Here is a 116,504-nt window from a genome sequence, read left to right as displayed (position 1 = left end):
CATTTGAGTCAGTTTGAGAAGCGAAATCCCACCTTGCTGTAATAACATCTTTGTAATAATATACTCAAATACCAACAATTATGTTCAAGCATGTTTCATTGGCTAATCTTGGAAATATTAAGTTCGAAATGGGCTCACCTATTGTTGTATTGACGTTTGATATGTCGTCTCAGCATTGACAATTTTTGGGCTTGAATTACTTCATATATTTTTGGCACAATAACACCTACCCCCCCCCCCCCCCCCCGTTTTTTGTCACATATCATCTGGCATCTTTTCAGGTTTAATATTCCAAATACACTTTGTCAAAATTTAAGGTATATGTTAGGCCAAGAAGGTAAAGAAACTTGGATCACAATTTAATATCCTACTTGGTCATAGTTTTATTCTCGGTCGTTATCTTAGATCATATCTATCAATATTGACTTTAAAGCCTGAGAATCTTGCTTAGAAAATTTAGTACATTTATTACTGCAAAAAGGCAACGTTCAGATCCATCTAGAGTACAAGTCGTATCATCGGCAAACGGTTGGAGCAAATAGTCTAATTTACCTATATTTATGTCTTTTATGGTTTTGTTATTTCTCACCAGTATAGCGAATATTTCAGCACATAAGATGAAAACATACGGCGAAAGGGAATCACCTTGGCGACACCCTCTAGAAATATTAAACATGGCAGAACCATACCCATTCACAAGCATATTAGATTGAATTCTCTGATAGAATATTGTAAACCCACGGACGTATTGAGTTACCCAAATTTATAAAAAAAAATGTTTACGTTTTGTCAATAAATGTCCTGTCAACTGTGTCAAATGTTTTTTTCGAAATCAATCAGTAGTAGAAAACCGGGGATTTGATGTTTCTGTATATTCCTTTAATACGCTGTAATTCTGTGAGATTAATGAGGTGAGGTGAAATTGGGTTTAACGTCGCGTCCAAGATTATTGCAAGATTATATAGCGACGTGCATGCACGTGTGGCTGCTTGTACTAGTCCGGACTGATGCCGATTTTTGGTGTTTGCACACTGAGAAACCATGCGCGGTTTAACATGAATACAACACTCAGACACAGTATACTGACTCCGAGCCGACGAGTCCTTGTTTTAGCCCCTTAATGCCGAGCGCCAGTCAGGGTAACAACAAGTACCATCTTTTAACGTCTTTTGGTATGACGCGCCCGGGGATCGAACCCCGGACCTTCCGCTCCCCAGGCGGACGCTCTACCTCTAGACCACGGAGGCGGTCTGTTAGATTAATTAACATAGATATCGTCTGATGTAAAAAAAATCTGTAATCGAAAGAATCATATTTTGGGATACACGAAAGTAGTCCAGACAAGCTTGTTTCAATGGTGTTGGCTGCCGCCATGTATATGGTCTGTCATATATCCCTCCATGTATCTACTAGATCTATCTTTTAACTGCATTATTATCTCCCTTTCCTTTTGATTATTGTTCTCTTTATAGTTATAAATATCCATAAAATAATTCTGAAGCACATTCCGATCTCCAGATACCACAACTTGATCACTGTTTAGGATGCGTATCAGCATATCTAGTTTATCATACAAGATTGGTTCGTCAGTACTTGAACCACATATGTGACCCACCAGGAGAAAAGCGATATATCGATGAACAATATATCGATGAGCGTGTACACTTTAAGATTAAGACCCGTGAAGATCCGGGGTAGAATAGGCCTTCAACAACCCATACTTGCCGTAAAAGACGACTATGCTTGTCGTAAGAGGCGACTAACGGGATCGGGTGGTCAGGCTCGCTGACTTAGTTGTTGCATGTCATCGATCTCAATTGCATTGATCGCAATGATATCAACCACTGGATTGTCTAGTCCAGACTATTTACAGACCGCCGTCATATAGGTGGAATATTGCTGGGTGCGGCGTAAAACAACAAACCAACCAACCAACTTTAAGAATAACCATTTCTTGTTTGGTTCAATTTTAGCCACAATCAAACATGGGTGTATGTAGACTTTTTTTTGCATGGTAGTTTATGTGTGGATGTATTATCTTTTGCTCGAAAACACATAGAAAGGTTGACTCTCTACGATGAATTGAGGGTCTGTTTATGTGATTGTTACAGTATGGGGCGGTTAAAGTACTCAACCTGACCAAGACTCGCACTCATCGTAGGATCACTTTGGCAATGAACCCGCCCTTATTTGGTGAGTAACGTTTTGTACTTAGGTAACACACGTGAGGGCATGACAGGTATTTCAGAAACAAACCATGCCAATTTACCTCAAATTATCCAAGGGCGTCAGGTGAGGATTTAAGAAAGAGCAGATTTACCTTCTCCTGTGTTCATAGGGGGCACGAGTGGCCCAGTCGTCTGAGGCGCCGCGATTCGCTGTGCAGAGTTGCGTCCCTTGGGCACGCCATAAAGCTATGATTAAGGGTTCGAATCCCGCTTCGCCCCGATTATGTTTCAAGGTTTGTCAGCACCATACCCGTGCTCGTGGGTTTCACCGAAGTGGTAAACGTCTGAGACCTGCATCACTTCGGGCTTTACTCCGACATTGAGCTGACACGCCGCGATATAACTGTAATACTGTTAAAAGCGGCGTTAAACCCAACTCACTCACTCACTCCTGTATTCATAAATACTATCGGCTCTAGCGTATGCTAACTAATATGAAAAGGGTTTTGTCAACGCAAAAATAAGTTTATGGTTTACCTACAACTATTAACGGCTTTGCGACACTCTATATTAATCCGGTATAATCCGATAATAATACAAAGTCAATACACAATGATTCCATTTTGGACACGTGTATTCCAAATGAGGTGAGAGCACGGGTGGCCCATTTGCGTTCCTAGGGCACGCCACAAACCTATGATTGTGGGTTCGAATCCCGGTTCGCCCCGGTTTTGTTTCTAGGTTTGTCAGCAACATACCTGTGCTTGACTGTGTATTTCACCAATGTGGTAAACGTCTGAGACCAGTTTCATTTTGGGCTCTCCTACCACATTAAGCTCACATGCCGATCCGTGAAGATCCGGGGTAGAATAGGTCTTCAGCAACCCATGCTTGCCGTAAAAGGCGACTTTGCTTGTCGTAAGAGGCGACTAACGGGATCGGGGGGTCAGGCTCGCTGACTTGGTTGATGCATGTCATCGATCACAATTGCGTGGATCGTTGCTCATGATGTCAATCGCTGGATTGTGTGGTCCAGGCTCAATTATTTACAGACCGCCATCATGTAGCTGGAATATTGCTGAGGGCAGCATTAAACAACAAACAAACAAACAAACAAACTGTTCAAAGCGGCGTAAAAAACAAACTCACTCACTCTAAATGAGGCCATTCCTGTTTAACAAACTGACTGTATTGTCCAAATGAGCGACCATGGCAAGGTGCAGGATTCAGGAGTTCACCATATTTCAGAGATTCCTGGTTTTCTGGCCCCAGACGAATGTGACCATATCATCAGACTAGCACAAGAGCAGGGACTGGAAGACGCCGCGACAGCGGGCTGGGAGGAAAGTGTTGTCCACACTGACGACCTCCAGGACGTGAGCAGCCGAGATCGGACTGGGCAGACGACATTTCTAGATCGGCGCGGAGATCCGCTTCTCGCTGCCATTGAGGAACGGTAACAACAGTGAATACTCCCCTCAATAACATTAACATTGGATGAGTGAGTTTGTTGGTTTGACGCAATGTGCAGGCCGCTTGGAGATTAAAGTATATTTAAAAGTATCATTGTATAATGCAACAAGATGTATACAGAAGAATACATGTATGTACGCGAATAGACGTATGAGTGAGTGAGATGGTTTTTCTCCGCTTTAAGTAATATTCCAGCAATATCACGGCGGGGCACACCAGAAATGGACTTCACACATTGTACCCATGTGGGGAATCGAACCCAGGTTTTCGGCGTTACGAGCGAACGCGGTAACCACTAGAGAGAATGAAATTTATATTAGAATATGTGCCGCCATATGTTAGTTAGCATGTACCATCAATATATATCAGATGTGCCACCACATGGGAGAATGTATTATACATCAGGAATATATAGAATATATGCCACCATATGGCAGCATGTACCATACATATGTAGACTATATACCTTCATATGGTTGTTGAAGGCACATATTCTATATAATCCTGATGTATACTATACTCACTCATACGAAGGTACTTCTTCTATTTAATCCTGATGTATAACACATTCTCGCATAACAAGGTACTTTGTCTATTTTTTTTACACATTCTCCTATATGAAGATTCTTATTCTTTAAAATCCTGATGTTTAACCCATTCTCCCATACGAATGTACATATTCTACATACACTCTTCAGAAAAAGAAACGCACATAGTTTTTTAGTAAATTTATTGAACCTAATAAAGTCGATATATTTAATTTGGGAGCTCGATAGTCACATGTTGTCGTTGTACAAAGGCATTGAAAAATGTTCATTGTCATGTTACATAAGGCCACTAGGTTGCGCTGAACTCAGTATCTATAACCCCACTATCAATTATATACATGTCTGACTTAATTAAAAAACATACACACACTTTATCATATTTCAGTCATCACCATAATTTTCACACCTTGAAGCATGAAACTCTACTGATGGACAAATGTCCAATGTTTAAAGTATAATTTTTATTATCTCTGTGCTTGAATAGAATTTCAGTCATGGAGTTGATGGGGAAAGCGATATACTTGATCACATTTCTTAATGCTATGTTCTAGTGTTTCCATCCTGACGGAACTGCCCTTAACACTCATTAAAGAAAGCGAAGACCTTCAGGTAGGGGAGATAACCCTAAGAGTGAGTTTGGTGTACCGCCTCTTTGAACAGTATTGTAGTGATATCACGACGTGATGGCTTGAAGGAAAACTCGAAGCGATGCAGGTCTTATGCGTTTACCACTTTCGATAAAACCAACTAGCACGGTGTTGGCGCTTATAAACAAAGAAACATAATCATATCAAATATAGGATTCAAATCCAAGGGTATCAGGCACGTCAAAGGTACGCAACTACTGTTGCGTCTGAGCTACTGCAGTTTCATTGCAAAATTGATGTTATATTATTGCGAGTACCTCATCCCTCTGACAACGCAGATTTCCTTGCATAATTCGACATGATGTCACAGCGATTTCCTAGGTTCAAAGGGCAACTGTGCAGGATTGGGGGAGGTAACTCTAGCTACGGAGCATCCATTTTATTTGATTTTGTAAATGAATATTTTGTTCAGAAATATGCCCAAAATGAATAGTTTGTTGGCAGTGTAGATAAAAATGAATTTCCTGTTTGTATTTTCAATTTTAATATTGTCTTGAAGTCAAATTGTTCATACAATTGTGTACAACGTATAGTGATTGAGTTGTTGCATTCCATATACATGTATGTAAATCTCGTGTACTCACTGTGTTATTGAAAAAAGGAAGAGTTACCTATTAATTTTTAAATCTGTCTCAGAAGATATGGTCTTACAAACAACGCTTCAAATAAGGCTGTTCGGGCAGAGAACAATTTCTACGCGTAGGTTCCAATTTGAAAAGCCACCAATAGTCTGTTTGTAAATTGACAACTGCCATTTAACAACATCTCGAGATCATTTGACTTTGACAAGAGCATGATACAGACTGCATGCGATTTTATAGCAATGGCAGTGACGTTATTGGAAGTTGGAGGCTGGTACACATGATGATGGCCTTGATGTGTAACACCAAGATGGCCCTGGTCTGAAGAAGCCACTACAACCACGCCCTCCACCAGGTTACAAGCAGGACTACAGTGCCCATGTGAAATGTTGATAGGAACAAAATATTATTTGATGGTGCTCAGTTGCTAAACAGTTTGTTGGATATAGCTGGGGGAAAAATAGATTGTTAAACTCCCCAGCACACTTCTTCAAATCAAATGGATGCTCCCTTATTGTTTAATCTAAGGTTATGGACTGTCAAGATTTATATTTGTTAAAAAAACGATGTTACGTGAATTGCTATCAGTATTTATGCATTTTCCAATCCATAGTATCTGTACCCTTATCTGTAATTCTGTTTTGATGGTAACTTTATGTAAATAATCGAGTCTGTGCAGCACAACAATTGATTGATACTATGAGCAACGTCCAACAGCAAATTTAGTCACAGATTACTCGATGACCCCTGTCATCACAGGGCATTGTTTCGCCGGTGTGACTGGCAACAAAATACTACAAATTACGTCATAGGGTATTGTCACGTGTTTGAAAAGTTTGTGGCACTGGGCCCCGTTCCACAAAGCGATCTTAGCACTAAGGCGATCGTAACTCCAATACTTTAACACAGACTTACGACAACCGTAGCGCTAAGATCGCTTTGTGGAACGGGACCCAGTATTCTAAAGGTAGGCCCTTACAACAAGCAATAAAGAGCTCGGCGTATTTTTGTAACCGTGATTCCCACTGTTTCTGGGATAATGCAGAACCTTACCCCGTCCTTCACCTTGATCTTTGTGTATACATACTACAAGATGTACCGTATTCGACGTAATCGACGCTCTAATAAGCGCCAACGGCGATACTTGCTAATATATTGGCCAGTGAACAATCCTAATTAGCACCCCTTCCGATTGATCAATGTACACAAGACTTATTTATTCGCGTATAATACGCACTCATGTGTTATATGCACACTTAATTATGGGCAATTAAATTCTGGAAAAATATATCTGTCGTACATAAACATTTCAGGCTGTCAGCAAAAACCACAGAATTTATCTTTTAACTCGTTTCTTTCACTAAAATAATATTCTAATAAGAGCCCCCTATTTCTAATTTTGAGAGCACCTTGGCGCTTATTACGTCGAATACGGTAATATATTTTCACGACTACTATCTAGACATCTCGCCACGAATGACTCATACTGACAGATGTATCAGACCAAATTAGATTTCATTTCCGGGATCCTATTCTAGCTGACATGTTTCTTTTTGCACGTGAATCGGATTTCTGCTCGGATTGGCAAAATCTAAGCAAGCGAATTTGGCCAAGAAGTGTACCTTAAGCTTAAGTACTTACGTATATCGATGATCTGATATCGTTCAATAATGATCAAATAGCTAATTGCCTTCCTCTAATTTACCCACCTGAGCTAGAAATAAAGGAGACCAGAAAGACCGCCTCATCCTTGTCATCTTTAGATTTGTGCATAAAGGTTCAGTGACAGCATGTATAACAGGGATAACTTCAACTATCCTCAGTCAACTTTCCCTTTATGTCCAGCAATATTCCTGCAGCTCCAACCTTCTGTGTCTACATTTCACAACTCTTGATGTACAATCGAGCATGCTCTTTCTACCAAGATTTAAAAGAGCATCATACGACTCTTGCTCAGACGTGTTTGATGAGGATTACAACATTCAAGGCCTCAGGAAAACTTTCAAAATGTTTGATGGTAGACATGTGGATGACATTTCAAAATTTGACGCAAAAGTGATAAAAATGATGTCCGAAGCAATTCTTATTTTGTCTTGTGGCATATGTTCCCATATTTTTTCAGGGGAACAATTGACTTGCCTTTGCATGTGTTTGTGACGGGTGCCACCTGTGGGGCAGGATACGTTCACCTTTTCGCAAACACCTGGTACCATCATCACTTGATAGTGCTATATAAATACGTACCCATGATGCAGTTGGGATCGTACTACCGAATCTGCTTTTAACACAAATTTCTTATGATCATGGAAAATATTTTTTAGTCGCTTCTGTTTTGCAGGTTGCCCACTATGGTACTCAAGGCCACTACCATGCCCATTTCGACACTGATTCTGATTGGAGGCTAGATGACCCGGAAGTGAAACCTTGCTGCTTCCAGATCGAGCCTCCGCGTGTCGGGAGCAGGTGTATTTTCTGCAGGTGCGCTTCAACATCACGTGTAGGAGGGTCGTCAGTGTACAGTGGTTGATCACGTTTTCATCTGACACATTCAACATGTAAACTGGCGTTGTCATGTATAATTTATGAATGAATACGCCTACGATCCCGTATTATATTAGGGTTAACTAGGAAATGTTTCTCGGTCCCGCAGTATAAATACAGCACGTCAGTAATTTGTAATTATATTAAAATAAAAAAGGTTTGAAATTCCCAATCTCATTAAAATCTGATCTTAGTTCTCGCTATCGCTGAACAAAGATCTGAGGACATCCCATTACGGGTCACGCCAGAACGACCTTTCATCCGACCAATCAAAGCGGCGCTTACCAGATCATGAAAGTGACCGTTGGAAAGTGTTTTCTAATCATGCAACCTCGAAAACGGGGTACTCCGAACGTCAGTTATGGCCCGTACGACTGATTCCGTCAAAATAATCGTCTATCTCACTTCCGTGGGATAAACATTTGAACGGAAGAGGCGTTGCACAGAACGTGGAAAGCACTTCCATATATCGCAACCATATATGCAACATTCAGTTTTAAAAATTCAACATTTTTTCAAGCGTAGTCTGAAATGGAAGTCGCGAGGTTGAAGCAGGTGCCATAAAGCTAGTGAAAGCTGCTTTCTAATTGGCTGATGTTGACTTCTTGTTAGTCATTCCAGTGGTCGGTCAAAGTTCGCGAAAGGTCGTTCTGGCGTGACCCGTAATGGAATGTCCTCAGATCTTTGTCTAGCAGCAGCGAGATCTTAGATCTGATTTTAATGAGATTAACGAAGCCTGTAAAGATGAATGTTGTTAAGTGATATATACATTTCAAGACGCGAGTCATTGTAAATGGCAAGCTTTAAAAGTCGAATACAAGAATTTCAAATGGTAACTCAATTCCCCAACACCGCCAGTGGTCCACTCAGTGTCGTGAATCAGATCACACAGTATGTAACTCCCGACGCTTGTCAACAGGTTCGCTACTGTCATGATGTATCTCAATGACGTTGAAGAAGGAGGGGAAACGGCCTTTCCTGTCGCCGATCTTGCAGACCCTGATATATCGGTAACAGCACCCCCTCTCCCCCTCCCCCACAATTTTTCAACATTTTAAAGATTCACTATAAAAGTTTCCGTTTCCGTGGAGACGAACGATAGCTGACGTGTGTTTAAGGATAATAGATTGTATTGTGTGAAATAAGTGGAAGATTTGTCTCAGCTGAATATTATACGTGATGTTTTGTCTTTCTCAACAGGCTGAGAATGAAAATTTGAGTTTCAACTGTTACAAGGCGTCGGTTGTGGTGAAACCCAAGAAAGGAACAGCTGTGTTCTGGTACAACAACTATGTGGATGAAGATGTGAGTAGCTAACGTAGTCTTGGAGTAAGTCTAGATCACATAGCAGTCTTGGAGTAAGTCTATATCACATAGCAGTCTTGGAGTAAGTCTATATCACATAGCAGTCTTGGAGTAAGTCTGTATCATATATCAGTCTTGGAGTAAATCTAATCACATAGCAGTCTTGGAGTAAGTCTAGATCACATAGCAGTCTTGGAGTAAATCTAGATCACATAGCAGTCTTGGAGTAAGTCTAGATAATATAGCAGTCTTAGAGTACGTCTATATGTAGCAGCCTTGGCGTGAGTCCATATCATTTAGCAGTCTTGCAGAACGCAAAGTAGCCTTGGCGTGAGTCTATATCATTTAGCAGTCTTGGAGTACGCCTATATATAGCAGTCCTTTAGTAAGTCTATGTGTACCATTATTGGAGTAAGTGTATGTGTGTGTGTGCGTGTGCGTGTGCGTGTGTGTGTGTGTGTGTGTGCAGACTAATGCCGATTTTACAGTGCTAGACCACTGAGATACCATGCCAAAGTTTAACACGAATACCCCACTCAGACACAGTATACTGACTCCGAGCCGACCAGTCCCTGTATTAGCCCCTAAATGCCGAACGCAAGGCAGGATAACAACAAGTACCATATTTTAACGTCTTTTGCTATAACTCGGCCGGAGATCGAACCCCCGACCTTCCGCGCTACAGACTGACGAAGTATCCACTGGACCATGTTTATGGCAATGGCATTCATCACAATGATGTTGCCCAGATAGAGATGACACCAGGGTGTTCGACACATATATGGTAACCATTCACTTCACGTGTGCTGACTTTAACACTATTTTCTTGTTTTATGAATTGAACTACAGTAAACTACGGTTATAACGAACACGCTTATAACGAACTGACGGATATAACGAACTAACTTTTTAGTCCTGGCTATTTGCTGTAGTTATGCTGTTTATATGCTTATTACGAATTACGGTTATAACGAACTAAAATTCGTAGTCCCTTTGAGTTCGTTATAACCGTAGTTTACTGTATTTGAGACAGATACTCGGGCTGAGCATGTCTGATGCCGTATTGTTGTTGTGCTGGCGAAGGTTTGATAAGTAACAGATACCAGGAATTTATGACTGAAAAATGACTTAATACTAAACAGTCCTTATGAGTAATAACGACAGCATGGTCAGGAAATTCCGAAAATATATTTTTAAACTTTAACTTGCGTCTGGATAAGATACACAGGGATTTAATATTCCAAAACGCTAAACGATTTTCAAACTCAATCTAGGAAAGGTGAGCTTCCGTACCTGTGTACACTGGTTCATATCCTGTTTGTACGTTTTAGACGGGCTGGATTGGGGAACACGACCCGTTTTCTCTGCATGGCGGATGTGACGTCATAAGGGGCGAGAAGTGGATTGCGAACCTGTGGATCAGCGCACCTACCTACAGACAAAGACATTATGTGCATGATGACCTCCACAGGGAAAACTGAAAAACGTTAAGGCCACACAAAAAATGATGACCTAACAATTAATTACATTAGAATAATTCTAATAATTTAATCGTTTGATTTTAGAAATTGTAGAAAATTGTACAAAGGTGTATAGTTTTTGTTTTGTTTGTTGTTTTACGCAGCACTCAGCAATATTCCAGCTATATGACGATCTGTAAATAATCGAATCTGGACCAGACAATCCAGTGATTTACATCATGAGCATCCATTTACGCAACTGGGATACAATGACATGCATCAATCAAGTCAGCGACCCTGACCACCCGATCCCGTTAGACGCCTCTGACGGCTAGAATGGGTTGCTGAAAACATGTTCTATCCCGGACCTACACGGGACGTTAATTCAGTATCTACATAACGTAACACGAGTCTCATTTTTTAAAATAACAAAACATACACGTTGACAGGTTGTAAAGGAGGAGGTTATTTGTGGACACATCATAAATTTGTGGTAACTCTTATTAGAACATAATTACCGTTCCAAGTTATCCGATGTATCCATTGGGCTTCGTCAAACTGCCGGGAAATGAGATACTATAATTAATGCATAAATGATCACGGACCTAAATATATTTTTAGGTCCATGATATAGTGAAAATACATTCTCTTCGGAGGTTTGTCAGAGGTTTCGTGTGAAAAATAACGCCATCGAATATCATATCTGTTTGACTGGACCTAAAGTATGCACGCCCGTGACCACCCAGTCAAATTGTTGATGTCCTGGTGGACCAATGGTGTAAATGCTGCATTCTAAAGAGTTGTCTACCCTGCCGGTATGCCATGCTATGATCATGAACAAAGCCCGGCTTCCTGGGTTGTGCCGAAATAGTAGACGTCCGTTTGGGCTTTCATACTATTTGTGTGAGTCACAAAGTGTCATATACAAAATCCCTCACCATTATCCACACCCGTCTACTAAATGTAGCGCGTACACGCCACTGGGACCGTGTTATTTATTGTTTTATAATTGTTATAAATGTATGCTTTTATGTACCACTGTGGGTTGTGATTTGAGAATAAAGAATTCACTTGTAACAAATGTTATATTTGGGATAACACTTTCTTAGTAAAGTATAGATTCTCCAAAGTCGACTCAGATGATGGAGATTACAATGAAGATGATGACCATGAAGGTGATGATGATGATGATGATGATGACTATGAAGGTGATAATGATGAAGATTACGACGACGACGACGACGATGATGATGAAGATTATGAAGATGTCACCACTGGTGCAGCAGGCGATCTGCCGACAGTCGACCAAGAAGAAGAGGATGATGATGATGCTGTTATTTCCGCCGTTGAGATAAACGTGGAGGTAAACGATAACATTAACTAGTTACCATCTGCAAATACTCGTTTTAACTGATTTCTTAAGAAAATACATGTTCGGTGTTCTGAGGGTTACTCCACCTGCATTTTTGACAGCGCTTAATTGAATTCGGTTTCGAACACATTGAAACCTTGAGTAGGAGTTAACTCCCTTGAGGAGCGCAATGGCGGGAAATAACCGAACACAGAACACGGTATGAGTTTTACCAGAAGGCTGGATCGGTGTATTAAAAAATGTGAGTTTATATATATAAGAAACGGGATTGTCGAATTGGTTGCGTTCTTTACTGAAAAATGTAGAACATATATATATAACCTTTTCGACAATCCCGTTTCTTAAATTAACTTATTGGACATATTGTACACTGGTTTTGTTGTCCTAACGTACATCGAGGTAAGATTTTTATTTTTTTTTACATGTTCAGACATACCTTTGTCAGAAATAGGTGTGTGATAAATCATATCAGTTGACTAACGAGGCGTTATCTACACGTTACCGCCTCCGTGGTCTAGTGGTAGAGCGTCCGCCCGGAGAGCGGACGGTTCGGGGTTCGATCCCCGGACGTGTCATACCAAAAGACGTTAAAAGATGGTACTTGTTGTCACCCTGACTGGCGCTCGGCATTAAGGGGCTAAAACAAGGATTGGTCGGCTCTGAGTCAGTATACTGTGTCTGTATTTTTGTTAAACTGCGGCATGTAATCTCAGTGAGCTAGCACTATAAATCGGCATCACCTAGGACTAGCACACACACACACACACACACACGTGCATGCACGTCGCTATATAAGTGCAATTATCTTGGACGCGACGTTAAACCCAATTTCACCTCACCTCACCTCAACCTCGATCTATTGTTATTTTACATTTGTTATATTTCCCCTGGTGCGTCTGAGGGTGTTGTGTGACGCTATATTACCGCAGGCTCCATATTATCGCGTATCGGTAAATCTCGTAATCCACACACCCCGTCGACTGATTACTTACGAAAATCTAAGCACGACATTTCATCGCTTGATCGAATACAGGACTCGCGGTATGTCAGGCTACTAGTAAGTATACACGTTAACCTTTTTTATGATTGTTTCTGGAATGTTTTAGAGTTATCCCTACCTCCATTCGAAATTGATTAGAAAAGAACCCATTTGTTTGGACGAAGTCCCTTGACCCAGCCTAGGTCGTATGCATACTCATTATGTATAATCCAAAACAGGAAGTAAGTCACGCGTATCATATACCACAAAATAGCCATACCGCGATAATATAGAGTTGTCCGCCCTTGAGTCGCTCATGACAGATACTTTGTTTCCCGAAATCGATTTAGAAAATCAGCATCGATCAATCCTAATTGATGTGTCATAACAGTTGAATAAAGAATTAGAAACGAGCTGCGTATGACATAATTAACAGGTTAGTAAGCGTGTGCCATTACGATCCATTATAAATCAACTACCGCGATAATGTAGCGCACCATGCTATGCATGACTCGCGTGAGTGAGTTTGGTTTAACGCCGCTTTTAACAGTATTCCAGTTATATCACGGCGTGTCAGCTTAATGTGGGAGGAAAGCCCGAAGTGATGCGGGTCTCAGACGTTTACCACTTCGGTGAAACCCACGAGCACGGGTATGGTGCTGAAAAACCTAGAAACATAATCGGGGATAACCGGGATTCGAACCCACAATCATAGGTTGCATGACTCGACATGTCATGTATGCGATTTAGGGAGTAGGCGGTATTGTGTGCCGTATTTGTCCCCAATCCCTTTGTCGTTTATGACACGTTATTACATCTAGCACCGTCGTCTTTATGTGTAAAAATACACATTCAGTTTCGCAGTCAAAGAATGTATTGACCCAAACAGTGTTTAATTCAACGTGAGCGAGTGAATGTTGTTTTACGCAACATTCACTGACTATTATTACATAACCGCCTGTAAATATCTAGGTCAGTCTAGGACTACGTTTATAACAAACATGCCTATAACGAACTACGATTATAACGAACTAAAATTTGTGGTCCCTTTGAGTTCGTTTTATCCGTAGTTTATATATATATATAACATAGTCTTATATACCTAAAGGCAACAAATGTGATTTAAAACTCTTAGAAGCCTGTCTCTAAACACCAGTACACATCAATAGTGTTTAAGACAAGGGGAGGTTTGATTCTAACCGCCCACAGTATAGGATTCATAAGAGCATTACCATAGTTACTTTCGTGATTTATGAATTTTATTAATTAGATCAGACAACTTTGACGAAGCTTATACTGTTCAATATAAGTCCCGTGGTTTTACTGTCGTTTATTCTAGTCGTTGATGATGTTAACCCCAGATACATTTCGTCGGTCACAGTAGCCACACCATCGGAAACTATGGTAATCCGGATAAGATGAGGTGAAATGGGATTTAAGCTCGTGTTCAAGGTCATCGCACTTATATCGCGACGTGCATATATGTAAGTGTGTGTGTGTGTGTGTGTGTGTGTGTGTGTGTGTGTGTGTGTGTGTGTGAGTGAGTGAGTGAGTGAGTGAGTGAGTGAGTGAGTGCGTGCGTGCGTGCGTATGAGTGTGTGTGTGTGCGTGTGCGCATGTGAGTGTGAGAGAGTGTGTGTATCTGAGAGAGAGAGAGTGTGTGCATGCGTGCGTGCGTGCGTGTGCGTGTGTGTGTGCGCTCAGCTGCACTAATCCGGAATATTGCAGGTATTATAGTACCAGCCCACTGAAATACCATCCCACAGTTCAACACAGATACCCCACTCAGACACAGTATACTGACTCCGAGCCGACCAGTCCTATTTTTCCCCTTCACGCCGAGCGCCAGACAGGATAGCAACAATAACTATCTATCTAACGTACCACCTACCTTATGCTCTCCGGGTAGACGCCCTATCGTGTTTTTTAATGAACAATTGACTTGCCTTTGCATGTGTTTGTAAAAGAATGTTCAGACAAGCAGCATTACATACGTTCACGCTTGGATGGTCCTCTGCAGTACAAATACAGCGTATGAAACCTACCGGTTAATAGATCTCCAAAACTTCAAAACTACGATGTTCATGTTCAGTTTGCAGAAATTCAAATGTATATGTGTCTTTATTTAATATGAACGATTCCTGAAAATATCAGCTCCTTGTATAGGTATGTCAAACTGTGAACACAAGAACACAACCCTGGCGTGGCCCCGTCTCGCCAGTACCACAGAAGCAGCTTGCCGAGCTGTGAGTAGTCGCGACGGCTAATCAATTTTCAATTTCATTTCACGGTAGAATGTGTTGTTTAATCGATGTAAGAGAAGTAATTATCACAAAATGGGAACAACAGGCGACAAAGTTTGCTATTAGGTTTGATTTCTGCAATAATTCAGCGGTCTCTATATGTAGTATTGATGCCGCGCTAGATCCGGTGTAGGATAGGTCTTCATCAACCCATGCTTGTCGTAAGGGGCGACTATGCTTGTCGTAAGAGGCGACTAACGGGATCGGGTGGTTAGGTTCGCTGACTAGGTTGATGCATGTCAACGATCTCAACTGCGTGGATAGATGCTCATGATATCAATCACTGGATTGTCAGGTCCGGACTCGCTAATTTACAGACCACCGCCATAGCTGGAATTTTGCTGTGTACGGCGTTAAACAACATACTACACAACAAATCACAAGGGTGTCTCGGTCTCTGCGAATTCCTTCTATACAGTAAACTACGTTAATAACGAACACGCTTATAACAAACTTACGGATATAACGAACTGGGTTTCCCCCCCCCCGCCATTTGCTGTATATATGGGATTGCCTAAAAGTCGGGCCAAGAAAAGTCGGGCCGGGCCGGACCAGCGGGTAATACTAAAAATGGATTGCAGAATAATAAAACGAAACGCGCATATCTAGGCAGATCTCAAATGTCCACAAACGTATAGTTTTGCTCATTAAATTGAGTTTGAATAAAAATGCACCTTCAACAATGTAATAAACTGATGGTTATGACTACATATCGTGAGTCTCGTAGAAAAGTCAGTGTCTTGACTGTGTGTATTCTTTGTTTAGAATGCTTCTCACCGACCTTGGCGTGTAGGGGTGTGATGTCCTGGGCAGGAAACGACAGTGTTTTGAATACTCTTCTTTCATTAATTAACGTTTTGGGCATCCCTAATTAACCTTTACTAATTCGTGTTAAACCAACACAGGATGTTTTCTGGAAGTGGGTATTCGCGAATGTCAAAGGACTGACACGACATGTGTTAATAACTGTCCAAGCAATTCTAAAGTTCCTAACATTCTTTATATCTAAAGATTAGTATTATATTTAATTATATACCACCTCATCGTCTCATATTTCAGTAGTTAAAGAAAACACAGAGCTCAAAGTGAAGCCTTTTTCACTCTACATTCTCAACATAGTCTCTATCAGAAGTGTTTGGCTTGTGTTGGGTCCGACTTGGCCCGGGCTGTCAAAATGCACTTTAAACACACAAATGTATCATCAAATGTCTTTAAATCTATAGACTAACATTATATCTACCTATATACAACTTTATAGTGTCTCAGTTTGCTGTATTTAAAGAAAACAAGGGGCTCAAAGTGAAGCCATTTTCCATCTACATTCTCAACATAGTCTCAATCAGAAGTGTTTGGCTTGTGTTGGGTCCGACTTGGCACTGGCGGTCAAAATCTACTTTAAACGCACAGATGTATCATCAAATGTGTTTACATCTATATATTAGTGTTATATCTACCTATACATCACTTTATAATGTCACAGATCGCAGTATTTATAGAAAACAAGGGGCTCAAAGTAAAGCCCTTTTCCCTCTACATTCTCAACATAGCCTCTATCAGAAGTGTTTGGCTTGTGTTGGGTCCGACTTGGCCCGGGCGGTCAAAATCTACTTTAAACGCACAGATGTATCTTAAAATGTGTTTACATCTATAGATTTGTATAAAATCTACCTATATACCACTTTATAATGTCACGGTACATCGTATTTAAAGAAAACAAAGGGCTCAAAGTGAAGCATTTTTACTGTATTTTCTTAAGAAAATCCCTGTTAGAAGTGTTCGGTCCGACTTGGCCCGGGCTGTCAAAATCAACTTAAACCTCACAGATGTATCATCAAATGGATTCACAACTAAAGATTACTATTATATCTACCTAAATACCACTTTATAGTGTCTCAGATCGCTGTACTTAAAGAAAACAAGGGGCTCAAAGTGAAGCCTTTTTCCCCCTACATTCTCAACATAGTCTCAATCAGAAGTGTTTAGCTTGTGTTGGGTCCGACTTGGCCCGGGCGGTCAAAATCTACTTTAAACCTCACAGATGTATCACCAAATGTGTTTACATCTATAGATTAGTATTATATCTACATATATACCACTTTATAATGTCACGGTACATCGTATTTAAAGAAAACTGGTCCGTTAAAATCAAACACTTTTACTGTATTTTCTTAAGAAAATCTCTGTCAGAAGTGTTGGGTCCGACTTGGCCCGGGCGGTCAAAATCAACACACAAATGTTTCTTTAAATGTGTTTACATCTATAGACTAGCATTATACCTACCTATATACCACTTTATAGTGTCTCAAGTCGCTGTATTTAAAGAAAACATCGTTCTCAAAGTGAAGCCATTTTCCCTCTACATTCTCAACATAGTCTCTATCAAAAGTGTTTGGCTTGTGTTGGGTCCGACTTGGCCCGGGCGGTCAAAATCTACTTTAAACTCACGGATGTATAATCAAATGTGTTTATATCTATACCTTGTTTTCTTTAAATACGATGTACTGTGACGGGAACATAAACATTATAATGATAAGGATGATGATAGTTGTTTATGATGAGGGTCATCACCATATTTTAACGTCTATGGTGTGATTAACAAGGAGGCCTTTCATGATTGAATTTAATCGTGCACTATTGCACATATTTATTTATCTGAAAATCCTCTTGTGAAGAATGTCAAGACTGAAAACAAGTCATTCAATGGATTTTCCTAAACGACCCATTTATGCAGTACTGAATATCAATGTTAATGATTATTTTGTTGATGGTGCTTAACGGTACAGAAATGAGTGTCAATCAAGCGAAGTGCCATATCAAATCGACCAGTCACTTGCCACTAGAAAACGTCAATGTGTGATTTTTTGTCAAAGTTGATGTCCAGCTTGACACAAACACAGTATCGTTGGCATGGTTCGATCCTCTTGTTACCGTAATGTGTGGTATTGACTCCGAGACCATCAATGGTACGACCCAGAATATGCAGAGGGCGTCGTGGGAAAAGATAATTACATATAAAATTCTTTGAAATACGCCCACATACAGAGTCAGACGTATCCAAGCGAACAAACCTGATATGGTCCTTTTTGATAAATCCAATGAAAGCATTGTATGACCGATTTATCTGTTTCTTTTGAAACTAATGAGATTCAGGAGAAACAAGGCAAAGACAGTATGAGGACCGTACTAACGAAATGTCAAGCTAGCTTCCCAAGTTGTTATACTCGCCATTCATGACAAGAATGAAAAATCCAGTTTCCTGACGCTTAAAATAGTGTTTATATTAATTAAATTGCACACATTTCCAAATATTCGAAATATTCCAGTGTCCATACCGTCCACTGTCCTTGAAGGATAATGATGACGTAGACGACAAAAACGACAACTACAACAACGATGTGCTGGATTGACTTTCAGAAAGCATATGATTCTGTCTGTTTGGACATGTTGTAGAAATTTTCGTCAGTGTCCACATTGTCCACTATCCTGGAAGGTGTATCTTGCCACATATGTTTGCGGGTAGAGACACAAAAACAAATAAAGACATGACACATGTGTATGCATACAATTTGGAATAATATGGACAGTTTACAATCCTAGACACATTCCACATTAAGCCATGTTAGATCATGTTTACACTGCTGTTTTATGTATGAGAACACAAGAAAGTACGGATTTGTCAGTCATTCAAATCTCGGGTTCAGCAAAAGTTTTCGTATCTATTTTTAGTAAAAATCGTTAGGAGTTTTGCGATCAGGGTGTTAGTTGTCAATTTTAGGTGCTTAAAATGCACTTTAATGAATCCTTGGAGTCTGTAACCCTGAGAAACGTTGTAATGTTATTAATACAAAAATCAGTAAAAGATAAAGCATATATTTTGTGACCGGAACTAGCATGTTCGAGGTAAAGCTTACGTTTTGTGTACCATCAAAATCATAACTTCTTTAAGTGGCATTTAGAAGTTGGAGTGATGAAGTAAGACGAGTTCTATGGATGAACAACTTCTTGCTATTGCTTGATAAAGGTGTTAGAATCTACACCGAAACGTCGCACTAATTGTAATAAAGAAGTTGTCCATCCATAGAACTCGTCTTACTTCATCAAAATCATGCCAGTGATGACATTTCTTCAAAACATGACAAAATCCCTATCATCCACAACATGAGAGATATTGACCACGAATGTGTGTACCGAACTCTCGAACCTATTCTCCGATCACGACCGCCTCACCATAAAAATACATATAGATTTGGACCTGTGAAGATCAGGGTTAGAACAGATCTCCAGCAACCAATGCTTGTATTAAAAGGTGACTATGGTTGTCGTTAGAGGCGACTAACGGGATCGAGTTGGTTGTCAGGCTCGCTGACTTGGTTGATTGGATGCATGTCATCTTATCCCAATTGTGTGGATTGATGCTCGTGATGTCAATCACTGGATTGTCAGGTCCAGACTTGATTATTTGCATGACCTCCCTCATATAGCTGGCATATTGCTGAGTGTGGCGTTAAACAAAAAAACAAACAAACAAAACATATAAATTTAACAGCTTATTTCAAATTCGAGATAAAAATACATAGCGCCATCTCGAACTCCCAATCTGACTTTACAATAGAACTGTGTAACATCATATCGAAGTTTGAATTTGCCACCGTGACAGCTTTAAGAAATCTTAATTAGAATTTTACTTAACTGTAAACAATTCTCCTCGATACAGGTTGAGGAATCCGTAATGAAGTCAAAGAAAGTGATCATTTGCAACATTGTCAAACCTAGTTTCATCCACAGAAACCACGGACCTTTTTCGCAAAACTAAGATTCAACTCAATCCTTCACTTGTTTTTCTGTTACAATGTTTATTGATTATTACCTGCGAAACACATTACAATTAATCATCGAGATACATTTCAATTAGCCACACCTTACACCTGTTGTATTCTGAATTGATCGTCTATGCAATCGTATTTCTATGGATCTTTAATACACAGTATGTTACTCAGTTTTATTTCGCTTATTGACTTTCTACATAGGTGAACAGGGACATTTATTTTACATGCAAACAACATGTTATTCAGGAAAATATAATTACATGATAGGGGTTTGTGAACACACAAATAATTATTTATTCAAACACCTCTTCCTTTAAAAAACATATATATTAACACACACAAATGGTTTTTACAAACAATAGTTGATTTTATGCTTCCAAACAAACCACACGCAAGCTATTGTTGAATTTTAAAATATAGCCAAGGTAAATGTATCCACAATCATATTTAATCACAAATAGCGTTCTGTTCTATATAAATGTAACAAGTGAACTAACCATTTCAGTGGAGCTCAACATGGACAAAACTGTTGGAGATGTTCAATGAGTGAATGTTTATTTAATGAAGTAAAAACGTAGATTCTTTCTTTTGGTAAATACATGTAGCTGTACATCTTCTAGATGTTCCAAGAGAAAATGATATTATATCTGCCTATATACCACTTAATAGTGTCTCAGATAGCGGTATGTAAAGAAAACTTGGTGCTCAAAGTGAAGCCCTTTTCCGTCTACATTGATAATACATCTGTGTGTTTAAAGTTGATTTTGACAGCCCGGGCCAAGTCGGACCCACCACAAGCCAAACACTTTGGTAGAGACTATGTTGAGAATGTAGAGGGGAAAGGGCTTCACTTTGAGCACCAAGTTTTCTTTAAATACGATGTACTGTGACATTATGAAGTGTTTTATAGGTAGATACAACACTAAGCTACAGATATTAACACATTTGATGATACATCTGTGTGTATAATTGATTTTGACAGCCCGGGACAAGTCGGACCGAGCACAAGCCAAACACTTCTGATAGAGACTATGTTGAGAATGTAGAGGGAAAAGGGCTTCACTTTGACCTCCTTGTTTTCTTTAAAAACCGCGATATGAGACACTATAAAGAGATATTTAGGTAGATATAATACTAATCTATAGGTGTGAATCCATTTCATGTTACATCTGTGAGGTTTAAGTTGATTTTGACAGCCCGGGCCAAGTCGGACCGAACACTTGTGAGACTGTTGAGAGTATGGGGAGAAGAGGTCTACTTTAACCAACGTGTCTGCTTTATACACGATGAACAGTGACATTATTAAGTGGTATTTACATAGATATAGTACTACCCCATAAATATAAACGCTATGCCGACAGATGAAATTTGTATCGCGAGAGCTAGAAGTATTTGATACGTTTCAAATCTTATTTCGTTTAACGATTGCTCTTTTACATGTTACCTAGATCAGCGACGCCTACACACAGCTCCACTTTCGGGATTTCAAACGATTTACTCCGAAATACCTAATTATGTTTCACGTTTTTGGTTGGTGATTGTTCATTAATGTCATGTGTGTATGTTGCATCAATAATATGTAGGTATGATCGCCGATAATGAAGTAATTAGCCAATAACACTTTGGCCCGTCTTGGCCCGGCCCGACTTTTAGGCAATGCCTGTATATATGCTTGTAACGAACTACGGTTATAACGAACTAAAATTTGTGGTCCCTTGGAGTTCGTTATAGCAGTAGTTTACTGTTTTTTTTTATCATCGTTGGTGCTGGGGTCTGTGGAACTGGATGTGTCGAATTCCTGGTTTCCTCCTCATTTGGGAGTCCCAAGCATCCAAATTAAGCATAAAATTATCCTGATGGCTCGAACTGTTCTAAAAACAAAATTACGCCCACACGCCTACACACGCCAAACTATAAACTAACTTTTCTCACAATCGAGTGACCTGACTGCGATTGACGCAATTATATCAAATCCACGATGCCATACCAATACTCCGTCAAGCCTAATTAACAAGTACGTCACACAACAAAGGTGCAAGCTGATTACAGCATATTAGATTAGTGTTCTCACGTGACACGTAAATTTGAGAAATGAAAAGGGATTCAGATTGTGATACTAAATCTGTTATTCAAGATATATGTCTTAAACACTGACGCCAATCCAGATAGGGGTGTATGTCCAGTTCGTTGAAGAAACCTCCCATGCTTGATAACGAGGTCTCGTCTTGTTATTTCTCTGTTCCATTACCGCTTGTACAGAAAGACAATCCCTGTCACCATCACTCACACCTTGTGAACCACTGTGGACATTGCATCACATCAAAATGCACCCACATTGATAAAACGTTAGTGAAAAATAACACCTTAATCATTTTAGCTTTCAGCTGGTGGCAAAAACACATGCCCGCAGTGGTATGTAATTCTTTATTTCAGTATTTCAGTATAAAGGCCATAGGCCCGCGTACAAATACTCATTGAAAAATACAATATGAGGCAGATGACAGAGGGTATTAAGTGACAGTATTTCGGATGGCAAGTGCTTCCAGTATATACTTAACACAATAAGTTACAATACTAGTGCGGTTACAAGATAATAGTCTATTATGTTTAAATAAGGTAGGATTGGAAGAGTAATAAATAGGTAAATACTTATTTCTTAAATATCTGTAACATGGGCAGACAAGCATAAAATGAAACTCATCTTCAATTTCCTGTAAATTACAATATCTGCACTGCCTATTACAATACTCTTTACCGCATCTTCTACCTAAATTTACCATCAATGGCAACTCGCCAATTCTTAACAAACAAAACATACGTCTATAATGACGGCTTGTGATTTCACAAAGATACTTTTCAACTGTTAGCAATGACTTATATTCCTTATACATTGATAATTTAGGTATTTCACAAACTTTACAATACCAGTCCTGTTGGTTACAGTCTTTTAACCTTTGAATAAATGCATTAATAAAGAGGGTCTCATTACCAACTTCCTGCGAAATCCACACGTGGCCAAATCCATGTGGTATGTGTGACACCGGAAGTAGCCATGAAACCCCTCAGACACGAAATGACCTTGGAGTGGATGAATACATGAAAGCTACAGGAAGAATACTCAAGGATTCGTCAGTATTCAAGAACAGGAAGTAGCCATGAAACCCCTCAGACACGAAATGACCTTGGAGTGGATGAATACGCGAAAGCTACAGGAAGAATACTCAAGGATTCGTCAGTATTCAAGAACAGGAAGTAGCCATGAAACCCCTCAGACACGAGCTGACCTTGGAGTGGATGAATACATGAAAGCTACAGGAAGAATACTCAAGGATTCGTCAGTATTCAAGAACAGGAAGTAGCCATGAAACCCCTCAGACACGAGCTGACCTTGGAGTGGATGAATACATGAAAGCTACAGGAAGAATACTCAAGGATTCGTCAGTATTCAAGAACAGGAAGTAGCCATGAAACCCCTCAGACACGAAATGACCTTGGAGTGGATGAATACGCGAAAGCTACAGGAAGACTCTTCGGACTCTTCAACAGCCCTGTTGACCATCTGAAACATAGTATCTGTTAGGCTTGGAACAATTTGCCCAGCCTGTGACCACAACCGATGTGATGTGAGTTAAGAATATTGGCATTGGAACTGGCCTAAACACTAACACATACAATGGCTCTTTCTTTGTTTATGGGGGGCACGGGTGGCCTAGTCGTCAAAGGCGCCGCGATTCGCTGTGCAGAGTTGCGTCCCTTGGGCTCGCCAGAAACCTATAATTGTGGGTTCGAATCCCGGTTCTCCCCGATTATGTTTCCAGGTTTATCAGCACCATACCCGTGCTCGTGGGTTTCACCGAAGTGGTAAACGTCTGAGACCTGCATCACTTCGGGCTTTTCTCCCACATTAAGCTGACACGCCGTGATATAACTGGAATCTTGTTAAAAGCGGCGTTAAACCCAACTCACTCACTCTTTGTTTATGGTCTATAGTAGGGTAATGCTGACACCAAAGCAGTTCTTGGATAGTTCCTCGTTAGTACGTAGATGTTAACTCTACGTTTATTGCCTTATCAATGAACCGCCTCCGTGGTCTAGTGGTGGATAGCCCGGATAGCGGAAGGTCCGGGGTTCGATCCCCAGCCGCGTCATACCAAAAGACGTTAAAAGATGGTACTTGTTGTTACCCTGTCTGGCGCTCGGCATTAAGGGGCAAGACAAGGACTGGTCGGCTCGGAGTCAGTATACTGTGTCTCAGTGGGGTATTCATGTGGGGTACTCAGTGAGCTAGCACTATAAATCGGCATCAGTCCGGGCTCGTACAAGCAGCCACACACATACATACACGTGCATGCACGTCGCTATATAAGTGCAATAATCTTGGACGCGACGTTAAACCTCATTTCACCTCACCTCACCTCACCATATCAATGACATAGGAATATGGCCTTCCGATTGAAGTGTTTGTGCCAATGTACTGATTTCATGTTCGTGGCATAAGACGCGTGCCAGCCGCAAGCCTACATGCGCCTATTTATTACATTGACCAGAAATGATAGGATTGACAACAAGGGTATACATTTCTGTAAACATGAAAGGATTTATTTAAAGTTAGATGTCACCATTGGGGGCATCGGGCATGATATTTAACATGACTGGGGAAAAGCAAGAAAAAAGAACACGCTCTCCTTGCTGATCTGCATCAAAACCTTACATCGATACTCTCAATTCTGAAGCACGAATATATTTTCAATAAACAGAATAATCTCTGCGTTTCTTGTGACCTGTTGTGAGATATTGATATGATGCCTGTTACCCTTATTAAACACATCACCATCGAATAATCAGTTCTTATTTCTTTCATTGTTAGCCACCTTCAAACATGGATGTATACTTTCTTAAGTCCGGCAGTTAAGCATAAAAAACAATTTGTGGACGCAAATTTAAACTCATCAAACGGAAATATATGCACCTAATTACCCAAAAGTGGCACAAACGTTCACTGTATAGTAGAAGTGGGGATTATATTTCCCTAAAACCGATACAAAATCGTTACAACATAGTCGAGTATTTGTTGCACCAACGTCCATGTCATATCACCCAGATTCAAGCATAGGTAAATGTGCCCTTGTGTTATACTACCACATACATTAATTAGAGTAACGTTCCTATGAACCTGGGCGCACGGGTTGCCCAGTCGTCTAAGGCGCCGCGATTCGCTGTGCAGAGTTGCGTCCCTTGGACACGCCAGAAACCTATGATTGTGGGTTCGAATCCCGGTTCGCCCCGATTATGTTTCTAGGTTTGTCATCACCATACCCGTGCTCGTGGGTTTCACCGAAGTGGTAAATGTCTGAGACATGCATCACTTTTTCCTCCCACATTAAGCTGACACGCCAAGATATAACTGTAATACTGTTAAAAGCAGCGATAAACCCAACTCACTCACTCACTCCTATGAATCTTTTTCTGAGGAGTTTGTTGTAAATATACTCTTAAAAAAAAGAAACTTGACATAGATGTAAAACCACTTTTTGCCAAATATCTAAAAAAACTTCATTAAATGAGAACCAAATAAGTCAAACAGAAAGATGATGTGTCTATAATTCGGGAAAACACACGCAAAGCACATAAACGTAGCGTTTGGGGATCAATTTTACAGCTTCATCCAAACGCAACCGCCTGTAAAAAAACCGTGCAGCACAGGATCCTGCATTTAGGGATGCAGGCCCCCCTGCTGAATGGGTATAAAAATCCACATCAACGGCTGTTCATACAGTCCCCTATAACGGCAGTAGAGGCGGTGACAGAATGCCAAGACTGAATGCTGCTCAACGGAACAACGCCATTGGGAGATTACAAGCTGGAGCAACTCAGCAAGAAGTGGCCAGGCACTTTGGCGTATCCAGACAGACAATCTCCGCACTGTGGACCCGATACAACAACACCAACAGAGTTGACGACAGACCAAGGTCAGGAAGACCAAGGGTGACAACCCAAGCACAAGATCGATACATCCGGCTGCGACACCTCCGAGACCGCACTACCACAGCCACGTCTACAACCACACAGATCCCTGGGGTACGCAGAATATTAGATCAAACGGTACGCAACAGACTGAGGGAGGCTGGACTTTTTGCACGAAGACCTGTTCGACGTCATGTATTGACCCCACGTCATCTGGCGGACCGTCTGCTTTGGTGCCAACAGAGGGTTAGATGGGCACGTGCAAGGTGGAGAAATGTACTGTTTACTGACGAGTCCCGTTTCCTACTCACACTGCTGATGGGTGCGCACCTGTCTACAGAAGTCGGGGTGAACGTTACGCCCCCAAATGTGTGCAGCAGGTTGTCCCATTTGGCGACGGGAGTGTCATGGTATGGGCAGGAATTCATCACGGTGGTAGGACGCCTCTCGTGCATGTGGCAGGTGCATTGACAGGTGTGCGTTACAGAGACTTGATCCTCTAGCCTTACGTTCTTCCTCACGTCAACGTTCATGGCGGACAGTTCCAGCAGGACAACGCTCGACCGCATATTGCACGTGTTTGTCAGGACTTCTTACAGCACAACAACATCCAGACATTACCTTGGCCATCTCGGTCACCAGATTTGTCCCCGATTGAGCATCTGTGGGACGAGTTGGATCGACGCGTTCGCAGAAGGAATCCACCGCCCCAAACACTTCCAGCGCTTCTTGATGCACTTCAGCATGAATGGCAGCACATCCAACAGCGTGCTATTGACAACTTGATTGCATCTATCGGTCGTCGGTGTCAAGTGGTGATTGATGCACGTGGTGGGCACAACCGATACTGACATTTTCTGTACCCCTGTGACATTAACTGTATAGTGTACGTGTGTCTGTGTAGGTGACACGATAAATGTTTTGAACATTGTGCAGATTGATCTTCAAACAGTGTTTCAATTATGGTTTCTGTGTCCTATTTTGAAACAATCGCATTATATTACATTTTGAAAGTCAGTGTCAAGTTTCTTTTTTTGAAGAGTATATAAAACGTCACGTCACGCCGTCTGAGAATAACAATCTGAACACATGACACAGGGCGCAAAGGAAAAAAACTGGCGGTGAAAATTATATTCAGCGATAACACCAGATTTTGGCGAAAAGGATAAGCCTGTCCTGCCCTATCGGTAGCTAGATGCAACATCGCGTGCTTAAGCATTAACCAATATATTTCCCTCACCTCACCTCAACCTCGATCTATTGTTATTTTACATTTGTTATATTTCCCCTGGTGTGTCTGAGGGTGTTGTGTGACGCTATATTACCGCAGGCTCCATATTATCGCGTATCGGTAAATCTCGTAATCCACACACCCCGTCGACTGATTACTTACGAAAATCTAAGCACGACATTTCATCGCTTGATCGAATACAGGACTCGCGGTATGTCAGGCTACTAGTAAGTATACACACACACACACACATACACTCGAACATCAATCTGTAAGAATGTGCACTTCATGTTAATAATAAACACTATGATATTGACCTTTTCCCTTACAACAGATGGTGAATAGTACTGAAAGCAATATGCCACAGTAAATATTATACCACAAGCAACTGCACACGGGGTTTTGAGTGTATCGCCTTTACCGTTCTTGCGTGGTGGACATTATACGACCCTCCAGCGTTTGGCTTTGATTTCACAAGGATATAGCAGTAAGTAAGAGATCTCAATCAAATCGTTGTAAAACTTGTTTTGTTTTAGACGTGTAGAACTCAAGGGAGAGGTGTTCTGCAAGGGTATGTGTTGAACATGCGGCATTTTATTATGATATTTGTTTTTAGCAAATTGCTAAGAAGGAAGCTTATCGTAATATCAATTTTTAAATTCGTATTTTGTTACTAGTATTTGTCATGTTGAGGCACATGCGTGAATTTGTCATATGCTTAAATATAAGACAGCTACGCGATAAATCTCAAAGAACAATGAAGGAAGAAGTGTGGGATATTTCACGATAAAACATTGTTCTACCATGACATCATTTCTGGAGATTCGAACATGCGCTCGCAACGTGATGACATCCCAATTGAAAGACGTTATTTTTAAAAGGGGACTGTCTAGTAAGCTGTTCCCCATATAAGTAGCTGGGAAACGCAGATAAACGCGATAGCCGAACGATCGCATCCAAAAGCCGGAAAGATCTTACAATCGGAATTGGGAGAAAAGGTACAGGTAATCGACATTAGGATTTTGAGAATATGCGGGAAATATCCACTTGTGCATGAGATGGACTTGTGCGACATTCTCGAGGTCGGATTCTATTGAGGGAGTCAATCATCATCCTTAAAGAGGGTGTACATAATGTTGATATCTCACATAATAAAAACACGACTCCTGGTCGTTGTTTATCGTACAATAAAACACTTTAGGGAGAATAAACCACTCTGCTGCGCCCCTCATGGTTTTATCTCCCGGCAGTGTTTTATTGTACGATAAACAACGACCACTCGCCGTTTATTTCTTAAATAAATAGATCAAGGAATACAGATTTACCTATCTATTCTTACTGACCACTGTATTATATTTCAAGTCCTAAGAAGCTGGACAAACATCGAGATATGACTCTTTTATGGATTACGAATTCGTTATTGTTTGTAAATATAAAACGTCAACAACACATGGGCCCACTTGCACAAAGCGATCTTAGCGCTTGGACTATCGTAAGTCTATATTACGATCATCTTAGCGCTAAGGTCGCTTTGTGCAAGTGGGCCCAGACCATAAACAGTTTCAGTTGTCTGTCGAAACGGACTTCTTTTGGAGTAAAAGGCAAAATAGGGATGACAAGTCTATAAATGGATCACTGCTCATAAGTGGCATCAGATGCTCGATAAAAGGGCACTAAGCTTGTGCTGCCCTACCGACGCACAACTGAATGAGTATATTTCAGTAAAGAGGCCACCGGCCCATTACACAGTACAATGACATAATACCATTCAACGTGTGGAGGGGCGGTCGGGTAGCCTAGTGGTTAAAGCGTTCGCTCGTCACGCCGAAGACCCGGGTTCGATTCCCGACATGAGTACAATGTGTGAAGCCCATTTCTTGTGTCCCCCGCCGTGATATTGCTGCAATATTCTAAAAGCGTCGTAAAACCATACTCACTCAACGTGTGGAGTGCCGTACAACTGCACAGAGACATCTTGAAACAAGAGTTTACAACGATTTTTTCAAACCAATGAAAACATATTTGGCTGAACATTATATGACAAATATACTGAGTGACGAAAGCAACTGTTGGAATTCAGATAGAGGTGGACACTTACAGAAATACGCTGGCAGAATGTTATATCTCAAGTCATTATGAGATGAACCTACGAGACAAAAATGATGCTTCAAGTCCTGGTTTTACACATAATGGACAAAGACGCGCATTTCGTACATTCGTACATTAAACTTTCTGCCCTTTTCAATCATAAGAACATGGCCAGAACATCGCAATTAAGCTAATGCTATTCTGCACGCAAGTATAGTCACTGCAGATAAATACACTTCAAAACAATTTTCAAACTTAATTAATTTTACAATTCAAGTTTAGGGAAAAGTTTAATATTTTCAAGCCATTCTTGCAACTGTGCTACAAGTCTTTCTTGAAATCTATACAAAAATGTCTGTTTACAGCCAACATCTTGGTTAAGCATTTACAGCCGAAAACACGCATTGCCCAACAATCGGAACATCGTTCTGCTAAACTGGGTTGGAGTTTTGACTAGTACGAATATCTGGACTCTATTTATTTGTACATTTAATACTCCTACACCTGGTGAAATATATACACTGACTCAAAGAGAGCACCAACCTAGTTCACCCTTGCAACCAAACAAAGTGTAGTTCTGCCAAGATGAAGTATATATTTACAAAAAAGTTATCATAAACACGTGTAGCGTCGGAGGATGGATAAAATCCACAGACTTCTGCAGCTTAGTACTACTGGAAGTATTATAATATAAAATATTTGCAGTAAAACACGGGTGGGAAAATTTTGAAGTTTGCTTGGAAGGATCTAACAATATTCATAACTTTAAGCGCTTGCTCCGAAAATATTTCCTGGTTACGTAACATGACCCGCTATTTGAAAAGTGGGCAAGATGATATTTGTAAGTTTTTTTTTATATTATTTCTCTGTTTTCTTAGCCTGCCAGCTTTTGCGAAAGCAAAATGACCTTATTTTTTATCAACGTTGACCTTGAGATGCCATTAATGATAATACAAAGCAAATTTGTTAAGTCTTCTTAAGACCGATTACTGTACTATCTATTGGTGTCATATCGTCTGAAAATAGTAGCGTAAATATTTCAAGGATTCCGCACAGTTACGTAACTCACACAATGTAACAACGTCTTTGGGATGTTCCTAGCCCGTTTCTCAAATGGTTGTTTGTTGTTGAACGCCGCACTCGGCAACCTTCCAGCTATATGACGGTGGTTAGTAAAATAATTGATTGACATTAGCGCATCGATCTATATAAATGGTACGATGCCATACAATCCACCAAGTCACTGAGCCTGACCACCCGATCCACGTCGTCGCTCTTGTGACCAGCATAGGTTACTGGGAAGATTTAGTCTAACCATTAGTGTTAGCTGGGTTTCGTTCAAATTCATCAAATAGCCAATTCCCTTCCACTGATTTACCCAACTAGACATAAATGCGACCAGTGAGACCGCCTCTTCTCTGTCAAATTTAGATCTATGCATAAAGATTTAGATTGACAAATCACTCTCCAAGAAACTGTATGACAAGAAGGATGACTTCAAATTGCCAATAGTCCACTTTCCCTTTATGTCGAGCGATATTCCCCCTGCTCCAGCCCTTGGTGTCAACTTTTGAGGTACAATCGAGCATGCTCTTTCTACCAAGATTTCAAAAAGCGTCATACGACTCATGCTCAGAAACTGTAATATAAAGGTTACAACGTTCAAGGCCTCAGTAAAGCATTCAAAATGGTTTATAATGGACATGTGGAGGACATTTCCAAATGTGACGCATCAGTGACAAAAATGATGTCCGATGCATTTCCCTGTTTTCACTTGTTTTTCACGTTTTTTTTAAGGTGAACAATTGACTTGCCATTGCATGTGTTTGTGACGGGTGCCAGCAGTGGGGCAGGATACGCTCACCTTTTCGCGGGGGCGGTCGGGTAGCCTAGAGGTTAAAGCGTTCTCTCGTCTCGCCGAAGACCCGGGTTCGATTCAAAGCATGGGTACAATGTGTGAAGCCCATTTCTGGTGTCCCCCGCCGTGATATTGCTGGAATATTGCTAAAAGCGTCGTAAAACCATATTCACCTTTTCGCGAACACCTGGTGTCATCACTATTTGATAGTGATTCAAAAACACATGCTCATGATATAGTCGGAATGGTACAATCGACTCTTCTATTGGCAGATATTTCTTATGAGTGTGGAAAGGGGTTTGTCGCTTTAATTTTATTTTTATAAATATTCAGACAGACATGTTTACACAGGATGGGACTAATGTAGAACTATAACAACATAACGGGGGAACAATGGCAATAACAGGAGAGAAGCTCATACATTTGTGAACATTTAACACACCGACATAAGACATTACTGTCATCTGTGTATATATAAAACTGTTTAATTTCATCTGCCGGTGTTAAATGGACACAAATGTATCGGTCTAACCGGGATATATATATATATATTTATATATATATATATATATATATATATATATATATATATATATATATATATATATATATATATATATATATGTGTGTGTGTGAGTGTGTGTGTCCGTGTTATATGTGTGTCCATATCTCAACTTCAGGAATTGTAGTTCAACGTCATTGTTCAGAGTCAGCCCGACCACATCTGACGTCCACTGACATTGAGCGATTGATTTTTGTTGAATTTTGTATCTTTGGTTATTTTCTCTTAACGCAGGTTTGTTATATTTACTTCCACTGCATCTGGTACTCGGCATGACGACGTTGTTGCTGGTGGTGATGTGTGTGTTGCCAACGAAGATGTTGTGTCAAACCAGCACGCGTTACTGTCTCCACAGCGGTTTAGAAGTACCCGACGTCGACGTCCTCAACGCCACTGCCACGTGCGCGACTTTGAAACCAAGGGATTATATTCTTCCGCGCTTTGATCCTGGACAGGTAAGCTGCTTTTGTGCGTAAGGGAGAAGTCGGAGAAAAGGGCTTCAAGGGTTGTACCCATGTAAAAAATCGACCTGACGAGCGAACGCTTTACCCACTAGGCTACCCCATCGCCCTATCAATCGGTGTAGGGGAAACGGGTTGCCCTATCGTCTGAGGTGTCGCGATTCGCTGTGCAGAGTTGCGTCCCTTGAGTAGGCCAGAAACCTATGATTGAGGGTTCGAATCCTCTGTGTGTGTGTGTGTGTGTGTGTGTGTGTGTGTGTGTGTGTGTGTGTGTGTGTGTGTGTGTGTGTGTGTGTGAAAGGTTTCTTTCATTTTTGCTCGTTTGGTTGATGTTTAACGCAATATTATGTTGCTAACTATCTAGAACAACACATCAGAAAACGCCTACATGGCTGAAGAACAATACACATACACCAACCAGCCCTCACTAAAACTGAAAATATGTGATTGAAAAGGTATACAAAGAAAGTGAAACTTTGCAGAAACTCATCTCTATTCACCTAGTTGCCATTGCACCTTGGTAGATTGGTTTACTCATTCGTCGCTAGCTGTTCCATTGGCGTGTGGCATTGCGCCCCCCGACACCTCATTTGGCCGTTTTATTCAGTATTCAATACCTCAATATGAAGCTAATTTGATTGGAGAAATCTCAAGTTGCTGGTATTTCGATTTTTGAAGGTTTGGTTTGGCTGAACAGTTTCATTGTCTACCATGTGTTTGCTTAATCATTGTGAGCATGGATGAATATATTTGGCACTCCTAGCAAATTTAACTTCAAAATGTTACCATGTGCAACCATCTTCCCAAAATTTATCAGTCTTCTATCTACCAGAAATGATTGCGTTATTAAATACCTGTCCATATATTTAAAAAGACATTTACTTATGTAAATACAAATGTAAAAAAAGATGAACGTTTGTTGTAAGAAATTATGTGCATGTGCATTGTATATATTATTCCTGTAAATGGCCTTCATTCATGAATAAACTTCTTCTTCTTACTTTTTGTCAGTAAATTCAAATGTTATGATTTATATCAATCTATTAGTTGATGATTTCCATAATTACACACAGAAAATGTCTGTTTGTCACTAATCACAATTTACAACGTCACTTTATGGCTGTTTCCCTGCAGGGATCAATGTCCGTGTTGTTGTCACATATACTTGTAATTGAGATTGAATGTCATATACTCGAGGTCACTATGTTTCGACGGTGTAGCGTATTGACAGTGCTTATTAAATTGGCTTGCCTTCCCATCGAATACAAACAATGGGGACGTTGGTGCCGGTGGTGTCGCGTATGTTGTCAATGATGACGTTGTGTCGAACCAGCACACGTTACCGATCCGGACAGGTAACCGTCTCACGCCGATTTGGACACGTTTTCCCAAAACTACTTTAAATTCCACTCTTTACACCCAACACAGTAATTCCATTTTATGTGTGGATCTGTGTCCTTACTAAGTACCACCTCCGTGGTCTAGTGGTAAAGCGTCCTCCCGGAGAACCGAAGGTCGGGGGTTCGATCCCCGGTCGCGTCATACCAAGATACGTTAAAAGATGGTACTTTTTGGTACCCTGTCTGCATTAAGGGGCAAAAACAAGGACTGGTTGGCTATGAGTCAGTATACTGTGTCTGTATTCATGTTACACTGCAGCATGGTATCTCAGTGGGCTGGCACTATAACATCAGCATTAGTCCGGACTAGAATAAGCACACGCGCACACACACGTGCATGCACGTTGCTATATAAGTGCAATGATTTTTAACGCGACTTTAAACCGCATTTCACCCTTACTACCTCACTTATTATCTATTGCCAGACCAAAGAAAGTATACACCCATGTTTGATGGTACGTGACAAACTGACTTGGTCGGCGCTTATGATTTAAACATATTTATTCACAAGGAGTGAACGGGATTGGGGGACAAGTTCTTCCAACTTAGAATGCCCTCTCCCTGGTATTTCCACAAATTTCGCAATTTCAAATTCAATATATATGCATACATATTCTCGACGCTTATTATCTGATTTATTACAAATCCTCATATTTCGAAATGATTGTGTCAGATGGGTATTATATTTAGACTCAGTGATAAAAACACACCCGATATTATTGACAGAACACGCCATTTTTGTTTTGTAAAAAAGATGAAAATGAGCGAGAATGTTTTGCCCCCGCTTTGAGCAATATTCCAGCAATATCGTGGAGGGGAACAGCAATGGGCCTGCTTCACACATAGTACCCATGAGGAGAATCGAACCCAGGCCTTTGGCGAGACGAGTGTACGCTTTAATCACTCGACTACCCCTCCACCGTCGAGTCTGAGCTGAACCATGTCATTGTCTACTATATATGTGTGTGTGCGTGTGCGTGTGCGTGTGTGTGTGTGTGTGTGTGTATGCTTGAATCGATATGATTAACGTAAGCGGACACAGACTTAATTAATTTCAAATTTGTTGTCGTGGTAGTTGTAACTTTGGGAACATTAAGACCTTTTAATTATTTTGCACATACTTTTTGTCCAGAATATTGATTGGCATTTATATGCTTATAACTACGGTTATTACGAATTAATATATATTACGAAACGTATATAAAAAACAAATATATGTATGGATGTCAAAGTAAACCTTCTGATACATAAACAGGATAGACCATCATGCAACATTCCAACAGAAATGAATCCTTACATGAAATGTGTTACCTTTACATGGTAGAAGTAAAATGGCGGCTATTGAAATTTACTGAAAGAGGAGACAATTTATAACCTAGCATGCGATGGTTTATTATAAAAATGCATCACTGGTATTAGTTAGGCTATTGATATTTACTTGCCGGGGAGATGTATATTTGTTTGTTTGTTTGTTGTTTAACGCCGCACTCGGCAATATTCAAGGTATATGATGGCGGTCTGTAAATTATCAAGTTTGGACCAGACAATCCAGTGATTGACATCATCGGTCCACGCAACAGCGATGCGATGACATGAATCAACCAAGTCAGCGAGCCTGACCATCCGATCCCGTTAGTCGCCCTCTACGACAAGCATAGTCGCCTCTTACGGTGAGTGAGTGAGTTGGTTTTAACGCCGCCTGTAACAATATTCCAGTGATATCGCGGCGTCTCAGACATTTACCACTTCGGTGAAACCCACGAGCAGAGGTATGGCGCTGACAAACCTAGAAACATAATCGGGGCGAACTGGAGATTCGAACCCACAATCATAGGTTTCTGGCGTGCCCAAGGGACGCAACTCTGCACAGCGAATCGCGGCGCCTTAGACGACTGGGCCCCCCGTGCCCCCTGCCTCTTAGGGGAAGAGCTTCTGTTGCTGAAGATCAATTTTTAACCCGGATCTTCATGGGGGAGACAAGCACGGGTTGCTGAAGACCTATTCTAACCCGGATCTTCACGGGTCGAGGAGTATGTTGCTGACAAACAGCCGTCAATAGAAACACTGGCAAAGTATCACCAAATATATGTCAACCATATTGTTAAGCGACAAAAACATTCCATAATCATAGGAAATGCCAGGTCATGTGAAATACATTACATGCATCTTTATGTTCCAGGTTGGTGACGTCACAGAATTGAATCTGACTTCCTGTCAATCACATCGGAGAATAACTATGGCTAGAAACCCGCCTGTGTTTGGTAAGAATGCGATGGCAGGAATGATTTGTATGGGTTGATGTATGTATGTTAGTTTATAGAACATAGAACGTAGAACATAGAACATAGACAGAAACTAACATGGAGGCTACATCAACTCATGTCACTCAAGGCACTGGTGGACAACGAATTTATCATATAATGGGTAGGTTTCTCGGCAGGATAAAGTCAACGGATAAAAACGATATCCGTTGGGGTCATATGCAGATAGAGATGCAAATATCAAAGGTCAAGTAGGGACTACTTTCAGTGTTTAGAAACAAACATGGCATCGCCCTTTTCATTCGGCGACCGAGTCAGAATTAACCATCGTGAATCTGGATAAACTACAGGGATAATTGATAAAATTATTAAAAAAAACAGTCTTTTATACTGAAAGTCAGTGTCGAACTGCGACGTAACTAAGGCATTTTATACGTTTGGGCGACTTTGGAGATATGAATTTCGAAACAATTTTGCGAGGGCACTAGGCCTAGCCAAGCGGGATCAGAAGCCATATCTGTGCTTGTAGACCTCTGCGGCTTGAAACCTTTTCCACAAATAAAAATAGTTGGGTTTAGGCGAAATATGTATGAATTGTTACCTTGTTTCGTTTTGGCGCTGTGTAAACATCTGACTACACTTAGCCACGGTCTACGCATTGGAGCCTGGAGCCTGGTCCGATCCATTAAGTCGCGTCGTACCACCAGCATAGTTTGCTGGGGACCTATCCTAACTCGGACTCCCCACGGGTTAATGAGTAAACGGCAAACCCCTTCGGATATTTACACTTGGTTGATGCCTGTCAGACCAGATTGCCTGGCCCAGACTCGATTATTTACAGGCCGCCGTCATATATATGGAACTAAACAACAAACAAACAATAAAACAAATGTTAAACTGCTTCGGCAAGCAAATTGACCTCAGCCAATCAATGTTTCACTTGTGGCTATTCCGCGGAAAAAAGAGCCGACAAAAGAGGAACGAACTGACTCTATCTCGAAGGCGTGGATCATTGCATTCAGTCACCTGGATTAACACATAATGAGACGTAAATAGCATTCACTCACTCACTCTTATTCAGAGATCCCCGACTTCCTTACGTCAGACGAAACTGACAAACTGATCGACCTTGCCACCGCCAATGGCCTCACAGTCGCTCAGATGATCGGTCAGGAAGGGAGCATCACTAAACAAACCGGCGACCGGACACGGATATCACAGACCACCTTCCTCCGACCTGACATGGACAATTTATTACTTAACATTCAACGAAGGTATGACTTTGTTTTTTGGTTTAGTGAGTGAGTGATATTGCTGGAATATTGCTTAAAGCGGCGTAAAATCAAACTCACTCACTCGAGACATAGGACAGAAGTTTCCTTCGTTGAAACATATTTCTATAAACCGGAAGTGATGTCTGCAACCTGATATAAATTCTTACTTTGTTTTAAAGGTACACAGCTAGAAGCATACGACCAAAGTTGTTCTGCATTGGTCATGTGTTTTCCAAAAACCGGAAGTGATGTAGTTAGACCGGAAGTGACTATACCATGTTACTAGGGTGACGTTCGTACCATCTCGTCTCAATGGATCGTTCCTGATGCACTATCAACACTTTCATTGACTTAAACTCCATATATATATGAGCTTGAGTGTTCAACAGCATCCACACATTCATTAAGGTTACTTCCAATTCTATAAATGCATTTAGTCACCAAATAACTGAATTAATAATAAAGGCGATATTCCTGCTCGCCTTTCAGAATATCGTTATTGACGGAGCTCCCAATGGACCTGATTGAAGAAAGCGAATGGTATCAGGTTGGTAACATAAAACATTGGCTACATAGTCGAAGATGAAGTTAACTCTCATTAGAATTACAAAACTTCAGAATCCTTGTTTCTGTATAAATAACCACCAAAGACAATAAATAGATCTCAATTGTGCACCACCACCCTCCACCACCACCCCCCTTTTAAAAAAAGCTGTATGCGCCCATGCGTACATAGCACCAATCTGGTCGTTAAATGCCTCGAATTACCTACGCGTCAAATCAAATAACGAAACTTCTCCAACTCTCAAGCTTGATTGTTTGTCAAAAACCAAGGGAGGTAACTCTGAACACACGTCCTGTTACAATCTGGGCCTCAATGTTTTACGAGCTTTTCAGTCATTTGCTGCTACTTACGATCACAACAAATGCAGTTCCTTATGAGTAGGGAAAGTTAAATGATTAACATGATATCGAGACACGTGTTTTAACGTTTCACGACCTTATATCGGTTACATTTGTTGATTAACGCCCCCATTCTTTGTTTCAGTTTGGTAGATATGGTGTTGGCGGCCATTACCACTCTCACTACGACAGCTCCTTATCCTCGCGGGAAACACTGATGCAGAAACCTTGCTGCTATCAGTCAAGCCCTCCACACACCGAAACCTCCTGCATCCTGTGTAGGTAATGGTTTCAAACCTCCTATCACAATATGTTGGTTGGTTGGTTGGTTTGTCGTTTAACGCCGCACTCAGCAATATTCCAGCTGTATGACGACGGTCTGTAAATAATCGAGTCTGGACCAGACAATCCAGTGATTAATATCATGAGCATCGATCCACGCAATTGGGATCGATGACATGCATCAACCGAGTCAGCGAGCCTGACCACCCGATCCCTTTAGTCGCCTCTAACAACAGGCATAGTCACCTTTGATGGCATGCGTGGGTTGCTGAAGACCTATTCTACCCCGGAATCTTCACGGGTCCACAAGATGTAGTACAGAGAGTGGGTGAATATGTGAGCTGATGTTTTTATAACGCAGCCTTCAGATATTCCGACGTTATATCGGGGGCCTAGGATGTCTCTGTGGTCAAAGGCGCCGCAATTCGCTGTGCAGGGTTGCGTTACTTGAACTTGTACGCCAGAAACCTATGATTGTGGGTTCAAATCCCGCTACCTCAAATTATGTTTCTAGGTTTGTCAACATCATACCCGTGCTCATAAGTTTAACCAAAGTGGTAAACGCCTAAGACCTGCATCACTTCGGGCTTTCCTCCCACATTAAGCTGACGCCGTGATATAACTGGAATACTGTTTAAAGCGTCGTTAAACCATACTCACTCACTCACTCAAATACAATATTCTCATACACGATTAGATCTACTCGATACGTGCCTTTGCCTGACTGATATAAAATGCCTGGTAAAGGAACTCGTACACCCATGTTGTGATGGTTGTTAACAATAAAACAAACAAGAAATGGTTATTCGAACAGAGTAAAATTGGGATTTTCAAGTGTATACTTTCACATGGAACCGTAGATTTTCAAATTTAAGGTAATGAGTTCTCAATATCTTGTGTGGCCACCATTTGAGTCCAATACTTACTTGCATCGTCGATCCCGAATTGTGGCCTGGGGAATGTTCACCCTGCAGTGCTTGTGTCAACTGTCGGAGGTTCTGTGGTTGTTGCTGACGTGTCCGCAGTCGTTGATCCAGTGCATCCCATAAAAGTTTGATTGTGTTTAAATCTGGAGACCTTGAGGGCCACGGCAGGGCCTGGATGTTGTGATTCTTGAAAAAAAAGTGTTGTCAGTCTTGCCGTGTGAGGTCGGGCGTTGTCTTGTTGGAAAATGACGTTCGCTTGTTGCATAATGGGAAGGACGTGTGGCCGAAGAATATCATCCATGTAACGTTGGGCCGTTAAATGCCCTTGAACTTGCACCAAGTCGGTTCCACCAGTGCAGGAGGTGACAGCCCACATCATCACACTACCACCAGTAAATCTGTCAACTTTCGGTTTGCAGTTTCATTTCGCGTTCGCTGTTCGCCTGTAAAGACGACGTCTACCACCCGCACGTGACACGTCATTACACCAAACATGTCTCCATCGCAGTTGTGGTCATACTCTGTGACCTTGACACCATTGACGTCGCAGCCGACGAGGCAGGTCCGTCAACATGACAACTCGAACTGGTCGTCTAGCGCAAATACCTTCAGTGTGTAAACGGTTCCTCACTGTCTGGGCTTTTATCCTACGGAATCCTGATATTGCCGTAGTTGTTGAAGTGGCCGTGGAGGCTTTTTGACTTAAGTGACGTAGCCGTATGAATCTGTCCTGTGCTCTAGTAGTGAAACGTTGTCGACCGGATCTGGGAAGGTCACGTATTGTCCCATGTGTCCACAGTCTTGTAACGCTGCTTGGTGCTACGTCGAAAAACCTGGCTACAGGTTAAGATTATTCTCTTGTTTGCAGTCTGCCGATGGCGTTCTTGCGTTGGGCTTCAGTCAGTCGTGGCATGTTTTCGCTGTTGACTTGCTGTAAGATTTTGAAGGCATACAAATGAAAACCCAATGTTTTTTCAGCACCAGGATAAACGTGGTTGTGTTTTTGCGATTTTCCCATCATTTCACAAAATGTCTAGAGTACCTCATTCTTTCCACTCAAATCAAATCAAATCCATGCAGAAATCACCAATTCATTCTTGGCATTCATTTTGTATGGATGTCGGCAACATTCTGTCAGATATTTACGATTTTACTACTTTTGCGTTTCTTTGTTTGAAGAGTATATCTTATACGTAGATGTTTGTAGTATCATCTACGTAGATGAAAATATCATCTAAATAGATGTAAGTATGATCTATGTAGATGTAAGTATGATCTACGTAGATGTAAGTATGATCTACGTAGATGTAAGTATCATCTACGTAGAAGTAAGTATCGTCTACGCGTAAGTATCATCAACGTATTTGAATGAATTTGAATGAAGCATTATGTTGTTTTATATCACTGAAGAAATACAATTGGATTTAGTTCATTACGTCATGGTGAATTAGCTTCCTACACCTCTATGGTCATATACCATTTACAGTCATAAAGAAGCGTTCAGAAAACATCATTCCCAAGATCACCAAGCCCTTGACCTCATTATTGATAAATTGTCGTAGTCTTCAGAGATAAATAATCATTATTGTAATATTACAAGTTATGTTTAAATCACTGTTTCAAGTGTAACCCACCAATATATTCATGTCCCTGATGGCAAGATGGCATGGTTGATTAACTTCTATATGGGATGCGCAGCGGCGGTGTAGAAATAGGTAATAAAGTTTGGCATGAAATTTGGATCAGTCAATTAACTAACGTGAAAAAAAATGTCAAGGTAAGTGATATTTTCATCTGCTCTGCTAGTTACACAGGTGGTTCAGAGTTGGCATGGTGTGTCACTGGATTGTCTGGTCCAGATTCAGTATCACGGCGTTCTTCGGTTTCCAGTTGACGTTGGGCAACAAAGATCACTTACGTTTTGTGCAAGTTGTGTGAATGGTGGATACTGCCGCTTGGCCAGGGTGTGTTCACCCTTTTCCTGAACACCTGGTGTCATCAATGATTTCCGGTGATCCATTCATATATTTTCACCGCTATTTTGCCTTTTAAGCCCCATGGAATCTGTTTGGGCAGATAATCGAGACTGGTTATTCCCTGGTATTGACTGTTTGAATTTAATAATTCGAAGTCTTATAATGTGATACACATTGGCGTCCAACGTGTGATATACCTACACCATATACCTTTCCTACGTGTGATATACCTACACCATATACCTTACCTACGTGTGATATACTTACACCATATACCTTACCTACGTGTGATATACCTACACCATATACCTTACCTACGTGTGATATACCTACACCATATACCTTACCTACGTGTGATATACCTACACCATATACCTTACCTACTTGTGATATACCTACACCATATACCTTACCTACGTGTGATATACCTACACCATATACCTTACCTACGTGTGATATACCTACACCATATACCTTACCTACGTGTGATATACCTACACCATATACCTTACCTACGTGTGATATACCTACACCATATACCTTACCTACGTGTGCTATACCTACACCATATACCTTACCTACGTGTGATATACCTACACCATATACCTTACCTACGTGTGATATACCTACACCATATACCCTACCTACGTGTGATATACCTTACTCTGATACACATAGTAACCAGTGTCACAGGGAACTGCTGCCTCCCTCGACTGTACTATTACATCAACATTTTTTAAAGCTGTTACACACCATTTGAATAAACAATTTAGTACACTATTTTTACAAACAAATGTTTTGGAAGAGAAGTAATATGTCATTATCAATGCAAAAAAATCATATAGAAATCAATTGAAACTATTCAAGGAATTTAATGAAATCGTTGAATTTTTGCTGATTTGAATTAAATAAGTGTCTGTTCTTATGTGAAATGTTGCTCTCTCCGTTTCGTCAATAGGTTTGGGTGGTGGGATAAGCTAGTGGTTAAAATGTTTGATTTCCCACAAGGGCGGAGTGTGAGAGGCCATTTCTGGTGGCTCCGCCATGGTATTGATGGAAGATTGCTAAAAGCGGCGTAAAACAATATTCACTCAATCTCTCGCTCGTCAACAGGTATATAACAGTGATGGTGTACCTGAATGATGTCGAGAAGGGAGGGGAGACAGCGTTTCCTTTAGCCGACCGTTCAACCACTGAGCTCAAGGTGAGTTTGAGGGCTTTGTTTCCCAAACGCCAGACTGAACAACGTCATGTATAGGGATCGTTGTACCTGACAATTATTAAGAGGAGACAATGGTCCATAGGCGATAGGTGTGTGATGTTGATATATTGGACCCCTCCCTTTTCAAAATGGCGGATCCGCCTTTGTCGTCCATTCGCTGACATCCATTTCCTGCCCAGGGCCCCGTTCCTCAAAGAGGTTTTAGCGCTAAGGCGATCGAAAGTCCCATACTTTAACTTAGGCTTACCATCATCGTAGCTCTAAGATCGCGTGGAGGAACGGATCTTGGGCCCACTTGCACAAAGCGATCTTAGCGCTAAGACTACCGTAAACCTATGTTCAAGTATGGGAGTTACGATCATCTTAGCGCTAAGATCTCTGTGCAAGTGGGCCCAGGTCAAGACGTTGTAATAAGCGCTATTTACGTGCCCTGGACCAATTAACCAATGAAGGTGGTACCGGAAATGACGTCATCTTCTCCATCTCTCCTATCGCTAACTTTGTACTGGGTATCTCAACCCAGATTGTAATTTTGAAAGGATGGCCAATTGTAGCGTCAAGTCATTTAGATCGTACTCAGAGAAGCTTTAATAGTATTGAGTTGAGTTATAACACACACTGGATCATCGATGATGTAATATGTAATACGTGACATTGTATCAGTGTAATTAGTACATGTATAATACTTTACTGTTAAATTGATATACATAATAAAATATGACAGTAGACAAACAAATTGGTGTCGAAACGACTTCAACCAATCTAGATTGTCTGAGTCTCCTCCCTCTGTTGGTCTCACTACCAGAGCGATGGTCCAGTCGTCTAAGGCACCGCGATTCTCTGTGCAGAGTTGCGTCCCTGGGGCACGCCAGAAACCTATGATTGTGGGTTCGAATCCCGGTTCGCCCCGATTATGCACCATACCCGTGCTCGTGGGTTTCACCGAAGTGGTAAACGTCTGAGACCTGTATCACTTCGGGCTTTCCTCCCACATTAAGCTGACACGCCGTGATATAACTGGAATAATGTTAAAAGCGGCGTTAAACCCAACTCACTCACTCACTACCAGAGCGGTGACCAGAATTACACACCCTTCTTTCTCCACTACAGGAAGAGGATATTGACCTGAGTCGATATTGCCAAAAGTCGGCGTTGTTGGTGCGGCCGAAGAAGGGGAAGGCAGTCATGTGGTACAACAACATCCGGGACCCTGAGGTAGGGGGGAGAAGGGAACGGCATCCACTTAAAGTGTTATAGGGAATGTGTTCCCTTGTTCCGAATTTGAAGCTCTGGATTTTTTAGAGGAATTCTATTTGGGATGGGATAAAACCCCGAACAATATTACATGTATAGCCCAATATGTTGTTTAACACTACTATACGCTATCGGTATTGTCATAAGAATCAGTCTGGGTTCGTTTCTACACACCTGGGATTTTGATTGACGAGAGTGGTAGATATATGTTCCAGAAAAAAGCTTGGAAACACATTGGGCTCAAAAATTCGCTGGAAAGTCTGAAATTAAATGAACTTATTCGGCTCCGGTTTCGGAGAAAAATAACTTTGTATGTCTCGAACTAGTGTTAAAAAACTCCCTGATCTTCGAATGTTGCATGTCAATCTCTGACGTGTTTATCGTGTCCTCGCGTATAGTTACTGTACAGGGGGGTTAGCAGCTGAATGCTTATGTGTTTCTCGTGTGCAGGTACCGTACAGAAAATTAAAAGCACTTTGCTTCCTTTCTTAGACTGGTTGGCTCGGCATCGCCGACGAGTTTTCTCTCCATGGCGGATGTGACGTCATCAAAGGAGAAAAATGGATATTTAATTCTTGGATCAGCGCTCCGCAGTTCAACAGGAAGTTCGGCAACAGCTTCTACGCCGACAGATGGACATGACGTCAGGGATGGATGTCTTCTTTCAACAAACCACAAACAACTATAAAAAAACATTATTTCATTAACATAATAGTTCCTAATAAATATGCGTTTGTTGTTTGAGAACTCAATTTTCCGACTCTTTACCAAAAATAGGCTACAATTATCTAAGATATTACAAGTACGTAAGTGAGTGTTATTTTCGTGTAAGTAATCGAACACCTGGTGTCATCACTGATTTGCCCCTTACATCTAATTGAATCTGTCTCGTCGGATAATCGAGACTGGTTGTTCTCTTGCAAATCTTTATATTGTAAATAATTTTACGTTTCGATCAGCAAAATTCCCGCTAGTCACAGAAGCCTGTACATACTAAAATCTCGGCCAGTCACGTAGTGATTGATAGCATGACACACTATTTGTACAGAGTAACAAAAACTAAAACTAACAGAAAACGATATTTGGCTTAAAAACAGCATGCTTGGTTAAACAGCTAATTATATAAATTTAAAGATGTATTGATCGTGTATTAGTCATAAAGAGGGTCTGCAATAATCGAGCCTTGACCAGTGGCTTCTATAAAGAGTAACATTGTTTTTGTTTGTGTGTTTGTTGTTTAAGGCCGAACTCAACCAAGGCAGCGAGCCTGACCACCCGATCTCGTTGGTCGCCCCTTAGGCATTGAAAGAACATGTTCGATCATAGCTAAAAGGTGGTGAAATGTAGACACTAAGGGTCAAGGTCAAGGGAAAGTTGACGTTTGGAAAGTTGGAGTCATCCCTCTTGTCAGACAGTCTTGAGGAGAGTGTTTTGTCACTCTGAATCTTTATGCACAGATATAAATATGAAACAGATGAGGCGGTCTCACTGGTCTCCTCTATTTCTAGTTCAGGTGCATGGGCGGATACAGCTTTTTTTAAAAGTGTGTGTGTGTGTGTGTGTGTGTGTGTGTGTGTGTGTGTGTGTCTATTCATTGTCTTTGGTGGTAATTTATACAGAAATAAAGATTTTTTCGAAATAAAAGGGGACCCCTTTCAATTTTATCATTATTATGATTTTGACTCTGTTCCTAGTGGTGTGTACCTGACAGAGAAATACAAAGTTCCGAATCCCAATTTAATGGTATAGTTTTGATAACTCAATATATTCTTGTATACGGACAGACAGATTAGATAGATTCTCTCATTAATTTGGACTTACAGTGACAGTCAGACGATTTGTTCCTTCGAATACATGTTGGCATTTGTCATCTTTTGATGACTTGTTGACAATTGCCCCGAACCTCTGAAGATAGATATGTAACGATATCTCTGGTCACCACGTTTTGTGACAAAAGCCCAAGTGATGCTCTTGCCCGATTCCGCAGGCTAGCACCAAGAGCAGCAAGACAGCAACGACATGCCCGCCCCTAACCAGCGGCATTTTGCTGTTCTGCAGTATTCCAGCAAACACAACAAGTCTATTCAGGATATTCTCTGGGGCCATTCGACACAGGTCACAATAGGTCTTCAGTAACCCATGCTTTTCGTAAGAGGCGACCAACGAGATCGGGTGGTCAGGCTTGCTGACTTGGTGGAAGCATGTCATCGTATCCCAATTACGTGTATCGATGCTCCAGATGGTCCAGACTCGATTATTAACAGACGGCCGTCACATAGTTGGAATATGTGATCACTGAAGGTACGTTTGATACACATCGTCAGACCAGTCAAAAGATATTACCGTATTCGACGTAATAAGCCCCCCGCTCTAATAAGCGCCCACGGCGATATTTGCTGATATATTTGCTAGTGAACCCCTTCCAATAAGCACCCCTTCCGATTGATCAATGTTCACAAGACTTATTTATTCGCGTATAATACACACTCGTGTGTTATATGCACCCTTAATTATGGGCAATTAAATTCTGGGAAAATATATCTGTCGTACATAAACATTTCAGTCTGTGAGCATAAATCACCAAATTTATCTTTCAACTCTGTTTTTTTTCACCAAAATAATATTCTAATAAGAGCCCCCTCTTTCTAATTTTGAGAGCGCCCTGGGCGCTTATTACGTCGAATACGGTAAGTCTAATTTGGACAGTTAAAACGGATTGTGTTGACGCGAGACAGTTGTGGGGCCCGATCAGCTCCTGGGAACAACAGGTGCGTGTTAGATGAGCCACAACATCGGGATATTGCAACACTTTGGAATGTAATTATCGTGTAGTTTGTCGATCCCATGAGATATCGTTTAATGAAAGGATTCGATCAATACGCAGAAATACCAGCTGATCAAAATCTAGAATTAACTTCATATTATATGGCATTATGATTTTTAATACATTTATTGATATAGTTATATTTGGGAACTGAAACAGTTTTTTTTCCATTTTCTACTAATTACCTCCTCTATAAATATTTTAAAAAACATATTGGGAGTCATTGAACGTGGAATTACCCACACTAAAAACACGTTACTAATCGAATTATTAACCACCAGGTATCGACATCATACAAATATACAATAAGGCCATTGGTAAAAACATTTTCAAACAAATTATGGTTTATACATTTGATATAGATGATTTAATAAGCCAGCTGGTACTTGTTGTTTGATCCTTGCAGTTCGAACGAGTCTGTTGGAGAAACACCAGGCACCACAGCTTTTATATAGAGCTTTGGACAACAGCATTTAATAATAATGTATTGAATCTGGCTCCAACTCTCGAGAGATATTACCTCGAGTTGAATTGTTGCATAATTACCCCATTCCCATACCCAGAACCTCGTTAGTATGTCCTCACTTTATACACACAACATTCGTCATAGGCGCCGTGTTTCGCTGTGAAGACTTGTGTCCCATCGGCACGCCAGAAACTAACAATAACCGGCTCGCTCCGATTGTGTTTCTTGATTTATCTGCAGAATACGATTGCTCGTGGGTTTCAGGGAAGTGGTAAACGTCCGAGACACGCATCACTTAGGGCTTTCCTCCCACAGTAAGCAGACACGCCGTGATATAACTCGAAAACTGTTGAAAACGGTGTGTGAAGCCGAATTCTCTCACTCATTACAAATGTTTCAGCGCAAAATCAAAACTCATCGACAACAAACAAAAACACAGTAAAACTTCAACCCCCGCAAAACAGCAACAACAACGCACAAAAACACCAAAATGAAACAAAAGACAAACACACTCAATAGTTTTTGTTAAGGTTGTATTAAGATAAATACATTATCAACTTGCTTCGACCTGAACTGGTTGAAAGAGATTGAGAGAGACAACGTTTCGCTTGACAGATCTCTGAGAAGTGGTCTTACAACGTCAACTTGGGTGGAACGTTACGTCCTTCGTACAGCATATACAATGTTGTCATAGTTCCGGTTGTGCTGTGGAGCACTGATCCAGACATTCGAGATCCACTTTTGCCCCTCTATTACGTCACATCCGCCATGGAGAGCATACCGATCGACCGGGCCGATCCACCCCGTCTGAAAATATAGAATGAAATCCATTTTGTAGAAGTGTAATCTATTCTAACTGTATTCTGTATGCTGTTTTTGTTATCTCTTCCCTAAAACTAGAGCGATGATGACGCAGGGTGTATTGTGTGTGATTGTGTCGACGGCGGGGGACTTTCTGATTTGACAGACTCGATTATTGACATTCTGAGAAGGGGGGCTCTCCCCCCCCCCCCCCCCCCCCCCCACCCCCACCCCCATCCACCCCCACCCCCCCCCTCCTCCCCCCAAAGTATCATTTCCATTGCTTGCCACCAAAATTACATTGTTGCAATGTATTATTCTTTTTTTATACTTGGAGACCGCCTCCGTGGTCTAGTGGTAGAGCGTCTGACCGGAGAGCGGAAGGTCCAGGGTTCGATCCCCGACCGGGTCATACCAAAAGACGTTAAAAGCTTGTACCTGTTATTACCCTGTCTGGCGCTCGGCATTAATGGGCTAAAACAAGGACTGGTCGGCTCGTCACGCCGAAGATCCGGGTTCGATTCCCGACATGCGTACAATGTGTGAAGCCCATTTCTGGTGTCCCCCGCCGGGATATTGCTGGAATATTGCTAAAAGCGGCGTAAACCCATACTCACTCAGTTACTTTTCATAAAGAACATGTTCGATTTCCTAATATACAATTTACAAGGATTCAAAAAGTGATAAGATCTGCTCCAGGAACCGACACAGCAAAAGATTACAGATTGCATTATTTATAAATCCTTTTATTATAAATACCACTGACCTGTTCGCGACCATAGCTTCTCAATACCAACAACATCAAACAGAATGCCTCTGGGCAGTGATTTGCCGTAATTTCGAGCAACTGTATTACTGTAACGATGGGTCCAGGATGTTTCAAGGAGCCGTTTTAGTGTATCAGGCCCCACAGCAATATTGAAAAATGATGTGTCACTCACTCACTCACTCGGGAAAAGCATTCTACATACCAATAGTGTCTGGCCGAGCTGGTCTGCTAACGGGAACGCTGTCTCCCCGCCCTTCACGACGTCATTTAAGTACATCAGCACCGTTATATACCTGTTGTTTGTATACAACAGATTAGTAAGACACCGTCATAGACATCAATACGTCGTATGTATCAATACCGTCCTGGATATAAATACCCTCGTATATATCAACACCGGCGTATACATCAATAACGTCATATACAGCAATACCATCATAAATATCAACACCGTCATATACACCAATACCGTCATATATATCAGCAACATGATATATATCAACACCGTACATACTAACCAAACTAAAACCTACGCACGTACACACTACCCACCTACAGACTACGCACGTTCACACTACCCACCTACAGACTACGCACATACACACTACCCAAACTAAAGACTACGCACGTTCACACTACCCACCTACAGACTACGCACGTTCACACTACCCACCTACAGACTACGCACGTACACACTACCGACCCACAGACTACGCACGTACACACTTTCCACCCACAGACTACGCACGTACACACTACCAACCCACAGACTACGCACGTACACACTACCCACCTACAGACTACGCACGTACACAATACCCGACTACAGACTACGCACGTACACACTACCCACCCACAGACTACGCACGTTCACACTACCCACCTACAGACTACGAACGTACACACTACCACTTTACAGACTACGCACGTACACACTTTCCACCAACAGACTACGCACGTTCACACTACCCACCTACAGACTACGCACATACACACTACCCAAACTAAAGACTACGCACGTACACACTACCCACCTACAGACTACGCACGTACACACTACCCACCTACAGACTACGCACGTACACACTTTCCACCCACAGACTACGCACGTTCACACTACCCACCTACAGACTACGCACGTTCACACTTTCCACCCACAGACTACGCACGTTCACACTACCCACCTACAGACTACGCACGTACACACTTTTCACCCACAGACTACGCACGTTCACACTACCCACCTACAGACTACGCACGTACACACTACCCACCCACAGACTACGCACGTACACACTTTCCACCCACAGACTACGCACGTACACACTACCAACCCACAGACTACGCACGTACACACTACCCACCTACAGACTACGCACGTACACAATACCCGACTACAGACTACGCACGTACACACTACCCACCCACAGACTACGCACGTTCACACTACCCACCTACAGACTACGAACGTACACACTACCAACTTACAGACTACACACGTACACACTTTCCACCAACAGACTACGCACGTTCACACTACCCACCTACAGACTACGCACATACACACTACCCAAACTAAAGACTACGCATGTAAACACTACCCACCTACAGACTACGCACGTACACACTACCCACCTACAGACTACGCACGTACACACTTTCCACCCACAGACTACGCACGTTCACACTACCCACCTACAGACTACGCACGTTCACACTTTCCACCCACAGACTACGCACGTTCACACTACCCACATACAGACTACGCACGTTCACACTACCCACCTACAGACTACGCACGTACACACTACCCACCTACAGACTACGCACGTACACACTACCAACTTACAGACTACGCACGTTCACACTACCCACCCACAGACTACGCACGTTCACACTACCCACCTACAGACTACGCACGTACACACTACCCACCTACGGACTACGCACGTTCACACTACCCACCTACAGACTACGCACGTTCACACTACCCACCTACAGACTACGCACGTATACACTACCCACCTACAGACTACGCACGTTCACACTACCCACCTACAGACTACGCACGTACACACTACCCACCTACAGACTACGCACGTCGCACTACCCACCTACAGACTACGCACGTACACACTACCCACCTACAGACTACGCACGTACACACTACCCACCTTCAGACTACGCACGTTCACACTACCAACCTACAGACTACGCACGTTCACACTACCCGCCTACAGACTACGCACGTACACACTACCCACCTACAGACTACGCACATACACAATACCCGACTACAGACTACGCACGTACACACTACCAACCCACAGACTACGCACGTTCACACTACCCACCTACAGACTACGAACGTACACACTACCACTTTACAGACTACGCACGTACACACTTTCCACCAACAGACTACGCACGTTCACACTACCCACCTACAGACTACGCACATACACACTACCCAAACTAAAGACTACGCACGTACACACTACCCACCTACAGACTACGCACGTACACACTACCCACCTACAGACTACGCACGTACACACTTTCCACCCACAGACTACGCACGTTCACACTACCCACCTACAGACTACGCACGTTCACACTTTCCACCCACAGACTACGCACGTTCACACTACCCACCTACAGACTACGCACGTACACACTTTTCACCCACAGACTACGCACGTTCACACTACCCACCTACAGACTACGCACGTACACACTACCCACCCACAGACTACGCACGTACACACTTTCCACCCACAGACTACGCACGTACACACTACCAACCCACAGACTACGCACGTACACACTACCCACCTACAGACTACGCACGTACACAATACCCGACTACAGACTACGCACGTACACACTACCCACCCACAGACTACGCACGTTCACACTACCCACCTACAGACTACGAACGTACACACTACCAACTTACAGACTACACACGTACACACTTTCCACCAACAGACTACGCACGTTCACACTACCCACCTACAGACTACGCACATACACACTACCCAAACTAAAGACTACGCATGTAAACACTACCCACCTACAGACTACGCACGTACACACTACCCACCTACAGACTACGCACGTACACACTTTCCACCCACTGACTACGCACGTTCACACTACCCACCTACAGACTACGCACGTTCACACTTTCCACCCACAGACTACGCACGTTCACACTACCCACATACAGACTACGCACGTTCACACTACCCACCTACAGACTACGCACGTACACACTACCCACCTACAGACTACGCACGTACACACTACCAACTTACAGACTACGCACGTTCACACTACCCACCTACAGACTACGCACGTACACACTACCCACCTACGGACTACGCACGTTCACACTACCCACCTACAGACTACGCACGTTCACACTACCCACCTACAGACTACGCACGTATACACTACCCACCTACAGACTACGCACGTTCACACTACCCACCTACAGACTACGCACGTACACACTACCCACCTACAGACTACGCACGTCGCACTACCCACCTACAGACTACGCACGTACACACTACCCACCTACAGACTACGCACGTACACACTACCCACCTTCAGACTACGCACGTTCACACTACCCACCTACAGACTACGCACGTTCACACTACCCACCTACAGACTACGCACGTACACACTACCCACACACATCTCACCTGCAGACTACACACACGCACATCTCACCTGCAGACTACACACACGCACATCTCACCTGCAGACTACACACACCCACATCTCACCTGCAGACTACACACACCCACATCTCACCTGCAGAGTACACACACCCACATCTCACCCGCAGACCCCCCACACACACATCTCACCTGCAGACTACACACACCCACATCTCACCCGCAGACCCCCCACACACACACCTCACCTGCAGACTACACACACCCACACATTTCACCTGCAGACTACACACACCCACACCTCACCTGCAGAGTACACACACACACATCTCACCTGCAGACTACACACACACACATCTCACCTGCAGACTACACACACACACACATCTCCCCTGCAGACCCCCCACACACACATCTCACCTGCAGACTACACACACCCACATCTCACCCGCAGACCCCCCACACACACACCTCACCTGCAGACTACACACACCCACACATCTCACCTGCAGACTACACACACCCACACCTCACCTGCAGAGTACACACACACACATCTCACCTGCAGACTACACACACACACATCTCACCTGCAGACTACACACACACACACATCTCCCCTGCAGACCACACACACACACATCTCACCTGCAGACTACACACACGCACACATCTCACCTGCAGACTACACACACGCACACATCTCACCTGCAGACTACACACACACACACATCTCATCTGCAGACTACACACACACACACATCTCACCTGCAGACTACACACACACACACATCTCACCTGCAGACTACACACACACACATCTCACCTGCAGACTACACACACACACATCTCACCTGCAGACTACACACACACACACATCTCACCTGCAGACTACACACACACACATCTCATCTGCAGACTACACACACACACATCTCACCTGCAGACTACACACACACACACATCTCACCTGCAGACTACACACACACACATCTCACCTGCAGACTACACACACACACATCTCACCTGCAGACTACACACACACACACACATCTCACCTGCAGACTACACACACACACACATCTCACCTGCAGACTACACACACACACACACATCTCACCTGCAGACTACACACACACACACACATCTCACCTGCAGACTACACACACACACACATCTCACCTGCAGACTACACACACACACATCTCACCTGCAGACTACACACACCCACATCTCACCTGCAGACTACACACACCCACATCTCACCTGCAGAGTACACACACCCACATCTCACCTGCAGACCACACACACACACACACACACACACACACACACACCCACACACACACACACACACACACACACACACACACACACACACACACACACACACACACACACACACACACACACACACATCTCACCTGCAGACTACACACACCCACATCTCACCTGCAGACTGCACACACGCACATCTCACCTGCAGACTACACACACCCACATCTCACCTGCAGACTACACACACCCACATCTCACCTGCAGACTACACACACTCACATCTCACCTGCAGAGCACACATCGGTTTGGTGTATGTGGAAGGTGTATTTGATGACAACATGGTTGCTTCTCGACGTCCTCAGGTTGCCGTCCGAGCTGTCGTAGTGAGAATGGTAATGCCCGCCGGGGGGATACATACCGAACTAAAATCAAGGAGGTAGTTGTAAGACGATGCCTTTTGTTGAAGGGGCGGTCGAGTAGCCTAGTGGTTCAAGCGTTCGCTCGTCACGCCGAAGACCCGGGTTCGATTCCCGACATGGGCACATTGTGTGAAGCCCATTTCTGGTGTCCCCTGCCGTGATATTGCTGGAATATTGCTGAAAGCGGCGTAAAACCATACTCACTCACTCACCTTTTGTAGCATCAGTTTTATCGACAAGTCTTCTCGAGGCAAGGAACTTAACTGAACACAACAGTCCAGTTTCGGCCTAAACAGATTTAGTACTGTGATTTTATATCATTTTAATATCCTCTCGCGTTGATCCACTGTTATTTTATTGAACAAGTATTTCATGTTTCAGAAATGAAAGTGTCAGCTTGAGGTTTTAAAATTTGAGGTTATTCTCCTGTCTGTTTTTCCTCATTATTAATTTCCATCCGCAAAATATAATTGTATCCAAATGAATAATATTTATGCTGAGGTCTCCTTTATGTCATCTAAACGATTTTGTGTTGGTTTTGCAATATAACACTTTGTGATTCTTATTAAGTTAAGAGACCGTCCCCGAGGTCTAGTGGTAGAGCGTCCGCCCGGAGAAAAGGTCCGGGGTTCGATCCCCTGCTGCGTCAAACCAAAAGACGTTTCAAGATGGTAGTTGTTGTTACCCTGCCTGGCAATAGGCCTTCTGTAGGCCCACGTCGCCCTTAAAAACAATAACACCACCACCACCACAAACACGTTTCAACCCATGCCGTACTAGGCTGGAGTTTCTGACTTATATTTTGCCTGGGCTAACGAGTCCATGCATAGTCCTGTCAAAATCGGTTCGTAAACAACATGGCGACACAGCAGGTTTCGGTCGATTGCGGGATTTGCAAAGCAAGTGTACTGTCAACTTGGCGTCGACATATTGTTCAAATTAAATGCACGTGATATAGGAGGAACACTCATACGGACGAGACATAACTCGTTATAACCCCTGGTAGCGCTACGAGCGTGCCACGAAAATTCCAGCCTCGTTCGACCAGGGTGGAAATTGGACTTGTATTATACTCAGTTAACTCCCTTGCTCCGGGTAGATACTGACAAGCATACAAAATAATGTTTTACCGAGGAAATGTGAAATATTGTCATGAAGAAATAAAAACATTCCTACCCCTTTGTAGATGAGGCATCTTCCCGAGGCAAGGGAGTTAACTGACTTTAAAAGTCCAGTTTCCACCCTTGCCGAACTAGGCTGGAACTACTGGGCTCGATCGTAGCGCCACCAGTGGCTATTACCAGTTATGTCCCTTCTAAGCCTCCCCTATGGACCAATCAGATTCCACCTCTCGTATCACTTGCGTTTGCTTCAAACAAAATGGTGGCGCCCAGTCAGGACGATCTGATCGATAATCAAGATTTATATTATTGTGATAAAACGGGTCTTACATCGCGAAATGCATCAAATCACGTGAGCACCTTGATTAAAAACATGCAAAGATTTGGCAAATATCTGCTGACAACGAGTTGGCGGACACATGTTTTGCAAATCCTGCATTGGACCGAAATCTGCGAACCGGATTTCGATTTCGGTGCGCGATTTTGATTGGACTGTGCATAGACTCGTTAGTCCAGCCAAAATGTAACTCCATAATACCAGCATAGTTCGGCAAGGGTGGAAACTGTACTTTTATAGGCAGTTGACTCTCTTGCCTCGGGAAGATGTAGATGAGGCGGCTAACCCACGGGATCGGGGGGTTAGGCTCGCTGACTTGGGTGCGGCGTTAAACAACAAACAACAACCAATACTGAATGGCATGTACAATAAACTAATCAACTAAATGATCAAGGATTATATTGCATGATCTGTAAATATTGTTTGCGATTAAAGAATTCAGCAGTTTACGAGTCGTATATGGTCTTCTCGCGTGTCCCATCGTAACCATGGTTACTAGAATCCTTGTATGCGAAAAATAATTCCCTTGTATTTATTCCTATTGTATTACCAACGTTGTAGTAATAATTTAATCAAACCTGAAACGATTCACTTTCTTCGAGAAGGTCAAACGGCATCTCCGTCAACATGGATACCCTGCAAAAAGAATGGTTATTAACACACAGTGACCTGATTACCGAATTTCTTTTAGTGATCAAGTTTGGTTAGAGTTCAACGTCATTGTACCACAGACGCTATACATGATGCATGTATTATATGTAAAGTGAACAAAACGACCCTTAAAACTCAGAGCATCCCCATGCGGTATCAGCGTGGCCAGAGAGGGTCACCAGTACCATATGCTTGTGAGAACCGAAAATAGGTGACTTGTGTACAAGCTTTCATTGTGTGTCATGGTGCAACGCCATCATGGCTCGTTGCTCATACACCAAGTCACTAGCTTGCTGGTCCAATAGCCTGCAATGGTGTTTGTTTGTTTGTTTGTTGTTTAACGCCGCAGTCAGCAATATTCCAGCTATATGACGGCGGTCTGTAAATAATCGAGTCTGGACTGACAATCCAGTGATTGACATCATGAGCATCGATCCACGCAATTGGGATACGATGACATGCATCCACGAAGTCAGCGAGCCTGACCACCCGATCCTGTTAGTCGCCTCTTATGACAAGCACAGTCACCTTTTACGGCAAGAATTGGTTGCTGAAGACCTATTCTAACCCGTATCTTCACGTGTCCCGACACATTCGAGCAGACTTAACAAGAGTAGGGTGCCGCGGACCAATTCGTCCAGAGCCCCTCCGGACAAACCACTGGTACCTACCTCTGTTGAATGTTATGTAATACGGGATCCGAGTCTGCCCGGATAAAGGAAGTGTAACCAGTCCGTGTGCGTCCGCCTGTCTTTTTGATAATTGTCCCGTTCTTCCCAGTCATGGTGGCGGGGGCGACGCCGTGTCTTTTAGCTAGATCAGTGAGGTAGGCACACTCTTCGGGCGTCAGAAACTCAGGAACCTCTGGGTATTGAAATGAGAAGAGAAAGATTTTTAGCGGTCTCAGAACTATATATCAGGAATGGGCATTGTATTTTATATACCTTTGGATAGCCTAATAATACTATTTATTCAAAATATAGGGTACTTGCTTATCGTAAGAGGCGACTAACGGGATCAGATGGTAAGGCTTGCTGACTTGTTTGATTCTTGTCATTGTATCCCAATTGCGTGGATCGATGCTCATGATATCAATCATAGGATTGTCAGTCCAGACTCGATTATTTACAGACCGCCGTCATATAGCTTGAATATTGCTGAGTAGGGCGTTAAACAGCAAACAAACAAACTTGCGACACGGAAACACGCAAAAATAATCTTTTAATAATATCTCCAATAATGTCATTATTTAAAGCGTTCACAATTTATTTTCATTCACGCTATGGACGAAGGTAAAGGTCAAGGTCACATCATATTCCCGTCTCACGTGAGGTGTCACGAGTGGTCCTGCAGCTGAGACGTCTTAATTCAATGTGCATGTCCCTCTGACTTGTCAGAAACCCGTGACTGTCGGTTTGAATCCCAGGTTCATCCTGATTATGTTTCAAGGTTTGTCAGCACCAGTGGTCGTTTCACCAAAGTGGTAAACGTCTATGACCTGCACAGATTCAGGCTCTCCTGCCAGATTTAGCACACACGCCGTTTGGCTTAAATGAAATTCACACATAGTACCCATTTAGAGAATCAAACCCTGATCTTAGGCGAGTGTCTGCTCACTCGCTCTCATCCACTCAAACAACGACCCACCCACCTTACTCACTGCCTCTGACCCCTCTCCCGTAGGCAAGGGAGTTAACTGACTGTCAAAGTCCTTTTTCCACCCTTTGTCGTACTAGGCTGGAATTCCGGAGTAACATTTTGACGGACTAACAAGTCTATGCATAGTCCAAACAAAATCGCGCAACGAACTAGCTTTCCAGTACGTAAACAACATGGATTTCAACGTGCAGATTTCCGTCGACTGCGGGATTAGCAAAGCATGTGTACTGTCTGTTGGGCGTCGACAGATATTTTCCAAATCTTTTCATGTTTCTTATCAAGGTGCTTAAATGATTTGGTGCACTTCGCGAGGTAAGACCCGTTTTATTACAACATAGACTTTGCATGATTATCGATCAGATCGTCTTGACTTGGCTGATATGAGAGGTGGAATCTGATTGGTCAATAGGAGGGACATAACTCGTAATAGCTACTGGTGGCGCTACGATCGAGCCACGAAATTCCAGCGTGGTTCGACAAGAGTGGAAACTGGACTTTGCCTCGGGGAGATAACTCTCACCCACCCGCCTACCTTACTCACTCACTCAAACTCACCTACCCAACAATCCACCCACCCACCTCATTCACCTACTTTTCTCACTCACCCACCTACTCAACAATCCACCCACCTCGCCCACTCAACAATCCACCCACTGATTCATTTACTTACGGAAGAGCGGCGGAAGGACACCAGTGGTGATCCTCCTGTGCGTCCGCCCCGGAACTAGACGTATTTCTGTTGTGTCTCCAACCTTAAATGTTGTAAATATCGCAAATAGACAATTAAGTCAATGAACAGTTGATCCTCCGAGAATCTAACCCACCTATATTACCCTGGGATCCTCAAACAGGTACGCCATGTTTTACAACCTTCTTCAATTGTCTTTCCTTCAGCGCATTTTTATGAAACTTGAAAAGAATACACTGCAAAATATGTGTTTTGTCCTAAACACAAAGTTTAACACGTTTCTTATCTTATGATATATATAAATGCGTATCATATGTTTTTTTTAGAATTGAGTGCAAAATCTATTCATGTTTATGATATAAACAGGTTCATAATCTAGATGCGTTCAGACTATCTGTAATTTAACGTAGTATTGTGATACGTGATAACGTAGATTTCGCTTACGCTCACTCTTACATGCATGTGTAATAATCAATTCGGAAGAAAAACGAAAACCATTAATATTCAAAGAATCCAGTATATAATGTCTTAAGCTAATATGTTTGGACTAAGATACCAATATATGATTATACAATTTATGATTACGCGAAAAGAGCAGTTAATTAATGCTTTACACTCATCTTCCCGAGGCAAGGGAGTTAACTAACTGTATTAGTCCAGTTTCCACCCTTGCCGAACTATTCCGGAATTCCGGAGTTACATTTTGGCTGAACTAACGAGTCTATGCATAGTCAAATCAAAATGACGCAAAGAACTATACATCCGGTTCGTTAACAACATGGATTTCAAAGTGCAGATTTCGGTCGACTGCAAGATTTGTAAACCCGGTGTACTGTCAGCTTGGCGTCGACAGATATTTTCCAAACCGTTTCATGTTTTAGTCGCCTGTACAATCAATATCTAAATACTATCAACAACATTAATCAGTGCTTATTGTGGTATATATCTGGCGGGAGATCTATCTCAGGACATCACGTTGAATATTGTCTTAAAACTACCTGAATATTTTTCGCGCATACAATCCAAACCACATTGCTTCATGCACTTTTGTTTCACATTGCAATCAAAGGCATGGCCAGCTGAAAACTGAACGAGCTCTTACCTGTCCTGGGTCAATCCGCGGAAGAATATAGTCCCTTGGGTTCAGCTCCGCACACTTGTAACTTGCGTTTAAAGCATCAACGTCAGGGACGACGTCACCGTTGGGAAGACAGGATATAACGTGTTGGGACTTGGCATGACGTCTTTGTCAACACACAAGCCACCAGCAGGGACAACGTCGTCTCGGCCACACTGATGGTATTGAGTGAGTGAGTGAGTGAGTGAGTGAGTGAGTAAATCAGTGAGTAAATGAGTGAGTGAGTGAGTGAGTGAGTATGGTTTTACACCGCTTTTAGCAATATTCCAGCAAAATCTCGGCAGGGGACGCCGTAAATGGGCTTCACACATTGTACCCATGTGGGGAATCGAACTTGGGCCTTCAGCGTGACGAGCGAACGCTTTAACCACAAGGCCACCCCACTGTCCCGTACAGGTGTGGAGACTTTGAACAATATGTCAGTTATATCGAGGTGCGTGCCAACTTTATACAACAAAAAGGCATCATGCTGACGTTACTACTTTGGTGACACCACGTCCATGAACTTGGCAGACCAAGAAGCATAATCGAATCGATTATCAGCAGGTCCTTGCATAGATAAGGGACGCAACTCTGCATTGCGAATTGCAGTGCCTTAGATCACTATTAGATTATTATTATTATTATTTACAGATTAAAATTACAAATGCAGCAAAGAGGGCTTGTGTGATCCTGGCACAGTCAGGCTGGTTAGGCTCATCATCGGCTCAGGGCCCTTGCCCCCTCTACACGCAGCCCAGACAGCGAATGGGACTTCTCTCAGGAAGCGCTGACTAGTCAAACCCACCCAGAACTTTTCGGGGAATGTGAAGACTCCACAACACTGCAGCCTTCTGCATTACCCAGATTGTCAGAAGGTAGCAAACGTGGGTACTCTCCCAATTATCATCATCATCATCATCATCATCATCATCATCATTATTATTATTGATTGTGACTTGTCTTGCGTTAGTGTGACACATATATTTCACTTCCATTACTAGGTGTGTGAGGGAACCCAGAGACCCATTGACTATTTACCATGCATCATAACAATCCATAGAAATGACAAACCATTGTCATAATTTCTACTTTTATTACTTGCCCGTGAAGAGATCACCCGTTTAATAAACATACAGCTGTATTACACATTGTGTAATACCAAAACGCGTGCTTATGTACTCTCGGAACACGTTTCACGAACAAATATTGAAAGCTCTCAACATCCCTTGGCTTATTCAACGACATTGCGTATGGAGTTGATAGATCACTGAGAGGAGCTTATGGACACACGATGACCCCAGCAACCTTGTTGCTAGGCTGACGTCGCATGGCATTGTTTCGCCGATGGACCTTGCCACAAAATTTCACAATTTACGTCATCGGGTATTGTGACGTGATTGTAAACTTTGAGGTGCAAGGCCCGTTCCACAAGGCGATCGTATTGTAGCACAACGACAGTCGTTAGTCTACATTAAAGTATGTGAGTTGCGATTAGCCCTACGATAATTTTGTGGAACGGACGCCTGAATTCTAAAGGTGGACCGTTGTATGGTATCAAATTCATACGTTTCAACTTTTGACGTGTTTGAAGTATTATTCTGTTAAACTCAATTGGACTATGATCGTGTAGGTGTCAGCCTATTCATACTCAACAGTATAATTTTAATAACGTTATCAATGGCAAGTAATAAATAAAATACTAAACTCTCTCCCGTCTAAAACCAATTTTATGAAACTCGTGAATAGTTGTGGTATTACACGGGAGCTCGTTTAGTATTCTATATTTATGAATGTTCTGTAACTTCATCAGCATCTGTAAATTGGAAAATAGTCTCGATTAAGCTAGTGACACGTACCTGTTCATGGTGAAGTATACAGCCCAGTGATGAAGATACAACCAGGATAGTCACGCACTGAACGTTACACAGTAGATCTGATTTAACCCCTTTCCCGCTAAACCTTGATGGCGTCAGCGGCTAAGTGTAACCTTCATATTCCGGACGGTACTGTTATCAGTGAAACTGTCTTCACTAACAAAATGTACAAAAAATGCGTTGAAGATATTTGTATTTCCTAGTCCAATAGCATTTGTATCTCATCGACAGTCGTGACACAATTGATAATTTAATGAGTGACACTGTCACAAGTAATAATATCAGTGATTTCTTGCGATGAGATAAATAAGTCTTTGGGAAGCATAGCCTAAAATTTGTGTATAATCAAGGCCTCTGAACAGTTTATGACACTATGTTGGGGATATAAACAAGAAAAATGAGATATCTGTTCACTTTGATATTTTCTTCGTGTTCTGAGGTGAAACCTACCGTATACTTGTCTCGTGTTTTCTTGCTTCAATACAATATCTCCGAATGATAAAACAAATCAGTACTTGTGTAATTAACCCGAATAAAAGTATTTAAGAAATTGGTTGCATTTTAGAAATACCATATTCATACTAATACAAGAGTTGCGGTTATTTTTAAATCTGGTGTTTAGTGATTACATTGGTGTTTTTACATGCTTAAGGAGAGCAATTATCAGATTCACTCAGAAAGGGAGACTCACCTCCCGATTAAATGTTTGGGTTTGTGAGTGAATGTAGTTCTGCGCCGCTTTTAGCAATATTCCATCAATATCACGGCGGGAGACACCAGAAATGGACTTCACACATGGTACCCATGTGGGGAATCGAACCCGGGTCTTTGGCGTGACGAACGAACGCCTTAACCACTAGACTACCCCACCCCCCCAATTAAATGTTTGGAACGAGTTTACAGACATACGATGACATACCATTGTTATATCACAGCTGTTAGGCTTTGGGTAGCTACGCTTACCATATCCCTTACCCGTTCCCCGTTTAATATCGGTTTTTCTATATGTCAATCCTGGGGGCTAGGATCGCCCCTTAAGAAAAGACTATGTGCGCTGTCGAATTTACAATGTACTTCCACATCTCCGAAAAAAGCCATTTCAAAATCTATTCCAATTTGGTTCCTTTCGATAATAATAGGGCACATGTAATGGAGAATATCACACTAAAGTCCTCCAGTAAAGTTCAGTTGGTTAAAAGGTTAACATACTTTATTAACAGTTTAAGGGTTAATAAACATATCCACAGAACAATAATGTACAAACTGTATTTAAATATCTTCAGGGCAAACATAGAAGTAATGTGCCCGTAGACTCAGAAATATAACGCTAATAAAAGACAACGAAGGTTTGTTTTACGAGCATGAAACAATGTATATAGTAAGACGGTGTCCTTTATAAACCATCTCTATTATCAGCTAAACCCGTGAAGATTCCGGGGTAGAATGATCTTCAGCAACCCATACTTGCCGTAAAGGCGACTACGTTGGTCGTAAAAGGCGACTAACAGGATCGGGTGGTCAGGCTCGCTGTCTTGGTTGATGCATGTCATCGATCCCAATTGCGTGGATCGATGCTCATGATGTCAATCACTGGATTGTCTGGTGCAGCCTCGATTATTTTACAGACCGCCGTCATATAGCTGGAATATTGCTGAGTGCGGCGTTAAACAACAAACCAAAAAACGAACAAACAAAACTAAATGTTTTGCTGAACCTGTGATTGGTGTAAAGGGCGCTTCAGTTCTTCGGTCTTCGATTGCAGTTGGTGGAGGCTTCTTCATTTGTTCACATAAGCCTCTCTTCTGTATAGTCTTCGTATATACGTGGGCACGGTGGCCCAGTCGTCTAAGGCGCCGCGATTCGAGGTGCAGAGTTGCGTCCCTTGGGCACGCCAGAAACCTATGATCCCGGTTCGCCCCGATTATGTTTCTAGGTTTGTCATCACCATTCCCATGCTCGTGGGTTTCACCGAAACAACCGAGACCTGCATCACTTCCGTCTTTCCTCCCACATTAAGCTGACACGCCGTGATATAACTGGAATACCTTTAAAAGCGGTGTTGAACCCAACTCACTCACTCGTATATACATTTAGTGATAACTAATTTTTTGGATCTGGTTCAATAAATATGACAATCACAAAATTGTATTCCACAAATAATTTATGATTCCATCAGTGTATATATAAAGTATTTTGCAATCAAAATATTGTCGTTGACTAGACGAAATAGAGAAACTGTTAATATAATGACGGGTAGCCAAAAATTATCTACGTGGGTCTCAGAAGAAACCTAACGCCAAAGAAAAATATAATAATCCCTAGTCTAGTTCTTTAAACGGTGTTAGAACCTACACCGAAACGTCGCTCCTAATCTTAATTGTAATAAAGAAGTCGTTCAACCATAAATTCTTATCCACACTGTATTGTTTCAATAAGACGTTTTCTTAATTTGTCTGTTATTCCTCGCATTTAGAGGTTTATAAGTGAGATAGAGCACCTCTCCTCTCCGTCGAAAATAAGACCTCGGCAATCGGGTATCGGCAATGGTGTGACTTCCTCGACCATCACCTCGGAGTCGTGTTTTATCTGTCACGTAAAGATCAAGCACATGTATTATGGAACAACGCATGTTGCGTGATGCCTCTCCACATACAACATTATATAAAGTATATTTTCAACATCTGCCACAGACAACGGGGAACATAAATCAGAATTGAAAGCTTGACACTTTTATGTTACATTTCCCAAAAGCAGAAAATATATTTTAGAAAGATATATAAAAGAAATGTAAAAAAACCCCACACAAACCTTTTACCGCCAGCTGAGAGCAGAAAACAATGAATACCAGACACATTTGCTACAATGAAACAACATATTCCACAACGGCGACCTGTTATAATTGAGTTTGGACCAGACAAACCAGTGACTGGCATCCCGGCACTATAACAAGCACTCAACCAACCTGTACAATCCAGTCTATTTAGTCGCCTCTACGGCCGTCATGGGTAGCTTGGGACTTCATGTAACCCAACATCCCCACGGCATATGATCAGGAAACATCAATCTTTATGAGACATAAAATGCAGATATGAAAACAAATCGTAGTTGTCACCGTGGCGAACCGTGTGAACATTAATTTCATGACTTATTTATTAACATGATAAATATAGAAGTGCCTTTTTTAAATAGCTTTCCAATATCAATTTTATAATTGATATAAACTTGATTTTACGTAATATTGAACATCTCACTGTCAACTAAATTAGAACGTATATAAATCAGTTCGTTTTTTAGAAAAAAATGACATTTGCCGGATGCGATCGTATCTTTCAAAGTCTTCATTCTTTCTTTACTTGTATCGCCTGTATGTGGCCTACAACAAAAACCCAGGGGGCGAACACGTGATGCTATACGGATTCAGGCGTCATAGGCACGTATTTTACTGATGGGACAGGATATATTTGATATATCCTTAGGCTGTGGTAGAGTCGCTTGTGGAATCTGAAATACACGACAAAACAGAGACATCAAAATTGACAATATCAGCCAATTAATGACATGTCGCACGGAAACAATTCTTTGAATGAAACCTAAGAATTAAGCTGTTTTTCAAAACTTCATTCAACAAAGTGTTAATGCCAGTGAATGTACTGCAAATATCTCATTAGAAATAACAAATAAACTATGAAATAGGGTGTAAGGTATGTTAGTATGATAAGATTGAATCGATAACTGTAGTGCACGGTGAATTTATATTTTGTCTCGTTTATAGTACATGGAGTAACAACCGGTATTTCTACCCGTGTTTAAGAACTGTCATCCCTTGATATTCTATATACAAAGAAAATTGACGCTATCAAGAAACGTATGAGGATCATTGACATAAACTGTCGAGGCATACGTCTTGACATTCTTTCTTTTGATGGATTCACTTTTTGTTAGTTAGGGAAAACTGGTCATATTGTTTATCCAAAATGTACGGTGGCCCATAAGGGACATGGAGTCTGTTTTTCCATATTTTGATATTTCACTTACTTTTATCGTAACCTTTTGCAAATTAACACGATTTGTCTTACAAATATGTGATAAATCATGTGTAAAGATGATATTGAATCGCTGAAAAGTGAAACGAAAATGTCAAAAACTAAAATTAAAATGTCAAAAACAAAAGCGAAAATGTCAAAAACTAAAATGAAAATACAGAAAACTATTCCCACCGCGGTGGAAATAGTTTTCTGTGGTTTCATTTTAGTTTTTCACCTTTTCGTTTTGGTTTTTGACATTTCCATGTTTTCGGTTGTTTTTATACATGATTTATCACATATTTGCATGACAAATTGTGTTTATTTGCAAAAGATTACGATAAAAGTATGTGAAACATCAAAATATTGAAAAACAGACTCCATGTCCCTTATGGGCCACCTTAAAAATGTGTTATGCTGTATGAATTTACGTAGGATTGATTAAATACATCTCTTACACATCGAGTATAAACACGTAGCCATGTACGTGGCAGGTAGGTTACAATGTGGTGGAAGTGAACGATAGTTTCGTTATCGTTCATGTTTAGAAATGACATTTAACGATTATGGAAATCGGTCAAAAGATCGGCTCTAACAAATTGTGTCAGAGTTAGGAAAAGAAATCCAACTCTCGCGTTTTTGACATCATATCGCGTAATGGCTTCAGCACGGGACGTCCTACAGCCTCACGTTTGCAAACTTAGCGCTAAGAAAGAAACGGCCGTTTTCTAGTCTTTTCAAATAAATTTGTTACTAATTTGAACGTTTTCAGGACTGGTAATTTATTAAGCGTGTGTTCTATAAAATTATGTCACATGTATTTTGGGGATGAAAAAAAGTTATATTAAATGGCGAGGATGTCAGCAAAATATGATAAGTCCTATGTCAGTTTTAGAAATTTATGAATTAAAAATGCAGAAAATGTGCTGAAAAAACCCGTTGTCTCCATTTTTTACAGTATGTACCTTGCGTAAGGAATACTTTTCCAGATGTATCTCGGGTTCAATATGTTTGAATCATGTGTACAAAATGGGCGTAGCCACACAGAAAAACGAGCCGCGTTGCTAGACCACCAAAGGGAGGTAACTCTAAATGTTTCTTGTTTGAGGAGTCTTATATGTTGTGTCAGGAATTCGCATTTGACAGACAGGGGACTTGGACTTGATCGCGGTATTAATTCACCCGTTAGGACATAATGAGCCGTAATGCGAACGAAGTTAGTGCCAGGTAAGTTTATTTTTAGGATTACGTCGTATCATGTTGTTTTATCGAGATACAGAAGGTGGTTTCGGTTGGTAACTAATGTAAACTATGTCATTTATGTACCAGCTGATGACCGGTGTTCAAATCGCATGTAGAAACATGTTGTTTGTCCGAACTAAGCTGTCAAAAATCAGATTGAAATTCGACACGGCATCGAGTGATGGTTGTGATGCTTTATTTGAGTTATGTAGAAAAAAATAATTATGTGAATATTTTACAGATGTGGTAATTAGTCCTTTGAATACATTAAAATGATAGTTATATAGGACATATATGTATTTGTGATATAGTGAGGGGAATATCAAGTCATACAACTCAACGAGTAGGTGATAACAAATGTGTGTGGTTACACTGTTGCAACATATAACTACATATATAGAGAGAAACTGTTTCTGGAATTGCAACAGGATGAGAAATAAATACAATGTGAAATTCTATACAAAAAGGGATAGTGTTCTAGGTCTTCATGAGTGCTTTGTGGGGCTTACAGATCTACTTTTTAATTTATATTGCAATGTAAATAAATAAAAGAAACCTGATTTTCACCCCCTCCCTCCCAAAGAAAGCCAGTAGAGCACTCAAACTATGGAATATGCACACACTTTACATAGAACTAGCCACGCCAGTTACAAACAAGACACAATTCCTATTAAGTGTGCATTTTAATGATTGAAATGTCACATTTTCAGGGGGCACGGTTGGCCAAGTCATCTAAGGCGCCGCGATTTGCTGTGCAGAGTTGCGTCCCTTGGGCAAGCCAGAAACCTATGATTGTGGGTTCGAATCCCGGTTCGCCCTGATTATGTTTCTAGGTTTGTCAGCACCATACTCATGCTCATGGGCTTCACCGAAGTGGTAAACGTCTGAGACCTGCATCACTTCGGGCTTTCCTCCCACATTAAGCTGACACGCTGTGACATAACTGGAATACTGTTAAAAGCTCTGTTAAACCCAACTCACTCACTCACATTTTCAGTGGAACCAAGCACACAAAATCATCACACAGACCACAACAATTCGAGTGCACATGCACCCGGTTTGTTGCAGTCTCTATTGACAATGTAGCAGGTTTTAATAATTACAATGCATACTTTATTTGGATTGTGCACACATAAATGTGACATTAGATCTCATTTTACCTTGCCAACAACTTGGTAAGGGCCGGAATGCTTCATATATGGTGATAATGGCATAAGACTTTTTCATTGTAGAATTTAGCTTGATCGTGTCCTATCTGTAGTTTTCATGTATGCTTGTTTTGGATAGATATGTTTTCAATAACATTACATTACTGACATATCTGTGTGATATTGTACATGGTTCAGTGAAAGTACTGTTTCTCTTTTTCAATGTGTTCTCACAATACGATTCATGTTCCACTAATGGTCCTACATTCACTTTGTGGTTTACAGACAGATGCTGTGAGTATGCATTATTGTGTACACTATACCTGGTTCAGGGCACGTCTAATGTCAATGTTGTATGATGCACTTTAATGGATATTGTCTCACTATGCCATGTTGCAACACTTCATAAGTTCTTGTCAGACCAGAGGGCTCAGTCACGTTATAATCAAGACCCACGCAAAGCAATCTTAGCAATCTTAACTCCCATACTTAAACACTGACTAAGACATATCGTAACGCTAAGGTTGCTTTGTGCACATGGGTACTGATCTATTAAACTTATCCGGTGCCTCCCTGAAGAATTTCTTTTAGAAAAAAGGTTGGAGATATGAATTGATTATGATTTTAATGGAGCCTTTTGAATTAGATTTGGGTGCTATGTATCAAAACTGTAGAGGCCAACCAATCACATGATCATTATATTTCAATTTTGTCTGGTTACACATTTCTCAATAGTGTGAATTTTTCCTTAAACAATTTTTCAGAGTATGCGTAATGAATCAGCTGGTTATGAAATATTGCAGCATGGTCAATAATGATAATCATGATAACAGATATTTTTGTTAAATTTCTTTGTTTCAGGGTCTTTTATTTTGCAGAATTTCTGCCTTAACATTGATATGAAATTGATATGTTTTTCAGCTGTATAAGTTTAAAGGTTCTTTTTGAAGAAAAGAATAACTGTTATATTTCTGTTAACCCGGAGAAGGGAAAAGAGTGAGTTCTCCCAAAGAAATGTTGAAAGTTTTACATGTTTTTGATGAGATTGTGGCATAGATCTAAAACATACGATGCAACTACTGCAGTGGGATAGCCTAGTGGATAGCCGCTCGTCGCGAGGATAATCTGAGTTTGATTCACCACATGGGTACAATGTGTGAAGCCCATTCATTTAGTGTGTCCCCTGCTGTCATATTGCTAAAAGCGGCGTTAAAATCATAGTACTCACTGAATATATATAAAAGGATGTTATGGTGCATTTACAGTGTGAGTGAGTGAATGTTGTTTTACACCACCCAGCAATAGTACAGCTCGACCTGTAAACAGTCAAGCTTGGACTACACGTTGTTGACAGCAAGCAGCTGTCAGTTCATGATACACTCGTGAAGATCCGGGGTAGAATAGGTCTTCAGCAACCCAAGCTTGTCGTAAAAGGTGACTGACGGGATCGGGTGGTCAGGCTCGCTGACTTGGTAGATGCATGTCACCGTATCCCAATTGCGTGGATCGATGCTCATGATATCAATCACTGGATTGTCTGGTCCAGACTCGATTATTTACAGACCTCCGTCATATAGCTGGAATATTGCAAACAGTTCATGATGGCACACTGTTTCCACCTAATCAATGTTCTAGTAATGATGTAGGTTGGTAACGCAGCAGATATGGTTCGCAGACTTTGTGAGAAAGTTGCTCTTTTAAATGTGAAATTAAGAGGGCACTGGTGGCCCTTTCGTCTAATGCACTACAATTTGCCATGTAGAGTTATGTCCCTTTGGCATGCAAGAAACATTGTTAGGTTTGTCCACACCATACTGGCGCTGGTGGGTTTCACCAAAGGAAACATCCCAGACTTGCATCCAGGTTGATAATGCCTTCAGATGCATAGAACTGCCCCCTCCACCCAGATCCCCCCCTGTACAGTGGTATCTATGGTAACCAGTATTCCCTGCCTAACTGATGTCAACTAACCCTGCATGGAGCTGCACCTCAAGCTGCTTTCTACCCTCCATGTTGTACGCCACAGTTGTGTTTCTCATGGCTCATTGATTTGTTTACTTGACATCGCTTGACTGAAATCAAACTCAACCATCAACTAGCTATTTTGGATTTGGTTCAAACTGTGTAATGGCCCTTGATGGACATTGTACTTTCCTCCATTGATCATGGTGGGGCCGTCTTGTATATGTTATGTCTGCGTCTGTCTACCATCTAGCATTTTTTCCGCCATCGATCATGGTGGGGCCGTCTCGTAGACGATATGTCCGCGACTGTCTACCATCCAGCATTTTCCACGATCCATTCAAATAATTTTTATCACTTTACATTTATTGCAATTTTGGGTAAAGTTATAACTTAAAAAAGAAAGTATTTTGTTTCATGTTCCATATTTGTGGAACCGTAAATCAGTAATCCAGAGAAACTGTGTGGCTTTTTGTGATTTTTATCTCTTTGTGTATACCCGGCAACAACCTGTGTGTCCCTTTACTAACCATAGGCGGATCCAGAGAAGGGGTCCAGGGGGTCAGGATCCTGTTGAAAACCAAATGTAGTCTGTTGTAGACAAACCTACATCACCATCCCCACTGAGAGAGGATATTGTTATTCGACCCCTCCACCCACCATCCCCCACCCCTCTGAGAAAGGATTTTGTTATTGGACCCCTCCACCCACCATCCCCCACCCCACTGAGGGAGGATTTTGTTATTCGACCCCTCCACCCACCATCCCCCACCCCACTGAGGGAGGATTTTGTTATTGGACCCCTCCACCCACCACCCCCCACCCCACTGAGTGAGGATTTTGTTATTGGACCCCTCCACCCACCATCCCCCACCCCACTGAGGGAGGATTTTGTTATTGGACCCCTCCACCCACCATCCCCCACCCCACTGAGGGAGGATATTGTTATTGACCCCTCCACCCACCATCCCCCTCCCCACTGAGAGAGGATATTGTTATTGACCCCTCCACCCACCATCCCCCACCCCCACTGAGAGAGGATATTGTTATTCGACCCCTCCACCCACCATCCCCCACCCCTCTGAGAGAGGATTTTGTTATTGGACCCCTCCACCCACCATCCCCCACCCCACTGAGAGAGGATTTTGTTATTCGACCCCCCCCACCCACCATCCCCCACCCCACTGAGAAAGGATTTTGTTATTCGACCCCTCCACCCACCATCCCCCACCCCTCTGAGACAGGATTTTGTTATTGGACCCCTCCACCCACCACCCCCCACCCCACTGAGTGAGGATTTTGTTATTGGACCCCTCCACCCACCACCCCCCACCCCACATCCCCCACCCCACTGAGGGAGGATTTTGTTATTGGACCCCTCCCTTTTCAAAATGCTGGGTCCGCCCTTGCTAACTGTGAGGATCCTGTCTGTGTATGTGTACCCATGGAAAATGTCAAATTATATACTACTCAAAAGAGCTAAGGATCACCCAATTCCTTCATATATCTTAGTCAATCTGGGGGCGATCGGGTAGCCTAGTGGTTAAAGTGTTCGCTCGTCACGCTGAAGACCCGGGTTCGATTCCCGACATGGGTACAATGTGTGAAGCCCATTTCCGGTGTCCCCTGCCGTGATATTGCTGGAATATTGCTAAAAGCGGCGTAAAACCATACTCACTCACTTAGTCAATCTGTCATGACATGAAAGAACTGGTGGTCCTAACGTTTTTCAGTAGTGTATGCTGTTGACAAATTTGAAAGAACCATACACATATGACACACTGTCTTGCATGAACTCATTGTCGGTTTGAGGGGATAGATGATTTATGATGTAGAGATATTTGTATAACAATGTAATGTACATCACTACTATGTTCTGTACAGTTTTTATTTGCAAATCTGACACACTAACATTAACTCAACTGGTGAAAGAAATTCACGCCATTATCGTGTTATATCTTGTCAAAGATCGACTGGATTCCAAATGAACTCTATTTCAGAGCTTGCAGATTGGATGCTGTAAATTGATAATTTTTGTTACTTGTGTGCAGGTTTATTTTCAAATAATCAAACATTTCATGGATGATATAACAATGAAAAATTTATAAAAATATACAACAAAATAATATTCTGCTAATATTATTGTTAAATATTTTCAATCAGTTGAAATAAAGTAAAAGAGGGCTTATCTTTGCCAACTGACCATTTCGTTATTTTTTATTACTGAAATAAGAATGAGAGGAAATTTTAGGTGTATTGTCAGAGCTGATTCCATGTTTGTGAAATGTTAGGTTGACAGATGCATCAATCAAGTATAGTAAGAGAAACAGCCTACGAGATAAGAGGCATTGTGTTTAGATTTCTGGTATTGTAGACCAGGTGAATACATTCAGAGCTACTCCCTGCTCCTTCATTAGGGGAATACTGTCAGTATTAACCTGATGAAGGAGCAGGAAGTGACTCTGAAAGCTTCTGACAAAGAATAAAAAGAAGTTGCTATCCATAAAAGGTGTCAAGTATTCATGTTCTTCCCACTTCTAAATGCCCATCAAAGACTTCATTGTAGACCAGATGTTTCACATTGTCCGTTCATGTTCATACTGTTATGTATATTTATCTTTTTATGTAAAATGTTCTCAATGTATTTAATATTGTTGTCAGTTTCAGTGTTGTATCAGTTGTTCTAGACTTAATGTACTCAGTAAAATGCCTGTAACATCTAACAGTACTCCTCATCCTCAACCTTGTATATGTGACCTAAGTACTCTAGCATGGGGAAGGTATGGAGGAACTCGAGTCCTTGGCCAGGGGACATAACTCCCATCTTCACTTTTCTAAGACATGTATTGCAGACATCGAAGAGACCTGCGTCTCAATACATTTTGAGATAATGCTGAGAAACAAAACAAATTGTTGATTGTGTAGCATATTTCCATTGAAATCAGGTATTTAAGTCCTGGTCCGATTTTAGACATGAGTACTCGAGTCCATTTTTTCTAACAGTCAGAGGCCTACATTGTAACACTATCTATACTACACTAAAGAAGTGGCAGAGTAACTGTAGTTATATGCAGAAATAGTCTGACATGACAGATTAACTAGTGGATATGAAAGAATTGGGTGATCCTTAACTTATTTTGAGTATTATATGACAATATTTATTGGCTTGTTAGTACAGATTATTAAGAAGGATTGACTAACCACAGTTAAATATTTAGAAATTTTACAAAAGAACAGTGTTGAAAATGAATCAGTTGTTAAGATTGAGCTTATCAAAGATCTGACAACCATGACCTTCAATGACCTGTCTGACCTTGACCTTTCAGTGAGAAGCAGTCCAAGTTCTGTTTGGCCCGCGTGGGAAGTGTGGAGAAGAACTTCGGGCTCATCTGCGAAACCATCGGGTCAATCACACGAAAAAACGCTCGACTGAGGAATAAAGGTGGGGTAACTGGACAGTCATTTATGTTTGTTTGTTTCTTTGTTTGACTCAGCACTCAGCAATATTCCAGCTATATATACATGATGGTGTCCTATAAATGAGTTAGTCTGGACCAGACAATCCAGTGATTGTGATTATTAGCAATGGTCGGTCCCTGCCATCAAGGTATAAATAACTTCAATCAGTGAATCTCACCGATCATTAAGTCTCCTCTTTTGACCAGCATTCTGTTCTAACTCACAGGGCAAAGATTCAGGTAGATTTGATACATCAAATCTAAACTGATAGTAGATTTAATGTAGGTAAATAATCAGATGTAGGGAATAGGACAAATGTATTATACTTAATTGATCTTGACCTTGAAGCTTAACCTTTCAGTGAGTAAATGTGTGTAAAATGATGAGCAGATATTGTGTGTGTGTGTGTGAATGTCACTTATGCAGATATCGTGAGAGAATGTGACTTGCTGAATGTTGAATGATGAGCAGATATTGTGTGTGAAAGTTCCTTGTACAGTATAATCTGTCAACAGTTCATCAATCAGGTTCAACTCAGATCATGAGGATCCAGTGGTGTTTGTTCTACAGGTGACGTCCTGGCTGGTCACATCAAAAACTACGCAGATGGAGAACGACTCAACAGTTCATCCAAGAAAGCCCTCAGTCACTTTGCTGAAAACTACTCCACTATACAAGACTACAAGAACTCTGAGGTAACCATGGTAACAAGGACTTGGTCCGTGGCCTAATGGTAGAGTGTCCGCCCAAAGAGCGGAAGGTCTGGGGTTTGATCCCCGGCCACGTTATACCAAAAGACGTTAAAAGATGGTACTTGTTGTTACCCTGTCTGGCGCTTGGCATTAAGGGGCTGGTCAGCTCGGAGTCAGTATACTGTGTCTGAGTTTGGTATTCATGTTAAACTGTTGCATGGTATCTCAGTGTGCTAGCACTATAAATAGGCAGCCACACACCCACATGCATGCATGTCGCTATATAATGCAATAATCTTGGACACAACGTTGGACCCCATTTCACCTTAATTCTGCCAAGGTCTTGAGAAACTTGTAATTGATACTGAAAATTGAAGTTTTGAAGATAGTGAAGATGATTAACTTGGTTCTCCCTGGAGTAAATCAACACTATTGTTCATGTGACATGTATAATGTTGTGAGCAATCCCCCACCACACCACCCGACCCCCCACAATCATATCGTGACCCATATCACATATCCAGCAGGGCCCCCCTGTGAAGATCCAGGTTAGAATTGGTCTTTAGCAACCCACGCTTGTTGAAAAGAAGCGGGTAACAGGATAGGATGGTCAGATTCAAATAAATCAATACTCATGATGTCAGTCACTGGATTGTCTGGTCCAGACTCTGTTATTTACAGACGTCATTCGGCTGGAATGTTGTTGAGTGCATCGCTAAACAACAAGCAACCAACACACTCCGGCAGGAATGTAGCATGTCTAGTAAACAGTTGTACTCGTGTTGTAGGTCCACCGAATGGAGGCGAAGGTGCTCCAACCCATGATGCAATATGGCGGCCGGTGTAAGCAGATGAAGGTAGGCATCACCGGGATTACCCAGAAGTCCCAGTATCTCCGCGCTGAGATGCCATACCTTGACATTCACTTATGCTTTGTGAAACAAGCCATGGGAAATATAGAGGACTGCATCAGTCCGACTTTAGCAGAAAATCTGATGTTAACACTAACAGTGTATCAGTGGTTTGTGAAATTCATTTGTGAGACATCCTCATACAGTTATAAAAATGCTTCAAACAGATGAAAACAGTATTCAGTCAGCCATCTTTTTTCTGTTGCTAGGCAACTGTCAAGCGGGAGATTTCGGCCTTAAAGAAGGAGAGGCAGACGAGACAGAAGCTAGACAAAGTGCGACAGAAGAACCCTGGAGATCGGCACCAGATTGTATCCTTCATGGAAATAGTTTGGAAGTTGTTCCGTTAAAGTTGTGTTACCAGGAACGGGAAATTGCCATTGTGATAATTTGAGAGGGTTCATCAAGCTGTGTTTTAAACATTAGCGTGAGTGAGGAGTTTAAATGTCATTGTGGATTTTTTGTGGGTTTGTTTTGTTGTTTACTGCTGCACTCAGCAAAAGCCCAGTTACATGATGGCAAGTTGTAAATAATTAGGCCAGACAATCCAGTGATTGATATTGTAAGCAAATGATTCACAATAAGTCCCTGAGTCTGACTAGCCAATCCATTTGCTCGCCTCTTTCAACCAACATAGATTGTTGGGGACATATTCTAACCAGGAATCCCCAAGGGGGAAGAAAGCCCCAAGTGATATTTATTAGTCTGTTTGTGGAATATTTTACTGACTACACGACTGCTTACAAACTGATTTTCACCTGTACCAGGGCAGTCGCACCGTGCTTGTTCATCACTCAAGTCGCATATCGGGTGACAAGATCCGATTATATTTACATGGGATAAGAATAAATGACAAAACATGTAAACAACATAAGCCTTTACTGAAACAAAAATGTTTGATATATCAGTTGCCTTCCTTAACCCTCTCAAGACAAGGGTGAGTTGCACAGTATACAAGCACCTGCTGGAGGTCTGGAGGTGCAAGGCTGGAATCTGGACAGACACCTTTAGGGTGCATAGCTAGGTGTCTTGACCAACACCTGTGGAGATGCAGGCTGGAGACTGGAATGACACCTGTGGGCCACGGAACCAGGTGTCTGGAATGACACCTGGTGAAATGCGGGGTCTGGTGTCCTTTCAAAGGAAATAGGAACATATTAAAAATTGTCACTTTTGCAGAATGATTTCTTAACTTGCTTAACATCTGTAAATGTTTCATCAAATATACTAGCAATGTTTTATGAGGTATTATGATATAAAATTTATACTAAGTTTTCAAATAATAAGTACCAATAGATCCACAGCAAGGGCTTTTGTAAGTTATCATTGTGTAACATTTATAAAAGCCCTTGCTGTGGATCTAATTATTATATGAAAACTTATAGTATAAATGTTATATCATTATGGAGACTTGAGCGGTGTGAGCTACTCTGGTTCCCCTCCCCCTGTTAAACACACCATTCTGTTGTCCACCAGGCCGAGACCGAGGTGCAGCGGGCGAGTCAGGATGCCTCCATCTACAGCCGCGCCCTTGAAGACGAGATGGACAGATTTGAAAAGGAGAAGGTCACTGATTTAAAGGTAGGTCCTTCAGCCGTACGTGCAATAAAAGAACTATATGAAGTCGGCCACAGTTCCATGAACCTGCTCTGTCTTGGGGGATGACCCTCGTCTGATTCAATGTGTCCCTGTAAATTCAAAATAAGCTTGAATTATTCCAGTAGCTCTCCTCATTTATATATTTATTGAATCTGGAATCTAAGGAACAGTCCATAGCTCTGAGTAGCTACACGTCAATATGAAAATCATTGATAGAGAGCAGTACCGATAGCTATCACAGCATGGACCTATTTGGTTTTATCAAGTGTTCTTCAAAATCACCTGGCCATGCGAGGCAAGGGAATAAATTGGCCGGGCCTGCTGCATTGCTTAAACATTGGTCACAAATTCTGTTCTGTGACAGTTTGTATTATGTATTTCCGAGAAAAATGATAATATAGGCTTATCTGAAAACTAATGTATAAATTGTCTTGGCATAAATGCTTTTTATTTCTTTTATTTTTAGAAAGTTTTGACAGATTTCCTGAACATCGAGATGACATTTCACGCACGTGCCTTGGAGAATCTCGCAAAGTGTTTTGAAAATGTTGCCATGATAGATGAGTTTTCTGATGTTGAGGTAAGCACATGTATTAAAAAAAACACTTAAGAAATATGTTGGAATTATTCCATCTTAATGTTAGGAAATGCTTTTGGGAGAATTTGGTTGAAGTTCTCAGTTGTGAAATACCTGGTGCATGACCTAAATAATCTTGATGGTTAAAGGAGCAGGATCAGATTTACATCAGGATGATCATGTGTTCTGGGGTTTTAACAGGAGGCTGCTAGTGATCCTAAGTATTTTGAGATTTCTCGAGGTGTCAAAATAGAACTTCTTGTGTTGCAGATGGGGCTGCAAGTAAAATTCTACATATTTCACATGTAAAGGGACTGATTTGGCTCAAACTTGGCCTTTGGTTTTGTGACTGTAAATTCTTAACATTTTCAAAGTCGTATCAAGTGAGACCGCCTTCATGGTCTTGTGGACAGAGCATCTGTCCGGAAAGCGGAAGGACTGGGTTGGACCCCCGACCGCATCATACCAAAGACGTTAAAAGATGGTACTTGTTGTTACCCTGACTGGCGCTCGGCATTAAGGGGCTTAAACATGGACTAGTCGGCTCAGAGTCAGTATACTGTGTCTGAGTGGGGTTTTCATGTTACACTGCGACATGGTATCTCAGTGGGCTAGCTATAAAATTGGCTCAGTCCAGACTAGTACAAGCAGCCACACACACATGCATTCACATCGCTATATAAGTGCAATAATCTTGGACGCGACGTTAAACCTCATTTCACTTCACTTCGTATCAGGTGAGCTACAGATACCTTGAGCTATTGCAAGCTACTAATGCCTGATATTTTCGCAAACAGCAGATAGTATATCATGTAACTTGCAATGTGTAATCTATTCCTAACCATATTGCAGGAGTTTCGAACAGCACTGATGGATACAACAGGGTCAAATCGACAGCTAGGAACGATGAGCTCTCTCGGTGGCACAGATACATTTGGTAGTGCTACCCTGCCGTCCATGGGGACGACATACTCGGACAGACAACAGTCTGTACGCATGGCAAGTGTAAGTGGCCCAATCATGTTTTGAACAGTGGGGGGTACACAGTACTCAAAATAGGGGTTTGAAAAAAGGGTGGGACAGGGCAGGCGATTGGGTTGTTGGGTGAGTGAGTGGCTGATTACGTGAGTGAGTGAGTGAGTGAGTGAGTGGGAACTGCGTGAGTGAGTGGCTGATTACGTGAGTGAGTGAGTGGGAACTGAGTGAGTGAGTGGCTGATTACGTGAGTGAGTGAGTGAGTGAGTGGGAACTGCGTGAGTGAGTGGCTGATTACGTGAGTGAGTGAGTGAGTGAGTGGGAACTGCGTGAGTGAGTGGCTGATTACGTGAGTGAGTGAGTGGGAACTGCGTGAGTGAGTGGCTGATTACGTGAGTGAGTGAGTGGGAACTGCGTGAGTGAGTGGCTGATTACGTGAGTGAGTGAGTGAGTGGGAACTGCGTGAGTGAGTGGCTGATTACGTGAGTGAGTGAGTGGGAACTGCGTGAGTGAGTGGCTGATTACGTGAGTGAGTGAGTGGGAACTGCGTGAGTGAGTGGCTGATTACGTGAGTGAGTGAGTGAGTGGGAACTGCGTGAGTGAGTGGCTGATTACGTGAGTGAGTGAGTGGGAACTGCGTGAGTGAGTGGCTGATTACGTGAGTGAGTGAGTGAGTGAGTGGGAACTGCGTGAGTGAGTGGCTGATTACGTGAGTGAGTGAGTGGGAACTGCGTGAGTGAGTGGCTGATTACGTGAGTGAGTGAGTGGGAACTGCGTGAGTGAGTGGCTGATTACGTGAGTGAGTGAGTGAGTGGGAACTGCGTGAGTGAGTGGCTGATTACGTGAGTGAGTGAGTGGGAACTGCGTGAGTGAGTGGCTGATTACGTGAGTGAGTGAGTGGGAACTGCGTGAGTGAGTGGCTGATTACGTGAGTGAGTGAGTGAGTGGGAACTGCGTGAGTGAGTGGCTGATTACGTGAGTGAGTGAGTGAGTGGGAACTGCGTGAGTGAGTGGCTGATTAGGTGAGTGAGTGAGTGGGAACTGCGTGAGTGAGTGGCTGATTACGTGAGTGAGTGAGTGGGAACTGCGTGAGTGAGTGGCTGATTACGTGAGTGAGTGAGTGGGAACTGCGTGAGTGAGTGGCTGATTACGTGAGTGAGTGAGTGGGAACTGCGTGAGTGAGTGGCTGATTACGTGAGTGAGTGAGTGAGTGGGAACTGCGTGAGTGAGTGGCTGATTACGTGAGTGAGTGAGTGGGAACTGCGTGAGTGAGTGGCTGATTACGTGAGTGAGTGAGTGAGTGGGAACTGCGTGAGTGAGTGGCTGATTACGTGAGTGAGTGAGTGGGAACTGCGTGAGTGAGTGGCTGATTACGTGAGTGAGTGAGTGGGAACTGCGTGAGTGAGTGGCTGATTACGTGAGTGAGTGAGTGAGTGGGAACTGCGTGAGTGAGTGGCTGATTACGTGAGTGAGTGAGTGAGTGGGAACTGCGTGAGTGAGTGGCTGATTAGGTGAGTGAGTGAGTGGGAACTGCGTGAGTGAGTGGCTGATTACGTGAGTGAGTGAGTGGGAACTGCGTGAGTGAGTGGCTGATTACGTGAGTGAGTGAGTGGGAACTGCGTGAGTGAGTGGCTGATTACGTGAGTGAGTGAGTGGGAACTGCGTGAGTGAGTGGCTGATTACGTGAGTGAGTGAGTGAGTGGGAACTGCGTGAGTGAGTGGCTGATTACGTGAGTGAGTGAGTGGGAACTGCGTGAGTGAGTGGCTGATTACGTGAGTGAGTGAGTGAGTGAGTGAGTGGCTGATTACGTGAGTGAGTGAGTGAGTGAGTGAGTGGCTGATTACGTGAGTGAGTGAGTGGGAACTGCGTGAGTGAGTGGCTGATTACGTGAGTGAGTGAGTGAGTGGGAACTGCGTGAGTGAGTGGCTGATTACGTGAGTGAGTGAGTGGGAACTGCGTGAGTGAGTGGCTGATTACGTGAGTGAGTGAGTGAGTGAGTGAGTGGCTGATTACGTGAGTGAGTGAGTGAGTGAGTGAGTGGCTGATTACGTGAGTGAGTGAGTGGGAACTGCGTGAGTGAGTGGCTGATTACGTGAGTGAGTGGGTGAGTTGGAACTGCGTGAGTGAGTGGCTGATTACGTGAGTGAGTGGGAACTGTGTGTGAGTGAATATGTGTCACTTAAAACATCATTTCAGTTAATGAAGGCATGTCAAATGGAATATAATTAATCTTGACAATTTTTTATTGTAACTAACAAGCCTGCTTATTAATCAAGGATCACAGAACCTTGAATGCAAATTCCATGATCAGCAGATCTTGGGACAGCTAAGGGACACAATTCTGCATGTCTATCCAATACAGTTTCATATATTTGTATAAGTATTTCATGTAGAGTTTTATCTTAACTAGGTATTATGTTTTTGTAATAACAATGTCTGGAATTGTCCGTTGTTCGTTATGTAAGTTGATCGTCATGGAAAGTTGATTGTAATGGTAGGTTCATTGTTATGGAAAGTTGATTGTAATGGCAAGTTGATTGTTATGAAAAGTTGATTTTAATGGTTAGTTGATCGATAAGGTTAGTTGATGACAATGGTTAGTTGGTCGTTAAGGTTAGTTGATGACAATGGTTAGTTGAAACTGTTTGGTATGAAAAGAGTCTGATCACTGGATATTCTCTGGGGAGGGGGTGTGGGTGACTGTGATTTTATTAAAACAAACCATTTGGTCCGGAAAATCTGAAAAAATGCGGTGAGCCCTAAAATGCCCTGTCTCTAACAAAACCCAATGGTTATCAGTACAGGACGTTGATCAGTATGGGAAGGGAAGTAACTCTTAGCTTTGTCATTCAAAGAAATGCTTCCACTGACACTTCGATATTAATGTGATATCATTTTTCAAAGGTAATTTTTTTTTAAAAAGTCATGTTTCACAATTTAATTTTTATTTCAATGTTTTGAAAATAATATTATAAACGAGTAATTATAAAGGCTAATCAATACAACACTGTACTGACAAAACAGGAGGCGGACATGGTTGATGATGTGGAGACCTTCTACATCTAGCCGGGGAGTGAGTACATAGGCGAGACACGAGGCTAGGTGTGAAGCAGTCTGTTGCTCACCCAAGTCTTGCGAAGTCCATAAAACATTCAACTTTTTCTATTATATGGTTTATAGATAACTGCTAATCAATTATCTTGCATTTTTTCCGAAATATATATTTATACACACATATTTTTGCTGTGAAGATGTTTGGGTCAATCATTTTAGTAGCAAAACATAAATGTTATTGGTGTTTAACGTGCAGAGTGTTAAGTAGTTGTACACCAGCATGTATGTATGTGCCCAGAGGAAGATTGGTGCTCTGTATGGAGGCTGCCATGGACAGAGACTATTTGATCAGTTATAATTTTAAGGTTAACAGATTCCTAACTTTGGATAATTTTTATTGTATATTTACATTTTCTAGCCATGAAAAATGGAACAAAATAAGAATATATTTAAACTGTTTTATTTAATTTTCTGATTGTACGTTGGTAATCTAGGTGATCGAATCAGTAAATCCCAGAGATAAAGTATTAGCACTGCGATGAGGTCATTGATTCATACACTGCATAAGTTATATTATTCCAAGCTACGATTACCTTGCAGTGCAGGATCTGGGGCTCTGTTTCTTTACTTACAGAACAGCAGAGCCTTGGCCTTGATAGGGCTAGTTGCTAGGAAAATATTATCACATCACTTGTATTGTATACTACTAAAAAAAGGTTACGGACCACCCGATTCTTTCATATTACTATAGTTAATCTGTCCTGTAATGACATGTCAGATTAATTATGGTAATATGAAGGAAAAGGCTGGTCCTGCCGTGACAGATTAATTATGGTATTATGAAAGAATATATTAGGGGTCCTCAACCTTTTTTCGAGTAGTATATGATCAAATGATGTTGCTACAAGAACATTTACCTGCTTGGCGTTGCTAGAAATATATACTACTCAAAAGAAGTTAAGGATCACCTGATTCTTTCATATTACAATAGTTAATCTCTCATGCCATGACAGATTAAGATTACCAATATGAAAGAATCGGCTGATCCTTAACTTCTTTTGAGTAGTATATGTCATGTTTTGCTAGACTAGATGGACATGTGACACACATACTGACTTCATCTCATACTTATTCTAATCGGCAAATGTCACAAATGCTGTAAATACAAAATGACCCTTCACTGCCATGCAGATGACCAGATGGGAATATTTTATCAAGGAGGTCCTCTTCTTCTGATGATTTGTAAGAAAAAATTCTTAGGACCAGTTCAAAATTTCTATGTCAGATAAAAAAATAAATACAGTCAAACACCATTGTGTCGAAGTTTTAAGGACCTACGTAAATACTTTGACTTATCTGAGGTTCGACACAACCGAAAAATGATAAATAAAGAAGGAATATGCCGGGAAGCTTTTACTTCGATACAATCGTAAGTTTGACATGTCAAAGTTCGACACAATGTTGCTTGACTGTAATCCCTAAAGTTTTCAAGATACACCTCTTGTTAATTAGTTTAATTCTAGCATTTTAAGAAACAAACCATTCAGGGTCATGTGGGTAGAATCGGTAATATGGCGATTTTCATGGAATGAAAAGAAACATGACCATGACAGATAATGGTCTGGATGATATTTTTAGTAGATTTAGTTCATAATCAAGGATATTCAATTTTTATCATGAGTGGCATGTAGAAATGACCTGATAATCAGGACTGGCACTTTTTAACTGGACTAGCATTATAATATTAACCTCTCTGTAATTATTTTGTATTTGTAATACAGAATATGTAGGAGCTAGGATTGCTTTTTGAAACAGGGACCAGTCATTATTTAGATTGGTTTGAAAGTCTTGACACGCTTTGTTTTCAAGTCAACTCTTATTTACTTTATGTCTGTTTTAGTCTATGTACGGTGATGAAGATGAGGAGGAGGAGGAAGATGATGAAGAGGATGACGACGATGAAGATGACGACCCACCTACGACATCACGTGCACCACGAGTCCACTACGCCTAGAACACTGGATCTTCCAAACTTAGACACGCAGACTCACTTTCATTGTTCTGACACATACAACATAATCCTCACCTCATCACAAATAACTGCAACTTTTCAACAAGGTTGAACAGGGTCACTTATTTTGTCACTATTGCATCAGGGCTCCAGATAGATAGTTCTTTGGGCTACTGAAAATTTACTTGCTTGTCAGTCACATTGGGAATTGATACTCTCTGTGGTCCAGTCTATTGGGTATTTGTTTAATGGAGTAGACCTTTTTGAAAAATAACTCTGCCTAAGATGCTGCTTCAAGTGTGTCACAAAAGCTTACGACAGCAATTAAGGCTGGGACGAGTCTCAATATACTACCCGGGTACCCGACCCCCTATTACCCGACCCTACCCAGGTACCCACTCTTTGTCTCAAGTTAGGTACAAAATGTTCAAATGGGAAGTTTTTTACTGGCAAAAAGTATTTATAGTATAAAACGATCTGATCATGCACATACTGAAGTTGACTAAAGCTTTGTCTTTACTAAAACATATGAAAATCAGAAGAAATGTGCACAGTCAGAAAGAAATGCGAACATTAGCGACTTGTACTTATAAAGTGTAACCATGAAATTGTATTGTTAATGTCATAAAAAATATATCACATGACTAAACACGGTTCCGGGTAGTCCTGTGGGTACCCGCGTCCTACTCAGTACCCACCCGACCCGAGTAACCTAGTTACCCGTCCCAGCCCTAACAGAGGTAAATGCTTAAGTTACAATATGTGAGACCAAGCACTGTTGAGCAATTATTCACTGCAGGAGAGTCATGCAGTGTTGTAATGCAGTTTGTTTTTTCATGCATATTTGTACGCAAGCAACTAAAACTTAACTGGGTTATGGTGATTTATTTTGTGTATTTTACACAAATATGCAGTTATCTGGAGCTCTGTTACAGCAATACATAACCTGTCTGATACTGCAGGGTGAAGTACCGAGCGTTTATATTTGATGACTTTGTTTCATCATTTAATATTAAAGTACAAACTAAACCATCTTCCTGAGGGAAGGGAGTTAACTGACTATAAAAATCCAGTTTCAACCCTTGCTGAACTAGGCTGGTATAATGGAGTTATATTTTGGCTGGACTTTCAAGTCTATGCATAGTCCAATCAATATTGTGAAATGAAATTGACATCCCGTTCGTAAACTGCCGTGCAGATTTTGATAGATTGCAGGACTCGGCGTCAACAGACATTTTCCGAATATTTTCATGTTAATCAAGGTGCTCGCCGTGATATTGCTGGAATATTGCTAAAAGCAGCTTAAGACCATACTCACTCACCCTGAATGCCTAGGAAAAACTTTATCAAAGACATGCAGATAGTTGTGCTCATTTCGTCACCCAGCCTTCAGTTAAGTTGCATCATCGTTATGCAGGATAAAATATTTGACATTAATTCAGATTCAAACAATGGGATCATATCAACATTGTCAGGAGCACTGAACATTCGTTTAGAGATATTTGACTTAAATATTTCTATTACAAGATGGAGTGGGGAAAATGTAAAGTTGATCCGTCCATGTATATATATATATGTTTTAAATTATTGCATCAGCTGTGATATATAGGACTTGTCTTACCTCATAGATGACAGTCAAACATGGTCTCCAAAAATACTGGCATACTTCTTGCAGTAATGTGAGAAAATAAAAAGTATTTTATCATACTATTTTATCTGTGCATCATATTGTTCTGAAAATGTATGAACCCTTTTCACATATTGATAGTAGTGGTACATGATTTTATAAAACTATTAAAAAGGGTGCTCAAAGATTAGCCACATTTCTTGATTTCGCTGTTTTGCTTTGTACACAAATGAACAATTGCAGTCAATGGGTTAAATTATGGTAATTGATATCACGAGAAATATGCATGTATCACTCTTTTATGTAGCATATGAACTGAAGGGCAATGATGTCTCTCTGGTGCTGATGGTGGTGGCACAGCTTACAGGCGACTTGGACCAAACAAAAAGTCTATTTGTGTCCAACACATCAAACAATGTTTAGTGCTGTGGATGTCTCTGCTTGACCATACATGATTATCTCCCCTGATTTTTCACAAAACACTATTGAACTTCATCTGGCTGTGCCAACTTGTAGCGACAGTGCTGGTATTGGTACAACCATGGATTAGATCATCTGTACTTGGACACAGGGTTCATAAGTCCATTACAAACTGAAGAATTTTTGTTGTTAAAATTAAGGTACTTGATTTGGGGTGGGGGCTTTCTTGAAATGACAAACCCCTCGACTAGAGTTATAAAATGTCAAGATTATTGTCATAGATTTGTATCAAAGACTTTCGCAGTTTTTCATTTTGATCAGGAGGCTTTATACAACTATCACCACCCCTAAACAATATCTGAATTATATACATTCATAAGTGAACAAGAAAGGAATTAGTAATTTGACCAAGTTGTCAAAAAGGGGCCTTATGGTTTTTGAGTGTATGATGTTTGTGGCAGTGCATTTGGCTAAACCATTAACCAAAGAGCCTAAATTTTAATTATTTAGGATGGCCCTGTGAAGTCTGTAATTGACCCAGGTGGTTTGCAGAGAATGTACATGATTCTTTCTGTAAGATCCTGGCAACTGATATGTATTGGAGTGCTCAGCTGTCTTTCTCCCATTGTTCTGCATGATGTCCAGTGACTTATTGTAAACTGTTTACCATGCGACCTCCTGATATCTCATCATGTCATCTCGAACTGTTCATGATCATGATTGCAAGAAAAACTAGTAAAGATCTGAGAAAAGTTCTGTCTTTCTTAATAGTTGAAGTTTGTTTGTTGTTGTTTGTTTGTTGTTTAACGCCGCACTCAGCAATATTCCAGCTATATGATAGCGGTCTAAAAAATAATCCAGTGACTGACATCATGAGCATCGATCCACGCAATTGGGATACGATGACATGCACCAACGAAGTCAGCGATCCTGACCACCCGATTCCGTTAGTTGCCTCTTAGGCCAAGCATAATCGCTAATTGCGGCAAAGATGGGTTGCTGAAGACCTGTTCCACCCCGGATCAATGCTGCACAATCCAGTGATTGATATCATGAGCAACAACCCATGCTGTCAGGGTACGATGACACTCAATCAGGTCACTAAGTTTGGCCATCCGATCCATATTGTCGCCTCTTACTATCAGCATTGGCAGCTGGGGACCAATTCCAAACCAAAATCCCAGGGGTCTTTATAGAAGTGAGTGATGGAGCAATATATTTTCACAAACAGCAGTTGCAGCACATGGAGCCGCAGATCTGAAGATCAGTCAAATGTTTGTTAATTTATACCTTTATTATAATGGTGTGTCAGTTATACGATGGTGGTCTGTAAATAATAGTCAGACCAGACAATCCAGTGATTGGTACCATGAGCAACAACCCAAGCTGTCAGGGTACGATGACACTCAATCAACCAGGTTACGGAGCCTGACTACCTGATCCATTTGGTTGCCTCTTATGAGCCGCTGCTTGGGACTAATTCCAACCCCCCATGGAGGTCTTAATAAAAGAGATTAATGTGAGTGATGTATTTATACAAACAGCAGTTGCAGCACATGGACCTGCAGATCTGGAGATCTGTCAAATGTTTGTTAATTTGTACCTTTAATGATGTGACTGAATTCAGGTTTAATGCTGCTTTGAGCTGTATTTAATATCAATGTTGGGAAAACCAAAAAGTGACGCAGGTCATCAGATGTTTCCCACTTGGCTGAAACCCTCAAGCACAGTGACAAGCAGATCCTGGCACAGCTAAGGGACACAACCCTGTATAGCAAATTAAAGTGCCTTGGACAGCTGAGCCACCTCCAAAGTATGGAGTCTTTGGATTAAAACTGCTTTCAAAGTATTAAAGATATTTCGCTGCATGCCAACTTGATAGGTAAGAAGAGCTGAAAATGATGCACGTTGTAGCATTCTGCTGAAACTCATGAGCAAGGGTATGAAGGACTATATCCATGGCAGTAATAAAAACAAAACAATATTTTCAGTTTGTATTTTATGATATAGTACAACTGATATGATGAGGCACAATGATCAATCAACAAGCAGCAATACATTGCCAACATAACAAGGAGCCTCGAGGTACAGGAGCACTTACAACCAGCACACCCTGGCTAGCGTGTACTCTAACAGTGGACCCACAAGGCTCGGGGCAGATCAGTCAACAGCCATAACAAAGTATCCTGTCCAGGTTTGGGGCAGTGATGAAGTTGGGTTTAAGCTGCTTTTAGCAATATTCCCCCCATATCACGGCCGGGGATGCCAGGAATGGACTTCACACGTTATACCCATGTTGGGAGTTGAATATATGGTGTGATAACACAGTAACTATGAGTTTTCTCAACTGTCCCTCCAGTAAAAGGGGAAATAAGCGTTCTTTACACTGCAGTCACAGCAGCTTGTAAATAACGGAGTCTGGACAAATCATGGACTGGAAGCATGAGTGAGCGATCATTGACTTGCAATCAACCAAACTACAGAGTCTCACTACTAGGAGCTATTTAGGAGCTATTTAGGCGCTATTTAGGAGCTATTTAGGAGCTAAATGAGGCCATTGTGAACCGAGTGATGGTTAAATGAGGCCATTGTGATCCCAGGTATTGTTAAATGAGGCCATTGTGATCCCAGTGATTGTTAAATGAGGCCATTGTGATCTCAGTGATTGTTAAATGAGGCCATGGCGATGCTAGTGATTGTTAACTGAGGCCATTGAGATCCCAGTGATTGTTAAATGAGGCCATTGTGAACATATTTATTGTTAACTGAGGCCATTGTGATTCCAGTGATTGTTAAATGTGGCCATTGTGAACCTTATGATTGTTCACTGAGGCCATTGTGATTCCAGTAATTGTTAAATGAGGCCATGGCGATCCTAGTGATTGTTAAAAGCATTGTGATCCAAGTGGTGTAATATGAGGCTATTGTGATCTCAAGTATGATCATCTGAAAGTTCATGTGAGCCTTTTCCCATAGTCAATGATCTATTACAATCTCATTAAAATCAGATCTTAGTTCTCGTTACCACTAAACAAAGATCTGAGAACATCCCATTTACGAGTCATGTCAGACCGACCTTGCATGAACTTCGAGTTACAATGGAATGACTGACAAGAAGTCAAAATTAGTCAATCAGAAGGCAGTTTTCTCTTGCTTTCCGGCACTAATTTCAAATTGGTGACTACGCTTCGAAACATATTTTGACAAATTCTCGATTAAAAAATTTGAAACCTGAACAAAAGAACATTCTAGAATGTCTTATAGATGGTCTAGATTGTATGGATTCAGTCATTAAGTACGTAAATATCATTTGAAATACCCTGTGTTAAAAGTTTTGGAGGTTGCATGATTAGAAATCACATTACGACTGTCAATTTCATGATCTGGTAAGCGACGCTCTGATTGGTGGGATGAAAGGTCGTTCTGACATGACTCTAATGGGATGTCCTCAGATCTCTGTTTAGTGGTAGTGAGAACTAAGATCTGATTATGATGAGATTGTGATCTATTATTGCAAAAACTCCAGAAAAATGCAGGTGTTGTGGCTGTAACATTTGGTCAAAAAGTAATTAGGTAGCAAGCTGAGAGGTTTAAAAGGCAAACAAATGGGGAGAGAGTTGATAATTGATTATCATTACCCTATACTTTATAACATAACTGGCTGCCATTACGGGTACCCAACAAACAAACATTGTGGCAAGGGGCTTCCTTCAAATGGACTTGTGTACACGTTCACAGAATACATGAGTTCACTACAGAGATAGTAGACAACAATATAACAATCTGAATTAAAATCAATAAAATGACAGCTGTGTTACAGACACAACCAGAGCTGCAGGTCATCTTACAGACCAAGCGGTATGGTCTCTGGCTCCTGACACTGGTACAGGAGATACAATATACGGTTGTGCTTTCATACTCATGATGAATCACACTTTGTCATCAGTATCAAACTCTGACGGCCATACATTCCAAACAAAGTAGACATTTTAGCAACTGAATACATGCACCATGCATTTCCATGATGACAAATATCCTATGTGACCCACCAGGGCCCTCTTGCACTAAGCAATCTTAGCACTACGACTATTGTAAGCCTATGTTAAAGTATGGGAGTTACGATCATTTTAGTGCTAAGATGATTTTGTTCAAGTGGCCTTAAGGAGAAAAGGGGCCTTATGGGTGCTAGGATACAATTGTGCTGTGATGTAATAAGATGTTTGACATCAATTTACTTCTTTGAAGATCGCCATGTGTGCAGACTGCAAAAAATATATCATATTTTTCTCTCGTTAGTTCGTAATGTTATTTCAAAGCATTTCAGCATACTTATTTACTTTTAATTAATCAGACATTATCTCTAAAAACTGCAATTATAATATAAACGGTCATAAGTCTGAAAATGGGACTTTGCAGAAAATGAATCCAATGATTTTTCACCCATAAGGTCCCTTATCCCATGGTTGGTCACATATTGTTGTGCTTTTATACTCATAATGAAACACACTTTGTCATCGGTATTAAACTTAGAAGGCCACACATTCTTGATCAATAAACAAAGTAGACATTTTTGCAACTGAATACATGCAACATGTAATTCCATAATGACAAACATCACATAATGTTATATACATGGGATGATGATATATACTCACCTCCAAAAGAAACGTGAATACCATACATGTTGGTTACTCTATGAAGACTTACTCGTATTCAAGAAATATTAGAAATTCGTTTGATGCACAAATGAACATACTGGTATGTTATGTGAACCGATGACTCATGAACGCATCACATGTGGGGTCACAGATCCAGGACCCGAGAGGCACCATAGGATTTAATCCCATAGCATGTAAAGTTTGGAAATCACATGCAGCATATCGTGATAAGAACAAAGACACTGTGTGGTAACACTTGACTGATTGTTAGTTTTGTCATTAAGTGGTACACATTGGAAACATCTCTTCTTAACGTACATACCGTATTCCCCGTAATAAGCGCCCAGGGCGCTCTCAAAATTAGTAATAGGGGGCTCTTATTAGAATATTATGTTCGGGGAAAAAATAGAGTTGAAAGATAAATTTCGTGGTTTATGCTGACAGCCTGAAATGTTTTGGTACGACAGATATATTTTTCTAGAATTTAATCGCCCATAATTAAGGGTGCATATAACACACGAGTGCGTATTGTACGCGAATAAATAAGTCTTGTGAACATTGATCAATCGGAAGGGGTGCTAATTGGGATTGTTCACCGGCCAATATATTAGCAAATACCGCCGTGGGCGCTTATTGGAGCAGGGCGCTTATTACATCGAATACGGTACTTCTCTGTATGTTTCTATGGTTCACGTTTCTTTTGGGTGAGTACCGGTATATATGAGCTATTTACAAGACCACAACAGATTGGCACTTATGTGTGACCAGTATATCACAGGCAATGAGGGCATGGACGGATGTGTGATCTGGCAATCTCCAGGGGACATCTCGGGGACTTGAAGGGACAAGTCTTTCATTATTGGGACGGTAAGACTTAATCCAAGTGAGAGAAATATTGACCTCCCATTCACTAACAACTCCAGTGCAACATAGACAAAATATAACATCTCTTGCACATGCATAATGTCTAATAGTCTGGTAATCATGCACGGATTCCAGATGAGGATGACATTGATATTGTTATTCAACCTGTTTATTGCCTATGCAAGGGAATGCATGTGCATCTCGCTGCGCACCAAAAAGTGACATGGTATACATGGCTAAAAAAGGTACAAACAACGTTTGACTAATCTGTTAAAAATTCATTTTTTATAATAATAAATCAAGTAATATCTGATTACCGAGTCTTATGGTCTGTACTGATCTTCGTAATACTAAGTAATATAAATAAAAAAGTCCTTTTTACAGTATTGAATAATGTGAGAGAAAAGCTCGAAGTGTTAATGCAGCTGGTGAAACCCACAAACAAGGGTTTGGTACTGGCACATCAAGCATCATCTGGATTCAAACCCATTATGAATGAACATGTGCTATCATAACAACCAGACCACCTGTGTATTCCCTTAATGATTACTGTAAGTATTTGATACAGAAGTCCATGACTACTAGAAAATCACATTAACTTTAACTGGCTTAAACAGAACCAAATGAAGTCATGTCGAAGCATATCAGGACTGTTTGGAATTAGGGACCGGCTATTTTTATAGGAGGCTGGCCCAGTGGGACTGGTCTTAGGACTGTATCATATTTTGCTGACCAGCACCTGCCCAAATAATGCAACATTTTTTCATGTTCAAATAGGACTGTCATTTTTAAATGCCCCCAGCCTCCCCTAATCCCACCGTGCTACCCCTCCCTGTTATAAATGACCAGTCCCTTAGATGTTTTGGACATTGTAATGTAGACAGCTGATGTCCAACCCGTAGAGAGTCATGAGTATTCACTGTGATTATCTTCTTTTGGAGCCGCTAGTTCTTGCTGTGTCGGCTTCTGTTGTCTCATCTTCGTAACTATCATCATCGTCTTCGTCGTCGTCTTCATCATCTTCATCATCATCATCATCTTCATATTCATCAACACTGTTAGGTTTGCGCTGTGAATGAAATGACAGAACATGAGAAGCACAAGAACGTGTGAATCAAGCAAGTCTGAAGCTAATTTCTATCTCATCATCATTATGATGAGATGTCAAAAGCTGATAATTATCAACAAGTATTTCAGTCATGAATGAGAGAATGATACTGAAGGTTTTTTGGCTGATTCACAGAGGAGAGTATGGGTATAATTCAAACTCATTAAAATCAGATTTTAGTTCTTGCTACTGCTAAACAATAACTGAGGATTACAGGTCACATCAGTACTACCTTTTGTGAACTTTGATAGACCTATGAAATGACTTACAAAAAGTTAGCCAATCACAAAACAGCTTTCTCCAAGAATACAGCGCTGGTTTACCACCACCTGTATGACCCATTATAAGGTGAAGGTCATCAGGTGTTCTGGCCACCACCTGAGAGACTGTTTTCGGCACCTGCTGTAAGGTGAAGGTCATTCAGATGTATACCTACTGTCACCATTGTGCCTGTTTGGGACACCTGCTGTAAGGTCAAGGTCAGGTGTATACCTATCACCATATGTGTGACTGTTCGGGGCACCTGCTGAAAGGTCAAGGCCATCAGATGTATACCTACCACCACCTGTGTGACTGTTCTGGGCCCCTGCTGTGAAGTAGGGGTGGTCTGTCTGGTATTGTTGTGTGCAGGGGAAGACTTGGCTGAGTTGGGGAGACGGCGTTGGCTGGTGGGGGTCACGTCTACGGATGGTGGAGCACGACTAGAGTTGAGTGAGGCATCCGATGCTGACCTTGCTAGGCTGTAGCGGGAAGTTGATGAACCGCTTGACGGCCTTGTTTGTTTTCTAAATTCCTGTAAAAAAATCATTCTACACATGAAAACAATTTTCCAATGATTAACAAATTCATAATGAACCACTTCTTACTGAAAAACACACAAATAATCGCCATACTTGCAGTAAACCTAACATGTTTCTAGAAAAATTGACAAATGTGATTCAGCATCCAACACTGTTCAGACCTACAAATATTTAACATGACAAAAAATTTAAAGGATAAAGAATCTTCAATTCCCAACCAATTTGGTTAATTTATTTGCTTGTTGTTTTGCTGGGTGTTTTGAACCCCACGAAAAACCCCTGCTTCTGGATCCACATATCTTTTTATCATCCAAAACTGGCTCCCACAGGAGATATTGCTTGGATGAGATCAAGCGATATCTACAGTGCTGTAATGAAATTACATCACAATGCTTTGCAGACCATTGTGACGCCACTGGTTACCATGACGTCACAATCAAATGACATCACTAATGGCTCTGCTACTGAAGCTGTTAGCAGTACTTTTTTACACTGAAGACACTGCTAATTACTGTCAACAAATTGAAAAAGCTGGAAGAATGATGTTGGATGATAAATAAAATCTGACCCTTGTGCCTTTTGATATCAAATATATCAACACTCGTTGATAAAAGTGGCAAAAATCCTCGGCAAGCCTCGGAATTTTTCCACTTTTATCAACTCGTGTTGATATATTTGATATCAAAAGACACTCGGGTGAGATTCTCTATATATAAAACATCCCCTAGGCCAAAATATCTTCCAGCACCATTTTCAGTGTATTTTAGTCGTTACATATGGACTATGAATATCTTATCAGACCAAACTGTCTTTTTACTTAACGTCAGCTTCAAAGTAGCTACTCAAGTCTCACATACAACATGGTCATCTCAGCCATGTAAGTAGAATTCCTACTAGGCAGCCATTGTCGACAACCACTTAAGGTAACCATGGTAACTCCAGTTCTCATCCCCTCAGTAACTGGTGATCTCTGCTCACCTCGAGGTCCTCCTCCGGGTCTATGATGGCCAGAGTCTGGAAACACTTGGTGTACATCTCAAGGGCCTTGGCGTGGAACATCATCTCAATGTTTACAAACTCGGAGAGCATTTTCTGCAATATTCATCAGACGGACCTATTACAATGGCATACTAGAATATACATGTACCATGCAGCATGTTACCATGGTGACATCATCCTGTCGGGAGGGTAGAGACATGGATGCACACAGCTCAGGGAAGAATCTGTGTACACTCTACGGATTGATATGACCTCAGAGGTCAAGGCCGTAGTTAACTTTTTTTGACAGGGGGGACAAATATTTGTACAAGTTTCACTTGTCCCCAACTTGATTCAAATAAAACTGTTTCCTATAAAAAATCTTGGGGAGGGGCAACTGCCCTCCCTGCCCCCGCGGCTGGCTACAGCACTGGAGGTGTTTGTCAACGTGTAAAAAACTAAACTAAACAAACTTTGCATGCACAACAAACTCTACAATAATTTTATTTGTTAAAATTCAGAAAATACATGGAAACTTAATCTTATTCCTTTTGATTGATTTATCAACATGACCAATACCACATTGTTCACGCTTCCCTTATATATAATTCCAGTGTGATAATGGTTATCAATTTTACACTGAATTCTATCAGTATCGCCTCACTAATTCACTAGAAATAAGTCTGAATTCGCTTCTACATTTTCAGTGAGAAATTGAGTAGTTTTACGTTGTGTTTGATCCGTATTCCGGTTATATCATGGCATGTAATCCTCATGTGGGATGAAAACTCGAAGTGATGCATGTCTTAGATGTTGATCACTTCGGTGAAACTGATGAGCACAGGAATAGTTTGTTTGTTTGTTTGTTTGTTTGTTTAATGCTGCTCTCAGCATATTCAAACCAGTACTATTTGACAGTCGCATGCTGTTTAAGTTTTGATAAGAGGCGGAGCACATGTTGGTTAGTTGGTTTGTACAGTACAGCTATATGAGGGCAGACTGTAAATAATCGTGTCTCGGCCAGAAAAATCCAGTGATTGACATCATGAGCAACGATCCATGCAATTGGGATATGATGACATGCACCAACAATGTCAGTGAGCCTGATCACCCAATCCTTTTAGTCGCCTCTAACAAGCTTAGTCGACTTTTACTGCTAGCATGGGTTGCTGCTGACCTATTCTACCTTTACAGGTCTATAACGCTGACAAACCTAGAAACGTTAATCAAGGCGAACCGTATTCGAACCTACAATCAAAGGTTTCTTGTGTGCCCAAGGGACATAACTCTACATCACGAAATGCAGTGCCTTTTTCAGACGACAGGGCCACCTAGGCCCCAATACTGGATACATATAGCACACACAGGGCTCACACATGGCAAAGCATTCAACATACATGTTCAGGGGTGACTTGCAACATCATTACAAAATGATAGGACACGTTATTCTGGCAACACAATTATTGCTTCACACAGTTTGCAATTCTGGTTGCAATATTTTCCTTCAGGCCTACCTTGAGATCTTGCACCTTCTTGGTCTCAAATGTATCCATCTGTTGTTCAAGGGCCTTCGAACTCCGTGAGGCATCCACACTGGCCTTCTGTAGATTTGTTTCTGCCTAAATAACATTGAAAATAATCTTTAACACTTTATATTTTTTGGGATAGTTACCATGGTTACAAAAATAAACCAATGTATTGTCTGTTATGTATATTTGTTTCACTCATAAAAAGATAATAATTCTTAACCATGTTTCCATAAAAATATATGTATGGCCACATCCCGTTTTCGAACCTCACATTGTTTTAGCCCCTTAACAATATGTGACCACGCTCTTAACGCATCAATGAAAATGCTTCAAAGCTCATTGAAACATCAAAGAGTTTGCAACTTGTCGCTGAATTTATGTTGCGAATTAAGCTACAGGAAGTAAGATATTCAATAATTAATGAAAAAATACCTCAAAACTTACTTTTTCACTTATGCACATTTTAATCAAACTTGATCTGATGATAATTTGGCATCAGAAGAATCGTACGTACCGATTATGTATCGGCTGATGTTTATAAACTTCCTGTCTGAAATGTCATGTGACTGACCATGTTGTGCATCTATTGTTAACTTGACTGTCATTGAGATGCTCGAAATCAGGTGACGGTAACAATATGGCGGCTGATCAACTCGTCTCTCACGGCAAGGCATTATTGCTATACAGTTAACAGGTCATGGTCATTTGACCTTCCAAGAAATAATTGTTCTCACAGGTAAGACTTAATTTGAGTGTATTGGGATTGTTATTAGATGGGTAATGAGAAATACTTCGAATCCCAAACATAAGGATACAACAGTCTGTGATCTGGTCTTTCCATAAGCTTTGACTCTCTAAATATTGTCTGCCACATTCTCAGACGTGACAGAGATCTCCAAGAGCTGTAGAGGTGCAATAATGAATGATACATTATGAATGTGATGCAGTGCCCTCTGCTCTGCTTGGTAACAATGACCATCGTCTGCACACCAACTGTTGTATTACCTGTGTCTGGGCCTTTGTCAAGGAAGATATAATACAATCACGAGAAAGTTATGCACAGACAGTTCATGGTAGGTATGTTATGGAGGCTGTCTCACAATTATCTAAAAAAACTCATCTGACTACAAATGTATCAATTCATAATCACTTTTTGGGAAAAAGAATATTAAACAAATATTTGTAATCGAGGAGTTATCTTAATTAATAAACTGACACAATCGTTTGTGCATTACAAATCCATTACAGCAATATGAAAGAATGATTAAAGGGACATACTCTGAACCATGATTTGTTAAATCAGAAATTTTATTTCCTGGACAATTTTTCATGAAATGACAGCTAGATCACACATCCTAACCACACATCTCTTATATCAAGCACAGGTACTTAGGACATAAGCTGCACTGGAATTTCCACAACAGTTCAATTCAGGCAGGGAGACAAAAATGTCTAAATGTATTCATGAAGGGTAGAATACGTTATTCACCTTAAGTCCCTCTAAATTGTCAGAGAGGCATTTCTAAGAATGAGGTGAATTTGGGTTTAATTTCGCGTCCAAGATTATTGCACTTATATAGCGACGTGCATGCACGTGTGTGTGGCAGCTGGTACTCGTCTGGACTGATGCCGATTTATAGTGCTAACTCACTGAGATATCATGCCGCAATTTAACATGAATACCCCACTCAGACACAGTATACAGACTCCGAGCCGACCAGTCCTTGTTTTAGCCCCTCAATGCCAAGCGCCAGACAGGGTAACAACAAGTACCATCTTTTAACGTCTTTTGGTATGACGCGGCCGGGGATCGAACCCCGGACCTTCCGCTCTATCACTAGACCACGGAGGTGGTCCATTCCTAAGAAGTTGATGGATGACAAAGTAGACACAATTTATGGATAACAACTTCTTTACTTACCGTAAAGGCGATATAGATCCTTATACCATTGTCAAGCAAGGCTGATTAATGAACATGGTACTATATATATTCTGTACCATGTACATTATCCAACCTTATTGAAACTTAGCCATTACAGTGAATAAAGCTGTTGTTATCCATAAATTGTGTCTACTTTGTGAAGTCACTCTGACTGATATGCCTTTGAAGAGTGAGTGAGTGAGTTAGTGAGTGTGTGAGTGAGTGAGTATGGTTTTACGCCGTTTTTAACAATATTCCATCAATATCATGGCGGGGGACACCAATATGGGCTTCACACATTGTGCCCATGTCAGGAATTGAACCCGGGTCTTCGGCATGACGAGCGAACGCTTTAACCACTAGACTCCCCGACCGCCCCGAGTGAGTGAGTGAGTGAGTAAGGTTTTACGCCATTTTTAGCACTATTCCAACAATATCACAGCGGGGGATCCTGGAAAATGTCTTCACACATTGTACCCATGTGGGGAATCCAACCCGGGTCTTCGGCATGACAAGCGAACGCTTTAACCACTAGGCTACCCCACCGCCCCAGCCCTTATAGATGCACACAAGGATACAATCTGCCGGCGGTCTCCAGGGTTCTTCTGCTTCACTTTGTCCAGCTTCCTCCTCTGCTGCTGTTCCTTGTCCCGAGCAGAAAATGCTGCCTTGAGTTCATTCTACAAAAAAGAAATTGATTGGTTAACTGAGGATTCTACTTCGCGTCATGTTTCCATAAACCTAAAAAAAATGAGCCACACCCATGATCTCTAGTAATTAAAATGTAGAACGTCATTTTGAGAAATGCTTTTGTGCCAACTAACGCAGCAACAGGCATCGGGCTTGGCAAGCAACTGGTACTGGTTACCATGGTTACACACATGGAAACAGTGTTGAACCATTATGATGAGTTCAGTGGCTATTCTGAACGTGCATTTATACCACGTAAAACTGTAGGTTATCATGTAACATCAAAGAGAAATTATATGTTAGGGGTGACTATTGATATTGAAAGAAACTATGGCGATAACTACTGATATTGCAAGCAACTATTTATAGTTGAAACTAATAAAGAAACTTCCACATTACCATGTGTAAATTACTACCACTCATGATCAAAAGAAAAACAAATTTTAACAGCATTGAATGTATTTTATTGATACAATTGAAACTATCAATGTTCCTAACTGAAATCGATACTATTGATCGGAAACTGATATAACAATCGATTTATTGACTTTAAGTGCTTACTAATAGCAATATATCGATATTCCGATTTATCGTGACACCCCTATTATATATCAACCATAACATGGTTTGAGCCAGGAAATCACTTCAATCTGTTGATTTTACTTCCAGAATCATCAGATTCTCTTCAATTTTCATCACATGTCTAGGAATTGTGTGAAAAAGGGAATTTCACTGTCATACATTTATGGCATGTGATCCTAAGCATGCTCAAGTCTGGAAACTGTATAGTTCCTATTGATAATTGCCTTTAATACACTTAATGACAAGTACAAGTATGTGATGATAATCTACAAGTAAAATTCGAGCAATATGCAATACTGGGTGCATGATATACAACACACAACACTGTTGAATGTCTGGCACAGTACCTACCTTTGTCTGCTTACACATCAGGCCGTAGTTACTGAGGGGTGCCACCACTTTGCTCTCCAGGCGACTCACCTGAAATACACCAATGTTGAAACACATTATGATACAATTACAACCACAACATGTTCAGGGGTACTACAGCGTTTGTTCATCTGAAAAGAAATAACGAAAATCATGGAATCAGAAAACAATACAGCAGTCAATGCTTAAAAGTCAGTGTTCTTTGTTTGATGTTTAATTCCTCACTTAGCAATATTCCAGCTACAGGACAGCAGCACTCAGCAATATTCAGGCTATAGGACAGCAGCACTCAGCAATATTCCAGCTATAGGACAGCAGCACTCAGCAATATTCCAGCTATAGGACAGCAGCACTCAGCAATATTCCAGCTATAGGACAGCAGCACTCAGCAATGTTCCAGCTATAGGACAGCAGCACTCAGCAATATTCCAGCTATAGGACAGCAGCACTCAGCAATATTCCAGCTATAGGACAGCAGCACTCAGCAATATTCCAGCTATAGGACAGCAGCACTCAGCAATATTCCAGCTATAGGACAGCAGCCTGTAAATATTCGAGTCTGGACCAGACAATCCAGGGAATGATATTGTGGACATCAATCCACATGATTGAAGGTACAAGGACATGCTATCAACCAAGCAGTATTACCCGATCCTGATAATCGCCTCTCGCAAACCAGCATGGGTTTCTGGGGACCTATTCTACCCAGAATCCCCACAGGGATTGAAGGGAGTGAGTTACATCCCCTGTACACAGTCTAACTACCTGGGCCTCTCTGTAGTCTTGTATAGTGGACAGGTTCTCTGCAAAATGTGTAAATCCCTTCTTGAGTGTCAGGCTCATTGTTTCATACTCAGCATAATTCACTAAATCTTTAGCCATTTGGTCCCCTGAAACATTCAATACATCAATAATTACATGCTTGTCAGTCGACAAATACACAATCTCATATAAATCAGCTATCAATCCCAGACCTATCTGCTTCAAGATCTGACAACACCTCCATAGAAGGCTGTGACACTAGAAGGCTGACACTAGAAGGCTGTGATGCTAGAAGGCTGTGACACTAGAAGGCTGTGACGCTAGAAGGCTGTGACGCTAGAAGGCTGTGACGCTAGAAGGCTGTGACGCTAGAAGGCTGTGATGCTAGAAGGCCGTGACACTAGAAGGCTGGGACACTAGAAGGCTGTGACACGTGAACCCTGTGTGAACTCTGACCATCCAATCTTCATGATGCTTTTGTTTGTTTAACGCTGGACTCAATATTCCAGCTATATGACGACGGTCTATAAATAATCGAGTCTGGACCAGATGATCCAGTGATTGAGCATCAATCCACGCATTTGGGATCGATGACATGCTTCAAACCAAGTCAGCAAGTCTGAACCCCTAATCTTGTTAGTCGCCTCTTACGACAAGCATAGCCGCCTTTTACGGCAAGCATGGGTTGCTGAAGATCTATTCTACCCTGGATCTTCGGATGCCAGTTTTCTAAACTGATTCGGCTTCATTTCTTTATTTTTGATTTCAGCAAAGAAAAAACAGCCACATAACATAAACATATATACACTCACTGCCAATAGAAACCAGATCCATAGAAACATATAGAGAAGTATGTACATTAAGAAGAGATGTTTCCAATGTGTACCACTTAATGACAATCAGTCAAGTGTGACCACAGCGTGCCTTTATTCATATCACGATATGCTGCATATGATTTCCAAACTTTACACGCTAATCCTGCACGAGACAAATGGTGCATCTCGAGTCATAGATCTATGACATCACATGCGATGCGTTCAAGAGCGTTGGTTCACACAACATAACAGTATGTTCGTTTGTGCATCGAACCAATCTAATATCTCTTGAGTGAGTGAGTTGGGTTTAACGCCGCTTTTAACAGTATTCCAGTAATATCGCGGCGTGTCAGCTAAATGAGGGAGGAAAGAGATGCAGGTCTCAGACGTTTACCACTTCGGTGAAACCCACGAGCACGGGTATGGTGCTGACAAACCTAGAAACATAATCAGGGCGAACCGAGATTCGAACCCACAATCATAGGTTTCTGGCGTGCCCAAGGGAGGCAATTCTACACAGCAAATTGTGGCACCTCAGACGACTGGGCCACCTGTGCCCCCTAATTTCTCTTGAATATGAGTATTTCTTCATATATTAACCAACATGTATGGTATTCGTGTTTTGTCGGAGAGTAAACTTGATAGAACACCCTTGATGCACAAAAAACAACAGGCAGTACCAAATTACTACAACAATATAACAGCGCGTGTTCATTATATTGCATTTGGAATAACCTGATTATTTTCATTTTCAAGATACACCAGCTAGTTGATCAAAATATCAAAAACTTCTCCAATTTCTGTATATCAATACGACCATCAAAAATAAAAATTTAAAATATCCGCAACAAATCGAGGTTTTGAGATCAGACGGGTTTAACCCTTCATAAGATTTTATTCATGATTGTAATTTGGGTTTACTTGATACTTCTGCACAATAAAATTTCCGGGAAAATAAACTGTTGCATGATCATGATGATTAAGCTGGAGAAATTTGAAACTGCTAGTAAATTTTAAGGCTAACTACCCCACCAGGGCCCACTTGCACAAAGAGATTTTAGTGCTACTTTTGTAAGCCTATGTTAAAGTATGGGAGTTACGATCATCTTAGCGCTAAGATCGCTTTGTGCAAGTGGGCACTGGCCAGAAGAATTTGAGACTTTTCCATACACTGATACATACACTACCAACACTGCTAATCATGCCTACTAGCATGATTAGTGCATGTCATGATATCTGATAATGGTAATGCTAAGCACAACTGGCTATTTGTATTCAAACTTGTGTTGTTGATTAACCAGTGGAATTGCAAGATTCTTTTTAGAGGTATAACAATAGCAAGTGTCGATTGAACTGCTGGCCTGTGGACAGTAAAAACAAGAAAGAAGTGAGCAAAGCTCACATACCCCCATTATCCCCGCTGGTCAACAACAAATAGTAAATAGTTTGTTAATTAATGAAATATTACATATTTCTAACTGATTATAACTTCAATGTTTTAAAAACTAAGATTGAGTTCCAGTGACAATTGCCGCCCCTCCCCTACCCCCCCCCCAAAAAAATCTCCCATGTTACCAGTGTTCACTACGAGGATCACCATGAACACCTTTGAATAAAAATTTGATTGAGGAGTTACATACATGATAAGAAGAATTATCAAAAGGACCAAAAATTGTTGATATAAAAACACATAAAAAAAGGAACAACATCATATAAGAAAATCAATAAATTAATAATTTCCATCTAGCCTTAACAGATGTGGTAAAGAATTCATAAATTCTAACTAACACAAAGCACAGATACTTATGATGATCTACATGTGTGGAAACAATTTTTGAAAATATATTAGCTATACAAAACCAGTCATCAAAATTTCTAAATTCCATCATGTTTCCATGAAAACAGCAAAAGACAAAACTTTCGGAATCTTATAAAAGATAAAAAAACCAATCATAGCGGTTAATGTAGCAAGTTTGCTGAAGCTAGGATACATAATATTGTAAACATGAATCGTACAAAAACTCTACCCAAAATTGATGTTCCATGGAAACGGCAAAAATTTAAAAATTCAGAATCTTCAAACTAGCAAAAGGCACAAGTACTCATTGAGGGTAATGTGTGTAGAAAGTTTGGTGAAGCTAGGGTGCATAGTTAAAAAGATATAGGCCGTACAAAACACCCACCCTAAAAGTTTAAGTTTCTAATGTTTCCATGGAAACCGCAAAAATTAAAAAATTCAGAATCTTCAAACTAGCAAAAGGCACAAGTACTCATTGTGGTTAATGTGTGTAGCAAGTTTGGTGAAGCTAGGGTGCATGGTTAAAAAGTTATGGGCCGTACAAAAGCTCGGAAGGACTGAAGGACGGAGAAACGGACGAACGGAACGCAATATACCCCCGATTTACTTAGTAAACAGGGGTATAATTACGAAGGGCATGCTGAAAGGGAAAGTTGGTTTGTTGTTGGTTGGTTTGTTGTTTTACACCACACTAAGCAATATTCCAGCTACCGGTATATGAAGGTGGACTGTATATAATCAAGACTGGGCCAGACAATCCAGTGATTGATATCATGAGCATCGATCCATGCAATTGGGACCGATGACATGTATCAACCAAGTCAGCGAGCCTGACCACCCGATCCCGTTAGTCGCCTCTTACGACAAGCATGGGTTGAATTGGCGATGTACAGGTGTACAGTAGTAGTAGTAGTAGTAGTAGTAGTAGTAGTAGTAGTATGATGTTTGTAACCCATAACCCAACGTTGATCTTTACACTGGTGATTGTACCGACATCTATCCAAATTTGTTATCTTCACTCAAATGTGTACATTTCAAAATGACAAACTGTTATCGTCTGGCATTTTACAAAGTTGTTTCTTTGACTACATAAAACTTCCTAATATATATTACAAAGCTCCCAATAGTCACAAACACATAGGCTGTTGTACCTTTATCTCTGACATGTGCTGACTTCCTGGTGTAGGAGGAGAGGGTGTCACACAGCTGTCCCAGGTGTTTCTCCGTGGCGGTGATGCGGTCCTGTATCAGCTTAGACTGCATTTCACTGTAACCATGGTAACACGAACATCAATTAACAACAATGTGAAACATAAAATTCAAACTAAAAGGGTCTATTCAGAAGCATGTCAAATATGGGAGCCATTGCACATCACACAACATACATAGTTACTCAAAAAAACACATCATAGACTCCGTGAACACCATTGTTTCTTCCTCATTTACATCAAAACCTCTCCGACCCGTGAAGATTCCGGCGTAGAATAGGTCTTCAGCAATCCATGCTTGTCGTAAAAGGTGACTAATGGTATCGGGTGGTCAGGCTCGCAGAATTGGTTGATGCATGTCATCGATCCCAATTGTGTGGATCGATGCTCATGATTTCAATCACTGGATTGTCTGGTCCAGCCTCGATTATTTACAGACCGCCATCATATAGCTGGAATATTGCTGAGTGCGGCGTTAAACAACAACCAAATCAAAACATCTCCCCATTCTTCATCAAGTGCATTCATCACAACAAATTATCAACGAAAATGTTTTTGCTTACTAAGGGAGACAATGTAATAAACAAGATAAAAACATGGTCTATGCACACCACTAAGAATATAATGCTACATTGCTTTCTCCTACTGCTACACCAAGTTTGGTTGAAAAATCTATAACCCCAAGCATTATATGACAAGGGGGATAAAAATGACTCATCAAGTACTTTATCTGCAACTGACAAACCACATGATGCATTTTCTATTGATGGGAAATGTCTTTATAAATTATTTAGTGTAACATTACCTCCACGATAGGTACAAAAAGTCTATGAAGTTTTAATAATGTCATCAGCTGATAACTCTCATTCCAAAACGGGTTTTGCAAAAATAGTTACAATGCATGAAATGTAATTCAAATTAAATTTCAGAGACAACCATACAATCCACGTTTTCCAGTATAACACATCAATCTAATCATAAATGTCTGTGGCGATAAAAACCTGAAAATTATGTCTATAACTTGAATTGAACTCGGTCATGATACAAGCCTAAATGACCTCAAACAATTTCCGGGAATTTGTTCCATAAAAGGAATAACTCAATAATATCAATGGCCCCACGGCCTAAAATAGAAGTTCGTAATACAGATTTGTGACGTAGTACATATTCTCTACAACAAGTGCGTTTAGTTTCAAATGTGGACCCACCTCAAACTTTCAATTAGGCAGGTGGTGTTAGCTCCCTTCTTGAACCAACGATAACGCGGTTTCGCCAAATATTTTATCCACCATCAAATTTTTGGACGGGCTCTCTAATGACTTGAAAACTGACTTGGCCCAAAACTGCTAGTTATTCGACAGATTGTGTGTTTGGTGGGTGCTCATATCACGCTTGTTTTAGGGCATTTTTAAAAAAAATATAGAACATAGCACTTGTTCGTTAACAAAGTAGCATTGTTAGAAATGAATTTGTAATAGTGTATCCTGACGATATAGACTAGGCTCTAAATGTCATTTTCAACATTCCCATAGGCCTAATATTGGCAGCTATTCATCAGCTGTTCAATGAGTAAGGTCTAGGACTAATAAGAACTTGACGGACTCATTGATTGCAATGTTTATGTCACAGATTCAACATATAAGCTGGTTTAAAATTTCCCACCCATGTATTAGCTGATTCAATGAAGCGAATAATTGGCCGATGTGATCATGAAACAAAACAAGTCGTAGCTTGACAACCCATCGCTGTCAACCTGAAAGACTCGGACTTGTACGTGTTTCCGAAATAATTAAGAGATCCTAAACCCGAGGGTAAACAATAAACACGTAAAGAATGCGATTCCAGTCAAAATACTTTACCTCGCACGTATTTCCGCCCCCGATCGACTCATTTTACAAATTATCCGTCGATTTCGCCTGCAAATATTTTGAGTTGAATTTTCGTAACTTCGCGGCTGAAGAGTGGGGACCGATTATTGTAGGAATTTTACAAATGGGCACGTTTGCAGGAAGGACGTGTCACCTTCCCAATTAGATTCGACATCCCAACAATAGTGTTATTTAGATTAGTTTTTTAAATTTTATTTGACTATGGATTAGATTTTAACTCCCCCAAAATTGATAGACATCACACAGTTGTGGTACAAGCTCCAAACACTGACGTGGCGATACCTTTCTTATATCTCTTATCACAAACGCGCTGTGGGAAATTAGTGGAACCCAAAGCCCTCTCTGCAGATCGATACATGTAGATCTATCTCGTGTGTACGTTGACTGCTTCGCAAAAATAATCTTCAAGGAGCATATAATATAGCTTTTGCCAGTCATGTAATAATGATATATATCTTTTACTGTTAATTGATGATTTGTAATTAGATACTTGAAATAGTTGTTTTTCTTAAAGCTGAATATTTTGTACAGATCTACTCAAGAAAAAAGCGGAAATCATCTTCAATAATTATTCAAGTTAAAAACACTAAAAAATCTGTCTTTTCTTTGAGTTTTATATAACAACCACTTTTAATTGCAAGCTCATGAACTTAGTATGACATAAAATTGACGTATTTGTCTGTGTATATAACGCTAAAGGCGTTTTTTAAAGTATCTATTCGATCAGTTTTCAGAAGTAAATATATGGAAAGGTATTTCTTATTAATTCAAATTCCCTAAATCTCATTCTTGTTGTCAAAACCGACCAAAGTGGATCGGTTCGTCCAACTCGATGATTAGGCAGACACGTGCTTGGAGCGCTGCTCACACTTTCTGTCACGGCTTTGCCTGAGGCTCCATTGCTTACAGGTCGGCCCTATATACATGTAGTTGGAATATTGCTGTTTGGGGCATTAAACCAATTATATAAGGATGTGGAGGTACTGGTGGACTGCCGAAAATGAGCTTAACTCCTTTTAAGCGAACCCAATACAGCAATTCTGTCCTGCAACAACCGTTGCCAAGGTGAGGTGAGGTGAGGTGAAATGGGGTTAAACGTCGCGTCCAAGATTATTGCACTTATATAGCGACGTGCATGTACGTGTGTGTGTTTGTGTGGCTGCTTGTACTAGTCCGGACTGATGCCGATTTATAGTGCTTGCCCACTGATCGAGATACCATGCCGCAGTTTAACATGAATACCCCACTCAGACACAGTAAACTGACTCCGAGCCGACAGGTCCTTGTTTTAGCCCCTTAATGCCGAGCGCCAGACAGGGTAACAACAAGTACCACCTTTTAACGTCGGGGATCGAACCCGGACATTCCGCTCTCCGGGCGGACGCTCTACCACTAGACCACGGAGGCGGTCCCGTTGCCAAGCCACACATGTTGCTTACTAATGCAGCAACCGCTGTGCCGCAACTACCGTTGCCAAGCAACCCATGTTGCTATGCAGCTAGCGCTGCCAGGCAAGTACTATTGCCAAATATTGAGCGAGGGAAACTATTGTTGCCAAGCTGACCATCCACTGTAAAGCGGACACAAAGTCATCCGCTGTAAAGCAGAATGGATAAAGTGGTTCCTGTTGTAAAGCGGGTAACCCTGTCATATATGTTTCATAATTTGGAATGTATCCCAAGACGCTAAATGTAACTTGTAATGCAGTCCACCAGCACCCCACCACAAGCACCATAGTGGTACCCCACACCATTATTGGCACTTCGCCTCGTCACAACACAAAACATGATTCAAAAGACGTATTAAAGTTTATTACTAGCACGTTTAACACAAGTGTTTTCTACACACTATACTGCAGGGTATATACATAATAAATTTAAAAAAATAAAAAATAAAATAAACTAAAAAAATAAATAAATAAAATTGATTACCCATATTTGACGGGCCAAGGATATTCTTCACATAGAAGCAACGTTTACCATTCTTAGCACACAATGAAAGACAGCAGCCATGATACGCAGACAAACCAAAGACTACTGATGAATTAATAGCCTATGTAAAAAGACATAATTCAATATATTCCTGATCACATGTTACATGCTAGCTATTTAACTAAACTATAGACAACGAAAACAAGATTTCATTAATTCAAAGTATGTTAGACAACCAATCACATTTCCAAATGATGAATTGGTCATGCGTATTCCCCTTAAGAACATCAACAGCACAGTATACTATGGCCCCACAGGATCATCATCTTCGGCCTTGTCATCAAACAGTTTGAAATCGGTGACGTCACTGTGCGCGTGGATGCCGGGGTCCCTCCCTGACTCTCTCAGCATCCTCTCCAGGGATTCGACGTTGCTCCTGGAGAGCCGGAGGTAGGTGCAGTTGAGGACCTCCATGGGGTCGAACTTCACGGGGGGGATCTCCTTCTTCTGGCCGATCTTCAGGGAGCTGAGCAGCTGCTCTAGCTGCAGCATGCGCTTCTTATGTTGCCTCATGATGGAACTATCTTGACTTGCGTCATGCTGACGACACTTCCTGGAATAATAATAATAATAATAATAATAATAATAATAATAATAATAATAATAATAAAAAATAATAAATAAAAATAAATAAAAATATTAAAAAATAATAATAAAAAATTAATAATAATAATAAAACACACACACACACACACACACAACAACAACAACAACAACAAAAACAACAACGTGAAAACTCACTTGGTGTATAAATGGGTAATGTGGGAACTCAGTTGGTGGTAAATAAGCGGGTATATGACCACTCACTTCGTGGTGTATAATAAGTGAGCGAGTATTGTTTTACGCCACTTTTAGCAATATATCCCAGCAATATCACGATGGGGACACCAGAAATGGGCTCCACACATTATACCCATGTGGGGAACCGCACCCGGGTCTTCGGCGTGACGAGCGAACACTTTAACCACTGGGCTACCCCACCGCCCCTTGTGAGGTTCAAACTGGGACATATACATTCGTCTACTGTGTAAGCGGGGATATGAACACTCACTTGGTAGTGTATAGTCGAGAATCTTTTAAGATCTCCTCCACTTCCTTCAATGCCTTTAGATCCAGTGTTGCTTTGCTTGTGGGTGGAGAGGCTACGTGCGGATGTGATCCGTGAGATTGACGTCGATTGCTTATATCAGGCTGCAACGGTAAGATGGCTCATAATATAACTATACACTCACGAGGTACAAAGTTCAACTACAGACTTGAATCTGAAACTTGAATATTTGAAAACTTAGGAACACAGATTTCTTTATTATGCCTCAAAGTGAGATTGGCCAATCAGAGAGCAGAGCTACTGACCCCATATGAGCCCGTATACCGTCAGTAAAAATTCAAGATGGTTGTTACTGACCAAATATGAGACCATGTACCACCAGTAACAGCCATTTTGGCCGTCATATAGCTGGAATATTTCTGAGTGCGGCGTTAAACGACAAACCAACCAACCAACATTAATCTTTTTTTAGATCACGACCTACATGTGAATGTGGTTTCTGTTTTTTGCCATCTAGAATGCCAGACGATGTCCTGAACTCGCTATCATTGCTGGACGCCACTGTCTGGATCGCCTTATCGAATAGATCATGGATGTTCTCATGTGCCCCGCTGGTGCTAAAATGCGAAGTCCTGCGAAGTTGAAGGGTGTGTATTCAAATTAAATATATTAGGAAGTTTTATGTGGTCAAAGAAACAACTTTGTAAAATGCCAGAAGATAACAGTTTGTCATTTTGAAATGTACACATTTGAGTGAAGATAACAAATTTGGATAGATGTCGGTACAATCACCAGTGTAAAGATCAACGTTTGGTTAAGGTTACTACTACTACTACTACTACTACTACTACTACTACTACTACTACTATCACTACTACTGTATTATGTACACCTGTACATCGCCAATTCAACCCAAGCTTGCCCTAAAAGACGACTATGCTTGTCGTAAGAGGCGACTAACGGTGGTCAGGCTCGCTGACTTGGTTGATGCATGTCATCGTATCCTAATTGCGTGGATCGATGCTCGGGTTGTCGATCACTGGATTGTCTGGTCTAGACTCGATTATTTACAGACCGCCGTCATATAGCTGGAATATTGCTGAGTGCGGCGTTAAACAACAAACAAACAAAATCGTCAATTCTACTCAAGGTATGACCTCAGCATGTACACTAGCCACGGTTAGGGCGAACAATCAGTGTACAATCATTAATATGCATTTTCAACTCCCTGGAGAATATACAACCCCTAACGAAACGGCAGCTCTTACCCCGCTTGGTGTTTGGGATCGTGTGCGCCAACTTTGTGAGACACGTCGTCTTTAGGGTCGTGGTCGGTTACGACGATACTTGGTGCCTCGTCACTAATTTTCTCCACCAGAGGTTTCTTACCAGAGCCAACTGTCGGAAGATTAATTGTAGAAGCATTTATACACTATTTCTCTGTGAAAACGACAGCTGTTTCAGGAATCTCTCTCCCTCCCGGTTCGCCCCGATTATGTTTCTAGGTTTGTCAGCACCATGCCCGTGCTCGTGGGTTTCACTTTGGGCTTTCCTCCCACATGCCGCGATATAACTGTAATACTGTTAAAAGCGGCGCTAAACACAACTCTCTCTCTCTCTCTCTCTCTCTCTCTCTCTCTCTCTCTCTCTCTCTCTCACACACACACACCTCCAACGGCTGATGTTGCACGCGTATCGCATCGGGGTAAAAGGTCTAGTTTTAATGAGAATGCACCCTGAACCAGACTTTTATGGGTAGCGCCAGTGTGTGCAGTGGTTCGGTCATGTCATAGCTTGCTCTCTCTCTCTCTCTCTCTCTCTCTCTCTCTCTCACCGAATGTAACGCTTTTCCTGGCTAGCAACTCCTCTTGTCCCGCCGCCAGGGACATAGCTCTCTGTCTCCCTGCACCCAGTGGCAGCCGGGGAGTCGCGGTTCCTGGCAGGCTCTCCCGTCGCTGGCTTCCCCCTGTCATGCTGGTGCCACTTCGGCTCATCGACCTACATTCACATTAAGATGAAGGCTTATCAGTTATAGTTTATTTGTTTTGTTGTTGTTTAAAACCGCACTCAGCAATATTCCAGCTATATGACGGCGGTCTGTAAACAATCTCTGGACCAGACAATCCAGTGATTTACATAATGAACATCAATCTATGCAAACTGGAATACGATGACATGCATCAACCAAGTCAGCGAGCCTGATCACCCGATCCCGTTAATCGCCTCTTACGACAAGCATAGTCGCCTGCATGTTATGGCGAGCATGGATTACTGAAGTCCTATTCTAACACGGATCTTCACGGGTCTTTCAGTTATAGTGAAACTCCGAACGGTATATCTCTCCGTGAAATGGAAACGATTAAAACATTTCCTGATTAACGGTCACGTGAACGTTGTCAGGTTCATTTAATTGATGTTTACGTTTACGGTAGAATACGGGGCTTGCAGACTAAAGGAGTTCGGATTAACGAGGTTTCACTGTGTACAGAATACACCAGGAAGAATGATAGAATTGATAGAATAAACTTCACGAAAGGCTAAAAAAGATTACGTGACTTGCCTTGGTTCATTTTCGAAAAATAGAACAAAGTTTACCTCCCTTGATATAAATTTGTTTTGGCGATATATTTAGAATTGCTCATCATAATGTAAGGTGTGCCACATTATCAGGATATTATCATTATTTAGATCCAACGTCATTTAATATTTCCATCAATACGTTGCCCCCCTAGATTTTTCATAGAAAACAGTTTTATTTGAATCAAGTTGGGGACAAGTGATACTTGTACAAATATTTGCCCCCTGTCAAAAAAAGGGACCCTTAAAGGGACAATTTCGGATTCGAACCTGCAGTTAGCGGATGCGTCAATGCGCTTAAAGAACGCGATACGAAAAGTCACTTACTGACCATACTGTGTAATACATAGTATTTATACCCAGAGTTATACCCAGACTATTAGTGGCGACTCACAGAGTGAAGAATGTATACAACTAACTTATACCGACCCGTGAAGATCCGGTTAGGGAATAGGTCTTCAGCAACCCATGCTTGTCATAAGAGCCGACTATGTTTGTCATCAGAGGAGACAAACAGGATCGGGTGATCAGGTAGTACAATTAGGTGTCCGCGGACTTGGTTGACGCTTGTCATCGTATCCCAAATACGTGGATCGATGCTCATGGTATCAACCACTGAATTGTTAGGTCCAGACTCGATTCTTTACAAGCCGCCGTTATATGGCTGGAATATTGCCGAAGAAGGCGTTCAACAACAAAAAACAAAACAATCCTATACGAAGCCATGACTTTCCGATTCAAAAGTAGACAGCTGTCAAAAGTAAATGAAGCGGACATAAAATGTTCTCAAATCTTGTCTCTGATTTTTTTGTACATACTCCGTTCTTGTACCGTTGGCTAAGCGGGGATGTCACTAGCTTTCAATAGGATTTGGTTTGTTGTTTAACGCCGCACTCAGCAATATTCCCGCTATATGACGGCGGTCTGTAAATAATCGAGTCTGGACCAGACAATCCAGTGATTGATATCATGAGCATCGATCCACGCAATTGGGATCGATGACATGCATCAACCAAGCCAGCGAGCCTGACCACCCGATCCCGTTAGTCGCCTTTTACGACAAGCATAGTCGCATTTTATGGCAAGCATGGGTTGTGAAGACCTATTCTACTCCGGATCTTCACGGGTCTTTACAATAGGAAGATTCGGCGTTCATGTCCGAGGCTGAACAGTGCTTTTGACCTTTTTGTAATTATCTAAAAAAATACCAACTTGACAAATATGTGCAGGATCGGTGTCCTAGTGTGAACCCTGTGCTTTAAAGTGGCAATGGGTGATAGATCGTTAGTTCAGCTGGCATGAACGAAACAGAACAATGGCAACACGTCAGGAAGTGGATTATCACAGACATGGTTTGATGACACTGTGTAGTGTTATATGACAGTGTATTTTATTGTTTAATAGTGATTATAGCCGTGTTGCATTGTTTCTGTTGGGATTCGGTAGACACTCATTGCATTTTGTTTGGACAGTGATCAGTCGTCAGTATGTTACTATATTTAGATGTAGTGTATAAAATTCCGGTCCGGTATACCACGGACGGTGATAGTACGTTCTAGAAATATATGGAAAGTTTTGTAATGTTCTGATGCTGCTAGACTGGTGATGGCACAGAATAAACACTACCAGTAGCTTCTTAGGTTATATATAAGGGAACAATAACGTGTTTGTATCTCTCACGCATTTCATCGCTTTGTAACCAGCTTTCATGTGAGGGTGGCTCATCAACCATGATTTTTTGACTAGCCCATCTCGGAAGTTTGACCTCTGTCGCCGCATCGTGAACATGTACTAGTATTATTATCACTGCCTGTGCTATCACCACTGTATTTTTGTATTTTATACTGACCGCTGGCATCATATTATACATTGCCATTGAATATTGTACTACCACTCTATTGTCTACTGTCATTGTAATCTTTGTGCAGTAATTTGTAATTAATTTGTAAACTTAGTGAAATATGTAATACATTTGTCGATTTTATACCACTTGTTAGATGTTTGGTAGTTTCACTCTAAGTTCTTTTACGTACAGATATCTTGGTTAACATATTGTTTCAATTTGGGAATCGACACGTAACAGTAGAATTGCTTACCTTATAAATTCTTCCTCATTGTCCTGCAAAGGGAAAAGATATGGAATGAGTGAACGGAATGATATTCACCAAACGTGTGAAATGTCACAATGTGCCAAAATGACACAAGTCATAGACGTTAATGATTTTGGCAATGTCCACAGGAATGGGCATTATGCAGATCTACCAAGAATAAATATCGGGTGATTCGAACCCAACAGCGCATCCTAGTATTGCCAAGGGACGCAACTCTTCACATACTTCTGTACTGATGGGCATGCTTTGCAATATGGACATAAAATACACATTATATCCACCCTTTTGTCCTACAGTGAAACATTTTAATTTCGGGGTATTTAGGCGCATATATTAGAGAGTTGCAACTTGCGTCGACAATAAAAGATTTTGCACACAGTGAGTTTTGTTGCCGCTCCGTATTACAGCCGCCTATAAAAGATGCATATACTAACAACTGATCATGGTTATCATCATTTCACAAATTGGTGACTGGAACGTACATATGGATGTGTTTGCACTGTAGGGAGTGTCTGCTATTGAAGTAGAACTCACATCCTACTCACCTGGCCCAAGGCACCCCCTGGAGGGGGATTTGTTAATGTACCACCCTCACCCCACTCCTCTAACAGCCTCACCTGGTCCACGTACCCCCTGGAGGGGGACTTGTTAATGTACCCCCCTCACCCCACCCTCTAACAGCCTCACCTGGCCCACGTGCCCCCTGGAGGGGGACTTGTAAACGTACCCTCCTCACCCCACCCTCTAACAGCCTCATCTGGTCCAGATATCCCCGGGAGGGGGATTTGATAATGTACCCCCCTCTAACAGCCTCACCTGGTCCACGTACCCCCTGGAGGGGGACTTGTTAATGTACCCCCCTCACACCCCATCCCTCTAACAGCCTCATCTGGTCCAGATACCCCCTGGAAGGGGATTTGATAATGTACCCCCCTCTAACAGCCTCACCTGGTCCACGTACCCCCTGGAGGGGGACTTGTTAATGTACCCATCTCACACCCCTCCCCTCTAACAGCCTCACCTGGTCCACGTACCCCCTGGAGAGGGACTTGTTAATGTACCCCCCTCACCCCATCCCCCCAACAGCCTCATCGGGTCCAGATAGCCCCTGGAGGGGGACTTGTTAATGTACCCCCCTCACCCCACCCCTCTAACAGCCTCACCTGGTCCAGATACCCCCTGGAGTGGCATTTGATAATGTACCCCCCTCACCCTATAATGTACCCCCCTCACCCTACCCCTCTAACAGCCTCACCTGGTCCAGGTATCCCCTGATGGGGGACTTGTTAATGTACCCCCCTCACACCCCACCCCTCTAACAGCCTCACCTGGTCCAGGTACCCCCTGGAGGGGGACTTGCTTCTCTCCAGCTCTATCTTCTCTAGTCGTTTCTTGAGTTTCTCTTCCTCACGTCTGCATGGAGGACAAAACTGTATTATTTGGGTCCTACCCCCTCCTCTCTCTAATAGTGCAGGGTTCAGCGTCACAAGGCACTTGCACACTGCGATTGTTTCTTAAAACCTCGCCCCAGACGAGTGAGTGAGTGAGTATGGTTTTACGCCGATTTTAGCAATATTCCAGCAATATCACGGCGGGGAACACCAGAAATGGGCTTCACACATTGTACCCATGTCGGGAATCGAACCCGGGTCTTCGACGTGACGAGCGAACGCTTTAACCACTAGGCTACCCGACCGCCCTCGCCCCAGACGAAGATCTTGGCATTACGTTATTAACATGTTATGTGAGTGAGTGGTTTAACGCCGCTTTTAACAGTATTCCAGTTATATCGCGGCGTGTCAGAAATAGAACATCCCCCTCACTCACTCTGTAACCTGGATGATTGTGTGTCATCGTACCCAAACATCGTGAAAATCGTTGCTCATGCTGTCAACCACTGCTTGTCAGGCCGCCATGAGACATAACTGAACATCGCGATGCGGTGTAAAACAACATTCATGCACACACATTCACTAAGTACGTAACAGGCGTAAAAGGCGACAATGCTTGTCATAAGGGGCGAGTAACGGGATCGGGTGGTCAAGCTCGCTGACTTGGTTGATGCATGCCATCGATCCCATTTGCGTAGATCAATGCTCATGATATCAATCACTGGATTGTCTGGTCCAGACTAGATTATTTACAGACCGCCGTCATATAGCTGGAATATTGCTGAGTGCGGCGTTAAACAACCAACCAAGCAACCAAAATGTTGCTCCTTCTCTATCAAAACTTAAACGGCATGCGACTGTCAAATAGTACTGGTTACGATGATTACACTGACAGCGAATTAAATATAATATTAATATTTCTCACGACTTTCCTTTCAAAGATGGCAAGTTTGGAAGGGCTGTATTTTTCTATTCCATTACTATGTTACAGATCATTAAAAGTAAACTTAAACTCATGACCACACCCCCGTTTTGAAAAAAAGTTATTTCTGAACAGTGTTTAAAAAAACATCTATAAGAGGGCATGGCTTTTTTTCGGGCCGGCCTGTCAGAAAAAGCAAGAAATATTTTTTAACAAGTCTAATCAACTGCCTCGAGCTTCCATGTCTATATATGATCTCTTTTACTTGGTGTAAATACCCCATAGATCTTTGGCTACTGCTCTTCAGCTTTTCCAGGAATTTCTCCTCCTTGACCAGCATGTTGGCAGCTGTATGGTGACTGTTCTGCACTGAGCGGCTACGTGTTGAGGACGACAGTCGTCCTCCGTACGTCTCCATATTGCGACTCTTTCTGTCGACACTACGAGCATTGATTATGACGTCATGCCCTTTTGTGATGATAGGTGACGTCATCGGAAAACGGGGACACAGACATTATTGTGACGTCATAAGTTCTGTCTTACTTGTTTGCTCAGACTATTTCTTTATTCAAACGGGAAGTTATTTCTTCTAGATGTGGCTAATTCTGATAAACTGAAACACACTTTAGCTGAAGGAGTAAATTGGGCTATGATTTCTGCTATTTATAACTGGAATACTGTTCAAAGAGGCGTCAAACCTAGCAATATTCCAACCATATGACGGCGGTCTGGACCACTCATTTCAGTGATTGACATCATGAGCATCGATCCACGCAATTGGGATACGATGACATGCATCAACCAAGTCAGCGAGCCTGACCACTGGATCCCGTTAGTCCCCTCTGATGACAAGCATACATTCGTCAACCCTCGCCCCTTTCCGTAACCTGCAAGAAGACTCGTCCCCCTATCGATGAACGTTATGTGCGAAAATACGACAAACCAATCAGAATGCGCGTCTGATTTCGAGTTCTTTGTCAAATAATCCCTCAGAAATAAGTTTTGATTTTACACATGTCTTGCACCTAAAAATATACCCAAGACACAGTTAAATGTGTTTAATCATACTTTATAATTCCGCACGTCCCGATGTGCTTTAAATTGCATCTAAAACATATATAATATATGAGGAAATATATGTGAACCATTACGCAATGAGTTGACAAATGTTTTAGGTATGCCCGTTTGCGCTAAGACGGAACCCAGTCGCAAAAATGGCCATGAGAGGG

The 116,504-nt window shown here is 41.5% G+C and overlaps 5 protein-coding genes and 1 pseudogene across 5 annotated transcripts in view; 3 read left to right on the top strand and 3 right to left on the bottom strand.

The window, feature by feature from the left end:
• Positions 1 to 10,744, top strand: part of LOC139452560 (uncharacterized) — an 11,962-nt gene extending 1,218 nt beyond the window's left edge. The window contains exons 2-8 of the mRNA XM_071234086.1: positions 2,112 to 2,193; positions 3,417 to 3,624; positions 4,741 to 4,798; positions 7,756 to 7,895; positions 8,878 to 8,968; positions 9,159 to 9,263; positions 10,595 to 10,744. Coding sequence (XP_071090187.1) covers positions 2,112 to 2,193; positions 3,417 to 3,624; positions 4,741 to 4,798; positions 7,756 to 7,895; positions 8,878 to 8,968; positions 9,159 to 9,263; positions 10,595 to 10,744 — 834 coding nt within the window. The remainder of the gene's footprint in view (positions 1 to 2,111; positions 2,194 to 3,416; positions 3,625 to 4,740; positions 4,799 to 7,755; positions 7,896 to 8,877; positions 8,969 to 9,158; positions 9,264 to 10,594) is intronic.
• A 17,105-nt stretch (positions 10,745 to 27,849) lies between these two features.
• On the top strand, positions 27,850 to 44,520 carry LOC139452552 (transmembrane prolyl 4-hydroxylase-like). The gene is made up of 9 exons (XM_071234073.1): positions 27,850 to 27,885; positions 32,141 to 32,361; positions 35,947 to 36,028; positions 37,110 to 37,302; positions 37,792 to 37,849; positions 38,351 to 38,487; positions 42,503 to 42,593; positions 43,722 to 43,826; positions 44,358 to 44,520. The coding sequence occupies exons 2-9, from the start codon at positions 32,179 to 32,181 to the stop codon at positions 44,505 to 44,507; spliced, it is 999 nt and encodes a 332-aa protein (XP_071090174.1). The 5' UTR covers positions 27,850 to 27,885; positions 32,141 to 32,178; the 3' UTR covers positions 44,508 to 44,520.
• Positions 44,521 to 47,812: 3,292 nt separating this feature from the next.
• Positions 47,813 to 61,554, bottom strand: LOC139453893 (transmembrane prolyl 4-hydroxylase-like; annotated as a pseudogene).
• A 5,162-nt stretch (positions 61,555 to 66,716) lies between these two features.
• Positions 66,717 to 83,941, top strand: LOC139452543 (CBY1-interacting BAR domain-containing protein 1-A-like). Its single transcript, XM_071234061.1, has 11 exons — positions 66,717 to 66,813; positions 68,262 to 68,274; positions 73,265 to 73,380; positions 73,968 to 74,092; positions 74,878 to 74,946; positions 75,210 to 75,311; positions 75,932 to 75,937; positions 76,477 to 76,581; positions 77,066 to 77,179; positions 78,029 to 78,181; positions 83,107 to 83,941. Exons 1-11 carry the CDS (start codon positions 66,792 to 66,794, stop codon positions 83,218 to 83,220), a joined length of 939 nt encoding a protein of 312 aa, XP_071090162.1. The 5' UTR covers positions 66,717 to 66,791; the 3' UTR covers positions 83,221 to 83,941.
• Positions 83,942 to 91,178: 7,237 nt separating this feature from the next.
• Positions 91,179 to 105,283, bottom strand: LOC139452533 (CBY1-interacting BAR domain-containing protein 1-like). Its single transcript, XM_071234049.1, has 10 exons — positions 105,206 to 105,283; positions 103,290 to 103,405; positions 99,529 to 99,653; positions 98,746 to 98,814; positions 97,701 to 97,802; positions 96,207 to 96,212; positions 95,187 to 95,291; positions 93,673 to 93,786; positions 92,454 to 92,687; positions 91,179 to 91,855 (listed from the first exon to the last, which is right to left on the bottom strand). The coding sequence occupies exons 1-10, from the start codon at positions 105,235 to 105,237 to the stop codon at positions 91,712 to 91,714; spliced, it is 1,047 nt and encodes a 348-aa protein (XP_071090150.1). The 5' UTR covers positions 105,238 to 105,283; the 3' UTR covers positions 91,179 to 91,711.
• A 2,186-nt stretch (positions 105,284 to 107,469) lies between these two features.
• On the bottom strand, positions 107,470 to 115,693 carry LOC139452526 (uncharacterized). Its single transcript, XM_071234038.1, has 8 exons — positions 115,554 to 115,693; positions 114,291 to 114,375; positions 112,948 to 112,970; positions 110,109 to 110,272; positions 109,543 to 109,672; positions 108,759 to 108,906; positions 108,278 to 108,417; positions 107,470 to 107,779 (listed from the first exon to the last, which is right to left on the bottom strand). The coding sequence occupies exons 1-8, from the start codon at positions 115,691 to 115,693 to the stop codon at positions 107,470 to 107,472; spliced, it is 1,140 nt and encodes a 379-aa protein (XP_071090139.1).
• Between the last annotated feature and the right edge of the window lie 811 nt (positions 115,694 to 116,504).

This window comes from Haliotis cracherodii, unplaced genomic scaffold (genome assembly GCF_022045235.1).
Source record: "Haliotis cracherodii isolate W230 unplaced genomic scaffold, xgHalCrac1.p SCAF_10, whole genome shotgun sequence".
Taxonomy (NCBI): Eukaryota; Metazoa; Mollusca; class Gastropoda; order Lepetellida; family Haliotidae; genus Haliotis; species Haliotis cracherodii.
This window is presented reverse-complemented; position numbering and strand designations above follow the sequence as displayed.

Coding starts and splice junctions, on each gene's coding strand:
- LOC139452526 (XM_071234038.1), bottom strand. CDS start 115,693: ATGGAGACGTACGGAGGACGACTGTCGTCCTCAACACGTAGCCGCTCA. Junction 114,376..115,553: donor AGTAGCCAAAGATCTATGGG/GTATTTACACCA, acceptor TCCTCCATGCAG/ACGTGAGGAAGAGAAACTCA. Junction 112,971..114,290: donor CCAGGGGGTACCTGGACCAG/GTGAGGCTGTTA, acceptor TTCCCTTTGCAG/GACAATGAGGAAGAATTTAT.
- LOC139452543 (XM_071234061.1), top strand. CDS start 66,792: ATGCGAACGAAGTTAGTGCCAG. Junction 74,093..74,877: donor AAGACTACAAGAACTCTGAG/GTAACCATGGTA, acceptor CTCGTGTTGTAG/GTCCACCGAATGGAGGCGAA. Junction 77,180..78,028: donor ATGAGTTTTCTGATGTTGAG/GTAAGCACATGT, acceptor ACCATATTGCAG/GAGTTTCGAACAGCACTGAT.
- LOC139452533 (XM_071234049.1), bottom strand. CDS start 105,237: ATGAGTCGATCGGGGGCGGAAATACGTGCGAG. Junction 99,654..103,289: donor AGCACATGTCAGAGATAAAG/GTACAACAGCCT, acceptor TGAATGTTTCAG/GGGACCAAATGGCTAAAGAT. Junction 93,787..95,186: donor AGAAGGTGCAAGATCTCAAG/GTAGGCCTGAAG, acceptor TGAATATTGCAG/AAAATGCTCTCCGAGTTTGT.
- LOC139452552 (XM_071234073.1), top strand. CDS start 32,179: ATGACGACGTTGTTGCTGGTGGTGATGTGTGTGTTGCCAACGAAGATG. Junction 37,303..37,791: donor TTACTTAACATTCAACGAAG/GTATGACTTTGT, acceptor CTCGCCTTTCAG/AATATCGTTATTGACGGAGC. Junction 38,488..42,502: donor ACCTCCTGCATCCTGTGTAG/GTAATGGTTTCA, acceptor GCTCGTCAACAG/GTATATAACAGTGATGGTGT.